This window comes from Melanaphis sacchari, unplaced genomic scaffold (assembly GCF_002803265.2).
Source record: "Melanaphis sacchari strain LSU unplaced genomic scaffold, SCAv2.0 Contig23_pilon_pilon, whole genome shotgun sequence".
In the NCBI taxonomy this organism is placed as follows: domain Eukaryota; kingdom Metazoa; phylum Arthropoda; class Insecta; order Hemiptera; family Aphididae; genus Melanaphis; species Melanaphis sacchari.
In genome coordinates, this window is record NW_020271114.1 from 4,544,612 (window position 1) to 4,688,790 (window position 144,179).

Here is a 144,179-nt window from a genome sequence, read left to right on the forward strand (position 1 = left end):
ACAAACTATAATAATAAATTATATCGTTAAAGGCGTCACAGGGACTTTCGCGCAAATAGTTGGATGGATGCTTAGGAGAACTTGAGTCCCTCTGAAATAATTAAGTATTTTTTACCTACAGATACACTATATTTTATAGTAAATAAATATTACTCTATAATAGCCATGTCTTGCCAATTATTATAGGTTAGTATTTAGTATTAAAAATTTGCTAAAAATTCTTTTTTCTTTAAATTTTTAATTACGTATATATCAAAAATATAAAGAGATTATGAAAATACACGCCATGGAGAATTTCAAATCCACGAATGCACATCAAACTCGGTTAGCTGGTAACACAATTCTAACATTTCCGTCCAAAACCGTCTTCAATATTAGCGTTTGTTTTCTCCCCATAAACACCATATGTATGTATAACCACCACTCCAATTTGAACATATGTAAAAGCTAACAACATATACCTAAGCTAATATGAATAATAAATAAGTATAAATAAATTTATTTTTTGCATCGATTATACGCAAGGTCAATCTTTGCGTACTAAATTCACTGTATAAATTAATAACAAATCACCATCATTTATTTGTCATAGTATAAATCATTCGCGATTTTATTACAGTACAAAGTACCTAGGTAAAGTATTATTTGTAATGATATAATATAATAATTACAATAATCTTTATTCTACGGAATATAGTTCCAATTTCAATTTTAAACAGACAGTGTAGTACAGCGTAATACTAACAGTTTTTGATATTTAATGCATAGATTTATAAAAAATGATTTTAAATTAAAACATAATATAAGTAAAGATATACGCAACATATGATAATACGTGAATAATGACAAACAATAAGTTAAGTATAAAAATTTCAATATTAAACTATGGGAATAAATAAAATTATAATGAATTTTTGTTTAAAGGTAAATCGAAGAAATCAAAATCTTTTTTACTGTTATCTACGAATAGTAAGACATTACACGGAGAATTGAATAGGTAAATTTTTGTAATGTTTTTCAAATAAAACAAAGATTTATCACGGAGATCCTATTATATTTATTTTAAAATTAATATATCCTAATAATTCAGAGCAATAATATGTATTTAATAATTTAAATAGGAATTTTGATTCGTTTTTATTAAATACAACTTTAAATTTTGGTAAATTAAAAAATCATAACATCATAATATCTGTATACTCTAAGTGTAAAATTCTTTCGACATGACATTTAAATTATAGAAACCTAAAGAAATTATTTTTGTATTCTAGTAATTATAAATATTATTATCATACTATAAAATACGTAATTTTCATAAAGATTTTTGAGACCCACGTGAAAGATTCATATTCTAACTGTGAGTGAACCATTAACAATATAATAATTTAAGAGAAGTCTCGTCCTAGAAGCCTCTACATATCCGTTTTAATAAATTCTAGTTTCTTGTGAAGTAAACATGATTAATAAACGATAATTTTGAATCAAAATTAATACCAAGATATTTTACTGCATTAACTATATTTATTTTATTTATACATCATTTTAATTATAATTAATAAGGACAGAAATTTTTTTTACAAAAATTTAAATATTTAAACATTTTTTAGGTTTAAGGATAAATTATTTTCGATACACCAATCCTGGTAAAGTTTTAGTCATAGTAGTCATATATTATAAATAGGTCCATAGCAACTCATGTTATCAATTCATAATCAGAATAAAATTATACTCGATGGAGTAAGTCAAAATTGAATTTTTTTTTTAAAGTAATATTATAAAAATATAACATTTTCATTTTCATTATAGTTTAGTCAATAGATGTAATTTCGGGTGTGCAAAAAGACCCAATTGCATTCCTCGATATTTTTAAGAGATATATAACTATTATTTGGACCTTTCTGCAGAAGTTAATTTATAAATTTTTAACCAAAATTCTACTTATTGTTTGAAATCTATATTTTTTAGTAAAAATAACTATTATTGTCATTAAAACGTTTATAATTTAGTGATTTACAGTATATTTGTTATATTAACTTTTTTTCTCCGATTTTAAGTCGTATGAAGAAGATCTAAATAAGCATTATTTTCCCTCCTCTCATTCAGGATCTTTTATTTATTTATAATAGTACTTATAATATATGATAAACATTTTAACTGACGTGATTACCATCAATCTTGTAAGGATGGACATTTAACTCATCGTAGTCAACACTGCATATATCCGATAGTTCTTGTCTTGTTAAATTATACTAAACAAAACGTATGTATGCTTGCAGCAGACATTTACTGTTATATCTATACTCTGCGTTAAAAACTACTTGTATTTATTTATATATATTTTTATTTATTTTGGTAAGGGGTCCGTGATTATACTTTATACTTTAAAGAAATTCATAGCCCAAAAAAAGGTTAAGAATCTATGTTATAGACAATATAGACGCTTGTGCCGACCGGAGATTTAAACATTCAAAAAAAAATTGATTATTTTACTATTAATGTATTTGCATATTTGATATTTTTTTTATTTTAACTAAATATTTTATACGTTTATGTATTTTACTCTATAGTTAATTAAATAAAGCACATAATTATATTATATGTTTACATACTCATTTTAAAGACGTGTTCGTATGAGTCAGAGTCTAGGTATGTCTGTAGTATATAGTATATATTATACTAGGTACTACCATAAATATATTGAAATAATTATTTTAGTATTTAATATTATATACATATTATTATTTATTATTGTATACATAATACTGCAGTATTACCATTGATTATGGATAATATTATAGTATTAATAAGTAATACAACAAAATAATGACCTTAAATTGCATACCCAAAGCGCCGTCGTAAATTTGTAATTTTTATCTAAGCTATGAATAATATATACATAGATATAATATATAATGCTTCAAAAATAAATCATTTTTGCATACTAATAATTATGTAAAATATAGTTCATCTAAAAAATTATTGTAAATATTTTTTGCTTACATAATTTAAACCATTTCAAGACTACTATTTTTTCTATTTTTTTTTTTTTTTTTAATATTAATTGCATGTTATACATTAATTTATTATGTATGCAATTTTATCTATATTTATCTTATCTTACCTCGTGTGTTGAGTCACACGTCAGCATTATATTAAACAAATAAAATCAGTTTTATTTTCTTTTTGTTTGTTCGTTTACTATGGCAAATATTTCACATTTTATACTATATACCCGCAATATAGCGGTAACGTTTGATTATTATTTAGATCAATTAAACGCTCAATAAACAGTCTTAAAAGTTATACAGAATGAGTAATGACGTATAAAATAAAACCTATTTTGTCGCGTATATCTGATCGGAAGGATTATATAATCCTTATTTACCGGATGATCCACGTTGCGCATAGAATTGAATAAAGAGCTAAATTGTATTTATTTAGTTGCGAGAAAACATTCTACATGGTTGCCGCCTTATAGTGAATTGTAAATTTCAAGTTCAATCTGCAATAAGTTCAAAATTGGTAAGTTGTGTCAACTTGGCAATTTATAAATCAATTAAAAAAATTAGTCATATTTTTTTGTAAATTTAGATCATCTTTTCCCGAGTTCACCTTTTGATTGTTTGACTAGATGAAATTAAACAACGATTCATGTGAACATATAAACAACTTACCTAAAACTACATTAAATTCATTAAATTTTGAACAAGCGTACATAAAACTTCACTGCATTAAGAGTTACTAGCTAGTGCTGCTAGTTACTAAATGAATAAATCATTAGAAAATATATTTAGTCAATCTCAAATAACATCACTTGTCAAAGTGAAAATAAATTATCTCCAGCATAATTTAGTCGATATCTATTGATAATGAAACAGATATAGATAGGCTTAAAGATAGATTAGGAAAAATAAAATTGTCAAAATCGAATCAAAATCAAGAAAAATACCAGCCGACATCTCCCGTAAAAGTCAAAGTTCACTTACCTGTAGAAAATTCGATCAGTTCTATCGTAATGGACGTGCGTGTTCTGCTACAAGAGAGTGGGAATTTTTCATGTCGAGATATATCTGTAACGTCCTCTCCTCACCGGGTGCTAGCGGACCTTGCATTCCCTACTGGTCAAGTTATGTATTTATTAACGAGGTTTCAGGGACTCGACTGAGGTGTGCAATATAAATATTAGAGATCAAGGTTATCTTATTTAAGTAAAACACATAATCATAAGAATAACGTATATTATTGTTTACAAATAATTTATAAATAGATTATATTTAAACAGTTTATTAGTATATGAAGACATAGGATCTATTTTTCGTTAATTAGGTTAATTAGTTAATAGTTAAGTAGGTACACAGAATAAATTAGGTAGGTAGCAATTTACGAATTATGATGATAACATTTTTTTTCATAGATCTACCACAAAATGATAATTTTTTTATTTTGATTATTCTGTGGATATTCAATGAATTGAGAACATTTTGTATTTACACAACAATAATAATATCAGCCAATAAAAAGCGGGAACTACGATAAAGGCAAAGTGAGGAAATATTTAAACAGGGGATGTGTATCAAAAAACTGTGATGATACTTACCTATCTAATTTGTCATGGATTTAGGTACCTACTTGTTTTATGATATTAGCTATCGATAAATATAATATTAGACCATAGCAATGTACATAGAATACCTGCGAATTTAATTCACGGATTCTACAACATAGGCAATAATGACGTAGATATATAATTATTAATAGTAATAAAAAAAAAAATTGTACTACAATAATTATAATTTTGTATAACTTGTGAAATAAACAAATGTTGACCTTTGAAAATGAAAATTATAAATATATATAAAAAAAAATTTCTGGTGGCGCAAATATAAGTACAAACTTGCTAACCACTGTTAGACAGTTAACTCGTTATAAAAATGTATAGTTCAAATATCATAATAAACAAATAGCTATGATGTGCTTCATTCATTTTTAAATTATTTGCATTTATATTCTGAATTCTGATCAACAATACATTGTTATGCTTTATTACGTATTAAGGAATTATTAAACAATATTATCATGGAGTTATCACATTGTATGAGTCTTTTAAACATTCATAAACATTTTACAAATTAACATAGCTTGTGCTTTTTATATTTTATACCAATTAAAATGTATTTCAAGTAAATGTAGCTAATGTTAATTATATTATTATTATAGCCACTGATGTAAAACGCCAATAACTGTATTTGATGGTATTTAAAGTAGAAATTATGGTAAATAAATCATTAGTTTATTATTATATTTATTTATTTAGTATATCATCAAATAATGAAATATTAGACATTAATAAACATCACTTTAAGTGAAATTATACTGTTTTAATCAATCAATTGGCAGAGTAGTGCTACTCCGCGGTATACCCAATGAGAGGCCTTTTTATTGGTGTCTAGAAGGATTGGAAGAACATAATTGGTGGAATTACCAGTTGTAGATAATATACCTTTTCTCTCTGAAATCTTATACACAGGACATACATATTTATTTTTTTCCTTTATTTTGTTTTTTCTCGTAGGTATGAACCATACTAATGGTAACACGTCTGTTAATACTTTTGGGAACGGTTCCTCCAGTACCATGCTATAATGAAAACAAATATATTTTAGTAAAACGCAATACATTATTAAATTTAATTGTGTTAATCATCATTTGTACATTAAATTGTATTATTATATTAAACTATAGATTATTGAGTATTAATTATCAATTACTATTTATTATACAGTTCTAGAATAAAATACACCACAACAATTGCATAAATTGCATAAAGGTAAACGTAAAATAATATTTATAAGGATATATATTAAAATTAAAGATTTAATATGAACATACCTATATCTATCCCAACCAGCACCATCAACAAATAAACCATAACAATAAACTCCATCTTCGGGAATTGCATTTATTCGATCAGAATGTTGTATTTCAAAATCAAAACACAATTGATCTATAGGTATAGTGTAGCGACGAGCGAAATTTTGCATAGCTCCAGTAAGAAATGTTTGAGTAAAAAAAAGTCCACAAAACCAAAAATTATTAGGCTTACCATTTTTGTACCAAGTCTAATAAAAAAAAAATATTAATATAAGTTATAATGACAGTAACTACGAAATTTTGAATAAGATGTAAATGCCAGAAGTGGGCACTTCAATCGCTTGTCTTAAAATCACTATAATATAAATATATTAATTGGTCATCAGGTATAACTGATCCATCGTACAAAGGATAATCGAGAGTGGAATAAAGGATCATGAAATTTACTCAACTAAGAGTCTAAGACGTACTATCACAGAACAGTCGATTAACCCAACGATAAGCTTGTATGTAATATGTATACATAGCCAATTGGCATACAAGTAATAATAATGTATTACATTGTAACAATTAATAATTATTTACGTTCAATATTATATAGGTATTTATATTATTAAGATAAATTGTACGATATTATCATAGACCTTATACTTCGTTGCGGTTTGTGATAATCACTATTCTCTTATCAGTCATAATTCATCACTATTACAATAATATGTTGAATATTCATATATTATGTTTTAAAATAATATATTTAAGATTTAAGATTTAACGTTTATTAAACATTTTATTATATTTTAATCAAGTCAAATAAAGAAGAATTTATAATAGATTATTACTGTAGACATTTTGATGGTTAAAAAATATTATATACAAATCTGAGCATCGTTCTTGGAAGTTGTATTCTAAAACTGTTATTACACCACCAAGGTCTTGATAAATGTTGTTAAATCTAAAAAAAATAATCCGAAATCTAAAAATTTTATCTATTACAGTGATCCTATGGTAATGAAAAATATACAGCCTATCTAAATATATCTACATCAATTATTGTCGCAGACACCCTGTGCTTTTTAAGATATCGGATCTTGATTAATGTCGGATGATGATGTATGTTTAGACGCTTTTCTAAGAGCTTTTTAATTTTTAAAAATAACGGATAATTTTCGGTTTTTCCTCCTAGACTGCAAAATTTAAAATATTACCTTTTAAAGTTGAATTAACAAAAAACAATGATAATAACTCACGCTCTAGTTAGTGGTTTTGTAAGCATATTTTTGGGTTCATTTTTTAAGTTCGGAATCGGTAATATAATATTATCAACGTAAAACTGCTTATCATTGATAATGTAGTGGGCTTTGATTTCCTCAATCAAAATTTCCAAAATGTTGTTTTTCTTCCAACGCACTGACCTTGATTTCTAACAAAGTAATCAATTATTGAATATTATATATAGAAATATATAAATATATTTATGTGGATTATTATACTGGTGGTATAATATAAAAATCCAATTCAATGTTCCTATCTCTAATATTTTTTAGGATAATTAACATAAGTGTACCACTTATCGTATGTTTTAAAGAAATGTACGTAAGTTTATTACGTTAGCAAAACTTTTTTAGAGGAATTTACAATATTTTATGAAATTTTATAATTGCCCGAAAAAATTAAGTTTATTATAGGTACTTTAACTATATTCTTTATCCACGACTTTTGCAACGGAACGGGTTCTACAGACTCGGCACATCTTAATAAGTGTAAGTGATAATAATTCTCGGGTAAATCTTCGTCTTGGTGATCGTTTAACTGGGTTTCTTTAACTATTGAAAAATAATAGTTCATCTCTCTTATAGCACGTTCACTCCTAAGCACAATGCACATTAAAGAAAACAGTAGATTAAGTAATTAACTCCGATGTTTTATCATTAACAAATTTAATTTACATACCTTTCATCTAGAATTATTTTATTAAACTCGCTCATGATGAATATATAATGTGTACACTCTAAGTATATTATATTATACCGACATACCATATAATATGCATAAAAAATATTATGTTATTTATGTAGGTACCAACGTTACTATAGTACCGTATAACCGTCCGCATGGGCGCCCATTGGGGGGACAGGGCACTTGCCCCATCCCTGGAAAAAATATTACCACAATATTACCTTATTACCGAGGCAAATTATTTGTTGAAATCACTTTTAAGATATGAAATAAATATAAAAATATACTCATTGTTATCGTATATTAACATCATAGATAGGTCGTATTCTGTAGTCTGTATAACCTATACGTAAAATAATTTATCGCAGATAATTTGTGGTAAATCTATAAAGATCACAATATAGGTACTACAAATATTTTAACCTAACGCAAACAAGGATACTTTCATTCAGGATGTCATTAATATGTTTGGAATAAAACGAAGAAATTTACAGTTCTTATTTACTGATACCGAATAATATACTTAATTATATTATTTAATTTATATTTTTTTAAATACTTATTAAAATTATTATTTATTTATTTATTTATTCATATGACAATTATTATATATTTATTTATTTATTCGTATGGCAATTATTATATTAATACACTATATATATACAAATAAAAATATAACATGCATGTATAGTGTATACATTTATATGTGAAAAATAACATTAAATTTTTATTATCTTACATTCGAAAATTTTTTTATTTTGACCCCCCCTAAAATATTACCTATGGGCGCCCATGACCGTCCATACGTACGTCTATTATTAGTAGCCAGCTATATTTATAATATCCATAGACCTTATACTCATAGACCGGCCCTGTGAAAGAAAATCTGAATCGTGATAGATGGTGCTGATGTTGTTATGTTGATCGGTGCACAATATAAAAATTATTATGCATACAATAAAAGATCTATGTATTATGTGGACATGCGGTTATTAGACATCAGCTGTTATTTTATTTTCCGACTGTTCCTAGTTTTGAAATTTTAATGATTTATATTTTATATAATAATCTGTATTCTGTATTTATTTTATATTCTTTAGACTATAGGTATATAATTATTATTTTAATAATTGTTCAATATGGTTTATAAATGCCTTCTTCCATTTTGTAAACGAGGATATAATGACAAATATAAAAATAAATAATATAAATATAACAATTTTAATAATTTTAATACATACTAATAATATTTTTTAACCATCAAAATGTCTACAGTAATAATCTATTATAAATTCTTCTTTATTTGATTTGATTAAAATATAATAAAATGTTTAATAAACGTTAAATCTTAAATCTTAAATATATTATTTTAAAACATAATATATGAATATTCAACATATTATTGTAATAGTGATGAATTATGACTGATAAGAGAATAGTGATTATCACAAACCGCAACGAAGTATAAGATCTATGATAATATCGTACAATTTATCTTAATAATATAAATACCTATATAATATTGAACGTAAATAATTATTAATTGTTATAATGTAATACATTATTATTACTTGTATGCCAATTGGCTATGTATACATATTAAATACAAGCTTATCGTTGGGTTAATCGACTGTTCTGCGATAGTACTTCTTTGACTCTTAGTTGAGTAAATTTCATAATGCTTTATTCCACTCTCGATTATCCTTTGTACGATGGATCAGTTATACCTACCAATAACGTTTCGGTCCGTTGTTTTATTTTTTGGCATTTATGTGACAAATTAATTTAAAAATAGTAATCTATACACAATTTTAAAAATATTTATATTTACTTCATCCTTTATTTTAATACTAAATTTTTTTTTTTAAATTGAAAATAATTGTTATTTACAAACTGCAAATTTCTAAGTACCTATAGATAATTAACGTTTTTTATATCTGTTAAATATTGCAATAAAGTGTTTTGGGAGTTAATATATCGACCTTCGTCGTGCATCAATAATAATAGATACCTAACAATACAGAAGTTGAGGTATAATTCCGTGCGTATTAGATACCTTAGTACCTACAAGAAGTATTTTAATTTTAAGAAGTAACCAAGTTATATTCTATTGTTTGAGTAAGCTCATCCTGTTTGAGAATTATACAAACGTTTTTTGAGTGGTTTACCGTCAAATTATTATACCTAACTATGATTTCTTAAAACTATATAGTTTCCAACTATCTGCATAGGTAGTTGTTATTTATCCTGGGACTAGGGTGAACTTATTTTTCAATTATTGGAATAAGAATAGTCCCATGTTGATTGGTAGATATATAATGAACATAAAAAAATAATTGCAGATCAACTACTACACCTAATTAATAGCAATAGAACACCACTATATGAATACCATTTTTTTCACATACCTATAGGTATGCCTACCTATTACGATTTTCTCCATAGAGTAGATTTCTACAAATACTTCCACGGTGCGGCGGTCAAACTTGGATGACGAATCGAAATCGGTAGCCCGATGGGTGATGGCGATTGTATAGGTACTAGCATGATCTAACAAAAATATAAGTAGGTAATAGTGCAATATACTTATGTACCTGACAGCTAGTCGGAACGCGTAATCCGAACCCAAGTACATTTCAGTGCAGTGGGTGGAAATTATGAACCATATGCTCTACACTGAACAATTAAAGGATTCAAAATGTATGTAATTTTGTGAAATATTTATAAAATATTATTTCTTTGTGAATAACAAAATAAAATGTAGATACGCATATACAATAATTTAAGTCTATTATAGATAAAGTAATCTATTAATTATATTTTATTTGTATTATAAAACGTGTCATATTTAAAATATAATAATATTATAGATAGGTAATAACAAATATAAAACATAGAAATTAGATAAAAATTGAATTATTGTACCTATTTAAAACTTAATTATTCAACTAAAAATCAAACTTTTATTCAAATAGATTTAAATCAATTTCCATTTCAATTGCCAATAGATGAAAATGTAATATATATAGAATAGTGTCTCAATGGTCAAAGTATTGAATTCATCAAATTTAAACTTTAAACTTTAAACATTGTTTTTCGGGTTTTTCGAAATGTTGATGAACAATACTGGTTACAAAGTTGTAAACGGTTATATTATATTAGTTTCGGAAACGATAATTTATCTTCAACCAACCGACTGATAATTCAATCACATTTTTATTGATAACGACGACGGAATTTAAAAAGAACAACATTGCTATTAAATAAATAGCATTTTATCGTAATCGTTTTCTCATTACTTCATAGTTCACGGTTGTCTGCTGCATTGTTGCAATGGTGTCCAACAGCTACACCATTCTTCAGGTACTTGTTGTGTTCATAGAATTGTTTTATTTTAATTATTATTTATTATTTTTAATATTATGTGACATGTGTTCAAACGTTAACGAATGTAATTCAGTGTGCATTTTCGTTTTCAGTACAATTAACGATGGTTTTCATCAGAGCCTATTCGAATCGTAGTTGTAATGCTCTCTCCGTGGCTAGTACGCGCTGTTATCTGTTGAAAGGGTATTTGGATAGTCGTAAAAATCAAAAATGTCAAAAGTATTCGACCAGCCCTGGTGTTTTGCCAAAGAACTGCAAAGTAGCGATCTGCGGAGGTGGAGTCATGGGAGCCTCTGTTGCCTATCATTTAGCTCAATTGGGATGGGGTCCACAAACCATAGTCATCGAACAAGACAAGTAAACAATATTATAATTGTGCTTTTAAATAAAATAATATTATATGACATAGTATCACTGATATTTGTTTCGTTTCCAGGTTAGGAGGTGGAGAGAATTCTTTTTCATCAGACCTAGTTGGTGTATTCAAACCAACACTGAGTCAAGTCAGAATCTGTCAATCCAGTGTCAAACTTTACCAAGAATTAGAATCTCAAGGTTTTCAAACAGGCTGGAAGCAATGCGGTAGCCTTTGTGTTGCCCGAACAAGAGATCGCATGATTGTTTTTAAAAGAATGAAATCCCAATCTGTGTAAGATGTTTAATATTTATTTGCAGTTAGTTTCATTGTTTAATATTTCATTATATTACTATTTTTATACCTATTAGTTCTTGGGGCATTAAATGTGAAATAGTTGATCCTCAAAAAGCAAAAGAACTCTGTCCACTTATTAGAATAGATGACATTAAAGGAGCCCTGTGGATACCTGAAGACGGTGTTGCAGATTCTTACAAGATATGTCTCTCTCTATTAGAAGCTGCCAAACAAAAAGGTGCTTAGAAATTAAATTGTTTGCTTTTAGTTTGAATTATGGATTATAAAACGGTAATATTAGGTAAAATTCTTCGAAATATTTATTGGCATCATAATTTATAAAATCTTTAAAAAGTGAATTGTGGTCTATCGATATTCAATGTATTAAAATGATGATTTATATTGTAGTATTGTATTTATTAAACTATTCATTAAACATCTAAAAAGTAAATTGTGTATATTTTACTAAAAAAAAAAAAAAATTTTTATTTAATATGTATACAAAAAAAAATAACTATGTTTAATAATTATAATTCATAGGTGTTGTAGTATTTGAAAACTGTAAGTTATTGGAAGTAGTCTGTGATAATGGTAAAGTTGTTGCCATTGATACATCGATGGGATCAGTTGATTGTGATTATTACGTGAACTGTGGAGGTTTTTGGGCACGTAAAATTGGACAACGTAGTAATCCTTCAGTTAAAATACCTCTGCATCCAGTTGAACATTATTATCTCCGTACAAATCCTATACCAAATCTTGACTCTCAAACACCAGGTATTATATAAATAATGTAACATTTATGAAATAAAAATCACAGATCTTATAACAATTTATTTAATTATTAATTTATCTAGTTGTACGAGATCAAGATGGCTCTATATATTTTAGAGAATTAAATGGATGTATTCTGGCTGGTGGATTTGAACTCGAAGCTAAACCAGCATTTGAAAACGCAAAATGTCCAGGTAATTTGAAATATTTAAAAAAATGCATTATAATTGATGATTTTATTCATTAAAGTAACTATAACCTACATTGTATTAGTACAAATTTTTATTTTTAAAATTTTAAAAACCACTATTACAAGCATTTATGAATAGGGTAAATAATTATTTCAAAAATATTAATTATTTATTATAAAGATAATATCAAGTGGTACATTTATTTATATGTTTTCATAATTTGAATACCATGATTTGGAAATCATCTACCTTACTCATTAACTGTTTTTGTTTTTTAACTAAGTTATTAAACTTAGGATAACACATGTAATAATTTTCAACAAGTAATAAAAATTATTAAGTATTTAGTTATAAATATACTTTTATATGATTACTGATTACAGATACTTCAGCTGGAAGACAGTTACCCGCTGACTGGGATCACTTCCATGTGTTACTTGAACAATTATTACATAGAGTGCCATCATTAGCAAATGCTTCACTTGACAGCTTAGTGAATATTGCTGAAACATTTACTCCTGACTGTAAATGGATTGTTGGACAAGCACCCGAAGTATAAATTTAAAGTTTTAAACATTCTATTTGTATCAGATTAAATTAGTTTTAAACAAACAAACAACTAATAACTAGAGCAAGGACTTTCATGCACCCGCATATTTTTTTCTGGTTTACTTTTTCATATGCAGAGTAAGTACACAATACATTTCACAATGTTTGTGACCAAAATCTCTAAGTTTTTAGTGCATATTTTGACATTTTTGAGTTTAAAGAACATATTATTTGATTATAAGAGCATATTTTTAGTTTATAGTGAATATTTTAAAGATTTTCAAAAATCATGTACTTAGTGAATATTTTTCATGATCAAGGACACAAATTATTATATTTAACTATTTCTATATTCTCATAAAGATGAAAGAGACTCATTTTATCATAATTGTGAATCTGTAGATTAGATTACAATAAAGTGATATCAAATCTAGTTAAAACTTAAAACGATAATATAAAATTATTAAAATTAAATATTTAAAGAAAAAATATAACTTTTAGAGGTATAAACTTAAGTGTATTAATTTTTTTGAGTGCATATTTAATTGCATATCTTAAATTTTTTGATGCAAAAGTGCATATTTGATGATTTTGTAGTGCATGAAAGTCCTTGCTCTACTAATAACGAATAATAGACATTAGATAGTAAATACACAAATCTCAAACAATATTACATTTATTTTTGGTTTCAAAAAAGTCCTAAGTAATTTTTCATACCCTTTGTTTTCAACAGATTTTCTATAACAATTTTTAATATTTTAATGTATTTCCTGACATTGATATCTCATAACTTAGATATTAGTACAAAATTATTTATAATATACCTATTTTTAATAAGTACAAATAAATATTATTTCGGATCTTCTAAAATACAATAATCTTAAATTATTGATAACCGTTTCCAAACATAAAATTTTGTCCTATCACTTCTCATTTAATATTGTATATTATTACTCTTATGTTAAGTTTATAATAAAATTAATGCAATAATGTAAACAAATGAAGACAATCTTTAAATTTATGAATAATGTTTGTATAATTTAAATTATAGATTGCAAATTACTATGTTGCTGCCGGTATGAAGACTGTTGGTATATCAGCTGCAGGTGGCGTAGGCCAAGGAGTTGCTCAAACCATTGTTAATGGATATTCACAATACGATTTATATGAATTAGAAATGAGCCGTTTTTTAGGATTGCATAATAACAGAAGGTTCCTTAGAGACAGAGTAAGAGAAGTACCTGGTATGTTTTTGTCTTAGAAGAAAGCATTTTAATCATTTCTAAAACTATTAAAATTTTATATATAGACAATTTAATTTCTAGGCAGACATTATAGCATCCAGTATCCAAACAATGAGTTTAAAACTGGACGTAATCTAAGAATGTCTCCAATATATCCAAAGTTGAAAGAAGCCGGTGCTGTGTTTGAACAAGTCATGGGATATGAAAGACCCAGTTGGTTTGAACCAGAACTATCAAAAAGTAAGTACACACGGTAGAGTTAAACACAAAATACTTTTGTTGTTTCTATTAGATGCTAGTATATTTTGATAATATACTGATCAAGCTCACAAAACCCAAAAAATTAGAATCTTTTAATGATATAAAGGTAATGGACATTCATTATTTTGTTTAATCTACAGTAGGACCTCGATTATCCAAACTACAATTAACGTATCTGAATGTTAAAACTCGTTAAAGCATTAGATAGTCGTGTTGATAATTTTTTCAAAAAAATATAATAAACATAACATATGTTTCTAATAACTTAATGTAGGTATGTAATTTACATAAAATATAACAATAAATATATAATATAAAATATTTTACTGTTTTAAAAATTTATTTATTGTGGTTTTTTTTTTTAATTTCCAATATCTGAACTTTTGTGTATCCGAACTAGGTGCGGTCCCAATTAGTTCGGATAATCGAGATTTTTCTGTATGTTTAAAATATAAAATGTATTGATAATAATTTGTTATTTATTATAAATAAATTAAATTTTTATTTTTTTATTATTTGTTTTTTTTTTTTAGTAAATTTACACAGCTACACCGACACAAAAAAATTCATTATGGCTAAAACTAATACATTTGGAAAACCAAATTGGTTTGACATTGTCGAGGCTGAGTATGAAGCTTGTAGAGAAAACGTTAGTCTTTTAGATTATTCTTCTTTCACCAAATTGGATATACAAGTGAGTAAATTAAATATTTTTATTTCTACTGTTAATTAAATATATTAATTGAAACACTAAATAATATTAAATATAGTAATGTTTTTGAAAACTTTGCTTCAATTTTACAATAGAAATTCAGAATTTGAGACATACTAAATTTTCCTAATTTCTGTATTATCTCATTATATTGTAATTAATTAAATGAAGTGCAGTATTTTTTATACCCTAGCACCTCACATGTTATAACATAGTCTTTAAAGACATTATTGCATTTTAAAATATTTACATAAATTTAAAATTAAACTTTTCACATTTCCCAATAATTTCTCGCATAATGAAAAATTAATGCCTTCTTAACCTCACTTAAAAGTGTCATCACTGGGTGACTGCTTTTATCAAGATTTTCATGTACAGATTGTGTATATAAACAATAAAGAAAAAAAAAATTACAATTAAGAAGTATTATAATACTGTAATAATACCCATTAATAGAACCAACTTATTATAAATTCTCAAATTGTGTAATGAATATTTTATCATGTATTAGATGAACTAAACTTTTGGTTATTTCAACTTTTTAATAATATTTCTCTTACATAAGAATAAATAAAATATTCAACAGTTTTAAAAGCTTTTAAGCTGATTTAAGAAGTGTGTTGGAAGTGAAATTGTTTAAAAAATATATTAAGTAATATCTAAAATGTTTTCATTAATTATTTTGATTCATATCATTTAAGACTAATTTTTTTCTCACAAATCATAATTTTATTTAAAATATAGGTATTTAAAACTCAGTTAACAATTTTTTTTTTTTTTTATCAAATTTATGTAATATATTTGTAGCATTTTTCAGTCTAAGTATTTATTTTATGGCTGTATTGATATTTTTAAAGAGCTAATAGTTTTTTTTTATATCTATCACTAAAAAAATTATGTCAATTGGTTATAAATACTAGTTGCAATAATAGTGTAGTTAATCTATAATACATTTAGCTAGAGTTTTTGAAACTTTTAAAATATTTTAAAGCTTAATTATCTGGCTTAAGTGGTATACATCATTAAGATATTGTTATATTATCTAAACAATACAACAAAGTAGATATATTGATTATCCAAACATCAATCAACATTTATATTTTTTTTATGCAATGACATTGTCAAATGTCAAAACTGATAAATAATACTGAACATCATATATTATTTTTTTCTAATAATATCGAAATCTGAGTACGTATAATCACTGATGGTGTTTTCGTTCTTCAATTCCAATTTATCAATATGGCTGGCCGGACTTCCAACTTCTCGCAACCATGTAATCATCTCGACGACTTTGTCCGATGGTCCTTGTATAGTGCCAATCACCGTGCCTTCTGGCGTGTTTTTACACCAACCTCGTAAGCCCAATTTTTTACCTTGTTCCTGGGTGCATTTGCGAAAGAAAACTTTCTGCACTCGACCAAACACCTCGAAGTCGACAGTTTTAAATCCAGACGACATGCCGTTCTATGAGCTGAAAATCTAATCCTAAAATATTATACTAGGAATCTAACCTACAGTAATCATGATACTAAAACGTACTGAAATCTTAATAGTTAATATACTTTATAGAGTTTGGAGCCCGCGTTTCTTGTCTTAGGGTTGGTGATAAACTGATAAATAATAAATAATTTTCACAGATATATACTAATACGTAATAGTGTATATCTGTGATAATTTTAGTCAAATCACTACAAATCTACGTGATAGTATTTCGAATTAAACCTTAACCACGGTAACGTACGTTACCCCTATGGGTGGTTGTATAACAATTAACAACTAATTTCAAATTTAAATATTTTCGTGGGAAAATTTATAAAAACTATTTTTATATTAAAGGTTATTTTTTAATTTCTTTATAATATATTTTTATAACATTGTTATGATTAATACGTATTTGAATATTAAATTAATTTTTAGTCTAAAGGCCGAGAAGTGGTTGATTTGTTACAATTCCTTTGTTCAAATGATGTGGACGTACCAGTTGGCAGTATTATTCACACAGGCATGCAAAACGTTCGCGGAGGTTACGAAAATGATTGTAGTCTCATTAGACTGTCGGAAAATCAGTAAGTCTTGTAACATTTTGTTTTGTGTGTATTTATTTCAATAATTGCTTTGTGTTGTACTAGTTATATGATGATTGCTCCGACGATCCAACAGACACGTTGCAAGATTTGGATTCAACGACATTTGCCAAGTGATAACTCAGTATCCTTGACCGACGTCACTTCCATGTTCACTGCCATTTGTCTAATGGGTCCTTTTACACGACACCTATTATCTGAATTGACAGAAACCGATCTTAGTCCTAAATCATTTCCATTTTTCACTTATAAAGAATTAGATGTAGGCCTAGCTAATGGCATTAGGGCTTTAAATCTCACTCACACTGGAGAGTTAGGCTATGTTTTGTACATACCAAACGAGGTAAGATGTTTTTATGGTTATTCTGACTTATTATTTATATTGTATTTAGTATAATGTCAGTATAATGTATTGTGTTGTCTTTATCTTCCACATATTTTTATTTTAGTAAAACTATTTCTTTTGAATTATTTTAGCGTTTAGTCAAACTGTTCAAATTATGTAAGCATAGCTTAGCTATTAAAAAAATTATTTAGAAGATAAAATTAAATGTATTAATAATTATTAAATAATAATAAAAGTTTCTTTACAATCTAACTATTAAAGAAAAAACTTATGTAGGGAACTACATTAACACTTATTAAGTAAATATTGTAAATTGTAATACATTTTGCTCAGGTATTTTGTGAATTTTGGCCATAAAATTAGATATACAAATATTAGTATTATTATATTATAGAAAACAAACAAATTGTATCCTGACATATTTTTAAAGAAATATTACATTATCACTTAATAATTATGATAATCTCAATAATTGAATGACTATTAAACAGTTATAGATATAAATATCAAAATTGTTATTCAAAATAATTTCAAAACATTTATTTTCATCTAATGTCATTAAATATTGCAAAATAATATTACGTTATTCTATTTGATAAATAATTATTATTTTCAAAACTTTTTACTGCTATATTTTATGATAAAAACTTTTCAAATTACTTAAAGTATTTTGATTCCATTTTAAAAGTTAGAGTTAAATTATTAAAAAATAATTCTTGTTTTATACCACTGGTTTAAAAAAATAAAAAATATTATTTCCTTTATATTTTTCTATTGAGTATAATGTTATGTATTTAGCAGTGGTGGCTTGTGAACCGTATGAGAGGTAAAGCAGATATTTTCAAAATGTATGAGAAAAAAAATGCTGTTAAAATATAAAAATAAGTTTCAAGTTAATTTTCAAAATAATTCAATTAATATTTAATTCTAACCTTTAACAACATATAAATAATTAAACATGAATAAAGCATATATTATTTATATTAAATGTTAAAATAAAGTCAGCTATAAAAAAAATAAATACTTATTACATAAGTCTCATTTACTAAAATAAAAAAAAAAAACAAATATCTTTTTTTATACTATGTTTTATAAATTAGATCTATCCTCCTATTTTTGAGTATTGCAAACTATATGACATTATGACAACCTTCCTGTTCCTATTTCTGTTAGTGAAAGTTATGTCGCTTCGACAAATGACTAATGGAGAATGTTAACAAACTCTGAGGCCTGTATCGTTCAGCCTCATTTTATAATGAAATTCTGACTTCCCTCTCTGCCATGATTTATTTTATAACTGTAGAGCCATCCAGTTTGTCTGAAGCTAAATATTACTAGCCTCTCGGCATTCTTCGGCTTTCATCAAGATAACTTTATCGTTCTACGAAAATCTTCGTTGTTATTTTTGATAATAGTAACAAAGTATGTATAATCATTATCTACCTACATCTTACTATGATAATTAATATTATTATATACTACAAAATTAATTTGTTTTGTCATCAAAGTAATATATAATAACAAAAAACTTTTGTATTTTAAAATGTTTATTATACTATTGAATATAATATTCTTAAAGTCAACTATGATTATAGTATCTACCTCTTTTTCCTTTACAATAGTTAAGTAAGGCTGAGCCTCACTTGTCTCTCATGACGAGCTACCACTGGTATTTAGCGCTTTATATTATAAAAGACAAATTTAATAGTAATGGCTTACAAATTTTATTCAATTAGATAATTTTTTGAATTTCACAAAGATTATTTACTATGAAATCATTTTTTTTTTTTTTTTTTTTTTTTTAGTTTGCTTTACATGTTTACAATTCATTAATTCAAGCTGGGAAAAAGTATAATTTGAAACATGCTGGCTGTTATGCAATGAAGGCTTTGAGAGTAGAAAAATTCTATGCATTTTGGGGTCAAGATTTGGATACATCGACCACACCATTAGAATGTGGACGATCTTGGAGAGTGAAGTTTGATGTAAGGCTGATAAAATTTTAATGATAATTACTAATTTATTTTTACTTTTTTGTGTATTCTTTGCTAAGTTTTTGTTGTTTCCAGAAAGGAATGAATTTTATTGGACGAGATGCTCTGTTGCGTCAACAAGAGGAGGGCATAAAGCGAATATACGTTCAATTATTGTTGAATGATCATGATCCAGATACTGAAATGTGGTCTTGGGGCGGTGAGCCAATATTTAGGGACAAGAAATATGTTGGTGCCACAACAACTACCAGTTATGGGTTCACATTTAAAAAACAAGTAAATTTCGTGAATAGTATAATGTTATTTATTGGTTTGCCAATTATGTTTAATATGAAAGTAACTAATCAAAAATATTTATTGTTAGGTATGTTTAGGATTTGTTCAAAACTTAGATAACCATGGAAATGCTCTTCCATTAACAAACGAATATGTGTTGGCCGGAGAGTATGAAGTAGAAATAGCAGGTACGCGGTACCCAGCAAAAGTAAATATCAACAGTCCAAATTTACCAACAAAATATCCAGATAAGGAACGCGAATCATATCTTGCCACTAGGGACAAAATGGTATCTGAACCTTTGTTGAGAAACAATTGACATTTCGTGCAGCAAATTGAATTCATCCATCCTACGAGTTTCCCTAAATATTAAAACAAATTGAGTTTCCTATTTTTATTTATCTCACCAATTACCTAGATCTTATATTGCTTTGATTTTATTGTCAAAAAAAAAAACAAAAAAAACAAAAGTATTACAGACGTTAACTTGTAGCGTCAATCTATGTAAGTCGTATAAGTTATTGAAATAACATAATGAATAATGTTTTTTGATTCTCAACTGTAGTTATAGAACTCGCGTCAATAGTGTTACTTGTAGAAGTCATAGTTAATACATAAGAAAAAATTCAATTGATTGTACATTTATACCTACTGTAAATTTCAAAAAATTTCACATATTGTATGTTGTATTCAATGAGATTCTAACAGGTTTCTTTTTTTTATTTGTCAATTATTAAGATTCTGTGCAACATTTATTGTTATACCTAGCTGTAAATGCAAACTCTAGTCGTTATGTAATTTGTTGCTGACTTGTTTAGATTACTTATGGATATTCACAAATTATTTTCGAACTATGACAGTGAATATAAATCGATTATAATATTTGTAAATCCTGTAAACTTTTCAATACGTGAATTTAGACTTTAATTGTGTATTACAATAAACACTTTGTACAATACAAAACATTCTATATTTATTTATTATAAAATATGCTTAACAATATATATATATATATGTACATGTTATTATGATATACAATTTTATAAATGTCATTTTAATGTTTTTTAAAGATTTAAATGTTTGTGATTGTTGTTATCTTACTACTTAGTAATGGATATCAAAGTGCATGTCCACCATAAGTACCTATACCAATTTAATACAAAAAATTGATATAACATTAATTTCTGTTTAATTGGCATGTATTATATAATTTACAGAATGTTTCACAACTTGATTTATGACACTTTCATATCCAACTTTTGCCAAAACTTACATAATCATTCTAATACTTAAATTGTAATTATTATTTAGTGTTTAGTTCTAAAATATTAATACCAACTAATAGTATCAATAATTGTTGAAAAACAGTTTACACTTTTTTTTATTTAAAAAATTTTATTTCTGATTTAGCAATAATCTCAACGCGATTAATAAAAATTTACAATAGGCAGGTAAATTTTTTGTTTTATATTATAAAAAATTGAATTTTCCATAACAATTTGCAGCCAGCTTAATATTACACCTTTTTTAGTATTTTAGAATGTGTATGTGTGTATACATTATACACTATAAGTAGTTGAAAAAATGCTTCGATTTTCAATTTTGATAGTGGTTCGGATAAGCAGATATTTGGTACATTGAAAATAAATTAAAAAATGATAGTAGATTTTTCGAAATTTTATACCAATCGTGATTCGTGTTTCCCGATTACCATTAGCATTGATTAAATATATGTAAAGTTATGGTGCTACCTGCTTATTTATATATATTTTTTTATTTATTTTTTATTAAAAATAAACAATATATACAAGTAATGTACAATAAGCTTATGTGTTAAGAGAAGACAGGACATGAAAAATTGATTAAGAAGCCGCCCACTGACAACACTTAGCATATGTATATTTAATCAATGGTAATAGTTAAGTGACACTTGAGAGTAAAGTATCCGTAAACTATGAACAATTTGAAAACCACAAAAATAAAACTTCGACTTATCAATTGTTTATTTCTTAAAATATTTTGGAATACCTACATTGAGCTACATTTAACTTTTAAATATAAATCAATCAAAACATAAGTTTTAAAAATTTAAAGTATTTTTATTCAATGATACATTAATATATCTATATAGCTTTACTAAACTATTTAAATTTGTAATAATAATCATGAAAAAAATGTATATAAACAATATAATTACTAATGATATATCGCGTCAAATCAAATTAGGCGATTATACCTAACCATGCAAGATATTTAAAAAATAAATAACACACAACACTTTTGACAGGGGGAACTGAAAGATTTCTTCCTTAACTACTACCTACCTAACGACTAACGGTGTCCGAATTTCCAAAACCGATCACTAATTGAAAAGTGAAAGGTTACTAATCTGTGACGCCTCTACTCGGGCCCTTTCGGCGAACGGGTTCGTTTGTGCCCGGCGCATCTTGATCTCTCGTAGTTACGCTGCTAACGTTATAGTTATTTCACCGTCCCGGCAAACTAAGAATAGCTAGCCTGTCCATGTAACCATAAAAATTATCGCCGTGTAGGTAGCATATGATGCGTATGTGAACCATCCTCCAGAGATTTGGACTACGAAAAATTGGGCGCCCGCTCACATAAACAGTTTTGTAACTATTGTTATTTTTTTCAAATCGTTTATTATTTAATCACAATCTATACATTGATCCATTTGTGTACAATAAGTAAATCGTTTGATCATAATGTACAAGCCCGGATTAAGGATCGATTGATCCCCAGGACACCATAAACTTAGTAGGCTCTCTTTCAACTTTAACTTCAAAAATATTGTATCACTACATTTTAAAAACTGTAAATTATTGTATAATTTTTTCAGCACAAAAAATATATTAATATATAAATGTAAGACTATATAAATTAACAATTTAATATTTATTATCATTTAGTTATTTTTCGTAATATTAAATTAAGAACATTTTTATTTTATAATTACTAGGTAATTATCTACTATACCCATAAAAAAAAAAAAATTTTTTCAATTTTTTTAAACTCATTAAAAATTTATATTTATATCGGAGATAAAGATGAGCCCCTAAAATCACTGGGCCCCGGGACCGTGACCCCGTCCTTAAACGGAATTCATTGTGCTCGAGGGCGCGGAAAAACTGTAAGTAAAAATTAAAATTTAAAACATGGCAGTCGCGGACCTACTCGAATCGTCGTTGTTATAAATGACATATTGTGTAGAGCCACGTGAAAAGCGCGGCAAAACGCGTTTCAAAACCGCCGGTAATATTTCGCGGCGCGCACGTTGCTGCAACTGCGGACAGCGACCGTCGTCGTAACCGTAAGGCGGCAAATCTAACGTACCTATCATGTATTTTACCATTTTTAAGTTCCACGTTTTGTCCACGAGACGACTGCACCTAACCTAAAAAACGACCGATGTATCGGAATTCCTGCGGTGCTATTGGCCGTGTCCCCAAAGGTCGCGGGGCACCACGGACGACAGCCGAAAAAAAATGCACCCCCCTACCCCGTCCGGGATGTTGTGACAAAGGAACGGCCCCGGCCGACCACTCTGGTGGCCGTCCGTCCACGTACGCGGCCGTGTTGGACGCCTGCGGTGTGCGTGCGCATCGACCACGCGTGTCGACGTGCGGTTACCGCGGTCAAATATGCTGGCTGTGCGGTCGTCACGGTGCCGCGCTCCAAAGTTTACGGGAAAATGTATAGCCGTCGGCCGCGGAACCCATCATCACTGGCCGTGTCACGCCGCGCCGCGCCGCCAACGCGTGCGCCGGAGGAGTGCGTCGCCCGCCCGCCCGCTCCCGCCTTTCACTTCGCCGAACGTGTGCGCTCCGTCGCTGCTGATCTGGCCCGTTCGCGTGTTTTCTTTTCTTTTTACCGTTTTCGTTCTTTTACTCTCACCCCGCTAGCAGTCCGGACGTATTGTCTTCAGCACACGTCGAATTCAGCGGTATCGCATCAGATCGCCGACGTACGGTCTATTAATATCGCATTTATATAATTAATATAAATCGATTTTGGTGATCGTCGCCCGTAAGGACACGCGTCTTTTCTTCAGTTGCTCTACTCTGACCGTCATAATATCGTAATCGCCATGTCTGTCGCTGTCGCCAACAACGTGCTCACGACCTGTAGGTACTACTAAGACGACCCGCTCACACGACACCCGATCGCTCGCTTTACGGTAACACCGTATCGCCGCCGCCGCCGCCGCCGTCGTTGTCGAATCACGTGACAACGCACACAGCCGTGACGCACCGCAATCCTGGCCGCTGCCGTTTTGCGAACCATCTTCTTTTAACAATATTATCGTTCAAGTATCATCGCCATCAGCCACGCCACGATGACGAATCAGCCACCCGGTGCCGTGTCTCCCGCAAAGGAACCCGTCAGGGTCTTCGAGGGAGTCGTAAAACAGGTACGTCGTCGGGTGACCAATACGCGACCACGCGCACCACGTTTTCTTTCCTGCCACAGTGGCCACAGTTTTAGAATATAACCCTTGCAAGTTACAGTCGTTTGTCCTATAGGTAAGGTTAGTATAGGTACGGGGACTAGGCTGTCGGCGATGTATTGCGTGTGTAGTTCCCGACCTCTCGGAGGTAGATAGGATCTCGACTAGGTAGATGTCTTCTGTCTTACCCGTGTCGTGAACTGATTCGGTTATCTAATACCCAACCAACACATTTAATTTACGACTCGAGTTTTGAATTCGTAGACGAATTGATGGATTAATTAGGAGTACTATTACATTCTACATTAATTATATCCGAGTATGGGAATTGTTCGTGTACAGGATTAATTTATTACAATAAAGTACTAAATACTTATATTAGAGGTGCTTAGGTACTACAGAATTTTCAAATTTTATTTAAATTGATGAAAGATGAGAGTTTTAATTGATTGGTAGTTAGGAGACATTAATTATAAGTACATTACATAATTTCTGTGATAATTTTTGTTTTATCTAGTTTTTCATTTTTTCATAAGTTGTGTAACTCCCTATGTATAGAGTAAAATACACTATAGACCAATAATCATTATTTAAATCTATTAAGACTCATATAAGTATACTAAGTGTAAATTTTATTCTATTTATTTATTAATGAGAATTATGTTTGCTTTCAATATTGTGAAAGGCCTAACCAATATGTATAAACATTGCCCTACTTTCTTAACTGTAATCTTGTTTCAAAGATAGATGCTCTTAATTATTCAGCATTATAAAAGATTGTATTTCACATAGGTACCTACTTTAAATTAAAATGTATTAATATTTCAAATTAGGTATTTTTTATTTGTATTTTAAAAAAATATAGGCATTTCCTCTAATCTTGAATTAATCTAAGTGTTATAAAGTAACTTCCCCATTTCCCAATATTATTCCTAATATTTTTATGAGTATCTAAATTTGTTCTATTTTTACTGTTTATAAAGTTTATTTATCTACCTAGGGTTACAACATAACTTAAATATACCAAAATGTATTTCACAATCTGCATATATGACCAAAAAGTAAAGTTTGAAAAAAATATTTTTCATCATGACTTGCGATACTTAGATCTATCTTTGATAGATATAAGATTTTATATCTAGTTAATATGTTAATTTAATATGCATATGAATGACTTTAAGTTTTGTTAAAAATTAAAATATTAAAACTGTTATGAATAGTGTCCTTTAAAGTATCAATGGCTTTAATTGATTTCTATTTTTTTTGCCATTATAGATTAAGTACATTATAAAAGTATATTTTAATTTTCACTTCTAATTATTGTTAATGTAATTTATTTTTTTATACTGTGCAGGTGAATTCTGGTGATTCTATCACTATCCGCGAAGAAGTATACAATGGTTATCCAAAAGAAAAACAAATTACATTGAATAACATCATTGCTCCCAAATTGGGCCGTCGCGCGTGAGTATTTGATTTTAGTTAATATTGTGATCAATTTGGTCTCTACTATTAATCATTTGGTCTAAACTTATTTGGGATTTTTTGAGGAACAGTTCCTATCTAACTAAAATTAACATCATACCATAACCTAAATTCTTCTGTATATTTCTAATTTGGCCTAAATAACTTATATTTTAGCCTGTAAACTTTACATGCAATTTTTAGTCAATGTTTTGTTAGTCAATTCTACAAATTTTTCAATATCTCATGAATTAACTAACGTATAATGAATTATACTTGAGTATAAAGTAATTGTTATTGAAAAACTTCGAAATTTATTGAGGTTATTTTTGAAGCACTCCTAAAAACCTATTGTTTTTTATATACATATATACAGTAGATTCCGTCTATATGGGCATCCACTTAATATAGGAAAAATGGTTTATATAAATCGCATAATATGGGCACTTGGTTTGGTTTATGTGGGCAATTTTTATTTTATCTTAACGTTAGAATATATACAAGAGGGTAACGAGGGTAGTCCATCTGATAAGCTTAAAGTGTGTGCCACTTTTGTAAACCAGATCCACACTAAACAGCTTAGACAACAGTCAATTACAATTTTTGTATACCTTCCATATACAAAAAGTAATTTTATTATTGAGTATGTTATTTTTAGTTTTATTTATATTGTAATTTAACATTGTTTTCAATTGTATAATTCACGGTGTGTACTTAATATAAAATTTTTTTTAACTAATTTCGGTTTTTATGGACAACCACTTAATGTGGGTAAACAGGGATGGTCCCAATGCGTCCACATTAAGCGGAATCCACTGTATAATGTTTATATATTATATTTGCTGTCCATATCTGTATTTTTTTTGTGATTTTTAAAACATTTTTTATATTTTATAATTAAATGTTCAAAACTATTATGACTGATAATATAAAAATAAAGAAATGTAGTTACAAATTTTTAAAAAATATATTGAAATATTATTTCATTAACAAGTTACAACTTGAGATAAATCTTTCATTTATTTTTTATAATTTTTAGAGCAAATAATGATCCAACATCTAAAGCTACTGATGATGAACCTTTTTCGTGGGAAGCTCGTGAGTTCCTTCGTAAAAAGCTAGTTGGAAAGAAAGTATTTTTCAAAACTGCAGGTCAAGTGTCTGGTGGTGGAAAGACAACTCGTTATTATGGTGACATCTTTTACCCAACATTGGGTGAGAAAATTTACTTTTCAGTGTTGAATTATATTTTATATATACATTCAATTAATAATAAATATTTTATGCTTTTAGAAAATAACATTGTTAATGAACTTGTTGAAAATGGATTAGTAACAGTTAAAACCGTAAAGTCTAATAATCCAACTCCTGATGTTCAAGCTCTAGTTGATCTTCAGAACAAAGCTAAAGCTGCCAAGGTTGGAAAATGGGATCCTAATGCTAAGGTATTTTAAGTCAATATTTATTTTTTAATTAATGTACTATGTAATATTATAAAAATTGCTACATAATATTATTTTTATTATAATTTAACCTTTTCACTGCTAAGTTTTTTTTTTCTTTAAATGACTAATTTAGTTAAATTGAACCATATTTTGAAGTAAAAAAAAAATATTTATATGTAGGTAGGTATGTTGTTTTAATTTCTAAGTTTAAAGTTTATAGGACCCGGGGTTATAATTTTATTGTTTTATTATTTTGTTATTGATCACTGAAATAAATAATAAATTAAATTATACTTCATTGCTACCATAATAAACATAGAAAAATTATTTTTATACCGTTGAATTCGTTTTATTTTTGTACATTTTTCGGTGTAATCGCCAAAGTAATAACCGTATATTGTATGTTTACATAAAAGAATGTAATAGTACATCCATAGCATGGGACGGTATATTTGGGGGGCGACATAATAGTATGTCTGTAGTAGTCAAAAGATTAATACATCTATGCAACAAAAATTTTTATAATTGAATAATTATTATTGTATTATTGTTTACTTATAGCAAAAGTTTTAAAATTATTAAAACAATATTTTTTCCCTAATCTAGAATACTACAAAGAAAAACAGTTCTATTGATGATGTTGAAGCATTTTTAAAGAAAAATTCAAAAAAACGTATAAAGGCTGTTGTCGAATCTGTTATTGATGGATCCACTATTAAGCTACTATTGTTGCCTGAAGGAAATATGATCACTCTTTACCTTTCAGGAATCAAGGTAAGGTATTTTCTTTTTCTTTTTTTTACATTGCATACTTTTCAATATCTTAACTATTATTTTATCATTTTCTTAAGTTCCACAACATTTTATTTGTATATGTGTGATAAATAGTTGAATTAATTATTTACTTATATATAATAATAAAAATTGTTTGTAGTGTCCACCAGAAAATGTAGAATTCGGAGATGAAGCAAAATTCTTTGTTGAAGTTCGTTTGCTACAAAAAGATGTCGAGGTTACTTTGGAAGGAGTGCTTTCTAATAATAAAACTCCATCTTTCTTTGGAACTATCCATCATCCGGTACATTTTTAAATCATTTTTATTGTCCAATGTATAATATTAGTGTAACAATTGTATAATAAAATCATATTTTTCATTTTTCAAGGCTGGTGAAATTGCTGTTGAATTGGTTAAACAAGGTTTCGCTACTTGTCAAAATCGTAGTATGAAATATTTAGAAGGAAGTGCTGATAAACTTAGGGCAGCAGAAAGACAAGCTAAAGAGAAGAAATTGAGGAAATGGCAGTCGTACACACATACAGGACCAGAGGTATTAATAATTAACTTAAGAATTTAGTTTTCAAAATTATTGTAATTAAAGGTTGAATTTTTTGGCTTAGATTGCTGAAAAAGAAATAGTTGGAACTGTCATTGAAATTGTTAGAGAAGAAGCTTTATTACTTAAGACTTCCCACAATGAAAAGCCCAAGAAAATATTCTTATCTAATATCAAACCTGCCAGATTAGGAGTTGAAGCACCAAGAGGGTATTTATCACCATTTTTTATAACTTAACGTTTTTTAACCTCTTCATGCATGATTTCTTTTATTAACAAAAAAAAAAATGTACCTATATGTAAATTTTGACGTAGAATTCGAAAAAAATACTTAAAAAAATATCAAAACATTATTTAAAAAGATATTTAAAAAACAAAATCCGGCAACATTTGGTGCCATCCCGTTTTGAAGTACTCAACTACATTACCACAAACAAATAAATAAATAGTGTATAAAATATGTTTAAATTTTATTATTATAAAACAAAAGAAGTATTAATTGATTAATTATTTTATGATAACATACATATACATCAAATATAAAAAAAAATTAAATTCCAAATTTTAAAATTGTTAGTTAATTATTTTATAGCTTGAAATAAAAAATTAATTTACATACAAAAAAAAAGTTTTACTTGTATCGTTTTAAAAATTTTACAATTTAAAATTTACCTACTTGTTAGGTTAGGTAATGAAATATGAGGGACACTTATAATAATAGGATTTTGATCTACGTGAATGTTATTGGTAGATGTGGGAAGTACGTCTGTATTTTCCACACATTCTACAGGCCAATCCATAATATCATCGAAACAATTATTATCAGTATTATAATTTGGTACATCAAACTCACTGAAAAAATGTTCTTCGTCCTCTTCTTGGTCAGAAAATTCAGACCCAGAAGGTATAGACATTTCGTCTTCATCCATTTCAAAATCCAACAAATCCGCAATAGTATGTTCATTTAATTTAGACATTTTCACAAATTATTGAAAAAAAATATATATTTATGAGACCAAATAAACAATACTTTACTCGTACAACAACACAACGTACTGATAATAATGGAAACAATTTAAAATCCATAGATGAAATAAAAACAAAAATAAGACGCATGTAAAGACATGCAATAGTTTGTACGTAAATAGACAAAACGTCATAAAATTGATTGAAAAAATACATCCACCAAATCGGGCTGGCACCAAATGTTTCCATCAACAAATCTCGCTATAAAAATTCTTCCATTTACCAAAACCGGTTTTAATTAATATTATCTTAAACAAAAGTTATAAATCTATTCAGAAATATTTTTTTCGAAAAGTTTATTTGATTTTTATGTATGAAAAAAATTGTCTAAAGTGGATGACTTGTAGTAATTTTGGAAAGCTGTAGTCTTTCTGTTTTTAGTCATTTTCTACCAATTTTAAATATGACTAGCGCTACCTATACTAGTAAAATATAAACATTACTATGTTATCATAATGTAGAATGATATATGAAGACTGTTATAATTTAAGCTGATTTTTAATAAAAATAAATATATATGGCACCATTTGATGCCTCTATGCGGGAAGAGGTTAACATAAATTGAAATATTATTTTATTTTTTGTCTCTAGTGAACCTTTGGGTGATGACCAACCACCACCTCCTCGTGCACCACGACCCTCGGCTAAACATTTTTATGAAATACCATGGGCTTATGAAGCACGTGAGTTCTTAAGGACACGTTGTATTGGAAAGAAAGTAAATGCATCTGTAGATTACATACAACCCAAATCAGATAAATTTGAAGAAAAAATTTGTGCCACTGTTACAATTAATGGAATGTAAGGTTCTATTATTTTTTTATCAATACATTAAATATTTTCTCTAAGAAAAAATACTTCATAAATATTTTAATTATGTGTTATATTTAATGGTATTTTTATTATTATTATTATTATTATCCCATAGAAATTTAGCTGAAGAATTAGTAAAAGAAGGTTTGGCAACTGTTATGAACAACCCACGAGATGACCAAATGTCTCAGTGTTTCGATGACTTGAAGAAAGCAGAAGAAATTGCCAAACAATCTCACAAAGGGCTTTACTCAAAATCGCCTCCTCCTAAACAACGTATTACCGATTGTTCTAGTGCTGCAGTAAGTTAAATTATTTTTGTTCTAATAAATTAATATTGCTTAAATTATTTTTATGTTTAGGAATCTGCTCGTGCCAAGGCCCTGTTGCCTAGTTTGCAGCGTTTTCCAAGGTTTGAAGCTTTGGTTGAGTATGTTGCTAGTGGTTCTAGAATGCGTCTTTACGTTCGAAGAGAGTACTCGCTTATTACCTTCCTTTTGGCTGGTTAGTAAATAGGCAATATTTAATTGAATTAATATTATTTGTAATGCATGTTAATTGTTATCTACATAATTTAGTTACTGCTAATATCGAATAGTTCCATTTGTGCTATTTAATTGGAACTTGAACAATTTTAGGTATTACATGCCCAAGTGGTGAACGACTAAATCAAGGTGATGCACCCTCTGCGGCTGAAGCATACCATCAAGAAGCATTAGCGTTTACAAAAGAAAAGATAATGCACCGTGAAGTAGAAATTACTGTAGAATCCTGTAATAAGGGTGGAAGCATGATTGGTTGGCTGTTCATTGGTAATATCAATCTTTCTTTGGCACTTGTCAAAGAAGGACTGGCCAAAGTACACAGATCAGCTGAACGTTCAGAATATTTCAAACTTTTGCAACAGGCTGAGAAAGAAGCTAAGGACAAGAAAATTAACGTAAACATAATTTACAATACTCAATGAGTAAAATATTATTTTTTCAAACACTAATTAATTTTATGCCTTATTATTCTATATTTAGCTATGGAAGAATTATGTGGAGGAACCAGAAGAGGCAAACAATAACACCAGCAAACCTGTTCATGAAGAAGTAGTAAAGGAAAGAAAAACCAATTACGTTGAAGTGCTTGTATCAGAAGTCAGTCCTGAATTGCATGTCTATGTACAACCTATATCTGAAGGCCCCAAATTAGAAACTCTTACTGATAACTTGAGGAAACATTTTGATTCTAATCCTCCTATCGCCGGTTCTTTCAGTCCAAAACGAGGTAATTTATTATTCATATTTTTAAAATTTAATTTTCTAATTATATTATAATTGTTAATTATTATTCATATTTGTTTACTAAAATTTTAGGAGAAATATGTGCAGCTAAGTTCAAAGAAGATCAACAATGGTACCGTGCTAAAGTAGAAAAAGTTGCTGGCCCAAGTATACATGTTTTGTATATTGATTACGGTAACAGGGATGTGGTAACTGCTGATGAATGTGCTAATTTGCCACCAACCTTTAAAAATGATCGACCTTATGCCAAAGAGTATGGATTTGCACTTGTAAAGCTTCCAAAGCTGCCCGAATATCAAGAAGACTCCATTACTGTTGTGCGTGAAGAGTTCATTAACAAGACTATTAACATCAATGAAGAGTACACTTACGACAATCTTACACATATTACTGTGAAAGACGCTGACAAAAAAGAGGATCTTGTCAAGAAATTGGTTGAAGAAGGATTCTTGTTGGTTGAAAGACGTCGTGAAAGATATTTGCAAAAATTGGTAATACTTGTAATATTTATTGATCTATTATATATATATATATAAAATAATATAATCATTCTATTTGATTTTCTATATTGTTGACAGAGTACATTGAAGCTCAAGAAAAAGCTAAGAAGGATCGATTACATATGTGGGAATATGGTGACATCACAGAAGATGACGCTAAAGAATTTGGTTATGCAAAATGAAAGGTCTTTCTCTATCTTCAGAAGACTCATATCCACTGGTCAGGCCTTTTACAACTGTACAAAAACGTGTTTTACAAATTTATTAGTCAGCCATATTAATATCTAATCTTACATTCATTAATCTAAAAAATTGATAGATAATAATAAAGTTATTTATAAATTGATTATATTTTATTATGAATAATACTTTATTTTATTCATCTCGTTTTTTTGGTTGTTAACAAATTAAATATTTTAAAAATACGTACCATTTATTACTTGTAAAATTGTACTGAACTATTGTTCTATCTATATATATATATATAAAAAAAATTGTATCAATTATAATAGTTAAAATATTTTCAGTTTCACAAATTGTAACCATTTTTATGACATGATTTTGGGAATAGTATCACATAATAAGTGTATAATTTGAAATAAAAAATCATTTCAAACATGTGGGAAAAGATTGCCGAAAATTCAAAAAAAAATCCTTAAGTATAGTTTTGTTTGTAACTAATCCGATTTATTTAATTATAGGATTTTGGGAATAATTAAAAATTCATTGTACATATAAAATTTTAAATTGGCATGATTATATTGGCGTTATGAACTCGGAAGAGTTATCTTGTATTTTTAAAAATAATGTAAAAATGTTTTATTATTACTTAATGCTTTGCTGATACTTAATCTAAACCTTAAAATATTTTGTAAAACACAATTATGTCTGATGTGTAGTGTAAAGACTGTTCAGATGGATTATATTATCGATTTACATTATTTGCGTTTTCATTAATCATCCCGTCTGCATGTGTTCATCGCGGTATCGTATTCCTTAAAAATAAAATCTGTGTGTCTTATATATATATTATAATAAAAAATATGAATTGTGTGATGTACTTGTAGCAGGTTAGGATGTGTGTGTGATAATGATAAATTTGATTGTTGAATATTCGATTATCTACTATATGGTTGTTTCTGGTGTACGAGTACGACTTAATGCGTGCCACATTCGACCTATGCGTATGACCTGTCTTAACTATTTTTTACAAACATACTCTGTATATCAATGAAAATTATTGTCTTATCTAATCGCCGGCTGTAATTTTAGGCGTTCTGTATTATAATTTACGATGTTCGGGTTAATAGTGTGCACAGTAAGTGATTACATTAGCTGGTAAGCCACACGTTTTAAAATGGCCGTGATTGACTATGTGTAATGCCCGGACCGTGTGTAATTGTTATCGCATGCGTTTTGAGGTAAATGATAAGTATTCCTAAACGATTGTCTGAAATTACATACCTGTAAAAATATATTTTAACTTTATATAGAAAATCTTCGTACGAACCGTTCAGTTCAAGTACTATAGGCTATAGAATAACTTGAAAATTAATGATGTAATTAAACCTATAATATAGTACGACCGCACATCACTTTGCTGATTACTTTAAATGTCAAAAGAATAATTACGGTTTTTTTTTAATTAGGTATTTACAAGATATAAAAACCTACAACAGTTTTAGTGATAATTAATGATGTTAAAACTAAGTAGGTAGTACGATATTATAATTACTTAGACTCGTTTGTTACGAATCTCGCCGAGTATAATTAATAAAAACTTGTGTCTCGTATGTAGTTTAAAAAAAACTCAATAAACACAAGGAATCCAAAAGACTAAAAATATTGACAATCTAAACCTACCCACATCAAATAATACCACTAACTTCTTTCAGATAATAATCAATGAAATTTTCAAATAGACTTGCAGGATTTTTTTTTGTTTTTGTTCTATTTAAAATCAGTTTGCTATTTAATTAATAAATTATACAAATTCGATGCAATTTCATCAAAGCACACGTTTTGTATAATTTATCGATCTAAACGGAATTCGATAACCCTTGATGAACCGGAACCATTCTATTGCATTAAAAAGAACTTTTTTTTCAAGATTTAATCGAAACCGTAAACGCTGCGTACCGCGTTGGTTTATACTCCAATAGGCAATATTTAATAATGCTCATGAACGCACAGTGAAACGTTTTCGTCCTATTTTTTTTTTTTTATTATTATTACATGACTACCTACATTTTATAACCTAATATAGTTAAACACAGGTAAATAAATAATGTGCAAAATAAATATGAACGAAATCTACACTAGTAGGTATATCTACTACATGGATATATAAACGGTTGTATAATAAAACCAAAAAAAATAGTGTACAATTTTTTTTTTTTTAATCATTAAAATCATCTACGATCTGTAAAAAAACGTAATCGGATGATAAGCTGGCGAGTATAAAACTTAAAATTGATTTGAACGGAAAGGCGATCAGCATATTATTACCATATTGAATTTGGGTTTTTATTTTTTGCTCAACACTTTAAAGGGGTCTCCGAGCCGTTATCTTAAGAACGTTCTAGAGAAGTTATTAAAAAAAAAATTGAAAAAATTTCATAATTTATGTATGGTTTCAATCAAAGAACCGGCAGAGATGTTTAGATTTGAATAAAATTTGGACGGTTTGACCACTGTGGGTAGCTTAAAAGGTCTCGGAGGAGGTTTTTATTCGTTAAACTACACATCAAGAAGGCAGAAGAAATCATTCGTCGTCGATACACGGATTGAAAGGCGTGTAGTTTCGATGGACTTCGTATGGGACGTGTTAGAACAGTCTTAATGACACGAAAACGAGGCAACGCACTGCAATCGTGGTAGGTACAGAGATTGTAAGATGCTTTAAATATATATCGAATCTGAGGAGCTGGTATCGTTCGATCGATCGATCGTCACAAAGAGATCCAAATCCGATATCAAAAGGACAACGAATGTGACACGTGATTTTCGGTGGGCATTACACATGTCGTTTACGTGACGGGCACGGGGCAGCGCGACGTTGCGATTTATTTATTCGAATACACCCGGCAAAACAACGTTGTGGTCCGCCCCTCCAACATAACCTCAAAAAGTCAAAACGACAAAATCGATAAATTGCCGTCGGATATCGGACAAAATATTCATCCGAACGATTTTCGTTGGCACAAAAAGGCCGAAAAGTGACGAGGAAAATGACAAAACGACAATATTATAATTATTAACAATTAGTACCAAAAAAAATGGCATTAAGTCGGCGGCGGTGGTAGCGAAAACAGCTGTTTATTGGTCGTGACGTCACGACATTCGATGAACGGCGAGCAGAGCGCCGCCCGTAGTCGCGGCGGCCTACTTGTCTTTCTTTCGCATCGCATCGTCCGACACGCGCAGACCAGCCTTGTCTTGTTCAGCCAGCATACAGCTAGCTGTTCTTTTCCGTTCATTTTTACATAGTACTTTTACGACCTTTACACCACCTCACAATGGCCGAAACCAAAGCGCCTAAAGACCCGTACGCTTTTGTGAAAGATTTTTTGGCCGGCGGTATCTCCGCTGCCGTGTCGAAGACCGCCGTTGCTCCGATCGAGCGCGTCAAGCTTATCCTGCAAGTGCAGGCCGCTTCCACGCAGATCGCCGCTGACAAACAATACAAAGGTAAGGATATTTCATGATATTTTTACAAACAATCATGCGATCCGTTTGCAAACAGCCTTTAATAATAATGAATCCTAGTGGCTTATTGCCGAAATCGTATTCGGGTTTTTTACATGTCGAAATATTAGATCCGGGGACGCGGCGGCGGCGGCGCAATCGATTCTGGTGAATTAGGTTAGCGCGCGGCGGGCGGGGCTTCCGTCGTCGCCGTATACTTATTATCTGTGCCCGTCGTTTTTTTTTTTTTTTTGACCATCTTCCCAAATCCAATTTTATCGGTCACGTTAGATTTCTCATGTGTTAATATCAATTTATGATTCCTTGATGACTGCCTACAATTTTTTTTTACTCCGTTCTTATCGGTGCCCGCTGGGCTTCGTTGAGGTAGATCGCCATTTTGCTCCGTCCGTTTTGTCATGTTATTATTTCGTATTTAGGCGTTATACCTTTCCATTCCGGTTTTCGTGTGTTATATACGTCCTCACGGTTATTACGTACTTTTTAAGGTTAGGTATATTTCGATCATAGATTTCCATGTTTTTATGATTCACATTGAGATTATTAGGATCGTCGATCAGTAATAATATATTTTTCTGCATTAAAATTTAAAAGCATTATTGCGGTGGGGACGGAACTAACATACAACTCGCATGGAATTTTAGCAGTTCTCCGATCCTCACCAATAATGCAAACGTCACCTATCAGGCACGCCCCGCAGTTTGGCCGTACCACACATTATTACCGTTGGCTTGATCAATATTTATCGAATTCAGAATAATACTACGCTGTTTGATCGGAATTTGTTCTTTGAAACTTCTAATGGATCATAATAGGACGTTATTTTATATCGTACGTCGTTCTATTAAAATATCTAATGCATTTAATTAATCATTGCCATCCACGTTTCACGGCCAGAATCATTGATATAGTTTTTGATTTTTTACGATGAATTTTAATAGTTAAATAAAATATTGCCTTTTTACTGATATTATATTAATAAAAAGAAGGTATTGAGAATTTAAATACAAATTATTGAGTTAATGCTTATAGAAATTAGTTTGTAAGGGAAAGAATATTAATATTTTGTTACAGAACTTGCTTTCTTATATCATACATTTTTAGCTTTTAAATTCATTAAGATGTATTATGTCTTAAGTTACCTCTTATTTCAATATTATGTGTTCTATGTTTTAACATTTAAATTGACCTGTCCAAAAAAATATTCTTTTAAAGATTTATCCTATCTTTTAGAATCTATTATAATAGGAAAAAAAATTAATTTTCTAAATATGACAAATAGTACCTGATTAGTTATTATATATTCAAGTTGTTTTGATGCATATTGAATATAGATAATCAATTTTCTCTCCTTTATTAAATTAAAATATGGTACAGTAATTTACAACATAAAAATAATTTTAAATTTTATAATTTTTAAAAAGTGGTCAATTAAATGAAACAAATATATTGGAAATAATGAGAATTGAACTAAAATTTAGGAAAAGTAGAATGTTTGGAGAGGGATAACCTTAAAAAGACGACTAAAAAAAGTGTTATTGAAACAGAAATGTCTAACCCGTAAAATATTCAAGGTTTAAGAACCATACAATAAAACAAAATTGAATATTATCTGTTTAAAAAAAACTGAATTAACATTATTTTTTTATAAGTGATAATTAATACCTATGTATATATTTAGTTTTTTTTTTTTTAGTACTATTCATTGCCTTTTTTTTTAAACCTGTATTTCTTAACTGTTCAATATTTTGACATGAATTTGAGAAAAAAGAAAAGAGGTTATTCTTCAAGAGGGATAATGATTTCTATGTTTTTAAAATATCAATGTTCTACTTAAATATGAAAATAATTAATTTTTTTGACGATTATGTAAATGCTTAATAATTTTCTTTTTTTGCTTCATTAATATTATTTTTGTCTGTTTTTAGGAATTGTTGACTGTTTGGTAAGAATTCCAAAAGAACAAGGTTTTGCCAGTTTCTGGAGAGGTAATTTCGCCAATGTCATCAGATACTTCCCAACACAAGCATTAAACTTCGCTTTCAAGGATGTCTACAAACAATTGTTTATGGATGGTGTAGATAAAAAGACTCAGTTCTGGCGATATTTTGCTGGTAACTTGGCTTCTGGTGGTGCTGCTGGAGCAACATCTTTATGCTTTGTATATCCACTTGATTACGCTCGTACAAGGTGAGTAAACATTTTTCAACTACTTAGCTATCTAATAATAATTTTAATTTAAATTTCTAATATTATAGATTAGGAGCTGATGTTGGCAAAGGACCAGCTGAAAGGCAGTTCAAAGGTCTTGGTGATTGCATAGCTAAAACCGTCAAGTCTGATGGCCCTATCGGTCTGTACCGTGGTTTCTTTGTGTCCGTTCAGGGTATCATTATCTACCGTGCTGCATACTTTGGATTCTTCGACACAGCTAAGGGAATGTTGCCAGATCCCAAGAACACTCCATTCTTAGTTTCATGGGGTATTGCCCAATTTGTAACAACATTTGCTGGTATTATGTCCTATCCATTCGACACAGTCAGACGTCGTATGATGATGCAGTCTGGACGCGCTGCTGACCAACGCATGTACAAGAGCACAGTAGACTGCTGGTCTAAATTGTATAAGAACGAAGGAGTTTCTGCCTTCTTCAAGGGTGCATTCTCCAACGTACTTAGAGGTACTGGTGGTGCCTTGGTGTTGGTCTTCTACGACGAACTCAAAAACCTTATGTAAATTTCATTTTTAATGAAATTGAACAATATTGTGCAGTTTAAATGTAATTCGATGGACACTGTTGTAGCATAAACATTCCTAACAAGTGCAACATTTATTATTCATAACTGGGCTTCTCATTCCAATTTTTTTATGTATTATTCTGTACCGTATTTGTTTTAATTTTATCAGTTATGATCCAAATTTTTTAGAAAACCTACTAATGTAAACACAAACTATTAGGTCCGTACAATGGTTTATTTTTGATATTGTATTATTTACTTTATAATTAATAATAAACCATAGTTTAAAAAAAAATTATTATGTGTTTTATTTTTATAATCCACAAAAAACTAAAATAAAATACTTTAAAATCATGAATTTTATTGAATCTATTATTATAGTTACTTAATATATTAATGATTATAATTTGTTTGCTAGTATAATTTAAAATCTTTGTACTTTGTTTATTGTTGTATTGTTATATTTTATAATATATATAGTACATGTTGGAGACTTTTATCTAAATATCAAATCCAATTTATAAGCAATAGTACATAATTTGTCATGTATATTTAGACTAAATTATTATATCTATGCCTGTTAATTGTGTAGAAAGAATAAGACAAATTAAAGGTGAAATATATTATTTATATTTTTATTCTGATCATTACTAAATGGAACAACTAAGTATGTTTTAATAGTGCTTTCTTACAAGTGCATATTATTTCATATTTGATATGGTAATATTATAAACAATATACTTAATACTAATAGAAAATGTAAAGAACGCTTTTGAAATTGATCTTCATAATATGTGTTCGGGATAAAAAAATTAATATATTCATAGATAAATTAATTTTATACTTTTAGTTTAAATTTAGTTTTCTCGTAAATTTTATTTTTAGCAATAACTTATGTATAATAACACTTGCGTCACATTTTTTTTATAGACAGACTAAATGTCTGAAAAAAATAATGATCTTCTCCCCATAACAATTTAAGCTAATTTGTTGTATTTCAAAATAGATTCAGAACTATTCGCCATTTCATATTTCATGACTTCATTCTTTATTTTCTATACTATTCTTTAACAGTGGTTGATGGGAAATTAGAATTTTTCCTCCGTCTAAAATTAAGTGGTAGTACCCAATACCTTGATTATGTTCTGTCACAATATTTAAAAACCTTTAATTATGATCAAAATAATATTGATGCAAAAGAAATTTCGTTCCAGGGCTTTATGCATCTTTCACACGTATAACATTAAGCATGTAATATAATATATGTGTTGCTCTGGAGCAATTCTGATCCTTAATCCGACTCTCCCTTGATAATAATTCTTGGTGATAAAATATTCCTATTATCCCTATCCACCACTGTTCTTTAGCTATTTACCATAAATAAATTTACTCACTTTGTTTAATACATAATCAATAATACGTTCAGAATTGCTATGCCTTGGCAAGATGAATTCATACCCAAGAAGGTTCCAGTCGATCATTTTTTAAGGAGTAGGAACTAGGCAAATTGTGTGGCAGGTACATCTGGGTCATAATATATTATAGTGTATGCGCTATACACCAACATATCTCAACGGGCTGCGGGGACCGTAATCGTATTCTAAATTAATTTTGAGTGTTATTTTTAATTTTATTAATAATATTTTGACAAAATCGAACAATAAGCTACATTAATATTTTATAGTGTACACTACTATTATATCAATAAAGTTTGATACAGTCTTTGATCAACATTGATGTATGTATGCAAACGTAATGATATTATATCATCGAGTTAAAATTCAATACAACCATTACAGTGACCCATGGGCCATGAAGCACTCGACAACTAATGTATTACAGAGTGTGGAATATCACCTTGTCCACCTTTTTTTTTTTAATGTTTTAATATTTAAATAACTTCTGATCTACTTTAGGGAAAATGTTGAACTAATGAAAAAAAAATTCGTTTTAATAATATCGTCGAATGAAGAATATCTATTATTGTTTACTCACGCACTACGATACTTAAGAATGATGCACTATAACTATTAAGGCCTGAGTAAATTCGATTCTGTCATAGTAGACATAACTGTTAATTATGTCGACAGTCCAAGTCGTCGGATAAAATTTCCGAAAACATGTTATAGTTCTATAGGTACATTAATAGTATTGCTAGTAAATGACTCGGAAACGATGAAGTTGATTAGACGATTTAAAAAAGTCGTTTACGAGTAAACTACACGACAAATTTAATTGAATAAATACGTTAGGCTCTTGGTGGTGGTTAACACGATTGACAAAAGATAACATTTTTGACCGAAAAAAAAAACACCAAAATAATTAAATAATATGGTCGTGGAATACGTTATTAACATATTATTGTGTGAGATTATTACACACTATATAATCACAGAATAAACGATATTTCATTTTATTCTGGGCTGTAATAATAATCACTTGCTATGCATCTATGTACACATTAACATCACCCGCAAACACATTGAAAATTGCCTACACTAAACCCTTTTAAAACGATCGATATCGAATTCCTCGTGGAAAACTTACAACCACAAAATGTCAACGGTTTGCGTAAGTAGATTTATATATGTTACCTATATCTACCCTGTTTATAATTGGACTTATGACCCAGTTACTTTAGTACGATGACCTAATATTAAATTATTTTTATAGAATACCCATCAGAACACGTTGGAATTTTGCTACAGACGGAAAGCAAAGATACATACCTCCGCTTTACCTAATTTAATATCGCCATGGAAATAAAAAGCATTTGTCCGTTATAGTCTATGAAAAAGGCGAAACGATTCAGTTTAAAAGATCTATCGGGTAATTATAATTATTAGGAACCGAGTATTTTTTGATAGTTGGCTATAAATGCAGATTATAACATGGTCATTTTTCAATTTTTTGAAATTTGTGGAATCGTGTCAAATAAGTAATAACATTTGGAATGCGGTTCAATTGCACGGAAACGGACAATTTTAGTGTAAAAAGATCAAATTAAAAATAAAAATCAATGAATTATGTATGCGTGCCAAATAGGCATATAGGTATATCGATGAAAATTCAATATTTTGATAAACGCGCTGCCGATTAATCATGAGTAAACGTTATTCATACAATCATACTGCCTACACATAGGTGTATCTGAAGATCGCCATCGAGAACAATCGTTTTCTTTCGTACGTACTATACGTCATGCGTACGTCGTATGTACTATATACGTACCTATAGGTATTCATTCAAGTTCAGTCGTTCAGTGTGGGATTTATCAGCCGTTAAACGACATCGGAACAATAATGTGAAAACACAATGACAAACAAGCGCTTACAAAAATATTTACCTATATATTATACGACGATTACAATTTACAATGTATAATAATATGTGTAAGTACCTGCATAGAAAAAGAGCAATAACCAGTGCCGAGTACTTTATATATATATATTGTAAATTGTTGTTAATATTATAATAACATTAAACGCGTCGTCGCACCGTAATAATAATAATAATTATGTTATTTTATAGTGACGCGACGCTGCAGCAATAACCGTACATGTATATCGAGACTGACTCATTTTTCAAACATCCCTCGCGCGACGGGAAAACTATGATAGGCGCACTGCGCCCCACACAGTAGAGCGTCTTTTCTCGAGAACAAGTCTGCAGTCGTTTTACACGCACACAAGTCGTGCAATACAACCGAGTCGCGTTGAACCCAACATACGATCGTCATAGGATACGTCAACGGTCGTACCGTTGATATCGCACGACAGAGCTGGATAGCTCAAGAGCACAAGTATATTGGCGGAGCGTCGTAGCTGGCAGGCGAGTTCCGGTAAACGACGACATTTTTTACTTCCACCGGTTTGTTTTTCGTCGTTTGCGCTCGAGTCCCTAGCGATTCTGTTGCACGCGTTTTCGGATCGAAACGCTTTATCCGAACACTTCCTTCCGTTCCGTCGTCCGCGGGCGGGTGCACCGCGACCATGCAGGAAGATTCGTCCGATTCGAACGGCGAGGGCGGCTGTTCACCGACTCCCAACGAATACGCGTCCAACACGACCAAGCGACAAGTGTACTTGGAATTTTCCGAGTTCAGTCCGGCGCAGATACGAAAGATCGAAGACATTTTCAACCAGTACGTAAAAGTTAGATACGCGTATTACGTATACATGCTGCAAATGCGATTTAAACGCGCGCGCGCACGCGGGTCGACGTATTGTCATGGGGGCTGCTGTATGCCCCGCGTACCTATCTAGTATTATAATTTGTGTGCTCGACGGTAAACCATATCGTTTTAACTCATTGAATGTCTTGTAATATTACTCTACTTCGTGCGGTCCAGATAGGCTCTCTGTAGAGTGTAGATAGTAGGTACTACAGACCAATTTTTATATTAACGGATTAAAATTATATACGCAAGCAGGTACCCATTGGCCATTGGCTAATAGCCAATATAGGTCTGTGGTCCGCACTCTGTCTACCGTTAAAATTTAAAATTAAATATAATTTTCCGAATAAGATTTCAAAATAATGGAAAATTTTCGTTTAATTTGACGCATAATATATCAAATATTTTTTCCCATACTTTTCTTGTTTTATATTTTTACTTTTACCATTCAAATATACTAAATATAGTGAATGACCCAAAATCGTACACGACAAATTAATTCTAAATAATAAAGTGTAGGTACCTATATAATATTGAGTAGGCTTGATGACTATAGCTAAGCTGGATAAGTTAGCAATAAGTATTAATAGTTAATGAACAGTATATTTTTAAAAGGTTAAAGTTAATCTGAAAAAAAATATTAAATTGACTTGGTTAAAAAAAATGACGTTAATTCTTTTTTTAATTACCGCACAGATTAGTCAAATAGTGATCATGCAGTATCAATTTTTATTTAAATATATATATATATATCTTAAATGTATTCCATACTATGTCTTCATATTAGTATATTACACCTTAGCAACTGTTCCTACCTTGAGTACCTTTCTAATTAGATACATGTTTATGATTTACATAAACTATAATATGATTAAATTTAAAAATATATAATTTTGTTTTGTATTTAAAATTATTTTATACCAATTGGTATTTAAATAAAACTATTATCCAATTTGACTACATTTATATATGTAGGTATATGTATAAGTACCTAGCATAATTTTAACTTAAAACATTATTTTTCAATTAAATGAAAATAGTTTAATTGTTATATCCTATATTTTCTTTAGCTAGTTGGGTCAACTTTATTTTTGAACTAATATATACCTATATTATTCTAATAATAATATTTTGCTTAGAAATATTTAAATATACAATCAATCTTTACTTAAATGTGGTATAATAAGTTCAATATTGTGATTATTAGTTTATTTACAAAACATGCATACATAAATGAAAAGAAATCATAAATAGAACTCTTAAAGTTATTTTGTATAAAATTATTTAAAAATAAATAAATAATATTTATGTATAGGTATGATGCAAACAAAGATGGATACCTATGTCGAAATGAATTGAAACGAATGATGATCAAACGTCGAGTTCCATGGACTGAAAACTCATTAAATCAACTGATTGATGATGTAGATAAAGACAAAGACGGAAAATTGACTTTTAGAGAAGTATGTTTAAATTCATCTATTATAACTTAATAGAATATGATAATTATTTTAATTTAAGTAATTAATGTAAATAAAAATGACTTATTTAACCAAATAAAAAATGTATGTACTTAATATTGTTAAGTTTGTTATGACTAATCGTAAAACTTTGGAATACTGTCAGCGTGCATTGGCCAGACAAGAAAAAGTTGACTTTAACAAAGTTGGTATAAAAGGCGTTAGAGACTTCTTTGAGGCAAAGGTATACTAGTATATTACTAATCAATTTAAATCAAATGTTTGGGATTGTTAAATATTTTTTTATATCTTTCAGGCTAAATATTCCAAATAAGCAGTGCTGCAGTTTTAGAAAGATGTATTGAAGGAAAAGTCCAATCTACCAGTGTCCAGTAATAATATATAATAATTATTTTCTACCTACAATTTTTGATATTATATTGTACATATTTATTAAATAATGTTGCAATATATCAAGCAACATTAAAAATTAAGTACAATATCATTAAACAAGTTTATTAGTAATTTGTTTATAAAAATCATATTTACTACAACTACAATAATTTAAAATGTATAATCTATTTTAATACTCATTTATAAATAATAAATGTTAATTTAATATAGTAATAAAGCACATTTTAGTGTATGAGATACTATACTAAAAAAAAAAAAAATAATAATATACATTATTCTTTAAGATTCCTACAAATTATTATGTACATCCAAAAAATTTAGTTGTATATACTAACAGAACATAAACAGACGATGAAAAGTATAATCTGTATAAATTACCTTTCACTTTATCATTGAGCTTCCATTATTATTTTATGTCAAGGTATGTTTTTTTATATGATATGTAATATTTTGGATTTTACAAAATCATCTTTTTAAAAAATTGGTTAAACACATTAATAAACATGATTTACAAAATGTATATAACCTCCTAACAATGATTTATTGCTAATTATACGTTGAAATGTTATCTTTAGGTTGTGTAATAATATATGAATATAATAAGAAGCGTATAAAGAATTAATACAATTTAAGATATATCAACTAAAAATATATTTTGTATAATATTGTTACTAGGCAAGTAATTTAATTGACAAAAAAATATTTAATTTTACTATACTTTTATAAAAAAAAAAACTTCAAATGTTTAAAAAATTATAAAATTACATTGGTATTTATAATTCTGGATGTAGTAAACAACAACAATTAAATTTTATTACAGTATATAAAATCTAAAATGGTAGAATTAATCTTCAAAGAATTATTTTAAATAGTAATTAAATCCTAATCTTATTATTACTAAATTATATCAAATAATAGTCTTATTACATTTAAAAATATCACAAAGTTAAAATAGATAACAAAAAGGTAGTTTAATTCTTTTTACTATCAATTGTTGTTTATCTAAAGATCAAATCATCAATTTCATTTAGTAATTTCGACACTGCCAAACCATCATACTGTAATGTTAATTCTGGACTAGTATTAATGCCGTTCATTTCTATTCGCTGGACATTATCAAAATTCGGTCTGTAATAATCATATAACTTGGGTTCTGGATTTTTTGTTGAATGCAGTTCCCTAGGCTTGGGTTTTGTTGCAGTATTTAAATTGCTATTTAATCCGATATTCATCATGTTATTATAGTCGTACACATGTTTGGTAAATGGAAAATTCACCTCCCTGACTCCTCTCTGAATATTGACAAAAATAATACAGTTAGAAATAATTTGACGTACACTTACGAGCATTATTGTACATACTTTGACCGTATTTGGTTTGGGCTCCAAACGAGAATGTGTAATGTTCCTCAACTTTGCCTCTGTTTGAATAATAGATGAATACAAAGTAGGTTTAGGCACAACATACCTACAGTTTTTACGACGACAGGCGTTTTCGTTATTATCATCTTGTTTTTTTGATAGTTTGTTATTTGTCTTAGGCTTATTCATTTTTATAAATTATTTAGAAACAAAGTATTAAGTTACAACGTTTCGTAACTAGGTACAATTTGAGTTTTGAATTTGTAAATGTTCAGCATTGAATATTATTATGATAAATTTAAAATTACGAGTTCAGAGTTACAAATTGACAACAATACAACTAAATGATTCAATTTGAAATTTCGATACACATTACACAATATCTGTAACGCATTTTTACTGTATTTGTATTATGTTTTGATAACAAATGATAACAATGTTTCGTTGCAAGCAGTGCAGCCAAAACTCAAAATCAATATTTAATAATTATAATAATAGGTATGGTTTTCAAATTTAAAATTCTATAATATTATTGTCATAATGTCAATTTAGCTGCCTATTCTATGCACGAGAAGGATAAAATCAAAACATGAGGAAAAAATGTTTTTTTCAAACATAAATTATTCATCAATAACTATGGGCATAATATTTGTCTAACCAGTCGGCAGTATTTCGCTACTGTGAGAGGTATCGTATTTTTATTAACTTTATACATTCTTATCTCGAGAAATACAGAGTAAATGCATATAGTACATACGGCGTGTCTAAGATATCTATTTACAATACATATTTCAGAATTTAAGCTTATGATTCGTCAAACGCTTGTGATATACCTCCACTAAGATTGGGTAACATTTATTTGATGCGGAAATATGATGACAAAAATTATAAATATTTACTAAAACTCTGACAAATACCTTTTCACCAAATTATGTAAATATGTAATTAATATCGAAACAGAAAATATTGATATAATTTGAATATTTTTTCCTGAAAGCCACTTCCACACACTACTCCTAATGAAAAATGAAATAATTAAAAAAAATTGTCAAACGAATAATCACTTGGACACGATGTCATCATAAACGTGATAATAAAAGATATTTCTAAAAATTCAATCACATACATATCTATTTTACTTTATTGAAATACTGAAATTTAGCTAACTAAAATAATTCATCGATTACTTTCCAACCGCACAGAAAAAAGCTTTGACAATAATGATAAAAAAAACCCCCGAACAGTTAACGATTCTTCAGTGTCAAAAATATTTGAAAAATAATGTTGTGTTTTAGATCTAGATTAATAAACAACTTAAATTCAATCAAAGTAATAACACATTTCCTGTTTAGTTTTGAATCAAAACATTCAATATCTAATAAATTTCTCAGTCTAACCGAATAAATAGATGATAGTTTCGAAAATGAAACTCCGTACCGGTGCAGTATTTTTAGATGTAGCGCAAGCCCTTGATCGCATCTGAGTTATCTGACACAATTGCCTTCTATACAAACTAAAAACGCTAAAAAAATCTCGTCTGTAATTTTTAATCTAATTAAATTGTTTTTCTCTTCTCGTTGTTTTCCCGTTCGCATAAACGGCTCCAACCACAAGAAACATAAAAGTGAGAAAATTTTTATACACTGACTATACTATTGCTTATTCAAGATCCAGTGACACTTGTATATAATTACTGACAATTTTTCAATATACATGCAAAATTCAGTTTTGCAGGATGAAAATTATTCTAAACTCTTCAAATAACACAGCTGTGTTATTCACATTTCATTGATCTAAGACTTATACATCTTTAAAATTTAATAGTTACAAACTAAAACATGTAAACCGCGTGCAATATTATCATTTAAGCAACAATATGCTCTTTGTCAGCTCAAACAAAGATGACCCTATCATTTTCTTACACAATAATGGTTATAATAATAAAAATAATTAAAAATATATAACTATATCAAAAAAATAACACTATTGTATTTATTTTTTATTATTAGTGCCACTACTTATACGACTTTTATTATTGTTACATAATTCTTATAATCTTATTGTTATAATTGTTATAGCTATTATATCTTTACAACAATTTATTACAACTGACATCTGCGTATTATAAGTCTCCCTCTCCCCCAATTATTGTACATTTTTGTACATAATTATTGCTATCTATTGTTTTATAACGTCAAAAATTATATTCTTATCACATTAAGTTTAGATGACCTTGTCAGGAAAACTTTATTTTAATAATAAAAAAAAAACCATATACCTATGTATAATCGTACCTAATAAAGGTAAAAGGTTTAAGTGCAATTAAGTTTAGATAGGCCTTGGGTTATTACCTACTTATAACATAAAATATAAGCTACTTATATAATTCAAAAATAAAAATAAGTAAATAATTTAATCATTTTAACTTTAAACATTTAAGATTTATTGTTAAAATAAATATTTTTGCAATTATTATAGGTAACTATTAAACATTGATTACGATCAAATATTAATAATTAATATTGTAAATAATTATATCTGTTATAAATCGTATGTCTATTATCAATCCATAACTACTTTATATAATCACTTGCCATAATATTAACACGAATAATTTGCAGTATTATTATTATTATTATTATGATTATAAAACACTATAATATATGAACTCATTATTTTTCAATTTTACACATGTAGGTGGTATGGAAAATTTGTTTCATGGCGTTAGATAAAATTATATATTTTATAGTAATCACTTCAAAATATCTAAGTAAGTAGTAACTAGATAACTATAGATATAATATTATACTAAGTACCTATTATTTATGTTATACTTAAATGCATTATGTTGTATAGTATTTATTTTGTACAGGTGTTGTGTAATTATCTGTAAGGTCACGAAAAAGGTAGGTACTATTGACTAGTAGACTTGTGCTGAAACTGTTGTTTGCCAGTCAGGGTTTTTTATCATCATAATTTTATTTTCTGCGATACTGCTTACAGTACATACATGCATACAGTTTGTTTTCCGTACATATATACGATCATAAAATAGAAAATTAATTTTGTTAAGTTACCTAATCTATTTATCAAAAATCAGATTAATCTAGTTTTTTTTATCTTATACCAAATTACCAACTATACATGCACTTTTTTAATATACAACTCGGTATTATTTGATACAAATCAATTCTGAATATGACTGTAAATACATTAATTTAATGGCGCATGATAAATGATAATAGGCGAGGCACTGAAGCTCATAACCTTGCCAGTATGAAATAATTTTGTTATTACAAATTAATTATTATTGATATCCTTTCACGTAAAACTAAGTTTTGCTCTGCTTGAGTTCTTATAAATTTAAACTTATTGCAATAGAAGTTTTATGTTTTTTGGTGATTTCAGATTTATAACTCCTTAGCTTAAAATCTATGCTAAATTCTACATTATTATCCGTCGAGGTGTTACATTTTCAGATTAAAATAATTATGCTATGTATTTGTGTAGTATTACTCTAATGATCTGTAAATTGTTATTGATCTATTCTAACAAATTAAGTAATGTAATGTATTGGCTATTCCTTAGGAATGGTTATAGTTTATTAATTCCTAAGGAATAATAATAATAGTTTATTTATGTTATTCAGTGGTTTACCTAATATCTTAATTTGAATAAACGAAGACAGGCTTATTGCAAAAACTACACTAGTCTACTTTTTTAAAATTTTCAGGGTGATCTAAAATCACTTTTATGGTTTAAATATTATACGTACTTAGTAGTACTTACCTACTTGTTATTTTGAATTATATGAAAAGTACCTATTGAACGTGTATGGATATTGTTGATTCATCTATGTTTTACATATATGTATTTTATAAAAATGTAACGAACTTGACCCGCATATAGGTACTTTCTGGTTTTTTCCCCATAATATAATATTTATTTATTTTTTCATGAAAAAATTAGTCATTTATTTTTAAATGAAACAAAACTATAATTGTCATTAAGCAAGTTGTAGAATGTATGCATAATACTCATAATATTTACTATTATCATGTTAAAATATGACCAATGTTTGTTGCAGACAAAATAAGATAAGTCTGGTCTTGCACGATTCTAGGTTACACTAAAAAAAAAATAGAAACCAAATAAGTCCATTTACTGTATAAACTATACTTGTGTAATATACAGCAGACTAATCTAAATCAACTAATCTGGTCGTTTCACCAATTTGCAAGGATTTTTTTCCCTCTATTTAATTCTGTTAAAAAGTGCATTTGTTTGGTCTTTACAGCGAGCTCTTTAATTCTGCTTTACAAAATGAATAAGACGAATATCAATTGTTCATATTTCTATATTACAAATGGGTTTTCGATAAACACCGTGTCAAAAACTGTTACGACACGCTATTATAATTATAATAATATGAGCATTGGTATATAATTAATAAATTCAGATGCGTCCTTACTAATTCGTTGTAATCAGGATTGGGTGTCGGTGTTTTGGTTGGTAAAACGGTGTGATATAGAACAATATTGTAATGTATTAAGGCAGGTCACGTTACGCCAGAGAGAGAGAGAAAGAGAGAGAGGAATACAGCAATTAGTAGTGCAGACTGCAGATATATATTATGGTACTATTTAGAAACGCTCAGACACATAGTATTATTAAAATCTCGTGCATTAGCGACGTTATTGTTATAAATTATAATCGTTTCGACGATAGTCCGTCGATATATTATCGTACACGTATATCATGTATGCACATCTTAGTGGTATTGACTCGTGTTCGTATATATATATCGTGAGTGAATTATGATAAACACAAGACAATATATTATTATTATTGTTGGACAATAATCGTTGCATTTTGTACGCCGCTTATACTATATCCGCGCATAATATGTCGATTTAAAAGAATTGAAAATAAAAAATAATAACAGCCGATATCATATTATACATATATACGTAAACACGTGCATTATTACGAACAAGCGGAATATAACGCCGCGGGTACGCGTACGCTGCAAGTAGGTACCCACAACATTTTCGTACATTTCACAGGTCGGCTGATGGGCGCGCGACCTTGTTTCGGCTCTAAACAAACCACCGTCACAATATAATAATTATATTATAATACGTACATTGTACACTTTCACTGTCGCCACCGCCGAAGACTCGAACCGGGCGGCGGCGGCGGCGGCGGCACGCACCGAGTCGACTTTCTCCCAGCTCGCGCGCTCACAGACTGCAACAACGCAGACCCGACTACGCGCTACCTCCGGGTCCACCACGTAAACAGCGAACACACAGTTCGTCAACACGGTTCGTTCGCGACGCACGCCCGTCGAAGTACGACGGTGGTTTTAACCAGTAACGTGTTTGTAAACGTGCACAACGAATAAAGTATATTATTTTTATTTTTATCTTTTTTATCGACGTCCGATTCGAACGGTTTTTCGTTTTCCGTTTTTTTATCACACGTTTATTGTAGGGACCCGCGCGGCAACGAGATCGTTTTGTGGGTATTGTAGGACTTGACGTAATGCCGTCGGCAGCGATCGCAAGACTACCCGTGGGAACACCGCGGGTCATGTAGTGCGCCCCGTAATATAGGTTTACAAGGTATATACCATTGAGTGTACCTATAGTAGTTCTGTAAGCATCGAAAATAATAACGGCGACGGAGACAACGATGGACAACGTCGTCAAACACTTAAAGGCTCCGGTGCCGGTGCTGTTTCTGCTGACGCTGTGCTCGTTCACGGCGTTACTGTCGACTACAAATTCAGCTGCGCGTAAGTCGTTTTTTTTTTATTTATTAATATACCTACCATAAATACGAAATCCGTACTAATCAAGTCTTAAGATATTGAAAATATGTATATATTTATTATTATTTAGACTCGAGATTTTCAAAATACATTTTTGAATTTAGTATGTACCTATACCGGCTACCTATTGTACCTGTATATTTAACGTAGCTATTACGTAAAAAAAATAATTTTCTTTTATAAGATAAGAAATCACTACAGTCAGTTTCTAGATTTTCACGAACGAAATCTCTCTGGCTATATGTTTGCCAACACTATCCTTACCAATATATTTTAGGTTATTTGCAATACATATTCTCCTCGGTTGTTGGACGCTTACCGTGTTTTAAACATACATTCCAACATGAACTTTTTCGTCGCGATTTCTACGGGTAACGTTATTTAATGAGTTCATGGTTTTTTTTTTGTATAGGCATAATTAATTTGTAAATTTCGAGAAGAGTATATCTGTTACATGTTACAATGGCTTTCTAGTGCACAATTCTGAAATTATATTTCGCTCGGTATACTATACAAATGTATAGTATCAGTAAACTATCGACATTTAAAAAAAAAAAAAAATGTATAATTATCATCATTACCCATTTTCGTTTTATGGGTTTTACTACTATCATTACATAACTGCTCATCTAAAAATCCACGAGCGAAAGCCACGCGTCTGTAGTTTTACTCGATAACGTTTCAAACGGAACTACGTAATTTACTTGGATATTCATCTATAAACTGTATCTACTTTATACTTATTTGCATATAAATAAATATATAAATTATCTGGTAATTCGTAATCAGGTTTATGATAATGTACAAAATAATAAGCGCCTAGTATATTGATTGTTTGTATTCATTAGATTGCAAGTGTTATATTTAATGCATTATTATAGAATAATATTTAAGTTAAATTTATAAATGTATTAAAAAAAAAATTATTCATAATGAATTGAAATGGATTGAAATTGTTTCACATATTAATACATTAATATTACATAAAAAAATACGTATATTCAATAGATTAAAGTATAATCTTATGTTCAATTTTTATCGGTGTTTAATTATGTAAAAACCGTATTTAAATAAATTGTTAGTATATCGACATATCGCCAGTGACGTTGATATCGTTTACTGCAGTATGTTACACTATAATGTAATCCACCCGGATGCTGAGTATAATATCGCTAGTAAAAAATTATGAACGCATAATATTAAATAATTACATGGTACTATTTAAAATATTTAATATTCAAATTAATATTAATTTAATTATGTATTCAGTGATTAAATTGGCGTAAAACGAAAAGAATATAAGAAGTTGTATATTTTTTTAATCGGAATAAATCAATGTGTGCTAAGGGGATTTAATTTCTAATTAAGTATTTCCGGAAAATAAAACACACCACTAAAAAAAAATATTTCATATAAATATATCACGCATAGGGAAGGACGTACATCGTATAGTACACCTGGTAGATTAGTCAGCAGTAAAATAGTTGGGTGGTCAGAGTATTGGTATGTGTGGTATAAAGCACTGTTGCTCTGTACCATACTATTCTAGATATAACTTCGGTTTATATGCACTTAAAAATTAACAAAATATTAATATTATATTATTGACAACCTTATCCGTTATCCTTGAACTTTGATCGAAGGTTTACTCAAAATGTAGGTTGACTATGATTGAAATTCTGAAACGTTTTTTTATTTTTATTTTTACTAAACGTTATATTTTTAATTCTCATTAATAGGAGGTATAGGTACTCAATAATAGTGATTCATATTTTTTGTCCTACTTTAAGTGCCACAAATTCGACTAATTTCAAGGCGAATAATAATTACTAATAATTCATCAATGTTATACGCTGACTAAATGAAGCCAGTTGTATATATAGTTATATAGTTCGTATAATATAACATAATATATTATTTATTAATAAAATATTATTCATGTCGAAATCAATTTACTACTGTACATTGGTATTAACTTGTGAGTTAATAACAATAATATATGCTACATTGATACTTATAATATAGTAATAATTATTAGGTACATTGATGTGCAATGTTTTTGGAAAAAAATAGTTCAACCCACTATATTTAAAATAAAAAAATAAATTATAATATAGTGATACAAATAAATTTTATAAAATATCTTTAGAAATAGAGGTTGATATATCTTCCTTGATCAGAATCGTTTTTGTATGCAGTGATTTATTATTGAATTCCATATTTTCAAACACATCCAATACAATGACCTACTCAATGATGATGTAAGATATTCGAAACCTACTATACGGTAGAGTGCTTTCCCCTGTTTTTTTTTTTTTAAATGTATTTATCATTTTTTGTTACATTTTTTGTAATAATTTTTTTTTTTAAATTTTGTTTTCATCCAAATAACACTTGAATTTTAATTTACGACCAACTAAAAAAATATATATATCTTCATTTTTAATTGAATTTAGTTTTACAATTGTATTGGTTTATTTCGTATCTAGACTAAATGGACTTCTTAAGACTTCAAAAGTTAAAAAAAAAAAAATACGCCATAACAATTGCTAACATACTTACCGAGCATTAAAGTCACGTGCGCTTTATTATAGATTATTAGGTATAGTTAGGTATAGTCAGTAAAAACAGGTATCTGGTATATTAATGTGTTAGTATTTCTTTATTATTAAACAATAATTGTATTTACAATTAAATTAATTATATAATTCATAAAGTTTATGTGGTTTTTATTTTATTTTATATATTACAAAAATAAAACACGTTTTAAGTTGATAACTAGGTATATAGTTTGTATTTTTAAGATGAATTCGTCAAATTAAGCAATTAACTCTGTGTTATGTTCTTACAATTAATTTTATTCTTGCGTTGGATAATTGATTTGTTCATACAATGTATAAGTCGATTAATAACATGCCATGCTCACAAGGGTCAAAAATGTTATCTAATCAAATAGGTAGATTATGAAGCTATTAAAATATTATAAAATGTCAGTGGTAATTAATATTATGAATTTATAATTTGTAATGTTAATATTATAATATTTATTACACCTAATCCAGGAGTACGTTAGGTACCTTACAAATTATTTGCAATAAGTATTATTTTTATAGCTAAGTAAATTTTCAATGTTTAGATTGGATATTACCTATAAATAATTATTCTGAAAACATTTAGCCACTTAGGTTTATCAATATTAATGATAATAAAAAAACAAGTTATTGTGAAATTAATGAATGATACTCGAGCAAGGCCCTTCATTTAATAAAATATTATTTCTTACGCAGTTATGCAGGTCTTAAATCACTGAGTATCTAATTTTTGATATGCTGTCTTAATCGTGTTATGATGCAACAGGTTCAGTTGTTTAATAGATAGGTATTTCAAGCGTTTAAACACTTCAAAACCGCAACTTTAATAATTTAATTAAACGCGCATAATAATAATAACAGTAATAATATAATTTTAATATTGACCCAGTATTTTTGAAATCGTTTGTTGGGTCAATTATTATCGCAGTTGATCTAAATAATAATTATAATTTAAATTGAATAGTTAACGCATACGTTTAAAATTTTTATAAAAATAATAATAAATAAAAGCGTACCTAATGTTAATTATAAGTTACATATGAAATAGTTTTGCGGCTGTTTTGATAAATTTATCACATAAATACAATATAGTGTAAACAGCATAATATATTAATCCTTCATAAAATTATAAAATATAATATTACAAAGTTTGGAAATACCGTGAAAATAAAAATAATGTGAAAACGTTATATTTTTTTTATTTACATCAATAACTAATAAATTAAAAATTATAATTTACATAATATTATAATTAAATATACAATTGTGTATGATACATATAGATGTAGTATTATGAAGATTCAATAAAAATGTTAGCAATAATGTATTTTTTTAATATTCAAGTGTATATTGATTTAAGTTATTTATACTAAAAGCAATGTGTATTAAACATTAATGGTGGAGAAAATGGATTAATTTATTCTTAATATTTGATCAGTCCGTAGAAATCAATTTTTTAACACTAAAGTTTATCATTGAAAAAAATTACTTTAGCGTAAATCATATAGCATTATAATAGAAAGCTACTTACAGTTTTAAGAACAAACCGTATTTATAATTTAATTTAAATGGCATCGTTTATTAATTTATACTATACGTATTGTATTATCCAGCGTTCTTAACAGTTTTATTATGTAAATGGCATATTCAATTCCTGTAAATTATTTATTAGAATATATATCCACAGATTTAATACTTGTTTTATGATGGACAATTTCATGAAAAGACTAAAATATAGCATATTTAGTATTGGCATAGGTTAGGTTAAAGTTATGTCACATATTAAATATCATCTAGCAGCTGATTTAGAAATAATTTAATAAATAAGGTTACGAATTATCATAACAGTTCTATCGATGTGTTCAAAAATTACACAAAAAACAGGAGAAGTCGTTCAATTGTACAGGTTTTGACTTTTGAGTGAGTAAACCTCATCATTGAGAAGGTCACTGTAATAGATTTGTTAAATTTATATTAAATGATAAAACATTAGATCGATTCTAAACGGAAATTTGTCTGACGTTTGCCTTAATTTTTAAGAATAATTTATATTTTTTTATAGTACTATGAGTAATTTTTATTTTATTATTAATATGGTATATCAAAGTATTTTTTTCGCATCTTATATTCCAAATTATTTTTATTAACTTCAATGTGAATCTTATGAAACGTATTAGTATACGTTAATATTATGTGGACAGGGTCGTGGTGTTAATAGATTAAAATTAGTCTAAATATTTTTTAAATTGTATTGAGAATATTAAGGTTGGATAATATTATTAATAGTACTTAATGGTAAAATGGTTTTAATTGAAACAAAATTATTAAAATCGTAATTTATTTATTTAAATATCTAATTTTATGGAAATTTGAACTCCAAATGTCTATAAAAAAAATATTGTGTATTATAAATTATTTATGGTATAATAAAAATTTAAAAGAATAACTTTGCATCAAATTGTTGTGCCTTAGTTGTTAGTTTAATGAATTTTTTATTATAATATAATAGTTTGCAAATTGTCGAGATTTTACCGAATTTATCATTTTAATTTTGAACACTTATGAAAATAAACACAATGATTGTCACTATGTACGAGTATTTTTGATACTTTTAATAGCAAAAGAATATATATTATGAAGAACTATGTATTATATTTTCAAGATTTTCGTCTTAGAAAAAAGATTTATCAACATAATTAAAAAAAAATTAAAATAGTCCAAAATTTCTAATTTCTATGCTTTCGATTCTAGCTTAAAATGATCCAAAATATTTTTAAAAATTTATCATGTCTACAAAAAAGTAAATTAAAAATCGCATTCGGTATTGATTTAAAAGTTAATAATAGTTACTAGTATTATTATATGAAATTTTATTGTAATAAATAATAGTTATTATACAAGTGGCACTTATTATATTATATTATATTATAGACACCTATGTGATTTGTTATTGACAAAGATTTGTTCAGTCTCTCACACATTACTATTATATATCAATAAAGTATAAATTACTAATTGTTAAAAACTAATAGTGCTATAAACTTTCTCGGTTTTATTTTTTATACTGTTCTATTAAGAGTTGATTAATCAATCCACGTAAAAGCTTTATTGAAGCTACACACGTGGTCATCATAAAAACGCAACGTTAATATAATATCCTTATATCTGCCCATTTTATGATCATATATAAATATAAATACTTATTAGAGTACAATGTAAGAACTACCGCGGTTAAGTTACCCACTGTCAGGCTATACGACTATCCATTAAGATTTACGCGTTTTAAGTCATTTACATATTAGAGAGAGAGAGTAATGCACACCGCGAGGATAATCAGTAATTAGAATAATTACATACATTTACGGGTAATAAATTGTTATTAACCGGTGCACACGAAGTACAAATGTTTTAGGACTATGTAATGTATTATAGTAACACCGGAGTAGGACATGTAAATATACACATAACGTATGATTTGTTTGCGCGTGTTTTAAATGTGTAGCGTAATAAGTGTTTAGAAAGTAATAATTCTTATATCTCGGTTTGCTCAAGAAAATAACAAAAAAAAAAAATTCAAAACCTAAGTGCAGTGGCGTTGTCGGTCGCATGCAAACACGACTAATATACAATAATGTACTCTTATGCATATAGTATCAAATAATATTATATCCATACACTATTGCTATACTGTTATATGTATAATAGTGCATAGTGTCAGAGGTATCAAAATGAAATCATTTGCCAGTTTTGCGTAATACATTTGTTTTTGTAATCCATTATATGTATATATGTAGGTCTCTGTATAATACATAACTCAATAAAAATATATGGGCGACACCTTTTGACCTGCAATCCGTCAAGCTGCCGGGAGGTCGTCTATGGTTCGTGCAGACCGCACGACGTTAGCGCGTAATATTATTACATTACATATTATTATCATACGGCCTGGCCGGGTCTTCCTAGAGCCCATTTAATGTATTACAGAAATGAATATATTAACGAAAATTTTATACTATTATCATTATTTTCGAAACAACTGTGGCATTCCTCCGTCGATGTCCATTACGAATTATGTGGGACATAGACCGCCGCCAATGCTGTGTATAGCCTTGCTATTTGTAATTAGTATTCAACTTGTAAGTAAATATGTACACTGTATACCTAACCTAACTTAACTTTCTGATAGACATATATCCACCGTAGGACGGTGTGAAATATTAGTAGGTTTGCAGTGTAAATAAATTAAAATTAATTTAATTATTTTGAAAATTCAATTGTTTATGGATAGAGTATACTAAATAAAAAAAAAAAAAAAAACAAAAAACTCTTAAGTCCCTACGAATAATATTTTTTCAATTAAAAAAAAAAAAAAAAACTAAAATCGTCATTTTTGCTTAAATATTTAATTTTATAAAAAAATTAATTTGAAATAATTATAAAAAATTGTTTTGCTTTATGTTTGTTTCAAACTCGTAAGATATGTTTCTGTAAAAACAAATAATGAGGAATATTTTATTACATTTTTAAGTCTTAGCTATTAAATTTGAAAATTTAAACATTTTTAACTAATAAATGATTTGTAAAATCTTTTCATGATTTAAGAGTTTTGTACAAATATATTAACTTTAAAAGCTTATAAAAAATTGTGCTTATGTATTTTTGATTTTTTTTTTTAAATCGCTATAAGTAAAAACTATCAGGAATTTTGTGTTAGATTTTTGATCGAGCTTAAATATTTTTATTAATAGTTATCAAAAAAAAAAAAAAATTTTAAAAATTCTAAAAGTGTCTGTAAATAAAACTAATAATTAAAGTATATCATGAAATTAATGGAGGAAGGTATACAAAGTTTTGTTTTTCGAGTGAGTTCTCCCCTTATTTTTTATTGTAAATTATTCAGTAGATAATTTTTTTTTTAATAATAATGTACCTAATTAAAAATTTAAACTAACAGTATTTCAGTCATTAAAATGTATATAATATTATAATAAAGATAAAAGTTTTAACAATGTTTTTATAAAAACTTAATAAAATGATGGTAATATTATTGAATCTAGTATTTATTATAATTTATCAATTTTGAATATTGATAGATTAAAATGAATTATTAACATTTTATGTAATATTATTTTATAATATTATCTTCAAAACTCACATGATCACGAACTTTTATCCTTATCACACACAATTAACTCAAAAACTACTAGTTTGAAAATTATATTTTTATTCTTATGTCACAACTTTTAGAGAAATGTTCTGCTAAATAATTCATAGCAAGAAAGAAGAGTTTTTATCATCACAGCACACTCTATAACTTTTAAGTAGTATAAATTATCACAAGAAATTGTAAATATCACCTTTAAGTATAATTAAACATTTTAAACATTAGATTTTGCAATTAACTGTAATAATGAAGAAAAATCGAATGAGCATGCTTGGTAAATCATTCTGTATACCACTATATTATACTCGTAGGTATAACTGTATGTTGATATTTCGATCGTTGAACTGCGATGTTCGTCCGAGGCCGTTCATGGTAAATCACACCATGTGGTGCAAGTGTACAATAGTCACTTATATTAGTAGTTATATTGTCAATAAGTAATACATATTATATTAAATGTAAATATAGAGGTGCAAATCCGTGGTAATGTATATACTTATCCGAATATCAGCAACATGCTGTATCGGCCTATGCCTATGCCCATAACTTACTATTAGTACGATGTATCATCGCTCAAGACGCAACACTTGCACATGTATTAAGTTGTTGTAAAATTGTATATTATTTTGATTTATTAGAAATTTTATCGACTGCAGATGGTTGCATGCAAAGAGATTAATTTTTTTCTCCTGTTTAACGCATTGCAAAAATTGGAATAGATGGGTGTTTTTGATCGCGCTGACGGGATAATCGAATGATTTCCTTCTGAATACAAAATCAAAATGTGTGTAATAGGTTATCACAATTCTCTATATAAATAAATTGACCATAACGTATTCATTTCTATTTTTTCATTGGTCACACACGCGTTATAGCTGTACCTACTGCCTATTGGTCATTAGTAAATATTTTTCGCGTATACACACGCGCCCGGCGGTCCATTAAAGCCTTAACCTTTTAGACTGAACCACATGCCTCGCAGGCTAACTGTTGAAACAATTATATTACTATACATAATACACACACACATATAGAATATATTATTATTATATATTTATACGTATACATGTGCATTATATTAACACTGCCGCTGCGGCGGTCTCACAGTACCTATATATATTTCAACGGGGCATTACGGGTTTTTTCAGCCAGCTCTCGTATAATGGGCCAGAGATTTGTTTTTTTTAACGATTTCCACAATCAATTCAGATCACTGTAATTATTGAGCTCTGATATACTCGATACCCCCCATTGTTCGCAACAACCGGTATTGTAGGTATATTTTAAAACGCCATGTGGATAGGAATATTTAATATCCGTTATGCTTATAGAGATAACAATCCATTTTTTTACCCCATTTTAAAGTACTTAGATATGTCGGTCAGCTGTTATTTTTTTACAGTGCACGCATTATTATTATTAATTATCCATAGTAATTATTCCGCAGTAAAAATCTGTAGTAATTGCATCTAAACTAAACCATAAAAATCCAAATAAAATAAATTACAACGCCAAGTTCGGTTTATGGTTTTACTTACTGTCTATTTATTATAGATTAATGATATATAGGTAGAAATATGTTTTAATGTTGGTGTGTTAATTTGTTACGACTTATAAGTTATGAAATTCGTTTTAAAGCACAAAAAACTCCATTATTCTTTTGATCAATACATTAAAAACAATTAAAATAAAACACTTGAAATATATCATATAGGTACAATAAAACTTATAATAATCAAACACCATTCTAACATATTCAAGGCAGCTACATAATGTTATATTTAACTATTTAGCTACTTGCAACTATATACAATATACATCAATATGACAATACATAATACATATTCCTGTATACAGCAGGTAAAAAAATAATCAAAAGTTACAATATTTTCAAAGAAATAATGGTATAATAATATGTAAATAGTTTAATCAAATGAAAAAATTATTTTAATATTAGTCTTATGTTCTTATAGGCAGCTAAATAATAATATTAATAAGTAATGGGTATTAATAATTAATGTACCAATCCAATAAAAACTATTTCGAGATAAATTCTTGTATAGAATTGCATTCATAGGTATAACCATTATTATCTGTTGAGCTAATAATATGTGAATATAATGCAATTAAATTTTTTTTTTTTTTTTACTAGAAGGCAGTAATGAATAAGGTATTTTATTTTTTTTTTATTAGTATAAAGAATATATAAAATGTGTAATTGATCGTCTCACGTTTTACAGTCAGCCTGAAACTATCTACGAATTACATTTAACTTTTTGATATCAACGAATTCAATTAAAATTCTAAATTCTATATTTATATTAATTAGAAAAAACAAATCGTGTCGATGTGCAAAATATCATATATTTCATATATTACAATGTGGTTGTATTGTGGTTATGGTTTTTTATGGTTGTATACATATAGGATAAATTAATTACTATTGTAGTTATTCGAATAGTTTCTATGCGCATAAGCGCATAGTTATGCATTATGCGGAAAATATATAGAATTACATTATAGTAATTATACTTTTGTCTTAAGAAAGATTTTTATTTTTCAATATACATAATTATTCTAAAAATAATTAAAAAGGTTTTATCTCATTATACCCATACTCTGGCGAGCCAGAATGCATGTTCAATGAACTTTTGAGTAGTAAAATATCATCAGCATGAGGTAGTAATATAATAATATATTATAATTCATAGCGTATATTATTTGACAGCCAAAATGAAATTAATCCATATTGAAACCCAATATTAATGTACGGCCCTTCAGGCGCTGTATATGTGTATCGGAATTTATACACATTTGTTTCCGCACTGCACAGCATCACGAATAGGTACAAATAGCAATAAAATAATAATTTTAATGTGTGGGTATGTAAACTTCCCGCTTTTTGTCTGTCCTTGCTCACACAACGATTGTAATTTCTCGATTGCAATATACATAATTGCTGTTTGCATATTATAATAGTTTTAAAATTTGTGTATTACTAATACTTCAATACCTTAAGTTTGATATTTTCTGAATCTGCGTATTATTTTTAATTCAATGAAGCTTGCTAGACAACCTGCAACATTTAATATTATGCGATGCACTAACTTGTAATATAAAATACAGTGCAACGATCACGCGTCGATTTTAAGACATTTAAATTCTCTGTCCAGAGAGAGTGTAGGATATAGTTTAGACCATGCGGTTGACTGAAGGCTTTCGCAGATATGACTTTGCGATGCCAAGTAATTTCTCTCGTACATTCAATTTTCATTACAGTACGAGCACGAAAACATCGCCCAACCCGTCGCATACGACTAGCAGCAGAAATTTGTTTTATCTATTCATCTACATTGAAAATTTAAATTAGTAGTGACGTATAGTGACGACGAACCTTTCGACACATGTGTGTCAAATAAAATTGTTGGTTGAATTTGATTTGTTCTAACGGCTTGTTTCTTAAATATAATTAATTTAAAGAGAAATAAAAATGTCTATCATTCTAGTCATTACTCATTACATTATAAAAATTTAAGTTAATTGAATATTAGAAAACTATCATTATTAGGGCTGTTGACTTGTGAAAAAATACATTATATTTGACTTAGTATAAAACATAGCTTTCCTAATACAATAATTGAATTGTGTTAAAATATTTTTTGCATTATTAGACATTTTTAATGTATCGCGTCTTTTTGTGGCTTTAAATTATTTTTAATTTTTCAATACCTTTTTAATATTTTTATAACTTTTGCCAAATTTTTACATATGTTATATTTTATGAAAAATTTTTTTATTTTAGCTTTATAAATATTTTATATTATGATTTGTACACATGCCATATTTCGTTAATAATATCGTTAAAATATTTTACAATTGGGAGATTTTTATATTTTTAAATAAAATTATGAGTCATATATATATATATATGCTTAGGTATACAGTGCATTTTATACTGATTTTTTGAGATTTTAAATTCATTTTTAAGTTTTTTTTTAATCATTAACTTGATAGCCTTAAATTCATAATAGTTATTAAAAGATCTTAATCTGTGAATTTTGTTTTGTTTTTTGGTAAATATTTTTTAATATATTATATTTTTGTTTGGCCAACCACTCAATTCCTTTGTTTATAATTGGTCAGAATAGTTTGAGTTCAGTTAAATATATGCTAGACATAATCATAAAAAAAGTGTTATACATATTTTATATATAATCTTTAAACTTGATTCGTCTTTGTTTAAATAATTTATCGAACATTCTGATGTTCGTTCACATAAAAATGAAATGAAAAAATATTAGAAAAATATAACTTATAATGATGAAACGATTTTGAAATAAGCACCGATAACACAAATAATCTTTTAAAAATGGTTACATTAAAATATTATAAATAATCTATATCCAATGTGTGAGACCATTTTTAATTGGTGTTCTTTGATTTTCGGTTGACCAGTGCCGTTTTATTAATCGTCGCGTAGCCATGACTGCATTAAGCTACAGTATAATTAATGATAAATCAATAATCAAATTGAAAAAAAGTAATATTTTGTACTCGCATAAGTTCCCTAATGAGTTTGATTTCTGAGGGGTGGAAGGGGAAGTTATGACCCCATAACCCCTCTAGATCCGCCACTGGTACTGTCAATAAGACAATTTGCCACAGATATTATCAGCTGACAAATTGCGACTTTGAGTGGCATTTTAGACGATGACGGTTTGAAAAAATTAAATATTCCGTTCACCGATCGAGCGAGACAAACGATTATAGTAGGCGTTTTTATGGCGAATTTCTCGTTTGACTGCTTTATTTATTAGCAATAACACAGGTATTCGGTTCAAGGTATACGGAGTTATTTTATTTATTTTGCGGAAGCTATAAATTTAATTTGGATCACGCGCGTCTAAGTACCTATATAATATGCATTAAGAATAATATAAACTGTTGACGTTAAATAGTAATAATTACTAAAACGATGTCTAGTAATATATTAAAATTAAAGTATTAAAAATATTTCTTGCTTAAAGGGGCTTAAACAAATAATTTTATAAAATGAGACGGAAAAAAATATAGGTGCGTATAAACGACATTGGTGTGCAATATCTACCGTAGCTCGAAGTATTCGTCTGTCGTGATTTATGGATCAGAACTCAGAAGAATATTGTTTTATTGTGTTGTTCTCATGGATAAAGTTAATGATCGATCAATAAAATAAACTATAGATATTTTATTTAGTACCCGTATATATTATATGCAATATTATATACACATTTTTTGCACGAATCGTAAATAACTGGTTATCCGATATGATTAATATTGAATTATGTTCGATAACTTCAATAAAATAATGAATTTTTTTTTAAACATTATTTTTATCATTATTTCATTACTGATATTTACGACAAATCAACTATCAAGGTGGATACAATGATTGCTTTTCTGAAATGAGATCAACTAGGTCTGAGGTCAATAGGTTTATAAAGTCGGGTTGTTAAACACGTTTAAATGGACAAATGGCAATTTTTCATTTTAGTTATAATTGATTTGCTTCGGTTTCATAGTGTTAAACTTTTACGCAGGGATACAGACACATATAATAATGTAATAGTACTATTAATTATAACTTATAACCATTAATAGCTATAGGCATTCGTGTTAGGTACAGTATTACTGCGGTATTGTACTTTCATAATAATAAAAATAATATTTTCATATTATTAATATTACTAAAGCATTTTAGTATTTCACTAAATGCGTTTCGCACTCTCGACGTTCCTCACGCCCACTATAATAATATTAATAATACAACAATATAATTATTTTGATTATTATAATAATATAGTTTTTCGTAACACGTTTAATGAACTACTCGTTACAATCGTACGACTTTAGTCACTTGCAAATAATAATAATATCAGTATGTGTAGCAACTTCTTTCAGCGACCACCGTGCAACGCCGTCCGCTGTCGCCTGTACCTACACAATCCATACTGACGTAATCGGCCAACACCCAAATTATAGGTACCAACTGTAACAAGAATAGATAGTTCGGGGGCGTCATTTCAGCTTTTCAGTAGTTGGTGTTCAAATGTTTGCGGGCCATTTTTAAATCATTACCAACCATTAATATGAATAAGTTATAGCTGTAGGTATATAGTACACGTCACACACTCGGTATACTATAAGTATATGTGTAGTTTAGGCAGTCGATAAGATATAAAATATAAACAATAATTAGACATTATTTTTTATGTTTTGTAGGGATATTATTATCGACTTTTGTGATATCTTATAAGAATACAATTTAATGATTTTATTAATGTTCCAGTAGTTGCTATTTATACAAACAACAAAATCGTGCGCGTCGTGTAAAATTAAAATTTTTATTATTCTTTACAATATACCTAATAGATTACTGTTTTAAATTTTCTCCTGGTCAATTTATTAGACCATAACAAAAATTTAGTTGAAGAAAAAATAATATACGAAATTTAAAATACTAACAATACATATATGTGCTTATGTTTGACTTTAACAGGCCAAAGGAGTTTTACAAAATTAAAGATGCAAATACTCACTTTGCTAAATGACGTATCTGTTATAATTCCTCGTGTATAAATATACGTACCGCATATAGGTAATATATTGTATAATTAGAGGTCAAAAAAACGCTAAAATTGATATATATTATAATTTATGTATAGTGTTAAAAATATTCCGAAATTGCATTAAAAAAATAACAATTGCATTCAGTATCAAAACATTTTATGTCATCATTTTAAGTTATCATTTTTAATTTTTACGCCGTTCAATTATAAAATAGATTTGAAATAGCCAAAAATAAATTTTTTGGACTATTTTGGTTGTAAGTAAAACAAATTTACGTGACTTCTTTATTATTCATGTAATAAATAACACTGCAATTGCACGCGAATCACGGACACCTATTCTATTGTGATTTTGGCAAAAGGCGCGTACTGTAAAAAATTAAATCCAATGACTGGAAATAATAAGTGATTATATTATATTATATACATGTATGTGCTATATATCGATCGGATCTGATTGGTTAGACAACAATAAGCTCTCGTCTACACTCTACAGACTTGCCGAGCAAGAGTTTTGATTTAGATAACAACGTTACATTCACTTCTCATATCAAAATAAATTATTACTGTCCTTTTTGTATAGTATTTTTAAATAATAATATTATAATTTGTCATTAATTTTATTCATCGATAAAACTGTGTGTATAAATTGTGTGTTACATACAAAGTATTAGGTTAGATTATGTGTTTTTTGTTAAACTTAAATAATGTAGGTAGATAGTCAAAAATTGTTTTTTCATAATACACAATGAACTGCCATTGAATTTAGGTTTAAGGTTTAACACACACATTATAACGATCTAATCAATGAAAAATTACTCTTCACGCTTAATATCACATTTTGAAGTGGCACGGGGACTGTGCAATTTGGTCTACAGAAATTATTCAAGTACTATACCTACTTTTTCTTCTCCCGTATACATGAAAAACGGGCGTGAGGTAAATTCCAAGTTTTATTGCCCGCAGAATTTTGTATTCATTTAAAGAAGACATGATATTTTATAAAAATAGATGTTTTATTTTAGTAAGTACTTAAGTATAAAAAAAATTATTCCTTTATTTTTGTATTTTATATCTGGACACTTTACCCGTTATGGTCTTAGATTGTTAGTAAAAAGCATTTTTAATAAAATTTTATTTAAGTGTATATTTCGCAATTTCTTAGTCCATAAATCCATGCATATTTAATACCTTTTTAGTGCATGAAATTTACAGCCCTGATGATAACCAACATTATTACAGGTTTTTCTTTATCTTACATCTTGATGTAATTGTGTAATTCATATATAAAAAAAACCTCAATGGCTAAAAAAAATTCATAAAACAAATAATATTAATAATACATAAAATGTTAGTTTTTTTTTAAATTTATTTTTATATCCATTGATAAATTAATATACTCATTTTTAACGTTATTAATAATTTATTTTATTATTATAATTAAACTATTAAATGTACTCATATATTTTAATCATTATAGTCATTATTTATTAATATAGTTTATATAATGTACTTATTTTGTTTACTAATTTCTAAGTCTGAAGGAATGAGCAAAAAAATTTTCTTCAATCATATCGAACGATAAGATTCAGTCGTGAAGATTGGTTGTACTAAATAAAAAATTCACGCGACAGTTGATTTAAATTTGAGTTTTGTCAAGCAATATAGATGCACATAGAATTATAGCATGATACCGATGTCTTAACTCTAAACATATTTTCGATAATCGAGACGTTTTTCGGGGGCGTCATCTGTTTAAATGATAATCACATATGTTTATTACTTTAATATTACACTTTTACACGACCTCTGACCGCATAATACGTAAAATCTAAATTTTTATTATACCATGATAGATACGAAGGTTTGACGACTCGTGTCGACCGTTTTTATAGCAATATATATATTTTTATGATAATGTTATTGTATTTCTTTTTTTTTTTTTTAAAGAAAATTATCGCGGTCACATTTAATCATATACCTAAATGAGCGTAATGTACCAATACAATAAGTAATTGCGGACAACTAATATATTATTATTTGCCATAAAATACACATATATCGCTGCCAGGTGGAGATATGAACGTAAAATATACTTTAGTAAAATATTATATAGTAAGACCGAGTACTGAGTAAGTATTTTTGCAAATAATATAATATTGTCCTTAATCCTTATACAGTCACAGATTTTCCTATGAAAAAAATATATCTTTGTTCCTCTATATATATTATGATGTAAAATATACTTGCAATTATATATTATTGTTGAACGACCTTAATAGATAAAATAATATAGGTAAATATATAAAGTACCTCTTATTTTAAAAAGAAAAAAAAACAGTTCCGTAAGTCAACTTATACCACTGGAGGCTAATTATATAATTAATAAAACCAGATATTTTATTTCATTAGTATTATTTAATAGGTTTTTTATTTGCTTTTAGTGTCTCTTTACTGTGGTCTAAAACTATCATGCGCCATGTATTATGTGTATAGATGCTTAAATAGATATAGGTTAGGTATATGGGTACTTATACGCGTAAATGTTTTTTTTTTTCAAGAAAATTAATGTAGGTATACTGAATTAATAATTTTAATAACGTTATAATAATAATAGATATGCTGCTCAATAAACAGTTACATCAACAGAAAACATTTACGGTGGAAAGAGGGTGGTTTAAACTCGTAATAAATATGTATAAAAAACTTAAAGTTCTAATTTATAAATAAAAAATACTTTCTCATGATTTTATGAGCGCAAAGAGGAAAGGTACGTATATTAGGTAATACGTTAATTATAGTTGACAATTCACATTTTAGTTTTAAAAACTCTAACATAATCGAGCATAATATATTTAAAAAATTATAATTTATTAGCTTTGCTATAATCAGAGTAGGTATCTGTAAATTTATTATACACCTTTATAGCGTTGCTGCAGTTGTCGCTATTGTAGTTGTTGCCGTTGTCGATTCGTGATTTTATCGTCGTTTGTTTTGAAACACAATACAATCGTGTTCGCACTGTTAAAGACACGTATATATTCAAGTTCGCATAGTATTATAATATTTCTCGTCATAATCATAAATAAACTTTAACTGCGTTTTGTGACTAAAGGACGATTTCTGACTCTCGAATAGATATAGGTATCTCTTATTCAACACAGATATGCGCGCGGAATCTTTTCAATGACTCGTCCGATTGAAATTACTATAATTAGAAATGTTGTCATATTTAATTAATAAAATTTACATAATTTACGAGTACTATAATATTATGTTTAATATATTTTTCTTTCATTAAATTGTATTACTATTTATTAGTTGATTATTATAATATAGATATTTTTATTAAATTCAAAGCCAGAGAATTTAGAATATAATCCATTATAAATGTAATATGTTACATTATAAATGCATATTTAATTGCATAGATATTTATTCTAAAACACCATGCAATATTATGAAATATTTTTAAATAAAATATACATTTGAGGCAATAGGTACTATTTGCAGGGGAAAAATAAACAAACATAAATTACAACACTTTATTAGTGTATAACGGTTTTAGTGTACGGTTTTATAGTGTATCTCAGTTAACTGGAAAATTCGCATCGGTGTACTTCGCTCTATGAACTAATTTGACCGAGATGAACATCCGTCTATGACGGATTAGATAAAGTACTTTGAATATTTTTAAATGATATTCAATTTACTTTTTAAATTTTCCTGATATCTTTAAGAACAAAATTTAAAACTATTTCAAAATATTGGTTACATATTTTTTGAGTCTATTAGAATTACAATATTAGAATTGCTAATTTGAATAACAAACAAAAATTTAACATTATTTTCTTGTGTCAAAAATTTTTAGTAATGCAAAGTGTATCAGCTATTTATATTTTAAGTTAATTTATGAAATTTTATTATCGTAATTAATAGCGACCCCATGTATAATGTATATTGTATAAATATATTGAATTCTGAATATTGTTTTGTTTTTATATTTAAACAATATTCAATTTTCGTGAGCCAAAATTAAGTTTGTGTGCAAGCCACTCTATATAGTAACCTATAGCGATTGGGAAAAGAAGTTAAACACCAGTTAAATGGGTGTTAAAGTAATTTAAAAAATATATTTCGACTGAAAGATTTGGATTTTATTTATGTTTGAGCTCTGGAGTTGGATTTCATCAGATCATATTGACTCGAGGAGAAACTTTTAAAGAAATGGTCTAGTTTTAATATTAATACGTTAGAATTCGTAATCATAAAGAGCGGTTCTTTAAAGTATGACGTTCAGACGGTTCAGTATAAAAATGTTGATTACCCGTATCTACGTTATTTATATGTACGCTTAAGTAATGTCTACGTTTTGTTTAAAGTAAGATATAGGTAATTTATTAAGTGAAGGTTTATTGGTTCGAGCGTAAATAGATTTTTGTAATGACTTTTTTAATTATTATGTTGATAAAAATATTTTCAAATACGTTAATACTTTTTAAGATAATTAGTATTTACTGTTTTAAAGAATGTTTATGTACAGTATAAATACTCGTGAAAAAACAATTATTCTAAACGCGCAAGTATGTGCTAGCATATGCTACTATATAGGTATATGATTTATTTTAATATGCTTCTTGGATGAAATTTGTTTGCCCGCACGTACATGATGCTGTTGTCGCGAATAACGAAATAAAAGTCTGCTGTCGTGTCTTGTCTCACGTAAACAAGCGTAGATACTTATTTTTGCACGCGGGAGAGATTGGAGTGACGAGATTTTATCACATCTTGTATTGCGCTGAGCTTGTATGTTTATAGGTAAACGTATCCATTACAGCAAATTTATTATAATTTTAGTCTAATAAAAATGTTTATTTTATAAGTTATATTAATACTTATTACACATAATTTAATGGAACTGTACGTTATGCAACTTTTTACACCTCTGATCGAGTAATAGATGTATGTTGTATATTAATACTAAAATAGATTGTATATATTATGATATTGGAAACTTGACATACCTACATCAAAATAATCGAAGAGTCTGGATATATTGTTTAAAATTGCACTGTAGTGTATGTATATTATTCACTAAAGGCGCCAAATTATGAAAATGTCACGGAGCTCACTATTTTATAAGTACATGACGTACAGTTTTACTTAAAATACTTTTAATAGTATTAGTATTATAAAAAAATCACAAGATAAAATTAAAAAATGTCAATTTATGTCTGAAAGTTACATGTTTTATACACAAAATGTATTTTTCCACACTTTGGAATTGTTAATGAATTGGTTTGCAACAGTTTCTAAATTTATTTCTTCATCACGGTGAACACGAAGAATGGAAATATCATTCAACCGTGTTTGACTCATTGTACTTCTTATGTACGTTTCAAGTCTGCGAAGGGCAGAAAAAGATCTTTCTAATATACATGTTGACACTGATATAAGTACCTATATAACTAATATTATGCATAATATTTTGTCTAATTCCGGTAACATTTGATGAAGTCTGTCATCATTCTTTATTAGCTTCAAGACAATATCATCAGCATTTTTAATTGACATCGACGTTCAGACGTTTATCAATATCAAAAAAACGTTTATCTTTCTCAATTAATTTGTTACAAATAAAATTAGTATTGTGATTTTTGAGGATGTTTTATATTATGAGAACCGTGGAGGGCTGAGCTCCGCCTTATCAAGCCCATAGGAGACTCGAACGCCCCTGTAAACGCGTCGCTGTTATTCATTAATAAATGTTGACATTTGCAGAGTGATTATATTAGTGAGTGTATTGGTATAGTTCAGAGTCATGAGAAATTTATATATTTACTGATGATTGTTGTAAAATAGGTGTAGTTATAATCATAATTTAAAAATTTAAAATATTTAGGTATGATTATAATTGGGTATGATCTACGATAATAACTAGGTACATACGAAAGTAATCTAATAGTTTAGTGGTTATCATTATAATGTTTGATAAAATATGTAAACATATTAAACATATATTAACCGTAAATCTGGCCTGGTATCGTTTAATATTGTTGTAAACTTTTTTTATTTTATTTTAACGGCTCAAGAGAAAATGTGCACTGCTGTTTGTCCCTATAAAACTAAGTAGCTTAAAATCATCAACGGATCAATGGAAAGTGTGTGTGAGAGAGAGAGAACTTTTGATTTTTATCCATTCTGTTATACTTGTGCAGATTGTGAAACGGACCGCGCATATATATACATATATATATTATAATATTATGTCCCACAGAATATAATGAATCACCCTGTGCCGAGGTGGCGCAATCGTACATGCCTATTATACACTACAGGACACGAGTATTGCGCATATTATATTTATAGATAATATACAATTTATATATATATATATGTAGGATACATCGTACATGTATATATAGGATATAGCAGTTGCATACTTACGGTAGTGAGCCCTTGAGGCTTACTGCTTACATATACACATACTGTTTTACGCAGTATTATTATATAATGTCTAACAATTCTGTAGCGTCAACGTATGATTTACGAGGCCGTAATACATCATGGCGAAAAATGTAATGTTTAATAAATTTGTATTAACATGTAAAAAGCATTTTAATACGTTAGTCGATTCATGACTGAACCAAAAAAGACGTCTGATGGTGTGTGCAATTATAATTATTTTAAAATTTAAACCGCAACCATTGACCATCATCATAAGACTATTGTATTATTTCCAAATACCTATGGACATATAAAAATATTTTTAAATCAATGAAATGTATTCAAGGATAAAATAAGATTTTTATATGTTATATTATTAAAGATAAAATTAAATAAATTACGTTAGACTAAGAAATTGGTTAGATAAAGTTAGTGTTTGATAACTTAATTTAATGAATCGTGTGCTATGGATAATCTTTATTTTGAAAAATAAGGGATTTATAAACTAATAATATATTATAATATGTTTTTGTTTGACTAGTAAGTCAAAGAAATAGTATTTTTAACGAAGTAAGCTCTTCGTTAGAACTTCCTAAATACGCATAGTTACATGTACCTACCATCTCAATAAACAATAAGTATTTATGTCAAAAATAATTTTTCGAATTATTTGTATTTTTATAATCGACTAAAATCAATTTGATTGATTTAAAATTTAAACAATACTATACAGATGTGTTTTTTATTGATATTATATAATAAACATGTATCTATATTGTAGGATATTTATACAAAAAAAAAAAAATAAAATATCTCGTCGGTAGCAGTTCGATTAATCACTGGTAGTATTATTGTCACTCGAACTGTATATGTTTCAAAATATATGTAAGACTATCTGTGAGGTACAAAGATAAAAAAATTTAGTGACTCGATCTAATTTCAAGACTGAAACGCGAGATCAAAAATCGAAATGTCATGAAGAAATACTGTGTTGGCGAGGGGTTTCTTTTTTAATGTGTTGGTACATAAATATAAAATAAAATATATAATATATAAAAAATCGCGAACGTCAACAATCATTCCTATATAGTATATACACATTGCTACACAGCACGTTAAATACGATCGTGATTCATCCTACGCGCACGTGCTAAATAGGAATACGAGTATATTTCATATTATACTTTACATATGTATATTTATATCACAGTTTATGTATATTACATATATTAATTATTATGTACGAAAACAGCATAAACCATGTGCAAGTAAATTCCGCAGTCGTGTCAAACGAGCTTTACGCAATCGTTGTAATATGAACTCAGTCGATGACAATGTTGACGTTGAACGACGATATGTGCTGTTATGAAGAAGACAATAAAATTGTGGTCCGTGAAAAGTATAAAATATAACAGTATAATGTACATATATGTATATTATATAATATATTATACAGACCGATTCATGAGACATAATATTACGTTCATCATCATTTTTTCCATTAATAATGATTTTAATCAAATTCTGATTTTGATACTTTAAATTATATTCAAGGATCATATTTTCTATTATTTAGATTTTTATATCATTTAAAGAATGTTTCGTGGCAATATACCTAAACTTTTAATTTTAATTTTAATAGAATATCATAAGCAAATTTAATATACATTCGATATTACACCAGATTTTATTTTTGTTATACCATTGTAAAGGAAAATTATCTATATTATTTCTTAATATAAGGTATCTACTTAATATCAACAATTCAAAAACTACTGATTTGAATTTCGATTTAGACACATCAACATTTTCAGAATTTGTTCTCGTTTGATAAAAATACGTTTTTATTACCCTAGGATACTCCTTAAATGGTATACAAATATAAATAACTGAACAGGTACGTATGGTCTTTATGTATATTTAAAAATTCAAACAATTGGAATCATTTGAATAATTTCATTAATCTAGAAAAAAATGGTGGCGTGCACGCTTGGAGAATCCAGCTGTGCCGTGGCGGGGGACGATAGGAATTTCGCTACAAGACACGAGAGACGGACACCATGAAACGTGTTGTGTTTCTAATGATTCCACGGTGATTTTTTTTTTATCATGTATTCCGTACGATCGTGACGAGAATATTATACTGTAGATAGTTTATGCGCCGCGTAGACGAAAACGGGTCTACTGCAGTTTAATATAAATATATATATATATATAATACAGACGCAGCAATAATATATTAAATCTCTATGTGATACAACGATTCGCGCGACCAGCATCGTCGTCGAAGAGGCTGCCTTGACTTATATTTAATATACATATACGAGACTCACGTGACCCGTATATGTGTGTGCGCGCGTACATCCGAATCGTATCAAACCGCTTCTCCTTATACAAAAATAAAAATGATACTCGTCATTTCAACTACATCTATCATATATATTCTGATATATATACCAGCTATAACTGTGTGTGATTTTAATTACCCAAGCGTTCCAAGTACGCTACAGCTTACAGCGGTCAGAATATTTTAAGTCGAGCTGTGTCAGTGTCACGATTCCCCATGTACCGACTTACGTCGCATTCTACGAGTATATGGTAATATATAATATATTATATGATAAATGACTGTGTGTGCGTGTGTGCAATGCGTATACCGTCTATATTGTATATCGACCAAATACATTCGTTGTCTACATCTGTTTAATAAGACATAAAATATACATAATATAAATTATAACTTCATAGTATAATTACGTCTTTGTCGCAGTCGATTCAACCAGGCGAGGTCGACAACACGCATCGCGTCAGGTGACATAACGAGTTCACATGGTGACTGGCTGCGTTAAAGTCTCTTATGTATTTTATCAAATGTAAAAACTCGTCTTATTATCATCATTCATTATTACTATTATTATTTTTTTCGTGTAATCGTCTTGTATGTTATTTTATAGGTACGTATTTCTGTGGACGCAACCACCTTTCTAAACCGTTGTGGATTTTGACATGATTTTTATACTAATAATATATAATTCCTTTGTTTGTTTAACTCTTGTAGGTCCCCCATAAAAACACAATTTATAAGAGTTTATTAGCTTTTCAATAAGCTATTTATTATTTTTATGCTTATTTTATATGCGTCAGTGTTTCATACCCTCATATCTAATAAATTCGCTTCGGCCTTCAACGCGTTTACTAACTTTGTGAGTGATTCGTCCAAATTTTATAAGACAATATTGTTTTACTTGTGATTATGGAATTCGTGAGCTTCGCGTCCTTGCTCTGCGATATTTGTATAACTATGGTTTTTATGTTGATTTATCCAATTTTCTATTAAAACAAGTACACTTTAGTCATCAAACCATCATCATTTCTTGCTTAAAGTGAATTATTTTGTCTATACTATAGGTCTGAGGTTGTTTTGAAACATAATGCACAAAACTATGGAGTCACAAGGCGTAACGTGTACAACAGCTGTAAATGAATATCAGATCTAAGTAGATAAATAAAATTAAATCACGTTTTGTTTTTTAAATAAACTGAGGAAGTTGCTTATATGTTTTATAAAGAAATGGGTATTTGTACATACAACACAATTTACTCATATGGAATCATTCTACGAAGGCTGCAGGCAAAATAGCAATAAATATAATTTAATTGTACATACAAAAAAAAAAAGTTTTAAAATTATTGAATTCTAACTAATATAGTTGATGTATTTAATTTGACAATAATGTATAATAAATAAATTAAAACAGGCTCTCGGTTAAGCGACAAATAAGGATTGAGCGTGTGCATTGCCATATTAGTGTGCACCAACACATTTGCTACTGTAAAACTGCACTATAATGAATAGATAAAACTGTACCTATTACACATGTTATATCACTCTGTATTGAGCATAATAATATCGTTGATTGATTACTCTATTGTGTATCGTCGATTTTATTGTTGTTATTATTTTAACAAGCCGACAGAAACAATACAGTGATGCGTACAATATTATTGTTATTATTAGAAATCTACGTTTAAATAATAGCAGAAATTTCACATTACCGAACGACAATTGAATATTTTTATGCATTTCGAAGATGCAACGTACGCGGATAGAAGAATACGACACGTAAATCGTAATTGCATAGATAACGTATTGGGTAAAGATGAATTGTATACTTATTTTAATTATTGATATTTTATACGAGTAGGGAATCACGTATTATGATTTATGAGTATTAGTATATATAATATCATTGAATATATACGTATTGATAATAAATTATTATTATTTATTTATTTCACGATAGAAATAAACATACGTTTTGTTTTGAAAAATGTATTTTCTTTTTAAAGTAGGTGAAGGAGTAAATTATTTATTTAATGGCTAGAGGTGGTTTGAAAGTATATAGTGGTGAAATGCACATATAGACACCTATCCCTTCAGTGACTAAAAAAACTTGTCAACTAATAATAACGGAATGAATTTTAACCACGATTATCATACGATACTCTATTGAAATATAAAATTATACATTCAGAAAATATTCAACAAATCGTTACCTCTCTCATAATGTGACTGAGTTAATAATATAATGTATATACTTAAATCGACTAAATGTCTTAGAGTTGAGCTTTTATCTTCTAAATACGAAAAATGTAATACAATTATTTATGGAATGGGTATTGATTATTAAGTTATATTATTGGATGATAAATACGTGCTTTAATTTTATATGAATTCGAAAAGCAATTGGCCAGAAATAAAAATAAAATATAAAATGTGTAATAGGTGTACTTGATACACTACAAAATACTTACATAATTAGTTAATTTATGAATAGAAAAATTTATAAATCATAATTCATAATTTATTTTTAATTGATTCATGTTAAAATTGTATACATCATCGCTCGTCATTAATACATCGATTTTAACGTGGTTTTAGTCTAATTATCGTTATTATTATTTTTGATATTATCTTTTTCCAATTTTTTATTTATTTTTTTGCAAATAACTTTTGCTCACTAGGATCTCATTGATTAAATGTTTTGTATAAGCCTCATATAATCAAGATGAACTAATCAAATCTAAGTAAATCAAAATACATACAAAAATTATAAGTAACAGTTTTGTAACGCGTTATGACCTATACCGCTATACCGCATATTACTACGTTACCACTTACAGTGCTCATACGAGTAATATGCTCGACGCAGATCACTGGAAGTTTTCACGATCTCATCGAAACGATAGTCGTGACGATTTCCTTTGTACGTATATGTGTGTGTGTGTGTGTGTGTGTGTGTGTGTGTGTGTGTGTGCATGAAGACTGTGAGAACTGCCGAAGAAATTACTTCATCTCGCGCCTAAAGACCCGTTACTTAACAACTACTGACCACTACGGCCGTTGTCATAATTCCTAGTATTTATTATTATTATTATATTTTATTTTTTCATAATGACTTGGCCGTTGTATTCGCGCAAGCTCATTAAGGCCATTGCCGAAAAAAAATAATATAATAACCATGTCGCAACACCTCGACTTAGTGTACGAGTGGGCTTATCCGATCATATAGTTTTCAAATTTTATATCGTAATAAATTAATATGTACTGCTTCGACTGTTAACGATATGCTAACGTCTTGTTTTTGTTTTTCAGAAAAACAATTCAGCTTCACGGAAAAACAGAGGTTTGACGGATGGTTCAACAATCTGGCGCATCCGCAATGGGGTTCGATCGGTATGTCAAAACTTATTATTAATCTCATTAAATACCCAATGGCAGATCGTAGCGATTTGACGAATGTCAGGAGATTATCGTCGTGTCGACGTCGTTCACCATTGTTTAGTAGTAGACACGCATAATATAAAATATGATCACGTCATAGTCGTCTGGTTGTTTTTCGCTGATTGACTTCGGTCACAATATAATCATATTTTATTATAATATTTTAATAATATTTATTATGTATATATTCAGCATAAAATGTTATTGTTGTTTTCTACGTCTCCGCGATCTAGATAATATAGTGTAATAGTCATTAATAATAATGTATCGCCATTCGCCGCCAACGACGACCAATACATAATATTGTACCGTATTTTTAATCGAATGAAGGTTACAATGCGAATTGTATAAGTACGGCATAACATATATTATTATGGTTGCATTTGGTCATAGGATTATTTGTTTTTTATTCTTGTTATATATTCCCACATTTTGTGTACACCAAAGTTTAATACATATTATATTATTCGATGCAGCATTGAAAACACGTAGGAAATCAATAAAATTCGCTAATCCTATGCAGCAATATATGTATATATGTATTTCTGCTATTAAGAACGTTTGCATGTTTCTACCAATATTTTTTAAATAGGACATCATTTTAAGTTTTCATTTTCATTGACTCACCGATCTCTATCATCGTTTTATGGCGAGGTCTTCTACTTTTGTTATTAGTTTTTTTTTGGGAGTAAAGGTTTCTAGTCTGGGCATTTTGTATAGGATATGCATTTGTCGGTTAAACGTGCTTAGCTTGATGTAATCAATTTACACTAAAATCGATCTAAAATACATACACTATTTTTGAAATGAGTTTAATTATAATATGATACATGAAAACATAATAATGTGTACCTAATATCATAATAAATGCATTATTTTTGTTAAAAATGTATAAATTAAATACTTTGTAATAATGCAATTGCGACGGATTGAACGTCAGTCGCTGTATTAAATATCAGATAAGGCGGTAGGTATAGTTAAAAATCTTGAAAACCTATTATTTTCATCCAAGTCCGTTGAGTCTAAACGTTAATGAGGGTATCGACAAAATAATCAAATACATAGATAGGTATTCATTTTGGTACAAAATATGAAAACTATATTTGGCTACTGCCTACTAGCAATGATACAATTTGTATATTTTTATAATAACGCCAGTTCAGTCAAAATGTTGTGCCTTTAGTAACATTATATTATTTGACTTGTTGTATGACCTCTATAGATTACTATCATTCATATTTACCATTTTTATTTTGCTCAACCATATTCAGAACGTTTTTAAAAAAAAATTAATGAATATTTTACCTTCGAAAATAAGTAGTTATGCCACTCGGTCTTTTATCCATTACTCGTGTCGTCGTCGTGTTCCTTCTGAATTACGAGCAATATTTGCGGTTTCCCCGTCGTATTAACGTAACTAACAGTAATAATGCTGATTGATTACGTTTCTGTGGTCGATGGTTGTTGCAGCTGTTGTTCGGCACATGTCAATGTCACGGACTTGAGATGGACGAAATAATAATGACAATTATAATTTCGCAGCCGGTGTTAGGTGCAGTGAGAAATTCTCTCTTTCTCTCTTTCACACTATTATTTTTCTCAGTACAATAGTATCGCATATAAACACAATATATTATAATGATTAGCTATAACCTACTTTGTTGCACATTATTATGTGTATTAATTCTCTGTACACACTTCCTACTATTTACGATAGAATAAATTATACATCACTATTGCGATTACGACAATTTCACATACACACATACACAATAATATATTCGCATAGTGAGATGAAGAATGAGATTTATATATTATATATATACTCACACGCGCTTATAATTCATATCCGCATAATATGGTGTACATACCTATATTGCAAATTTGTAATGATTAACTGCGATCGAGTAGAGATCTCATATTAAATTGAAAAAATTCTCATGCCCATATTATATTTAAATTAATCAATTAAGATTATAATTCATAAACTGAACATATACAAGACGTGTACAACAATGATCTACTTATAAAACAACAGCACCATGAACATCGAGATAATAACAATAATTACTGTACCATGAATGTTATTCAAGTATAATATATTTATAACATACGTGTACATACTTACTAGCTAGATATTTAAAAATTATAATCGCGAGAGAATAATTCTCAACTGATTGAAATACACTCGAAAAAAAATACGATGTAAAATAATTGAATCATATAAATCAACACGATAAATGGTTTAAGAATTTTTTTCAGAAAGGCATTAGTAGAAGATCAATGATCTTATTTTTCAGACGTATATATTATATTTTGTTCTTTTAATTTGATCATTACTTTTTACTGTTTCTAGTGCAATTAGGCGAAAATAAGTACAATTCGATCTTACTATTATAGTTACGTATTACTCGATTAAAATAATGTTATTATTTCCGGGCTGTTGCCTTGTCACCACAGTCACTATAATATTATTATTAATGTTTTATATTATACTTTCAATAGCCAATCGGATGACGCATCGAAAATACGTACATGATAATCATTAGTGGTCAATGTCGGTTTATTTTATTTATTCTTTTTTATTTTTTATTTGAACAAAAATGTAAAATTGGTATCCAATTTGTAGAATTTTTTCAAACTTTTTTTAGTTTTCAGACGTGTTTGAAACGTAATGATTAGATACTTTAAATTATTATTTTTCATTATTTCGTAATATAATTACCAAATAGATTTGGTAACACAATCTTATAAATATGATTTTAAAATTGTGTAACAATTTAAAGTCATAATATTGTAAAACTCATTTAACAATATGAAAACACATTAAAACTAACTCTGTTGTATACTAATGTCTCTTTAGATAAATATTTATATACTATGTTGTCGAATAGATTATGAAATCAAGGAAAATATTATACTTGTATATTTAAAATAATTGTATAATATAATGTATACAGTATCGGGTGATCAAATAAAAAAAGTTTGGAAAAATACATTATATCCCCTCTAGCCCAAAATCACGTTTATGTTAAAATAATTAATGAATAACTATTATTATAGTTACAAACATGATTTTTATGATTTTAACTTGACGTATTATTTTTTAAATTATCTAGAAAAACTAATTTATTACAATGGATTCTTCAATTAATTAGTAAAGTTAAAAAGTTAGAAAATTTATGTTTTAGCATATCTTAAACTTTTTAACTAATTAATAGTGCCCACCTAGTTGTAGTTAGATAATTTCCCACCACCCGCTGGTGATCAAGTCGATTATTTTTAACGAACGATAGTTACAGCAGATTGCACCTATTGTGCTATTTGTACAGTTCTTAGAATTTGCGTGTACAGGTCCAAAAACAGATTTCGTCGCCCACCAGGAACGGGGAGTATTATTTTTTCTCATTCATTATCAACCGCCAAGTTTAATTATGCCAAACCGATAGGTCTGTAAAACAAAAATAAATAAAATAAAATTATATTTCGCAAGAATTCTTTGTACGTAAGGCTATGGAGCTCTACAATCTTATGAAATCTCGTGACTGGGAAGGGCGAACGACGATAACGTAGGAAGCGACAGATGTTAAAATGTTTTAATGATTCAATAAAAATTAATATTGTATACCTATAGTTAATACGTAAAATAACAAAAGGGACGATTGCCTCATTACGAGGTTGAGATTCTGCGATAGAACATAATATTATTATATATAATATGTATTACAGAAAACTATTTGATATACACTATCATATATTATAAAGCAGTCGTTTTTTATATACACGTAAATGATATTATTACGATCTAAGGTTAAAATATGATACATTATAATATATAGGGGCGGCCACGTCATAGTTTCGACGGTAATATATTTTTTTTTATTTACTGACAAGATCAAACCGGACGAATTATTTTTAGACAAAATTTAATTACATTTACATAATACTCGTATACTATTGAACAGGTATAAGTAGGCGGATTTTCACGTTGTCGGGATCCGTGGTGAAGAAACCGCAGCGACCAACAACTATTGGCTAGAGTTTTTTTTTCCAAGGACAAGTTATTCCTTATCTGAAGCAAGGTCATCGTTTCGATAAATACACAATAAAATTGAACATATTATATATATTAATATCCTCTATGTGTACATAATATATGAGTTAACATGTTATAAGCACCGTATGGATATTAATCATTATATTGGCTATATGAATTCGTAATTGTAAATAATATGTTATTGATAATATTCAATAAATGATTATCGTCCAAAAAATATTATTTTGACGACAAGATGGTTAAATTTCTTGCAGTGAACGAAAACCAATGCCACTGAGGCTGTGTATTCGGTCGTATAGGTGAACGTGAAAAATTAATAAATCCTCCCGGGCACAGCAGCAGTTGTTTCAACACGAAATAATATCCCATACATAATATAATTATAATTGTGATTATAAAAATAATAATAATGAAAAAAGTCTAAATTATTTAACAAAATACAAAAATAAAAACGAGAATTCATTAAATTTCTAGCTACCGAGAATACTACACGTTCTTCTGTACTGGCTACTCGAGGGATCGAAAAATTAATGAAAATCTATGAAAACGCGAACACTTATACGGTTACAAATAACATGCAGACGTATCTTAATACACCGAGTACGATGAAATTATTTTTGGTTAATTTGTGATTTTTTTTTTGTCCAATATTGTATTTTACATTTATTTCGTTCTCGTCTATGTATACAAAACATAAATATTCGAATATTTTGAACGGTGCAGCGGATAAAATGTGTTTTTTTATCGATCATTAATTTTTTGCTAGAGAAACGCTTGCGAAAACGAATCACAGTTTTTTTATTTTATACGTAGATACAAAAAAGTTTTTGTTATACCTCTGAATAAAACTATGTCATTATAATATATACACAAGTACAGTAATTTACATATAATGTTATATTGGAGTAGTGCTGGTGTGGCGAAGTGCAGGGTAATAGAGACGAAAGAATTGACGTTTTTAAAGAGTAATGACTTAGACAATAATTTAGTATTATCTAGTATTTTAGTATTAATTACACGTGATAGTAAGTGCTTTATCGGATTTTTTGGGTGGATGGAATATTATAGACATCTATTTCAGACCCTAAGCAATTTCAAGTTCACCATCGAAGTCGCTATACATAGATCTCGCGAATATCATCAAACGTCCTCATACGATATTGTGTTTATAATCGACAAGAATACAACACGCGATGAAAACAAGTGGCAAACGTGTGTAATCACTCGCTAATAACACTATAATATATATTATATCGTTACCGTCTATATCACGTCTTTGCGATTATGTTGGACGTATGATGTGCAATATTTGTATGTCTTATAATAATACGTAAACGACCATCGGGGAGATTATAAACACGTGTTTGATAGCGCCCGACACGGCAGTGTAACGTTTATATCGAGTACTGTATCATACACGCTATACACATGCTTGAATTCGGAAATTTCACAGACAAAAGAAAAATAATAATATACATTATTATTCTAAACGAATTAATTTTTTTTTTTGATTTAACTCGCCGAGTCAAACCTTATTTGTGCTAAGGTAATATTATAAGAGTTTAGTAGATTCACATCGATTGGCGAGTTATATAATACAATATCAAGTATGAACACGACGAGTGTACTTATAATAATATATTTAATATTTATAAACACAACAATACAGCGGGCGTAACAGCCGAGCACGTATATATAATAAGTAGGTATGCAGAGACGAGGGAGTGACGGCATATCTTATTAATTCGTAATACTTTTAAGTATAGCACATTATGTGCACGCAATGGAGTACGTATATGTATAACGATTAAGGTATTTAACGGAAAAGGAAAAAAATAAATCATTACATATATGCGTAGGTTAAGTGTAGTCGCCGCGGAGACTGTGATTGCTATTCATCTATATACATCATGTGTGCGTATTTATTGACGTATATATTGTATAGAGACTTTAACGCATATCCTGCATAATTCCAAATTCGTCAAACACGGTCAATTGTCACTCGTTCGTAATTATACACCGGCAATGATTGTAATTGGACACTGTCGACAATGACCACGGACAATAATGAAATTGTATGGATTGATATTATTTTGGATGAATTGATATATTATATCTAAGTAATTTTTGACAATGCCTAATGAATGTAAGAAATAATACTATACGATTTCAAAAAAAATGAATATTGGTTATAATATATGATCAATGATTTAAGCGCTCTTTTTACAACGTGATAACAAGAGTACATTTTTTTATATAAACTAAATGTATACTACTAAATTAAATCACATTTAAATTGATTTTTTACATGACAAACTATACTATAATATATATGTTATCCTTTTACTTCTCATCTGTTAATTTCAGCGGTTTTTAATTTTTTTTTTTTTTTTTATATCACAGAGTCTTCCTATCTTCAGCCAAAAAAAAAAAAAAAAAAGAAAGGTTAATCAACATCATACAATTCAATTAATAATATTTAATTTGATTTAATTTGGATAAATCCACGGAGTTATTAGATTATTGTTTTGTGGAGGCTTTTAAGGTTCGATAGAAACAATTTGAGAATCGCTATGACTTAATATTTATCGAATCTCACCTGTTACAACAGCTACGTAGATATATTTAATTATAAATTTTATGTAGAACGGTTCAGGCCATTATAATATAGGTAAGTTGTATAGTTAATTAATAATCATGTGCGTTAATATGACGATATTATATGTATAAATACATGTGTAAATATTATAAATCATTTTGTGGTACGGACGTTATACATAATATTTATATATTACAAAAGTAATAACATTTTAATATCAGGAAATATAAATCATCGTGCGTAGTTGCCGTCGTTGAAATGAAACGGAACTGCAATTGAAATACGCGAATATATACTTATATAATAAACTTACGATAGCAATATATAATAAATTAACATGTCTATAATAAATTATGATAAGTGGTCACGTGGAAGTTTTATCAAAGTAGAAAATCTATTTTGACGTTCGGGTGGTATAGAAAGAGCAGTTAACGAGTAACATCGATATTTATCTACTGTATAATATTATACCATACTAGTAATAATATATGACATTGTGAATAAATATCTACCTTAGAGACATTTCGATGTGCAGTGTAATTACGACATTAGCACTTTTATTTTTATTTTTTTTTATGTTTTATTTTCCTTCCAATTTTTTGTAAAAACGCGCCGACGCCTTGCAAGTAAATAGTTATAAGTTGAAATGTACTATGTTATCGAAATTACCTACCTACGCATGTCAAAAAATGTTTTATACTTTCCAAATCATGATTATTATTATTATTATTATTTTTTTTTTTTGGTATGATAAAATTATATACGTTTAGGTATTATTATTTTATATTGCTATATAATGTGGTTATTAACAGCATAATAATATTATTACCTACTACCAAGAGAATATATTCGGTAATTAGAAAACACATTCATCGAAAAATTTGATTATGAAATGTAAATTTATCAATATTAATTAGGTTTGATGAAATAAGGCAGACGTTTTTAAGTGCTGATATTTTTAATTTTCTAACTTGTTAGATACTAGATTGATATTTTAATGAGTGATTGTATATTTTTGTTTAGGTTAAAATGTACGTACCTAATTCATATTTATGTGTATAGAAAAATCTAAAATCCAGAAAAAAAGTCAACAATTTATACGATTCATTAAAATATTAAATGATAAAACAAACAACTTTTCATCCCATACGCGCACGGTTGGACGAAATATTATTTGTACCCACAATATTATATTATTGTGTATACTCACGTATGCACAATTATTTTAATCCATACGTGTAAACAGCAGATCGGGTGGATGCAACCTATTTAAATCCAATACAGGTCAATTAACCGCGAGTCCAATAAGCGCGGTGATACTGTAAATCATAATATGTTAACCCGGAGCTTTGGGAAAGGGATCGCAAATTTTCAACCGTCATCGCGCATAAATACATATTATAATATCTCGTCAGCCTTAGATATTAGACGGACAACAGAACGGTGACTTTGTTGTCCGTGAAATTTTTTTTCAATCTCCTCTGGACGGTCGCCCGCGGCCAAGTCGATACGACTGAAATCGGCCTCTTGCCTCGGACTTTGCGTAAGTCCCGATGGCCTCGGTCGACCGAATATTTCGTCTCATTATTATTGCTGTATGAGAAGCACAACAACCTGCACCGATAAACGTGTTTTTCGCACATCGGTCATTGTTTTCTTGTACTTATATTATGCGCCCGTGGCGCGTGCGCGTGTCGTAAAAAATATTGTCCTTTCGAAAAACTCAACACACCAACGTTAATGATTTAGACTTTTTCTGTATTTATTGTTATTATTCCCGAACACGACAGTTAATAGATTATGTTGTTTTATATTTTTTCGCAAATCGACCTTGTTTCGGATCTATCGAGTTTCGTCAGTGTCGCGCGCTCGATCGCGTGATGTTAATATACACACAGACCAAATATAATTTTTTCTATTTTTACAAATCGTTAAATTTTCATTGGTACGTCGTTTTAATGTAATGGGGGGGGGGGGAATAAAACAAATTGGTGTTTGAGTAATGACGTCTATGTATTTATTTTTTCTTAAGTTTTTTTTTTTTTTATAATATATCGCATGCAGAATGCGCACACCGCACACGTATACTATATAAGCTGTCCGAGGCTCAAGGACGGTCTATGCTTCTGGCATTACGCGCCCAAAAATATTTCCTCAAGGCAACCATACTTTTACCCTAAATATTTGTTTTTTCTATATACAGCACGTGATTCACACTTGGTGTGTTGTATATAAATAAACTTTATGTTGTATATAAAATATGAGTAAATAAATTCCATTGAATTACATTTCCTTGAAATGATGTAACGTTATAACGTGGAAAATGGACAATAAATAATCGTGCTCAACTCGCAAACGCAAACGCACCTAAACAACAAAACAAAACAAATGGATGGTATTATTTTCTCGTTTTTTTTTTCTTATTATTTCGCTTATAAATTAGTTGTGAGATCGTGAGATGGTTTGGCCTCCGTGGCTGTAAAACGAGTTGACATGAATTCATTCAAAGTATTTTCCTACGTATTATACATTTAACTACAGAGATGCGTACCTACTATACCTTATATACATGTTATATAGTTGTGTGCAAAACACTTTCGAAAACATAAAAACATATTGTACTAAAACATAAAAATTAAGTTTAAAATAACATACACTCAAACCATCTGTAGTAATAAGCATTATAAAAAACAACTTGACTATAGTCAAGCTGTAGCTCATAATGAGCTGGCTAAAAATAACGAGCCTATCATACAATTGAATTGTATATAATATGTGTGTATATATATATATGTATGTATGTCAATGAGTTGCATGCATTAAGAAACTTAGGTTTAATTGATAAATTGCTTTCCATAATATTTATGTGATATTCTCCGAATGCTATAATTGCACAATTATTCTATTGCTTTTAAAACCACGATCATAACCCAATGATCGAATAAGGCATAAGGTTAAAACGGGCACTTGAACTGGATCTCTCTTGTCATTTGCGCGCATTCTTTTGTCGCAACAGTTACATTATTCAGCTCAAGCAAACAATGGTCGGTTGATTTGCCGCGCCTTCGTTGTATGGTCGAATTTATGAATAGAACGGCCTCGGTAAAGTTGAGAACTAGAGTGTTTACCTTTTACAAACATTAATTATAATTCATTACATACCTGATGATGACTTTTTTTTACACAAAAATGTGTTAAAAAACTAAAGGCAGTATTTAACTATTTAAAAAAAATTCATTTTTAAAAAAATATTTTGAATAATTATAACTAATAAATAATTTTCTAATTACATAATTCTTCATAAGTTGAAGAGCCCATAGTGACAATTTGACTTTTTCAAGTTAAATTAAAATATAATATGTTTAATGTTTATCTTGTTAATAGAATATGAATAAGTTATAAGGTATAATTGTAGTTATAGTTAATTGATTAATTATTTTTTTGTTTAATCCATTGAAACTTTCTACCAACAGTAAATAATATTTTTAAATAAGCAAATAAAAATTCTTTTTTTTAATAATTTAGTTGATATAAATACATAATAGTATAAATCACTACGGCTAGTGTTCAATAAGAATTAATAACATAGGATTCATTTTAAACAAAATATTTAGTAATTATTTAAAAAAAAAAAAAAATAAAAAATTTAACAAGCATTATGTATTTATGTGCAACTGGAGTGGAAGTTGAAAAAAAAATTTAATTAAAATTATTATTATGATTCTCCATATTAACTTTTAAATTTCAAAAATTAAATAATTTGTTTGTTTATTATTAAATCACAGCTTAACGTTTTTAACGTTGACTCAACATAATTAACTCATATAAATGTTTTAAATTAATGTGCCAACATTGTTGCGTAAAATAATTCTCATCGCATTTTTTTATGTCAATAGATAGTCACATGACCAGGAAAACACCCGCCAGTTACTCCGATGGGGTATACATGATGGCTGGTGAAAACCGACCAAGCCCCAGAAAATTAAGCTCGTTGTTTATGAAAGGATCGGACGGTCTGTCGTCACTGAAGAACAGAACTGCAATTTTGGCGTTTTTTGGTAGGTACACAAAATAATAAGACCATATAATCAATGCCGGCGTAATAACGATTTTATAAAAATTAATTGTTTATCATGTTGATAATCGGCACAGGTCAAGTCGTGAGTTCCGAAATCGTAATGGGCAGCGAAAGTGGTTGTCCTATAGAAGTGCATCCAATTGAAATCGAAAAGTGTGACGAGATGTACGACCACGAGTGCGAAGGCGGTAAATCGATACCGTTCCACAGAGCTGGTTATGACCGGAACACCGGTCAAAGTCCAAACACGCCAAGACAACAGGTAACTTCAGAGTAATTAATACACATGTAATGTGTATACGTATTACGCTACATATGAAAATGAATTTTATTTCAATTGCAATCGCAGACCGTCCCTGTTTATATTAGATGCTAACATTATGAGTCATGATCTTAGATGGGGGTGCAATTAAATGATCGAATGCCCAATGCACGCACACAGTTATATATATACATTTTTTTTTTTATCATAAAGTTTTAGTAATTTATACTACTACCAGCGCTTTCTATCAATTATCATGGATCCGATTTTAATTCACAGGGTTGGTCTATGAGCTTAAGGTTTATTTTATGATTACAACGAAACCATCTATTTTAGATAAACCGTGTGACCAGCTGGATCGATGGAAGTTTTATCTACAGTACAAGTGAAGCATGGATAAACGCCATGAGGTCTTTTAAAAACGGTACGCTACTCAGCGAGCCCAGTAATGGATTTCCGGTGAGGAACACGATGCGTGTTCCTTTATTCAACAATCCTGTTCCCAATATTCTGCGGACGCTGAGCCCCGAGAGACTTTTCCGTAAGTGACTCATAATGGTTTTTCGACAATATTAACATATGGCATTGTATAATTAATTATACTGCATCATTTCATAAATCTTAATACACGTACTTTCTTACAAACGGCGTTTATAACCTATACCGATCGCGTGTATATATGTGTGCATATAGTATTGGGAGATCCTAGAAGCAATCAAAATCCAGCTCTGTTGTCGTTTGGGATACTGTTGTTCAAATGGCACAACGTGCTCGCCGACAGAGTCCAGCAAGACCACCCGGACTGGTCCGACGAAGAAGTGTTTCAGAAGGCTAGGCGGTTCGTGATAGCCACTTTGCAGGTATGCATTCTTGTGTACCTTCGCCGTACGCCGATCGTTATTTTTAACTTATAAGCCTACCACCGGATCGCTGAATACTTACAGTCTTATAGTTTAATTTATTATTCGCCTTCCTTTTTTTAGAACATCATTGCTTACGAATACATTCCCGCATTCTTGGGAACGGAGTTGCCAGAGTACACGGGCTACAAGTTAGACGTACATCCAGGTATCAGCCATGTGTTCCAATCGTCAGCTTTCCGGTTCGGACATACGATGATTCCGCCTGGCATATATCGGAGGGACGGAAAATGCAACTATCGGAAAACAGCTATGGGGAATCCGGCTCTGAGGCTATGCGCTTATTGGTGGGATTCCAGTGTGAGCATTTATATTGTAGTATACCTACCAAGAGTGTTGTAAATAACGTTTCGACGACTAGACACGTGAAAACAACTATACTCACATAACTATAAGTCGGATCGGAATGCGTATAATAACGTTTGCGTTGTGCAGGACGTGATGTCTGACAGTAGCGTTGAAGAATTCATGTTGGGCATGGCTTCGCAGCTAGCTGAGCGAGAAGACGCGGTTCTCTGTTCGGACGTCCGCGATAAACTGTTCGGGCCCAACGAATTTTCCCGGAGGGATCTCGGCGCACTCAACATAATGCGCGGCAGAGACAATGGGCTGGCAGATTACAATACGGTAGTGTTGGCGAAAGAGTGAAAGTGAAAGAGAGAACCACTCTTTTTAGCAGTTGCGTTATAAAAGTTGGTAATATTTATTATGGTGGCGTTTCCTAGATCAGAACGTATTTCGAACTGCCCCGAGTCGAAAAGTTCGAAGACATCAACGAGGAGCTGTTCCGGCGCCATCCCGATTTGGCGGAAAAATTGGAAAAAGCTTACGGCAGCGTAGACAATGTGGATTTATACATTGGGGGCATGTTGGAGTCGAAAGACGGTCCCGGTGAATTGTTTACCGCAATAATCGTGGACCAATTCGTTCGAATCAGAGAAGCCGATAGGTTCTGGTTCGAGAACGATAAAAACGAGTGAGTTCTACGGCCGTTTTTAGTGAATGAAAACGTGTCGTAAAATATACTGAACTATAGCACACTTGTATTTGCAGTATGTTCACGGACGAGGAGCTTGAATGGGTACGTTCGGTGACTCTGTGGGACGTAATAGTCAACAGCACAGATATAGAACCGGACATGATACAACGGGAAGTCTTCTTCTGGAACGAAGGAGATCCGTGTCCACAACCAGGTCAAATAGAACCGTCCACATTAGAACCGTGTTCGTATCTAAAAGGATTTGACTATTTTGAGGTAACGCCAAATATTAAATATTTTCAATTTTTTGATCACTATAAGTGTATTGTTTTATTATTATTATTATTATTATTACGTAACGTCTCACTGATTATTCTGATTTAATATGCGTTATAAACAACTATGCAAACTTAATTAACTTTTACAAGTAAGACATATTCAACTGATACGTAAAATAAATTAAATAAGGATTGATAATTTTATATATACATATTTAATTATAAAACCAGTTTTGATGCAAATTAAGAATATGTTTTATCGTATAATATTATTTAACTCAAGTAACATTACTAAAGTATAGGTGTTAATAATATCATCGTATTTCCATTAATCAAAGGAATATATATATTTTCGAGGATTGTTAATTACATACGAAATTATTATAATTCTTACAGTAAAATAATGAACTGTCACTTAAATTGTTTGCAGGGAAACGAATTAGCGTACATTTACGTTTGTATATTTTTGGGAGTCGTTCCACTCATTTGCGCTGGGGCCGGTTACGGTGTTGTAAAACTTCAGAACAAACGCAAGAGACACTTGAGAATGAAGCAAGAAGAAATGAAATCAGGAAATAAATCTAATGGCATAACAGTTGAGAAGATGTCGGTGAGAGAATGGTTGCATGCAAACCATAGACGTTTAGTAAAGGTGCGATTCGGTCCGCAAGAGGAAATGCACACAGTGGACCGAAAGGGAGAAAAGCTGAGATCGGTGAATTTCGCCAAATGTGACACGATAACCGTCGAAGAATCACAGGTAATAACGAGTACAAAATAATCTGTGTCAATCCTTTTGTATGTATAAAACGAGAACTCAAAACCGAAGGTGTTATCTTGAAATATCAAATTAATGATATTAAACTTTTATATCGTTTTTCACAGTGAATTAGTGAATTTTTTTTATAAATTAAGTTATTTTAAGTTAAGTTTTGAAATTTAGGTTTATTTAGGTTTGTCCAAAATTTGACGTAAAAAAATGAAACAATCATATTAAACCTATTTTTGTAAATTTTAATATTGATTAATAAATATAATTAATAAAAAATTACAGTAAAGGACTAGAACCCTTAAGATATTTATTTTTTTAATTTGACAGGACATTTTTTACTCCGAATTAAATGCATATTTCTAGAAACCTAATGTCGGTTATACAAAATATAATGGAATATGATGTAAACACAAAATAATTTAGTGTTATTATTATTTGTAACATTTTTGATTTAGTTATTAAATGTATAATGATTAAGAATATTGTATTGTCACGTTGTTATATTATGGTTGACAAAATTAATAAATGATAGTCATTTTTGGTTATTGCTTATGAGTTTTATTATACGTATAAAATTTATTAGTTTGAATACAATCTAATTCAAGAAATAAGAATCAATTAAACTTTCAAATTAAATTTTATACCAATTAAAAAATAAATTTATGAATTATGTTGATTTAAAACCTTATAAATGTTGATAACTTATTTAAAAATGACTCTTAATGATTGTTGATGGTTTTAAATTATAGCTAGAGCATTGATAAATAATTCTAAATGAATATAAAAAAATAAAAAGAGATTTTCAAAAAAAAAAAATTAGCAGCTTTTGATTCTGAGCCTACATAATACAAATAATATATTAATTTTTTATATACAGGTTGACGGCAGCAAAAAAAAACGTCCATTGGTTTTGATTAGGGTGCCGAAGGACCACGATCTGGTGCTCGAGTTCGATTCTGTCGGTGAGAGGCGAAAGTTCATCAACAAGTTCGAAGCATTTTTGAATTCGCATAAAAAACACTTAGTCACACTACAAGCACCTAGAGACTTCCTGCTGGCCCAAGCCGAAACGCGGGAGAGGAGACAAAAAAGACTAGAACACTTTTTCAGAGAAGCATACGCACTCACTTTCGGACTTCGACCCGGTGACCGAAGAAGAGGCGACGAAGACGGAGATGTAAATATAAAATATTTTAAATTATATTACTTAAAAGTATCCGAATCCAGAGTTCTATACTTTTTATAGTGTACAAGACTTCTGTATCTGTATAAAGTAAACCTTTACAAATTTTGCTTTAAACTGCTGTAAAATGATGATATGTATTCACTGATAATACATTATTTCACTAAACAAAAATTACAATACATTTATATATTTAAGTTTCATAATATTATTATAAAATATTTGGAAGATTATTATGTATTCGAATTTGGGAATCTAATCTATCGATAACTTGTTTAATGTGCTTTAAATTACACATAAAAAAATTAATTGATTCAAATCTAAATTATTAATTATCATAGACGATCGTCTATGTCAGTATAATAAATGATTTAATTTGGCAGTTATTAAATAATAATACTACCTAGTTATTATAGGAATATTCAACATAATATGTCCATTTAACATTGACTATGGAATTTTTATACAACGTATTGTATATGTCTATACGATAATGTAAGGTATACACTACCGTTACCAATAATGATTAATACCTGAATTCTGGAGAAAGATTCACCATTGTGTGAATCGACTCAGTTTATTGATAATAACTGAATTTTACTATTATGATTGTTCAGGTGGTCATGAGAACTTCATTATCGAAAGCCGAGTTCGCATCTGCGTTGGGTATGAAAGCAGACGCGGTGTTTGTCAGAATGATGTTCAACATCGTAGATAAAGACAGCGACGGGAGAATATCGTTCCAGGTTTGAACATTTTTATTCATATTATTTGTACTAAGTCTATAGTATAAAATGCTTCCACATAATATTTTACAAATCCATATACCTATAACGACCGTAATACAATATGACGGATCATATTATTTAGCTAATTTCAATAAATTTTTTTCATTTAGTTATGTCGGTATAGTCAATATTATTTTTTCATCAAAAATATTTAAATGTGATAGTTTTTAGTGATAAGTTATTTACTATAATAACTCTTGGATGCATAAAACTATAGCCACTAATTTATTAATTCATGAAATGCACAGTTAATTAATTAATTTAACGACCTATTTGTCCGTTTTTAAATAACCATTCAGTTTTTTCACGGTTTGATTAAAAACCAAATTATACACTTTATTATAATATTTATGAATAAATTATGATCATTGTTTCAAATGTTTAATATTTTACATTATTAATAAATTCATTAATATCATTGCTATTATTAAATTTATAATATTGCAAGTGAACTTTACACACCAATTTCGTCATTACTAACAGTTGAATACATTTTGTACATAGGAATTTTTGGATACTGTTGTTCTTTTTTCACGAGGTAAAACTGAAGACAAACTCCGAATAATATTCGATATGTGCGACAACGATCGAAATGGTGTCATTGACAAAGGAGAATTCTCCGAAATGTTAAGATCCTTAGTCGAGATCGCTAGGACTACTAGTTTGTCGGATGCTCACGTCACTGAACTGATTGATGGAATGTTCCAAGTACTGATAATAACTATAAAAATAAAAATTGTTATTATTTTTTTTATAAATAATCAATTAAATTCAATTTTCACAGAATGTAGGATTGTCGAATAAAGATTTCATGACGTATGCAGATTTTAAACTCATGATGAAAGAATACAAAGGCGATTTTGTTGCAATTGGATTGGATTGCAAAGGTGCAAAACAAAACTTTTTAGACACATCAACCAATGTTGCTCGGTAAAAATAATAATGAAAAAATGTTCTTTTTTACTAGTAAAAAAAAAAAATCAGCATATTGTATTCGTTTAATTTTTTCCATTGCAGAATGACCAGTTTTCACGTCGATCCATCACTCCACGAGGACAAGGGAAAAATCAAAAGTCGTATTGATTGCATTGTCACATATTTGGAAGAAAACAGACAAAACATATTTTATTTGTTTGTCTTCTACGTAATAACTATTGCATTGTTTGTTCACCAATTCATATGTAAGCGTTCCGATCATTTTAAAATTAGTTTTATTATTATTATTTTTTTTTTTTAATATAACTTTGCGTCCAAGTTAATATTCTGTTAACGAACCTATTTTTCAGATTATTCATTTTTGGCCGAACACACCGATCTTCGACATATAATGGGAGTTGGCATAGCGTTAACAAGAGGATCTGCGGCCTCGTTGTCATTCGGATATTGTTTATTATTGCTCACTATGTCGAGAAATCTGCTGACCAAGCTAAAAGACTTTTCCATACAACAGTATATACCACTGGACTCTCATATACCATTTCACAAAGTGATCGCTTGCACTGCATTCTTTTTTTCCATCATACACACCGTTGGTCATATAATAAATTTCTATCACGTATCCACTCAGCCATTAGAAAACCTCCACTGTTTGACGTCCGAAATACATTTTCCGTCGGATTATAAGCCGGGAATATCTTTCTGGCTCTTTAAGACGATTACGGGTACGTGAGCACAATAAAAATAAGTTGGTTAGCTACAGGATCGAAATCAAAATAGGAAACTTTAAAGTTTATTACCTATTTATTTTCAGGAGTCACTGGAGTGTGTTTGTTCGTGATAATGATTATCATATTTACGTTTGCGCATCCCATTATTCGGAAAAAAGCATACGTGTACTTCTGGTCCACTCACTGCCTATATGTGGCAATGTATGTACTCATGTTATTACATGGGCTAGCCAGGATAACCGGGCCGCCAAAATTCTGGAAATACTTCATCGGTCCGGGGATCATATTCATTTTAGACAAGGTGGTGAGTCTGAGGACTAAATATATGGCCTTGGACATATTAGAAACTGAATTGCTACCATCTGATGTACTCAAAATTAAGTTCTACCGTCCACCAAACTTTAAATACTTGTCAGGCCAATGGATACGTTTGAATTGTACTGCTCTGAAGTCTACAGAATATCATTCGTTCACGCTGACTTCGGCCCCGCACGAAAACTTCTTGTCCTGCCATATCAAGGCGCAAGGACATTGGACATGGAAACTGAGAAATTTCTTCGATCCCAGCAATATCAATCCTGAATTCCATCAGCCAAAGGTAACGCGATGGCTTTGCACATTACAATATTTTTGCATATAATAATATTAGGATGAACGGACATTGTTAAATATAAAAATTAATTTTTCTTTTTTGTCTCCTGCGCAGATACGTCTCGAAGGACCGTTTGGAGGTGGAAATCAAGACTGGTATAAGTTTGAAGTGGCGGTCATGGTCGGGGGAGGTATAGGTATCACTCCATACGCTTCTATCCTAAACGATTTGGTGTTCGGTACGTCGACAAACCGTTACTCAGGAGTTTCCTGTAAAAAAGTACGCACAATATTTTTGTTATAAGTAGAAGCATTTAAATTGTCTGATGATGTGAAAAATACTATATTTAATTTGTTAACATTTTTACTTTTAGGTCTACTTTTTGTGGATATGCCCTTCACACAAACACTTCGAATGGTTTATTGACGTGCTGCGAGACGTCGAGAAAAAAGACGTGACTAATGTTTTAGAAATACATATATTTATCACCCAATTCTTCCATAAGTTTGATTTACGAACTACTATGTTGGTGCGTATACACAATTTTTGAGCAGTAATCACACAACACGTAACATTTGCTAATATAGAATTTTTATGGTTTTTGTGTTATTCTTAAAATAGTACATTTGTGAAAACCACTTTCAACGACTGAGCAAAATGAGCATGTTTACCGGGCTGAAAGCAGTAAATCATTTTGGTAGACCGGACATGTCATCATTTTTGAAATTTGTTCAGAAGAAACATAGCTACGTAAGTTTATCGATTTTATCCATTACTATGATATATCACGCTTGATTATCTAATGACGGCAGTGATAATAATATTTATAATACAAAGATCATAATAATAATCGTATGACAGGTAAGCAAGATTGGAGTGTTCAGTTGCGGACCAAGGCCGCTGACCAAGAGTGTTATGACGGCGTGCGAAGAAGTAAATAAGGGCAGAAAGTTGCCATACTTTATTCATCACTTTGAGAACTTTGGATAAGCAGTAGTCATCTATTTTTACCCTTACGTTGTGATCTTTGGCCATTAAATTTTATTTTTAGGTGCCTTATTTCCTAATTATTAAAAAAACATTAAAATTTGTGTAAAATACTTTTTTTTTTATTATCATTACATTGTAGAGTTAATTTATTTACTATACATTTACCGTGAGTTGCGTCAAATTTTGTAAAATACAAATATAACCTATCGGTCATGTTTATTTCTGTGTATTTTTAAACGCAAATAATAATGAAGAGGATGTTTTCGACTTCATATACACGTTATGAAAAATTACATATTTATTTGTGTACGATTTATTTTACCACAGTTCTAATAAAAATTATAAATTATAAGACATTATTCCAAATCAGTAACTATCCCGAAGTATTTTTGATATCAAATTAATATTATTTAGCCAACCTGTTTCAATATGATGTAATTGTGTAGTTAAAACGCATACTTTTACGTCGTCCAAATATTTTTAAAATTATATATAATTTTACTTTTATACGTAGGGTACACGACGTTTTGACAATTACGCTTGTAGCTATTTAGTATTTATAGTATAATATTAATCATACACGTTCAACAGAAAAAGCAAACACCAAATGTGAACCCAAAGGTTTAAACATTTTATACAGTTTGGAAACAGGTATACTGACATAATTTTGGAATGATACCTATATTGGAAAGATTTAACTGTGTTAGTAAAAAAATTGCAGAGAGTTTAAATTGATTTAACAACAGTTTTGTCATTGTACAAATCATCAACACATATTATTGAAAATTTATGGAATACCTACTTTTTTCTTGGTCATTATGTGCCTATAAAAGTATAAAAAATTAATATTTGATGTCTATGGATTATGGCGTGAATTTAGTAATTTTATTTAAAATAAATCGTGTGGTCTTGGAAAAATAATAACATTTTTATGTTTTTGACGTTTTGTCAATTATTATCATTATAAAAATCGTATTACATATATACGTATCCCTAGCCACTTCACATGGCAAATTTCAAATTTTTTTTTAGAAAATATTTAGCATGTAATTAGCTTGTATTTGCAAGCTAACTTTTGTATGCTTTTTAATTAAGCGTGGTATAAAAAATAGGGTGGGGTTATAGACACGTGTCTCCGACCCCCCCCCACATACATACATCAAGAGAGCACTTATTTTCAAAATTTTTTCCAGGACAATAACTAGCATGTAAATAATATGTATTTGTGCAATTGATTCCGCTACTCTAACTTCTTCCGTTGGTTCACGAAATCCATTTTCCCAAACTCGCACGTGTCCTTAGCCTTCTCCCCACTACTCGAAATACTTGCAATTCCAATCGAGTTCATCATTAAAAAATACTGGAAATAAGAATCTCATTATATCTTGGTTCAAATATTATCTATTCAACAAGTAATTGTGTGCAAGTTTCCTCACCAACACTAACACAGTTTATACGTTAAAAAATTTAGTTATAAGTTAAAATGATTAACATTATTGTAATTTGTAACAGGTTAATGCCCAACCCCAATTTTTTGAAAACAAGAAACGATAATTTCTTAATAAGTTTTATATGTTTTTATAAATATTATTTTATTAATATTTTACAACTTTGCATTGAATTAAATTAGAATATAAATTATAAAATGATTTATGTAGGTAAATAAAAAAGTTAAGCCATAATGTATATTATTATACATTAGTATCGTTTTTTAAAATTAAAAACCACTGATTCTCTACCCATAAACCACGTGTATAAAAATAAAAATAATACTGAAATTAAGATTTTTTCATTAAGTACACAGTATTATAAATATGAAATTATTTATAAGTTGTTATATCGCCGTTTTTAATCTAAACAAAGTTTCTTGAAATTTCCTTCAATCCTTTCATTGCAAAACATCAACTTCTACGTTTTATTAGTTCTTCGTGCATTCTTTCTGTAATATATAAACGTTTCTATGAATACAAAATGTTTAAAAAATTTAAATATTTTCAAAATGTTCCATGTACATTGTATAATAAAAGTACGGAAAGTACAAAGCACGTATAGGAACATATTTTATACACAAATAAATTTAATTTAAATGTACAAATGACAAAGATATATTATTTTGTTAATAATTTGAAAAGCACTAAAGACCAAATTCAGCCATATTCTCAGTTTTACCACCCCGTTCGTTTGGAAGGATATCAATTGGGTATAAGATAAGTAGTTGTGTGCAAGTTTCCTCACCACCTTAGCACATTCAACGGAATCATTAGATGCCGTTTAAAAACATGAGGTATTGCACATGGCGCGTTTTTTTTATTGTGGTATCCCCGTTAAGGCCTAGTCCACACACCTACAAATAAAACGTAATTAGGGTGATAGTAACAGAGTCAGTGACGGCATAGGTGAGGTGGAGGGTAATGGTGATAGCAATAGTTGTAGTGGCAATGATAATATTTATGATGACTGATAAAGTGATAACAATGTGATGAGGATAATGAAAAGGTACCAAAATCTAAGTAATTTACTTACATATTACTTATGATACTTACGATTTGCAATTTTGATTTTGTATGACTTACTAACATTTTTATATTGATATCTGTATTTCAAATGACAGTAATTTTAATATATGTTAGTTCTCAAAAAAAAATTGCTATAAATCGTCTATTTGACCCAAAACCATCACTCCTTTGCTTATTACTTCCAGATTGGTTTTTTTTTAGGTTTTCTAAAAATTTAATAAACAGTTATTATTTATGATAAATTAACAAATATTAAATGCACTGTAATATGCAATTAATATAAACTCAATACTACATTATACCTATATTTTTCTTCATTATACATTATTCAAATTGCAATTTTCAAATGCTATAATAATGGATCAATATAATAAGTGATCATATCATTTTAAAAACTTTCAATTTTTTCATTCACAATATAATTTTTACCTAAGAAAAAACGAGAATTTTTATGCAAATCAAATTTTTAATAAATTTTATTTTATTTTTGATTTAACTCGAAAAATAATTTACTAATTTGTTCTTCCCATATTTTCTTCTCTTTTAGATTTCCATTCTTCGTAAATAGTAGAATATTTAATGAAAACGTGTGATGACTTTTGTATCCACGTAACAGAAGATAAGTATGCTTCCCACACTTCTTTAGGTAGTATAGTATACATGGATAAGTCGCATGCGACCGCAGACAAATATTTCACAGTTACAGTCATCTCTTGCATAAATGTAGTAGTAGCATACAACATATAATTATCGAGATCCAAAAATTCTTCAGAAGTTTTTGGCTCGGTAAAAGCACGTCTGACCATTTCGTTGAATTTATTATTCACACTAAGAAATTAGGACAATTTTACAGTTCATAATATATTACAATAGATAGTAATTTAATAGTAAATATCCCAATGAACGAAAAATAATTATTAATCCTATGTATCTATTGACCTATATATGTTCTAGCTAATAAAATATTTATTAAATAGATATTTATAATTAAAATAATACATCATCATATACCTTTCATGATCAATATTGTATTTAATAACGGCGTGCTCGACAATCCGATTCATATAATTTGTGGCTAAATCGTATATGTGATTTTTAATTTCACTCTGATCAATACTGTACAAAATATACTTTATAGTATATTATTAATTTTAAAATAATAATTTAAACACTCAATACTTACTTAACCAGTTCAAACTCAATATATTCTGGTAGTTTTTTAGACATGTTTTTAAAACAGTGAAAAAAACCTAGCATTTCTATTAGTTCCTCATATGTGTGATTCTCTTGTAGATATATTGAAAATTTTTTAGGCTGTTCTTCATTTACAATTTTATTAAAATCAACTTCTGCAAAAAGTCCATATTATGATAAATTAAATTATAATATCGTCTACTTAGACTAGGAAATCATACCCAGCTTTTCTAAATAAGTCACCAAAAATGTATACATCAAATTTAACTTCTCTTCTAAAGTGGCTTTTGCTTCCAATAAATATTGACTATAACGATTAATTGAAATAAATTGAGTAGGTCTTGTAACACGATCGTAAAAGGTTTCTAAAGACGGTAATTCACTGAATGCAGTATTTATCTAAATTAAATAAGACTATATAAATAATGCAATATTATATAATATTATATTAGTGACTTAGATCCTAGATTTTTTTGATTTTTAAAAAAGTTTGATTTCTTTAATAATATTACGTATTAATAATATATTATATTCTATAATTATGTAAGCAGAATTGGCTTTTTTTTATTGATTTATTGTAGTCCAATGTTAGGTTAATCTTATTAAAAATAACTATTTCTAAATTCAAAAATCAATTTTAAACACAGCTATTTGAATAATATTTTGAAGTAAAATACTAAATCTTTTTGAATAGTGCATATTTTTGTTCAAAGGTAAATTAAGATGTATATAAAATGAATAAACGTAAAAATAAGAGAATAAAAAATTTTAAGTTAAATATAGCTTAAGATTTAATTAAAAAAATTGAATAATTGGAGTACAGGTCTAAAGGATTATTTCTTATACTTACAAGTGCTGAAAATACAATCATCTACCAGCGACAAAAATATGTTTTAAAAATAAAAATAATTTAAGTTCATAAAATCGATAGAAATAAATTTTAAAATACATACTAAATTCAAAACTAAGCAAAATTGTTCAATAATTTCTCCCACGCTAGGTGTACTAATACATTTCGAACCCGCAAAATGTAACTTAATATTTAGTTTTGGTGTTGTTTCTAAATTTCCAAATGATTGTACTACACAATCCAATGATTGTAAAATTATTCGCTCAATCTGTAAAATAATAATCATAAAAAAAAAAAATTAACATAGATCATCATTTATCTTTTCAACGCACTATCATTTTTAAAAACTATATTTTAATGTTTCTATAAATATAAGAAATTTAAAAGTACCTATACAGTAGAGTCTTGATAGTCCAGACCCCCCTCCGGGACGGTATAAGTCCATTTGTTAAAAAAATTACTGACTTCTATACTACTATATTAAGTTCTATTATTATACACATTTTTTTTTTCTAATTCATTATGTTAAAGTTATTTATTATTTTTGTAATAAAAGCAATTAATATAAAGGCGGGGGAATAAAAAATAAAAATCTTTAACATTTGAGTAGGTAATTTTGAAAACCTTACGGTAACCCGAACGATGCTCAGTCTGAATTCGTTCGGGCTATTAAGGCTTTAATGTAGTTAAATTTAAAAATGTTATACTTTTCAATTTATAATTTATGATTGATAATTATTAAGTAATAACTATATCATATTATTATACTAAAAATAAATAAATATAAAGATTATTGAAAATAAAAAATTGCAAGGTAAAACTTTAAATTATTTACTTTAATTTTAATTATTTAAGAAAATAATAAATTAAATACTTTTTATTCTACGACAATAAACATAAAAATCAGTTTCTAATACCTACACAAAAAGTATGATTTTACTGTTATTGCCTATTGGTTATTTTAGCGCGCGTATTTTTTCGGACAGTCTACTGTAGATGTTTGGTAATAATACAAAAATATTTGTTTCATGTATAAATAATACCTAGTTATGAACTAAATTTATAACAATTGAAATAGATGTTTTATTATAATTTATATAAATTTATAACGTACTATTAAACTAATTGTATTCGTAATGCATTTAAGAAACTCCGGTATTTCCTTCAACGCGATGCCTTTTGTTGCTGTTTTCTTCTTAAACAAAATATTTTTAATTTCTTCATACCAATTATTATACAAATCTGAGCATCGTTCTTGGAAGTTGTATTTTAAAACTGTTATTACATCACCAAGGTCTTGATAAATGTTGTTAAATCTAAAAAAAATAATCCGAAATCTAAAAATTTTATCTATTACAGTGATCCTAAAAATTGTTAACTATTCATTACTGTATACCTATGGTAATGAAAAATATACAGCCTACCTAAATATATCTACATCAATTATTGTCGCAGACACCCTGTGCTTTTTAAGATATCGAATCTTGATTAATGTTGGATGATGATGTATGTTTAAACGCTTTTCTAAGAGCTTTTTAATTTTTAAAAATAACGGATAATTTTCGGTTTTTCCTCCTAGACTGCAAAATTTAAAATATTACCTTTTAAAGTTGAATTAACAAAAAACAATGATAATTAATAACTCACGCTCTAGTTAGTGATTTTGTAAGCATATTTTTGGGTTCATTTTTTAAGTTCGGAATCGGTAATATAATATTATCAACGTAAAACTGCTTAGCATTGATAATGTAGTGGGCTTTGATTTCCTCAATCAAAATTTCCAAAATGTTGTTTTTCTTCCAACGCACTGACCCTGATTTCTAACAAAGTAATCAATTATTGAATATTATATATAGAAGTATATAAATATGTTTATGTGGATTATTATACTGGTGGTATAATATAAAAATCTAATTCAATGTTCCTATCTCTAATATTTTTTAGGATAATTAACATAAGTGTACCACTTATCGTATGTTTTAAAGAAATGTACGTAAGTTTATTACGTTAGCAAAATTGTTTTAGAGGAATTTACAATATTTTATGAAATTTTATATTTGCCCGAAAAAATTAAGTTTATTATAGGTACTTTAACTATATTCTTTATCCACGACTTTTGCAACGGAACGGGTTCTACAGACTCGGCACATCTTAATAAGTGTAAGTGATAATAATTCTCGGGTAAATCTTCGTCTTGGTGATCGTTTAACTGGGTTTCTTTAACTATTGAAAAATAATAGTTCATCTCTCTTATAGCACGTTCACTCCTAAGCACAATGCACATTAAAGAAAACAGTAGATTAAGTAATTAACTCCGATGTTTTATCATTAACAAATTTAATTTACATACCTTTCATCTAGAATTATTTTATTAAGCTCGCTCATGATGAATATATAATGTGTACACTCTAAGTATATTATATTATACCGTATAATATGCATAAAAAATATTATGTTATTTATGTAGGTACCAATGTTACTATAGTACCGTATAACCGTCCGTACGTACGTCCATTATTAGTAGCCAGCTATATTTATAATATCGTACAATTTATCTTAATAATATAAATACCTATATAATATTGAACGTAAATAATTATTCATTGTTATAATGTAATACATTATTATTACTTGTATGCCAATTGGCTATGTATACATACAAGCTTATCGTTGGGTTAGTCGACTGTTCTGCGATAGTACGTCTTAGACTCTTAGTTGAGTAAATTTCATGATCCTTTATTTCACTCTCGATTATCCTTTGTACGATGGATCAGTTATACCTGATGACCAATTAATACATATATATTAAAGTGATTTTAAGACAAGCGATTAAAGTGCCCACTTCTGGCATTTACATCTTATTCAAAATTTCGTAGTTACTGTCATTATAACTTATAATAATATTTTTTTTTATTAAACTTGGTACGAAAATGGTAAGCCTAATAATTTTTGGTTTTGTGGACTTTTTTTTACTAAAACATTTCTTACTGGAGCTATGCAAAATTTCGCTCGTCGCTACACTATACCTATTGATCAATTGTGTTTTGATTTTGAAATACAACATTCTGATCGAATAAATGCAATTCCCGAAGATGGAGTTTATTGTTATGGTTTATTTGTTGATGGTGCTCGTTGGGATAGATATAGGTATATTCATATTAAATCTTTAATTTTAATATATACCCTTGTAAATATTATTTTACGTTTACCTTTATGCAATTTATGCAATTGTTGGGGTTTATTTTATTCTAGAACTGTATAATAAATAGTAATTGATAATTAATACTCAATAATCTATAGTTTAATATAATAATACAATTTAATGTACAAATGATGATCAACACAATTAAATTTAATAAAGTATTGCGTTTTACTAAAATATATTTGTTTTCATTATAGCATGGTACTAGAAGAACCGTTTCCAAAAGTATTAACAGACGTGTTACCATTAGTATGGTTCATACCTACGAGAAAAAACAAAAGAAAGGAACAAAATAGATATGTATGTCCTGTGTATAAGATTTCAGAGAGAAAAGGTATATTATCTACAACTGGTCATTCTACCAATTACGTTCTTCCAATCCTTCTAGACACCAATAAAAAGGCCTCTCATTGGGTATACCGCGGAGTAGTACTACTCTGCCAATTGAATGATTAAAACAGTATATTTTCACTTAAAGTGATGTTTATTAATGTCTAATATTTCATTATTTGATGATATACTAAATAAATAAATATAATAATAAACTAATGATTTATTTACCATAATTTCTACTTTAAATACCATCAAATACAGTTATTGGCGTTTTACATCAGTGGCTATAATAATAATATAATAAACATTAGCTACATTTACTTTAAATACATTTTAATTGGTATAAAATATAAAAAGCACAAGCTATGTTAATTTGTAAAATGTTTATGAATGTTTAAAAGACTCATACAATGTGATAACTCCATGATAATATTGTTTAATAATTCCTTAATACGTAATAAAGCATAACAATGTATTGTTGATCAGAATTCAGAATATAAATGCAAATAATTTAAAAGTGAATGAAGCACATCATAACCATTTCTTTATTATGCTATTTAAACTATACATTTTTATAACGAGTTAACTGTCTAACAATGGTATTCATTGGGTAATGCAAGTTTGTACCTATATTTGCGCCACCAGAAATTTTTTTTTATATATATTTATAATTTCCATTTTCAAAGGTCTTCATTTGTTTATTTCAGAAGTTATACAAAATTATAATTATTGTAGTACAATTTTTTTTTTTATTATTATTAATAATTATATATCTACGTCATTATTGCCTATGTTGTAGAATCCGTGAATTAAATTCGCAGGTATTCTATGCACATTGCTAAGGTCTAATATTATATTTATCGATAGCTAATATCATAAAACAAGTAGGTACTTAAATCCATGACAAATTAGATAGGTAGGTATCATCACAGTTTTTTAATACACATCCCCTGTTTAAATATTTCCTCACTTTGCCTTTATTGTAGTTCCCGCTTCTTATTGGCTGATATTATTATTGTTGTGTAAATACAAAATGTTCTCAATTCATTGAATATCCACAGAATAATCAAAATAAAAAAATTATCATTTTTTATCTAAAAAATGTTATCATCATAATTCGTAAATTGCTACCTACCTAATTTATTCTGTGTACCTACTTAACTATTAACTAATTAACCTAATCAACGAAAAATAGATCCTATGTCTTCATATACTAATAAACTGTTTAAATATAATCAATTTAAAAATTATTTGTTAACAATAATATACGTTATTCTTATGATTATGTGTTTTACTTAAATAAGATAACCTTGATCTCTAATATTTATATTGCACACCTCAGTCGAGTCCCCGAAACCTCGTTAATAAATACATAACTTGACCAGTAGGGAATGCAAGGTCCGCTAGCACCCGGTGAGGAGAGGACGTTACAGATATATTTCGACATGAAAAACTCCCACTCTCTTGTAGCAGGACACGTACGTCCATTACGATAGAACTGATCGAATTTTCTACAAGTAAGTGAACTTTGACTTTTACGGGAGATGTCGGCTGGTATTTTTCTTGATTTTAGTTTCTAGTAGACTCATTTTTTTTTTAGTTTAAATATCTCATTTATACCAAATTTCAATTGAAATTTCTTTTTTTTTTTTATACAGCATGCGTATGCAAGTTTTTATAAGATTTTAATGTTTCAGTAATATAAAATTAATGATCACATTTTACTACACTGTTGTTTACATTCAATTTGAATATTATAAAGATATAGACCATTACTATATTATAAACTATCAGTTGCCATATTTACACATAATTTACCATAGGATAAGATGAAATATTAATTCATTTTATCATTACTATGAATACGAATTGAACATTTAAAAATCGATGATTTATTACTTCTCAAAAACTAAACAAAGTTAGATTTGGGGAATTTAAAATTATAAATATAACCATAAATATATTATGTAAATATAAATGTATATATCAATAGTATCTAAATTAAAAAAAAAAAACTTATAGGTACGTAAAAACTATCAAAATTATTAAATTAATATTGAAAAAAATATTTTATACATTGTTTAATATTATACACACTTACGTATGTATTATAATGTTTATGTCACTTAAAACAATTATTAATTGCAGATTAATGTTAAATCATGTATCTAGAATATTGGATTACATTTGGTTACAAAGTGGTTATAAAATTTTGTGAAAATTTCGAATCAATCGAATCATTTTGAAGAGTACCGGGGTGCTTTATTGACGTTATAAAAACACCCAGAATTAAAGTTTGGAATTCTGAACTTCCTTGTAAGTTACAAAAAAGTTATTGTGGTTACATTTCGTTACATAGTGATTAAATAATTTTGTGAAATTTTAGTGTAAAATTTCATAATTTGGGGTCCTGGAGTGATGGATCTCTTATCGGGCGGTGGTAAACTCTCCCGATTTTATGGTAAACTCTCTCGATTTTTAAAAATAGTAAACTCTCCCGGGTCAACTTTATAGTTACCTGTAGGAAGTATGTAAGCTCTCCCAAGTTTTTTTAAATGTTATTGCTACACTACGAGTTGGCTACATTGCAAAGATTGGACTTCAATATCATCATCAACTTCAAAAACAACAAACGCTTGTGAGTCGTTCCATTCGCATTTAAATTCATATTTCTCAACTACTCATCTATCTTTTTTATATTCATTAATGCTCTAACGGATTTTCAAACTGAAATATACGTTAAAATTCAAAGTTGCAATAAATTAAATCGAGTAAAAATATTTATACAAACAATAAAGAAAAAAATATATCCCAAAAAATATTAGATTATAAAAAAAAATAAAATAGATTCCCTAATTTTTTTAAAATCTGTATGTTCTTATTATCAAAAACAATGATTTTAACATTTTTACGTATATTTTGTATTTGTAACTTATATTATTATTATTATTATTGAATATTTTTAAAAGAAACTTAAATGTATATTGGATTTTTTTAAATTTTATTTTTTATTGTATTTTGACTATAATATCATGTTCATAGCAGCTAAAGACATTAATTTATATTGTTATTATTATTATATATGATTGACTATTTTTAAACGCAACTTAAATGTATATTAAATTAATTTTATGATTTTTACTAGACCCGGGAGAGTTTACATGTTTCCGTCAGGTAGTACTGGAGTAGACCCGGGAGAGTGTACCATCGAGAGAATTTACAATCGCCCCTCTCATCACATACAACTTTGTATACTCCCGTAATTCGATCTCAAAATCGTGACTTGAAAATTTTGCCAAATCGTCTTTTAACCATTCTAATTCACATCATTAAATCTGCGGCTTATTATACCAAATCAACTTGTTCTATTAATTAAATGATAATTTTTCCAAAAGGATTTTTTTACTATCTTACATTCTAAACATAAATCTAATACTGTACAATTATTTTCTGTTTCTATAATCATATTATAAGCAGGCTCCAAATGACCGCTTGACGATAAGTAGGTCTAATACTTAACTAAATAAATAAAAACTTCTTACAATATAATATGGAATAAAATATACTCACATGATTGGAATTTCATATTAAATATAAGTATTTGTTCTCGTTTCAAATTATCGGATGAGATATTCATGCAGGAACAGTTAAACGCAAAGTGAATTAAATTCAAAATGGGCTTGGGTTAAACCCTATGATTTCTAAAGACATCACATCTACGTATAATGACCATTGTACGTCTATGTTTAATAACCATTCAAAGAGTCCTTTGAAAAATAGATACCGTCATACCATAAGGCATAAATCTTACGTTATTACTAACATCAGGTACTTGAGAATTGTTCAATTTTATTAATAAAAAAAAATATAAATTTGAACGATAATAATATTATTTTATTAAATATTTTTCAAGATATTAAGCTAAATTTCTTATCCTGTTAAATATAAATCGCGCTGAATCAAAATCAAAATATGTTAATGTAGTTATTGCAATCATTATCCAATTCATTTGTTTGTTTTCTCTTATTTGTTCAGACTCTATCACTTCAATTCTCCGAAGACCATATAATAATATTGCATCATCACATAATATTGGATATATGTCAACAGATTCTATTTTCAAAGCCCAATAATTCATAAAAGGACATCTGTATCTATAACAAAATTACTGATATTAGTAAATCTCCTCATATTATTCGAAATTTTTTTTTTTTTAATTTTTTTTTAAAGCTTATTATGATCTCATCTTCCGGAATCGATCGACCATAATGATAAACATGCATAACCATTATTCTTAATTCGATATTTATTGGTCGCAAAAGTGTTCTCACACGGCTTCTTTTAGGAAAATATTTGTAAAACGGATAGAAGCTGTATTATTTTCAGGTGACTCATCATCTCTATAAATTAAAATGAATACATAAACCGATTAATTTAACATTAAAATGTTATCACTTACTCAGGTGAAACGAATCTTGGAGGTGTTGGTAAGTGATTATCGTCACGAATACGATCCATATCTCAATTTTATAATTAAATAATCCAACACTAAACACGGATTTTAGCAATATAATTTTTTTAAATTCGGCTAGGAATGCTATTTATACTTCTTATATCCTATTATTATTTAAAGTATTGTATTTGTTTAAGTATACATTATAAGTGAATTCAATAAATGATTATAGTAATTTTCTACCTGTATTGCTTCAATGATATGTTAATGCATTGAATTTATTATGGGAGTATAGATTGGGTAGTGTTTTAAATAAATGTGAAATTTAATAATCAGTAATATAAAATAGAACAGATTACTTATACGATGTGGGAACCTATCCTTGTTCCAAGGTGAAAAGAAATATAATCCTGGAACATAATGTGTTGGAAATTGCAAACCTGAGAAAAAGTCTAATGAAGATGAAGACGATGTAATAAATATTACATCAATTGAAATTACGGACAACGAATTCAAGGGCCATAGTTTTTGGTTTGTGTTGTAAGCATGATGGCGTTTTTAAGAGACTTTTTTTTAAGTTGAAAAGCATGATTGAAATACCTACCTTACTAAATAAATTTGAAAATGATACTATAACTATATATTATTCCGATAAATGACGTGCGTATTTTACTATTTAAATATTTTAAATTAACATGATGCGAGTTTATCCATAAAATCGTTAATCATTCAGAAAATTTTACTGGCTCAATTAACTGGTTTTAAAACACGAGCTATAGAAACTCTTTGGAAACACGTCAAAAATAAATACAATATCAAAAAACACGCGGAGCGACTTACTTAGGTATTACTAGGGCCCGGATTTATATGCATTTACATGTTTTTTTCTGAATAGTCCAAAAAATAGCTAGGTAAGCTACAAGTTTGATTTGAAATCAATAGATCCTAAATATAATATGATTTTATAATTATTTTGTATATTTTTGCATATTTCTGTTTTTTACGATTTTTCATTGCATATAGTATACGATTTTTAAATGCATAATATTTAATATTTTGCTTATTTTAATTAAAATAACGTTATATTTATAAAGCATGTAATTTGACAAAGTCGTTTTGTTATCTTATCTGAGACTTATTGGGACAAGTAGTTATCTTTTATTGAGTAAATTTTAGTGAATCATACATTCGTTGTGTTTGTCGTGACCCATGTGTTTCATTCGATTTTATTTATTTATACTTAATAAAAATAAAAGAAATTTTTTCAACCGATTTTTTATATATTTTTGCATATTTAATGTGCATATTTGAATGATAATCAGTGAATAAACGTATGCATATTTTGTACGTTTTTAATGTATATAATTCCGGGCCCATATTACTAACCCAACTTCAAGAGGAGTGATGGCAATGGTTGAAAAAAAAAACCGAATACCTGTTCAATTCTTAGAAACGGTCAGAAGTTCGTGTAGACAACTACACAGTACATCATGAAAAAAAGTGATCAAGTAGAAAAACTGCATTATTAAGGTAAGAAAATTTTCATTTTTGGATAGTAAATACGTGTTCATATCATACTTATCCAACATCAAATGACGGTAGATAAAATATTTGACGAGTACCAAATTTTATTTGTAAAAAATACAGCATTTATTATTACTGACAAATGGTTTACCACTTGAAAATGATTCCGTTATCCTCTCATATAGATGGGACGTTGACGCTCCTCGGTTACTAGATTTCGACGTTTATAAGATTAAATATATTTTTTTATGTTTCTATCGACATTGAAACATTTAAAACACGTTCTACGTATTTCATTAACTTTTATTTTAAATACGTCATTTGAATTCTTGTAAATCATGAATTTTTGCTGGTCCCTTTAATTTTAATTTTTAAATTTGACTTTATTGCAAAAATCAATTATAAAAAAAAAAAAATATATAAGAATGCTAAATTTAAGTATTTTTGTGAAACTGTTAACACATAAATTAAATATTCTTCACTGTCTAATTCAAAACGTCATTGCATTTCGTTTCAGTTCCAGTTTCTAAAATAAGTAATAACTATGAGAAAGAAGTGACTAGTGTAGCACCGAATAGCAAACATATTGTTTTTTCTTTTAATACAAATATTATATTATAATATTTGTATAATATTTAATATAATATAATATTTATCTTTTATATCTACAAATATATATTATTTAGGAAAATCGAATTATTCGAATTCATCACACGCCTTAGGATTGCGAGCTAACAAAGTTTAAGTGGTAAGTATAGTTAAAAGTTATTATATTACATTTAATATCTTAATACGTATTAAATTTAATAAATTTATATTAATAATGATGATGATAATAATAATAATAATAATAATATGTTATTTAATAATTTAAAAAAATTAATTTTTATAAATTTTTGATGAAAATGTGCATACTAATTTGATAATATATGCAGGTTATGTTATTTGACTATATTTTCATATTTATCTATTATGTCTCTTATGAAATTTCTTTTGTCTATTGCCCCTTGTAATTTTTTTTTTTTTTTTTGTATTAATAATTAACTAAACTCGTACTATACCATTACATCAATATATTATAAAACATGTTAAATAAAAAATTGTGATATCAAAATTATTTTATTCTAAACGTTGCAGCACTTAATTCGGACGCACTAAATACGGTAAGGTATGGTAGGTAAAGTAACCTAACCTGTTTCTTGAGTAACATTAGATAAATTATTTAAATACATAATACAATATAAGAATATATAGTTAGCTATGCTTAGCCAATAATTTGATTACTTTAAAAATCATACATTTATACATTTTTATTACTGTATTAATTATTACCATATATTTTATGAATTAATGAATTATTTATCGAATATTTGTACTATTCCCATCACTAAAGTTTAAAATAATTATTTTACGTAGGTACCTTCCTTAATAAATTAGGTAGAGATATATAGGGCAGATATTTTCAATACAAACCTGTTTTTCTTGCATACAAGCCATTATTACTTATAAGTTAAAATTTGCACAATCATTTAAATCATTTAAGATTTATTAATAAACACTAATGTTTTAAACTAAACTAATGCATATGGTGTAATAAAAATATTTTTCTAAATTATATTTTATAATCTGAATGAAGCGATAATTGTATCGATTTTACAATGATGTGTGCTTTTTCGAGTATGTACACAATAAGTAGTCAACAAAATACTTTGACTTTTAACTTCGAGAGCTTAAAATTAGACTTAGTTTGTACTTTAAAAAGGTTAAAATTAATAATTCCCAATATTTTTTTTCTAATCAGGAAAAACAAACAAAAAATTAAGGAAATACTGAAATGTTTACGATGAATCAGTTTTTGATTAAATTTATATCTTTATTTTATTATATTTTATAATTTATCTATGTTTAGATAATTTTGAGTTTAGATATCTTATCTATAAATTTAAATTCTATGATGTAGTAAAATCTATCTCAGCACATTACTGAAAACGGTCCTTACATTTTTGATATGTTGCTTTATCGTTAATTTATTGAAACATATCATAGGTCATTAATAATCAGAAATGTGAGTTTATATTAAACAGTAGGTAGTATCAAACTGTATTATACAAGGTATTAAACACATGATATAAAATTATTTTATACTGACGGTATTAAAATAAAATTAAGACTTCATTTTTAGTTATCATAAATAATATTTTTTTTATTTAATATTATCATTTATAATTGTAACATACATATTTAGCATTCATGTGTTAGAAATGACTTAAATCAATTGTACTATTATAATATCATAAATATTGATATATATATATATATATATTTATTTATTTATTTATTGGCAAATAATAAATTAGCTCAAATTCTAATTTATTTTGAATGATATTTAGAAAATGTATTTAATAATTTAATAATATAATTTAGTATGAAATATGAATTGTAATAAAAACATTTTAAATTTAAATCATTTCTAGTGATTAAGTTTATGAAATTATGATACATTTTAAATCATAATAATTGGTAGCATGAGTGCATGACTAAATATTAATAATTGGTGAATTTGGTCTAAAATAATTATTGTATCGTGTATTTTTTTTTTTAATATTTTTGATCTTTTAGCCATTTTTCAATTAATTAATTTTAAAATGATTCATATGTTATATAACCTATGTTGAATTTCCGATAATTTAAGGCTCTACAAAGTTCTATATTATATAATACTGGTATAATATCGGTACATTACGGTAATATAAAAAAAAAAATTTAAAAAAAACCATTTTTTAACATCTCTACTAACAATAATAAAAATTATGTTTTATCATTTTTATTAGACATCAGAAAAATTTAGCTTACCTAATTAAAATAATTTATTAAGTAAAAATAAGGGATTCCCAATAAATTATTAAATATAAATTTACATCTTTAAGATAAATTATAAAGGAAGAATGACATAGTTTATAAATTTCTTAGACCATCTAAACTCAATGATTTTTTTTTTTAAACATTTTGAGTATAAATTCTTAAATGTTGGTTGCTTATCTGCCACACAAATGGTCAAAGACTTTAAATAGTGATTAAATAATAATAATCACGCTGTATATATATGTGTTATAACGAAAATGACTGCATCTATCAGTAGTATTAATTGGCAGTTAATATTTAACACTCGTTCAATACACAAGAACTATAATACCGGCACGCAAATAAATTGTATGTATTTTAAATATGTTTTAATATAATTAATGTATTGTTTTCCAAAATGTTTATAGCATAATATTTATCAAAATATTACAGCAACGTTAACAGAATAATTTTGGAGAATATCATTCATTTGTATTAAAATGACTGACAGTACTAAGTTATATAAAAAGTTCTATATACTATTTCAGGTAATATATTTGGATACATTTTTTTTTTATAAATGGTATTAGTTATTATATGCTTAAATTTAAGGTTATTGGATTAGCACTCATATATTTTGTATACTATTGGATTGTTGTATATCGGGGAGGATTTAGTTTTACGGTACCAAAAATAATATTCAATTGGCACCCATTATTGATGACAATTGCATTCATATATTTATTTGCAAATGGTAAGTTTCAACAAAATTTAAAAAACGTAATTATTTAAAATGGTTTGTATCAAAATTAAATTGATATCTTTAGTAAAATAATTATATTAGTTATTTAGTACATTCATAATTATATGGTATACAGTTCTAAAATACTGTATGAGTATACGCGAGATATGATACGGATTAGAAATGGAAGAAACAATTTTTTTTTAAGCACATAAATAGTGAAAATATTCCAAAATTCTGTACAATAAATAAATTTAATCAAAACCTCTCTAAATGTAAATATTAAAATTTTATTTTATTTAAAAAAATCAGGCAATTCTTGTCCTAAATATATCAACAAAAATGCTTTTTTTTAAATTTTACTCATTTTCTTAGAATATACGAGAACAAATTTCGACATTAGTATCGTAAATTCAATCATTATAAGTAAAGCGCGGATTTCTATACAATTGCATATTTTTTTCCCTGTTACTTTTTTGTATTTTTGTTAGTTATCTTCACGAATTATAACAATTTGAATTAAATGGTGAATTTTTTTTTTCATATTTAATGATTATTGCATGTTTTTGCATATTTCTAGAAAATTTGAAATATATTGAATATTAAAGCAAAAATTTTTAAAAAAATTGTGTAAAATAACATTTTGTCAAGTAGAAACGTTAAAAATAATTTTGTTGGCATTAAATTATAACCATAGCATGGATTTATATGCAATTTATTTTATTTTATTTTTCATATTTTTAGATTTTTTTCATATTTTATCTTCCTTCATGAATCATAAAAATTTGAATCTTATGGTGAAATTTTATTTGTACATTTCTATATATTTTTACAAAATTCAAAATATATTGTATATTAAAACGAAAAATGTTTATATACTTAGTTTATTTAAGTAATTAATTATTATAAGTTGTTTAATTTGTAAATTTTATATAGATAAAAAAAACTTTCTTGCATATTTGTTGTATATTTTTATGATTTTTACTGCATATTTCGATACTTTTTAGTGCATAAAAATCCGTGCTTTAATTATAAGAGTATCATAGCACTCTAATTATTAGCAACAAAACCGTTTCAAAATTCACATTTCAGAGATATCTGATAAAACGTACAAAATGTTTCTATGTGTATGTTGCGAGGGGGGGAGGTAATTTATGTCTTTACAATAATTATGCTAACTTATTAACAATGTATAATTTAATTTATGAAACAATATTAACTAAAATAATAAAATTAAAGAAAGTTCACGAATTTTGAATAAACAAAATAAGTATAAATAGTGTAAAAAATATTCTATATTTTTAATTTAAAATGTTCAAACTATCTTTATCTTACGACTATATCTAAATTTTATTTTTATTATTTATTGAATTTTAGCTATTCTTCATTATCGTACATTTCCAAACAATAAAAAACAAAATTTAAAAAACCAACATGCATTTATTCATGGCTGTATCATAATACTTATCGTAATTGCTAGTTTTGCTGCTTTTGTTTCACACCAATATGCTGTACCTAAAATTCCGCATTTGTATTCTTTACATAGTTGGTTGGGAGTTATCACTATTGTGATGTTCTTATCACAGGTAAGTCTATCCAATATATATATATGTATGTATAATTTATAATATAAATGTCATTGAATTGTTTTAATTATATATTTTTGATGATACTCTGTAGTTTATAAGTGGACTTTGGTGTTTCTTATACCCTGGAGTCGCTGCCCAACATAGAGAAACTTTGGCTCCTTATCACGTGTTCTTTGGCATTTCCATTTTCACTTTAGCAGTTGCAACTTCTGTACTAGGATTCACTGAAAAAATTATTTTTGCTCTGTATGTATTATTTATTTTTAACACAATTAAACGTTTACTACAAATTCAGTGTTTTCACAGGGATGATAAATACAAACTTTTGCCGTTAGATGCTGTGCTTGGAAATATTTTAGGCATTGTTTGTGTATTGTACTGTATACTAGTAGTTTATATGATTACCAAACCAGAATTCAAGAGGTCCCCTAAACTAGAATACGAAACTTTAATTAAATAAACATTTAAAATATATAATGTAAGTTTTAAGGTTTTGTGTTTGTAACTCAAGAAAAGATGTTGACTGAACTAATAAATTAAAGAAAAAAAATATTTTTTGAAATTATTCGGTTTTTATTATTTTGATACTTAAGAACCAAGAAAAATGCATGTGCATATTGAAATTGTTTGATATTTTAAATTAAATTTGTTCATTAACAAATATTTATTTTGATATGTACCTATAATTAGTTGAAAAAATGTGTCATTAGTAATCACTAATTAGATACTAATTATTTTATAATTTATGCATCAGTAACGTTTATATTGTACAGTTATGAGAAAATAGGGATCTGCAAACCCTATTTTCCGCACTATTTAAATAGCATACTGTATAGAGGATTAGTAAATTACATTTTAAATTAAACATCTAGCATAAAAATATTTATGTTATATAACATAGACATTGTTAACAAAGTTATATAATATATTATTTTTATTAATTTATTATTTGGACTCCTGCACTTCGACATAAATTAATATAAATGATAACGTTTAATTTCACAGTTTTACGCAACGCGTATTTTAATATATTTGATTACAAATTACTATTATTATAACTATTCTACTTAGTTACAATAGTAACTTAATTTTAGTGTGTAATCTCATTTTTCATAAATCCTAGTTATTTGTTGCCTTTTTCTAAATCTAATTTTTATACTCGAATGATATACAAAGATACACAAATTTATAAAAGAATAATATTTTATTTGTTTTCTGAAAAAAATTCAAGAAAATGTGAAAAAGTGTCGCGATCGACCTGTTAGTCACCCCTGAATTATATTATACATAATTTAATTGTTATCGAAATATATATACATATACATATAAGTGGTTGTTAAATCTTTACTTATAATAAGTTTCTGATTAGTCAAGTCTATAATAATTCTAAAAATGGCCTTTATATATATATATATAGTATTATGTGTTACCTTTTTCTTCTCTCTGACAATGTTTTCATTATTGACGTCTTGAAGGTAACTGGTATGCGTTTAAGAAATCACAACACTTATTTAATTTGATTAAACTCATTAATTTTATTATAAAACTTTTAATACATGAAATATTTTTAATTTTTATTGTTAACAATCTTCAATGCTTATGTCATCTTGTATATACGATCTGCGTAATCTTTTACTCACGCTTGTGATCGTAAAAGACATAAGGACACTAAGCGTGTGACCGGCGATGATCGGCCTTTTTATAATTAATATACTATTTGTGTGTGTGTTTTATCTATTGTTCTTATAATCTGACTATAGGTCATTTTATTATATTGTAATTAAATATTTAATTTTTATCTTACATGATTATATTAATAGATGACTTATAGCTAAAGGTTATAATTGTTTATTTTATTATACAGTAATTAAATATTTTATTTTTGTCGTATGTGATTATGTTAATAAATAACTTATAGGCTATAGCTAAAAGTCATAATTATTTATTTTATTATATGAATATTTAATTATGATTGCTTGGAAGCATATCATTACAAGTCTCTGACCTCCTTCATTCATATTGTTATTTCTAGGTTTAATAATTAGTCTAAGTACTACAGAAAATATTAGAAAATATATTATAAGTACATATTATGTATAATACCTATGTTATTTATTTATTAAAATTTGATCTTTTTTTTTCTTAGTTAGAAACTTTTAATAAATTAAATTGAAGTGTGTGAGTATCCTTTCATTAAAATTTCAAGTCATAATAATTCCATAAATAATCAGATTAAATTAATTATAGACAAATTTTTTTTACAAAATAGTTTATAATATGTAATAACAAGAAATAGAGAGATGAAATTAATATATACAAACGTTATTATTTGATAATTGAAAAAAAATGTTACAATTTGTCAAATAAAATAATTAGGTAATTATAACGCCATCTTTTAGTTTTTTTCTTTATTTCAAATTTTAAATTGAAAAAGGTCTAATAGCTCTACTATTAAAGTTTTTGTTGATTGTGGACAATATTTTTATAATTTTTTTATTGAAAACTCCGTACACAATATACTGGTTATATATATTCTTAACATTTTTAAATAATACTTAAATTAAAAACTTCTACGATGCGTTAATGCATAGATCAGGCACGTATACTGGGGGGGGGGTTCCCCCCCCCCCCCCCCCCCGGATATAATTTCTTTGAAAATTAAGTCAAATTATACACCTATTATTATAAAATATTTTTATTACTAGCTATTGGTTAGTTTTCTTTTGTTTATGTTAGTCGGGTATGAAATACAAGTTTATAATCTAGTAGTCGAATGAAGTGATAACTGATTACTGAGAATTACGCATGTGTGAGAACTGAACATGCGATATAAGCCTTTATATACCTAGAAAACTCACATTTTGTCAATAATCTTTTCTTATATCTCAATCGATGACCAAAAATTCCTATTAAATTGAAAATGTATGCATTATTAAATCAATACTGTACATTTTGGCCACATTATCTGTTACAACTGTTACTGCGAACGGTCATTCTCAACTCTTCGAAGACTTAAAACGTACTTATGAAACAATATAAGAGAAATCATACTTTTGGCACTACTAAACATATAACGAAATTTTGATTTAAATGTGGTAGAAATTATCGATAGATTTGCTAAGTTACCACGAAAATGGGATTTTATACTTTAATTTGTAATTTTTTAATGTATTATATATATATATTATTTGATTTTTTTTCTTCTATCTAGGTACTTAATAGTATAATATACTTTGGTAATTTTATGTGCATAGGTACTAATAAAATAAATGTCTGTTCTGTTCATAACATTTAAAGTTTTATTTATTATTATTATAATTGTTCTTATAAACTTACTTCTGAACAAATGACATACATAAAATTTGGATACTTAGCATAATAATTGTCATATTAAAAAATAATGAGTAACGAGGAAGAAATTGTTTTATTATGTTGCGGTAAAATTTATATTACTAAATTTTGTAAGCCCCCCTTCCCCGAAATTGTATTTTGTATACGTAACCTAACGTGCCTGGCATAGATACATGTTTTTTTGTTCTGGGGCGGACCCCTCCCCCTCCGTAAGTACACCACTGTAGTCTGTAATCATATTAAGTCTTAAGACAAACACCAATGTTTTGTTCTATTGATGGCAGACTAAAAAAATCGTTGTACAAAAAATAGTGAGAACGCAAACCCTTCCATCTACAAACGAACACGTAGTTCTACAGTGCCTGTTTTCTTGCAACCACGTCATATTTTTACTTTTCGTTACCGTTTAACATGAGATGTTCAACGTCACAATTTTCTGTTATCACTGTTATAATAGTTAATACTTGATAATATCCGTCACCCGTTAAAACGAAAAAGTGCGTACGTATTTATTTTTCATTTCTTTTTACAATGTTCGTTTAAGACTGAGCATTTTAATACACCCGCTGACGAATTGTGTTATAGAGTATTGAAAAATCGTTTGTCTGTCAAAATCCGTTACTCATGCATTCTTTACTATCTCGGGGCAATTCGGTGCTGGCGTACACGCTGAGTGTACTAGTTACTCTCACGTTCGCATGTTTCCTTTCCACCATATTGGTTGACTACCGTACCGGCACTGAGATGCAGACGCTCAAAATCGAAGTGTAAGTATATTGATGAGTGACCGACGTAGTCTCGGTTTACTTCTGTATCTTTTTGTACGATATTGATGTTAACCGATGAGTTTGTTTTCAGGAAAAACTTACCAGAGTATGGTGTATCCAAAAAGATCAATGACTTGGGTCATATAACATTCAATCTCGATGCAGATATCCTTTTTTTAAACGTACATAATATTAACATATTGGATAAATCATGTTATCCAAATCTATTGTATAGCGCTTAATATTTTTTTAAATATTTATTTTATTCCCGTTTTTATTCGATATTTTCTTTACTTCAGTTGCATAGTATAGAAATGTTTTAGTACTCAATAAACCATAATATTGTTTAAAAACTAACATAATGAACATATTCTACCATAAGTGTATTTATTGTTTACATCTATCAATTAGTTCAGTTCAAAATATAGTATTAATTTACCCATTTAATATTGACTACATATTTTATTATTTTGCATTTTCTAATTTTTTGAATATATTTTTTCTGTCTCTTATTAAAAAATGACTTGAATCCTTTAGGACCTAGAACATAGTATCGAGGTGTTGGCTTTTTTTTATTAATTGAAAATTATTAATTATATAATAAATATATTAAGTAACTTAATATATACATATACATATATATTGTTGTATTGCTTAATTATATTTTAAGAATCAAGTTATTGTAAGGTATTATTGACTTAACCATAGCTGTGCACATCTCACTAGCTTATTCAATTGGAACGTTAAACAATTGTTTGTGTACATGACTGCAGAATATGAGACACCTACAAATGCTTTAAATCAAGTAAACCATTTATGTTCATAGTTATATTATTTATCGAATTACTTGCACATTTTGTTTCATATTCTAATATTTTATTTAGGTAGTTTTATGGGACAAAATTATTTTGAGAGGTGAAAATTCCAACTTGCGCCTTAAAAATATGCGAACAAAATATTATTTTTGGGACGATGGTAATGGTTTAAGGTAACTAAATATTATAATCATATCTTACAAAAAAAAAAAAAAAAAATACATAATATTTATATATATATTTGCTTTTAACATAAAAATACTTAGGTCTAATTTAACACTAACAGATAACAAATACTTTGTTAGGTATAATAATATTAGTATATAATTTAATACTCACTAATCGAAATAAATTTTAAATTGAATTACATAATACAGATTTTATTCTCAGTTGATACAAGTTTTTGTCATGGGACAGTATGCCATTATATGAATAAAATTGTTATACTTATGTTAAGAAAGTCATTGCTTAAATTAAATTCATATTTTTATTATTATTAATTTATTTTGCTATTATTATTACTTCTACTAAAAAATGTTTATTAAGATTTGTTCAATCTATTAATATTATAGAAGAAAAATATTAAAATTTTGATAAAAATAGATAATTCAGTTATTATTATGTTTTACAGAGGAAATAAAAATGTGACTCTTACCTTGTCCTACAACATCATACCAAATGTGGGTCGACTGCCAATTGTAGGTGCCATCGGATCTCATACATTTAGTTTTCCTTCACAATATACACGATGATGACACAATATTGTTCCTTGATTTGAATATATGAATATAATATTTATGTTATATGTTAATATATGTTTTTTTCTTCAAAATTATTTTATTATTATCTAAATTTAAGTCCAAATGATTATGTTCATTATTTGTTTGTATTTTCTAAAATTATTATAATGACACAATTATTAATGACATTTGAATTTATTGTTTTTTGAGTATTTTGATTTAGCAATGGTAATGTATTAAGTTTACAAGTTTATGTAGATGCCGAAATTGTGTCGGGTCCTTTTTCTACAGATAGGTCACTGGATATTTTCAAAAGTTTTCTAAGTGTCTGTAAAAAAAATAAATACATATATATATATATATATAAACATAATATATATCTAATAACCAAACCATAATAATATTTAATTTATATAAAATTGTATTTAATCTAAATTCCATTTATCATTTATCATACATAATGTTATAACAAACACAATGTACATACTTCTAGGTATTTAATTTTATGATACATACATATTATTTATGTAATTGATTCAGTTACTAGTGAAACTTTAAAATTCCCTGTTATTTTTATATTTTCATAAAACCAACAACCATAATGATATTATAACACTTGAAAAATAATGTTTGTTTACGTACAATATTGATAAACATGCTTCATAATACAATATACATTTTTAAAATTATTATATTTTATTTTATATTAGAAATAAAACGAAGGAATACTCATTAAATTGTCTTATGTTTAGACTTAGCCTGTCAGTGGTTACAATATAAGTGCAGTGTTCACAATTAATAATGTGTAGGCATCATTGTTTTCATGTAAATATCACCAATTTAAATAATTACTATATAAATAAAATTAAACGATACAATTTTTTTGCCTTTTTTGTTATTTAGATGTGAAGAACTAAATAAATTATCTTATTTGATCATAATTGTGTTATTATTGTTTCAAGTTAAAAATATAATAAATAAATGGATGTAGAATTAAAAATTGGATTCTTTTAAAAATATAAATGATTTGAATGATGGTTATGATTTTGCATTTAAAATTGAGTATAAACAGTATTATTATAATATAATGGAGAAAATATTTTTATTGTTTTCTTTAATGTCAATCTTTATTATCTAAAAAATATGATCTCTGATTTACATTAAAAAAAAAACATTTGAGAAATTGTCAAAAAACAACTAGTATGATGCTTTTAATGCTTACACACGACGAATGATGTTATAGAAAGATAACAGAAAAATTAAATTAAAGGAATAACTAAGATTCATAATTAAAATTACATATTTATTACTATTATTGAATTTTATTTAAGAAACTTACTACTTTAAAAAATGCCAGAAATAGTTTTGAAATTTAAAACGCTATGCTGTTACCAAGCTTTGAATAATAAAAGTTAATTTAGTGGTTATGTAAATCAATGAAAAAATTTAAATATTTCTAATTTCAATTGTTATTCATATTGTACAATATACTCTATAAAAATAATAAAACAAAATGATGTATTAAGATAATAAATTCACATTTTTAATCATATTTGAAAAATATGAAGAATAGAAAATTATATTTTTTGGTTAAAAAAGTAGTTAAGTATACAAGAATTAGCAAGTAATACAATATGTTGATGAATCATGACATAAAAAGAACTGTTAAGAATAAGTTATATTTAAAGTGATGTATTTTTTATATTGTGTAAAATAATGTTAAGCTACACTAATGAATTATAAGCCAAAGTTTATATTTACAAACTATTTTTATCTGAAAAAAATGAAAAGAGTAAAAAATAAAAAATTGAGTTACATTAAGTATATTAATAAACTAATTAGTAAAAAAAAATAATTAAGTGAAAAAGTATAATAGTAAAGGTGATAATTTAAAAATAGAAAAAACAGTATGACGTATTATATGATGATTAAAGTTTGAATAAAGCTTTATTAATAGAGTAGATTTAAATAAAAACAAATAAATAACACATACTTGGTTTTCAATTTGTAACCTGCCAATAGTTTCTTCCTTTTTACTTGCTTCTTCAGCTTCTAAACGAGAAGCAAGACTCATGACAGCCATCATTTCTTTGATACGTTCTTCCTGTTGAATTATCAACGCATTTTTCTCTTCTATTGTCTGAAAGACAAAAACCAAGGGAAATTTATTCTATGAACTTATTCTTTGAATCTAGAGTATGACTTATTTTACCTTGGCTGTGATATTGTTAACAAGCTGGTCGGCACTGCTTTGGGAAATAAGATGTGAAACCTGAGACCGATATTTGCTCATGATCATTTCTAGCGCAGTCTGGTGTTCAGCAACCATTGCTCTTAATATTCGGTTTTCACGTACAATCTCTTGTAACTGCCGACTTTCTGTTCGAATAGAGTTGACCAGTTCTTCATGTGGCAGACCTCCTTCTTCCATGTCGTTGAGTTCTGATAAATCGTCCGTATACTAAAAAGAATCAACAGTCAAAAGGTTATAATTATCACTAGACTTGGACGCAAAACAATGATTGGTTGACTCATAGGTGGACTTAAGATTTGATTGTTAGAATCTCATACAATTTTTAAACAATATAATAACTAGTGGGGGGCTCATTCTACATCTATTAAAGTAATATTAACTAATGAATTACATTTTATTTTGTGCCTACTCTCAATAACTCTAAGAATATGAAGAATACGGGAGAGAGGAAGTGTCCAAAGCTCGTTCACTAACCCAAAGCTTACACATGCCTGAACCGATTATTTGATACCTATTTAATAATAATAATATTGTCATTATCTAGTCACTTGTTTCATGGCATCGATCTTCTTGTAGACGAACTGGGCTTGGGACAACAACGAATCGGCTGCTGTGTCGTGTTCTTTGAGTTTGGATGCCAATCGCTTGGCGTCGGACAATATCTGCTGTACGGTGACGGACATTACACAGGAGCACGCACGGTAGACGACCACAGAGTTGAGGTGCAATATGAGAACGACGACGATATCGTATCAATGTCGTCTTCGCAATTCTCGACGGATGTCTACGAGACGACGAGACGCGTGTAAGATAGTCTCTCGAAATGCCATTGACGACGTACGCACTCCATGAATTACACGATGGCGTTTTCAATTACAAAACAACGATTACGAGTTACGGCTGCGGACGTCTTAAAAATGGAAACGCGATCGAGCGTAGGCAGATCGAGTAGGTGCAGACCCTTAAGGTCTATCTATACGGGCAGCACGAGTGGGAAGGCGAATGGCGGTACGGAAATTTCCAGTCTTGACATAATATTGTTTTTACAATTCGTATGCGAACAACAAAACGATGCTCGGTGCTCGGCAAATTGCAAATCTGTTACTGTATTATCTAGACATTGTTTTTTTCAATATTATTATTATTAAAATTTGCGTGCTACCATTGATATAACTATGGATCAGCTGCTGCTGTAAAGCTTAGATAATAAAATAATATACACAGATAGGGCTCGTAGATAGTTATTATCTATGTCTTATCATGTACGTTTTGTGAGAACACCCGAACACGCCATTCAGATTTATGTACACGGACGGAAGGGCATATACATAATAAGGTAATCAGATATTAAAATCCGAAATGAAATACATTTTAAAACTTAACTCCTCTACAACGAAACAACCTTTCCAAGAAATAATTGTTCAATTGGTATATGTATTGTTCTATATTTCTATATTCTACACGCTTGTCCATATTAGGTAGATAATTTCTGGTTAGTCGCCTATTTTATTTGTTCACCCTATAATTTAAATATCAGCTATTATCAACTATAAAAATAAATATTCAAAATTAAATAAGTACTCTTCATTACTCATCTCAATTGCTTCTACAGATAAGAATAAAGCAGATTCTCTTGCCGAAGAACTATCAAAAGTATTCAAACCCCATCTCATTTCCTCATCAGCATTACACATGTCGACAATCATGGAATCTTTCCAGTAAACTTTATTTATATGGCTCCTCCTCCATAGAGGGTATTCTTGAAAAATTGGCAAACAACAAATCCCCAGGCTGTGATTTTATTTTCAACAAAGTTGTTAAAAATCTCCCTGTGAAAATGATCGCTCATCTATCATATACTTACATACGTATTTATAACACAGCCCTTCGCTTATCTTACTTTCCAACAACTGGATATAATCAATCATTGTCACAGTATACCTACTTAAATCTGGCAAGCCTCTAAAAGTCTAGAAAACCCTTCCACGTACAGGTCCATTAGTTCTCTACTAGTATTGGGTAAAATTCTTGAAATAATTATAATGAGTGTTATGGAGTGGGAATGTAGTCGTGTGGGATTTTGTTTAATAAGAAAGTTAGGGCAATAAGACGGGGGTTAAGGACAGAATATAATTCGTCGAGGAATTTGATGATGATATAAAGTGGTCGATCAGGCGATGCTGTGCTCGTTGTGGTTTCGGCGTAGACGTCTTTCTTTTACATTTGGACTGGTGACTCCGTTTTTTACATCTTCGCGGTGCGGGGGCACGGCATATGTTGGAATGGGATGATTTTTAAAAATTGTTTTTTGGTTTTGATGCGAATTATCACTTATTATATATTCATATATTTTTAAATTTTACATACCCTATTGTTGGCTGTGTGATTTCCTTCGCAGTTTGTACATTTTGTGGGTTCCTACTGTATTTTAGAGCAGTTGTTAGTGGCGTCTTCTGATCCGCATTTCACGGAACGCGGATAGTGATAACAATTATTTTGTGTATTTTTTAACTTCTGATAGTGGTGGGTGGTGACATTGAGGACTGGGGAGGACTGATTTTTCTCTTTGGGTTTTCGAATTTTACGATTAAGTTAAATATTTTGGTGGTTTTGAATATATTTTCTCTAATATATAATTTATAAGTGTTTCGAGCTAAGCTAATGTTGAAAAGAGGTAGTGGCAATTTATTTGTACGATAAGATATATTTGAAATACACTGATCTTTATGTACAAGGTCCTTTGGACAATTTACGATGTCCACGATGTAGTAGTGGATGTGGCGTAGTATTCTGTATTATACGATAAGGTTGAAAGATATAGGGGAGAAATGAATGATATTCGTAATCTGTGTCTACTAGATAAGAGTTAATGGCCGTGAATAATTTGATTCATGTGTTTGACTGTACGATAAAATTAGATCTATTATTAGCTTTATATGTGAAATTCTCTGGGCCCATCACGGGAGTTGATCTTCATTAAGTGTAACATAATCGATTACGTTTTCTGAGACAATACTTGAAAGTCTTAAATTACTTGGTTTTGATGAAGTCTTGTTAAATTTTGATGGTAAGACGAGTTAATTTTTAGTTTGGACAGAGATGTGTTAATATGTGTTAGGTAAAAGTATCAAACTATAAAATATAATTAATAATCAAATTATAAATTAACCATTACCATATATTAGCTTGTAATATTTTTAAAAAACGAATACAATTTTATGTACTTAGCACTGTTGTCAAGAACACTAGGATAGTGCATCAAAAAAGAGTACTTCCTAGTTCCTATGACGCTATGGAAAAGGGTACGTCTTACGCAAAGATATGGAGGCTTTAGTAATTTTAGTAATAATTAATAAATATTATAATTTGTAGATAAAAATGTTCTATGTACAATAAATAGATACTAAATCTAATATTACAGCTATTTCATATTTTTTTAAAATTATTTTTGTTTTTCGAAGACTATTATTATTGGTATAAATTTGAATAAGTAACAACTGAAAATTAATATGTCCTAATAACTAGATGGTAGATAGGTACTACAATTTTGTATTAAATATATCAACATTTTTAAAATTATTTATATTAAAAAAGACAGACTGTTATTTAAAAAATAAAAATCACACATCATGTATATATACCATACACGTGATGACTGATGACCTATAACGTACTCTTTTTTTATAGCCTCATAGAATAATACTCTTTTGATTCACTGTCCTAGTGTCATTGACAATAGTATTAAGTAGGTACATGAAATTGTACTCATTTTTTAAAAATATTTCAGGCTAATAAATGGTAACAATTTATTTATAATTTTATTATTCATTTACATTTTATGACTTTTATTCGACATTTTGACTTAACGCGTATTAATAAAATATATTACCTATACATCTTTAATGAAATTAAATATGTTGAAAACATAATATTATAATTCAATTAATTCAAACCGACTATACTGCAGAAGAAATTTATCCAGTTTTTATAATTTTTTAATAATAAGAGTCGGTTACCGTTTACATAGATCTTTTTTTCAGTCAAAATATTTACTAATTTAACTAAAAAAATAATCTTTTTTTCCTGTTATAACCGACGACGCCGCGGGATCTGCTTTCGCATTGCTTCCGCAGCGCCGCCATTGTTTATTGAAAATCAAACATTAAAACGTACGTGGGGGGTAGGCAGGATAGCTCCCCGACTTACCCCCCGTTCCTGCATTTTCAAATTATACATTTTGCCTAACGACTAACGGGATTTCGGACCTCTTCCTGACCTTCTCGGGCCGACTGGTGTCCGCCGCTCTGGATGTCTCGTTCTCCATCGGGGCAGTCACAACCGTGCAGTGCGCACATTCCCTTGTGCCCTTTGCAAAGCCTCATCTTCATGTTCATCCTTTTCTTTGGTCGACAGAATCGTCTCAACCATGCGAATGAACTCCAGACGATTAGTTTCAGCCTGTTTGCTGATTCTCCTTCGGGCTTCGGCGTCTTCTGGCAATGCGTGTGGCAGGGGATCGCACAGGATCTCCTCCACATCGCCCACGTTCGGAGATCGCCTCATAATCTTTGTCATTCGAGCGCGGTCGTCAAGCCATCTCGGGCAGATAAAAACCGTATGTTCAACAGTGTCGTCGGGGTCGGGGCAGTATACGCAATAGCTGTCGTCCGCCCGGTTGAACCTCTCCAGATAGCTCCGGTAGCATCCGTGCTCCGAAAGCATCTGTGTCAGTCGGAAAGTCAGGGTTAGCGGTGGTTTTGTTAACCAGCGCCCAACGTCAGGGAGGAGCCGGTGCGTCCATCTGCCTCTATCAGACCGGTCCCACCGAGCTTGCCAAGCTGCAATGCTGATTATTCTCTTCTGTTTTCTAACGTTGCCCGGGGCATCTAGGCGAACCCGAACTCTAGCCCTTTTTATAGCAGATAGCATTGAGGCCAATACTGACGAGGCGTCTGCTGAGACTGTCATGTAAGCACGTATTGTGCGGAGTGCAACGGTCTTCTGTGCTCTTGCCAGTTCTGCGCGATTCTTAGCCGTTTTTGTGCTGCGAACGGCCAGGTCGGCGAGGCGTACAGCATCTTACTGTTTGCCACAGTGCCAAGAAGCGCTCTTTTGCTTTGCGACGGTCCACCGAAGTTGGGCATCAATCTGCCTATGGCTTTCGCTGAATCGGTAGCCTTGCGGGAGGCCTGTTGTATATGTTTGGTGAACGAGAGCCACGTGTTAATCTCAACGCCAAGGTATCGCATTGACTGTTTGATAAGAATTACGTGTCCTTCAACTAGAAGATCCGAAGATTCGGATTGTCGTATTTGTACTAAAAAAAAAAAAAACTAATCTATATTATATTACTTTTTGCTATGGATATTCGGTATTCTGAACAATCTTTTTTAAGGAAAATAATTACAATTATTTTTATTTGTTTTTAAGGAAGCTTGTAAAACTTTTTAGGTGGGGATGACTCCCCCTTGCTAATTTCTTACAATGTAGATCATAAAAAATTAGTCCAATGTACACTTATTTAATTTATCATAGATAAGTGATTAGGTACCAGTTTGAATTATTTAAATAAAATTCTAGTATGCTGTAATTACAGTATTACACGTAAAGAAAATATTAATAATAATCAACGAATGATTCATAAAAATTGATGATAACCGTAGTTCCATAAATAATAATAAAATATTATCTTGAAGACAAAACTTGTATACATAACTAAGTTTTCTTTTTTAAATCGAAATGGGGATTTTTTCTTCATCTCATCTGAGAAATGTTTTGAAAAAATTCGTGTTAACTCTATTGTGTTATTGGCTATTGGTATAATCCAATTGTGTTTAATTTACCTAATGAACTATTTTGTTTATATTTTAAAACAAATGCATGCAGTACCGGATCTAGGGGAGGGCAATCCGGGGCACATGTCCCAGGCGCTACTCATAAAGGGGCGTCAATTTCTAATTATACAATAAGTAAAAAAAATGTTATTGATATAAAAGGGCACCAATTTCATATTTTTCCCCTGGTTAAAAAAATGTTATATCCGACATTGAATGCATGAAGTAAAATGTTAATTAAATCTGATATTAATAGATCCACTTATTAAGGGATTTAATGTAGGCAAATTTAATGACACGTGGAGAAAAATTTAAAATCTTGAAGTTACAAGTTGTCCCGTGTTAGTACCACTGTTGTTTGTTGTGCAATTATGACGCGTTTTGTTAAAAATAACCTTGTTGTTAATCAATTAAGTTTTTACGTGTAACTATAAACAGATCGTTAGTGATAAGTAATAACAAATTATAATTATTTGCTTGCGTAAATGTGACTACAATGATTATATTATGCCAATGCAGCTATTGCAGTTACATCGTAAATAATATAAAACCTTATTAAGGTATACGATAGGTACACTTAAATGATGTTTGGACTAGGTATGTGACCTACATTATACATATAAACTAATTATCAAAAAATAAATACATACTTTTATTATTATATTATATCATACTTTTTATTATTTGATATATTTATATACTGATTATAATAAGATGTTGATTATTTTACTGCTAACACATTAGTTGTATTTGTGTGATTATATACACAATATACAATATATATTTTAACAAAGTTGTGTTTAGTACTATAATATAATATTTCGATGACGAATAAATTTGGCAGCAGCATAGGTGAATCGCGTTTTTGATTTACAGAGGCATTGTATTTAAATTAAAACAAAGCTTATTGCCTATAATTTAATATTTATAGACGAAGCTTAAGTCTATATTTTAACATGTCTTAGTCATATATTAAGATAGAAAGAAACAAGTTAAAGTGAAGTGTTATTAAATAATGGAATTATTTTTGGAATGGAACAAAATATTCATTTTATGTGTAAATTTTTTGCTTTTTTGTATTGTTCTAATCTCATTTCTGCATACCTGAAAAATAAAAATAAATACTTAAATAATGTTTAAAAATAAATACAAATTATTAAATGTATAGTTAATAGGTTTAAACTAGTAAGCAAAATTGAATATAAAATACATGATTCATTATAGATAAATATTTACACATGTAAACCGTATTTCACCCAGAAAGTGTATCACAGTCCCATTCACGAGTATATAAAAAAGGCTTAAGTCATATACTTAGTAAAATTAAAAGTTGAAAATAGTTTAAAAACTGTTAAGTTATTCTTAAAATATACAATTTAGTCAAATTTTAAACTTCGTCTATTTTTCATCAATAATTTTGTAACCATGTTATTACTTTAAATAATCGAAATTGATCACCGATAATTCGGCTTGTACAAGTGACCAGAATAGCCACAACAAATGCGACGCCATTGTAAACATGTCCACTTGGTGTTTAAGCACAGCAACCCTTTGATCATTTTGGTCCAAAGATTCACCGGTGTATTCTTCTAAGTACGATTTCAGCCAGTCCATTTGTAAATCAACATCTGGATACAATGAAAAGTCCGGTTCTTGAACACCTATGTAATAAAAATGTTAACGTAAATCGATGATAAAAAAAATAAATACATTGTGTAAAACAATGAAATTCCTTGCCGTTAGTAATAATTTTAATTTTTAAACCATAATACGATCATATTTGTTCACATGTTGAATATAAGTAACCTTAAAGTTAAAATTATGTTAGATTTCCATAAGCATTATTGGGGGAGGAGTCGGCTAGGGTTAGGCTAGAACAGGACATTAGAACTCTCAATATTTATACGTATTTATGTATTGAGATTTGATACTTAATGGTTTTATAAAAGTTTTAATAATATGGCAATTGTTATACCAGGAATAGGATATTCAATAATGTGTAATTATATTTTATTTTTAGCTAGAGAATAATATTGAAACATATTATAATAGTTAAAAGTTTCAATAAGACAGAAGAGATTGTTAACTTCGTTAACCAATTTGTCAATATTTTGTATAGAACAAAATTCAATCAACAGGTTGTAAATATAAGCACAGCAACAGAAAAATAAGAACCAGTAAAACATTAGAGTAGTTTATGGTTAGTTAAATCTTATTTTATTTTTCAGAGCGGAGTGATTATTATATTTGCTTTACAATTATGTATTATTATGAATTTTTTTTGTTTTTTTTTTTTTTTTTTGTTCTTTTAGAACAGAAGAAATACTCTTCAATCTTCAACTTTGTGATCAGTAAGTTATCTGACAAATCGAATGAGTTTATCTAGACCTTCTTATTCACATTTAATGTTGAGAAAAACCCACCACTTTTATCCCTATTCCCGTGGCTATTAATAATAATATTTATTTACAAGTAAAATAGTTTGATAGTTTAAAATAAGGGGTTTTCATAAGTTGTTCTTACACTAAAAAAAAATATCTAAAACACATACTTAAAATACTTTTATAAGAGTACAAACTATTAAGAAAATTTTTAAAATTACAAAAATATGTAAATTATTTTACAGTTAAAATTTTATAAAAATTTTAATTTTACCTAAATAAATTTAATTATAAAAATGAATGTATTTTAATAAGCAGAAAAAGAACTAATATATTCTGAAAATTTTACTAAATATCTAGAAATTGATTTGGTGAAAATATAGTCTTTATGGGTTGAATTAAAGTACAATAATGAAATCGACTTAGTAGAAAAAATTGCTTTGCATAATCTTGTTCCAAAATTTTTTAAATTATTATCTTGAAAAGTTCTAAGATTTGATTTTGTACTTTAAACTTTTTACAGTACCACAAATAGATCAAACGATATTGTTTCCTACTTACAGTTAATCTTAAAGCCAAAGATTGAAATATTTTTTCAGAAGACGTTTTTAAACATCCAAGAATAAACAAGTATCACTGTAAAATTATTAATCAATATTAAATATTTATTGCTCCGCTCAGAATAAAGCTAGAAATAAGCTAAAAATGTTAAAAATATAAAACAAAATTTAATGTACTTATCCTACACAAATGATTACAATATCCTAAATTAATTAATAATGTAATATAAATACCAGCAAATTCAATAAAATGATTAGCTATGTCAAACGCCTGATTGTTGACCATTCCGTACTCATAATCGATAAATGTTATGCTGACGGGATGACCATTCGCTGCGTTATCACGCTGCAAAAGTATGTTGCTCAACAGCAGATCGTTGTGACAGAACACGACTGGACTTCCGATATTGTCCAGCAATGTTTTCAGAATTCCAATATCAGCCCGCAGATTCTCGATGCCTTGGGGGAATGTCTTTCGGAATCTATATACATAAATATTATCGTTGATTATAATATTTATATAATCAACGGTTTTATGTGTTATAAATTAATTCAGACGCAGATGGTTTTAAACTTTTAAATATATAATATATTATAAATTTATAAATAATAGTATAGCCGCGGGTAAATAACACGTGTTTATATATAAAAAAAAAAATCATAGCTAAATATTAAGCTAAACCTATCTACATGCAATAGAAAACTAAAAATAATGGTTTGCATTCAAAAAATATTTTGTTTCCTAATGTTGTATAGCGTAAACATGCCAAATCAATATCCTTAATTTTTTCTTTCAAAATAATCATCTTGTAGTGCATATATGATCGATAATAATAAATAATACTTAATGCTTTGAATTGCTTTATGAACTAACAAGAGGTCTTTGGCAGGAGAACTAAAACGCTTCGGAATGAGATTGATAAACTGTTCCATTTTACTCCAAAGTTGGGATTTGATCGTTCCGTCTTCTGCACTTATGCAATTTGTACTTAAGCGGTGAAATCTCGCCATTGTTTTGGCTACTAGCCTGTAAACGCTCGGGTCCCGAACTGTAGAAGTGGTCAACGTTTCCCCTTTAATGTATTTGTACACCATGCCATTATCGAACGTTGCATATAAGTCAGGTGCAAGTCCAGCACGATACAAAAGCTGGAAAACATTTAAGAACATATATGATACTGTTATCATGATACTTCTATACAATTTAAAATATTATTACGCTCAGCAATTAATTTATAAATATTTTATTATTTAATTTTATCAAAAAAATAATGAGCCTCTCTAATTATATTCATTTATATATTTTTCTCATGTTAGGTCTGTTAGGACAGATTTTAGCTAGATACTATTCTTATCTTGACGACGTTATGATTAGGTAGGACTCCATAATATGTTGCTGAAACTTACAAGTATAGTCACCTATCTGGAAACTAGCAACGGAACTTAATTCATATTAATAATATTTATAACCAACTATAAGCTAATGTTCTTAAAATATGTAGTTATCGATTTTATACTGTACGAATAATCATGTAGAGGTACCTACTGTAAAAGTATACTAAAAATACTAAAATAGTTTTTCGAGTATCTAAAACAATAAATTGTATTTGACTAGATAATAATGATAATAATAAAAAATTATAAACAAAATTGTAATTAAATTTAAATATAATATAACCTAAAATGTTTTTAATGTTTTATGCATATTATATATTTTCACGTTTATATGAATTTATTATAATATGTTAGAAAAATATTGAAAATTAATCTCAATTAAAATTTTCTAAAAAAGTAGGTACTCGATAACTCTTTTGTTTATTAATGATGATTTTTTCAATAAATAAACATGCAGTAACTGAATACATTTTTAATGCATTCATTGAAAAATATTAAAAAAAAAAAAATTAATTAAAAAAAAAAATGAAGAGTTATAATAAATATCGAAGAATTAAAATCACATAAAAGAGATTAAAATTTACCAAGATAATTAAAATTAGAGTGTTTATTGTTAAAAGAAACAATAATCATTTAATGATATTTAACTACTAACTATTATTAATATAGGTTATAATATGATTGATATACGCAATTAGTCTTGATACGATTATACGATTAATGGCAATACAAATTACAGTAATATAAGTTTACTATTAGATATGTAATTATCATAGCAGTATTAATTGTCTCAAAACTTTCAACAATCTTTAACAATATTTAATGTAATGCAATAAATGTAAAAATTTGTGTGAATTTATTATACAGGGTGTAGTATAAATGGCGGATAGTTGAAATATAAAATTAAAGGTTGATACAAAAAAATTGATTTAATAATGAGGTAGGAAAATATGAGTAATCCTATAACTTAAATTTAACATAATATATTTTTAAATTTGAAAATATTAATTAATCATGTTATATACGAGTATGTTAATAAAAAATGAATACCTTTAGTATATATTATACTGAGACACAATAGTTCAGATCGCTACTCTACGACTTTATAGTGTCTATACTCTGTAGTAGAATAAAGCTTAATATTTTTATATAATATAAATGTAGCTAGTAAATTTAACAAATATAGAAAACAACAGTTTTATTATTATTTTTATTGTTAATGTAACTCCTGTTTTAAAATTATTGGATAATGAAATTGTAAAAAATAATTTGTTGATAATTTGCATTGCACTGACAATAATACAAATCTACATAATATAACAATATATATAATAGAAAGGTATGGATTAAAAATATTTATACAAATAGCTGCTAAAAGATAAAATTTACGATAATTTATGGTCCTTTATTTGTGAATATTATCATTGATATTATGCACTATAGTACATAAATAGATATGATAGAATAATAATTGCATATGTATATATTAAATTTCATAGATATAAAAATGAACAATATTAAGTATAATGCTCACTCCCCTCACATTTATCTTTTTATAATGTATTAATTCGAATTTTAGTTTTTGAAATTTGTAGTACTTTATATTTAAGGCCAAATTTTAAAATTTTTAAATTATTAATATTGTTTAAAATGTGTCATGAAGCTATATAAAACTTTATCAAATGAAAACCCCTAACTTTTTTACTCCAAATTGTTAATTCGATAGACTTTTTTTAAAATTTTGAACGCATTTAAATCAAAATTTGAATAAATTCATTATTTAAAGAAAAAACAGATATTGAGGTTGGATTACCTAGTAACCTAGTACACTACGGAAAAAACGAACCTTAAAGTTTTCAAATTCTGCTTTTCTGTCGATGATCTGTTCCGTATTTTTTCCGTAGACACGTACCAGCACTCCATTATCTTCTGGACGCGAATCGTCGAACAAACCAACCAACTTGTTAGTAATACCATCTGTGAACAACTAATGTTTTATGCACAATTTCGATGATTAGTTTAACTCCAGATTTTTGTAAGCCATTAAAATAAATACAACTTAAACATATCTTAAAACTTTATAAATATATTTAATATATTATGCGGTGTATACAAGCGATGTAGAACAATATATTATGTAAATAGATATGTTAATAACTATGATTGGTTTTTTCTAACCTTAAATCGAATTTTTTCCAAATTCCAGTCTGGTCTTATCAATTTTAATATTATTCGAGAACCGTTTTCGATACTGTTGTCTTCAACAAAAATGGGCAAGTGAGGAATAGTAGACATTTCCGGTGATTGAGAAGCGATCATCATGTTACAAAATGAATTGCATGTCTACTATGCGTTTAACGACACACTACGCACGACGTAGAAGGTGAAACGCATGTGATGCCGTGATTCAATTTCTAATCATAAACAAGAAATATATTAGCTTCTGATCTCGCCGACCACTTATTCCCCTCTTTCAAATCGATATAGGTAGTATTATATATTGTTAATTCGGCCAGTGATAAGATAAAACTACATATTGTTTTAAAAACATGCGATTTAATCTGTAAACAAAAAATAAGTAATAGTAATAATAGTATTAACTTTTAAATAATTCTATTAATAATCAATGGCAGGATTTAGTAGAGCTAGTAGAAATATTCAATAATATCTATAAGTGTATAACCTGTATTATTTAAAAACAATTGAATCGTTGATTGCAGAAACGACATGAGTTAATTTTTTAAAACTTTTGAATAATTGATAAAAAGCGTATAATTTAAATAATTCTAAAAAAATTCTTAGTTAAAAATGAATACTTGTAGAAATATATTATGCACTGATTATACATAATTTATGTATATAAATAATATGAAGTTTTTTTATTATTGACTTTCAAAGTTTTCTGACGCATGACGTTTCACAAAAAATGTGACTCGTGTCGTTTTTGCAATCATCGATTCGATTGCAGTTAAACATAAATATTTTGTATTCTGTAGTCACTGCGAGTTGTGACATGACAAATAACTATAACTGAGTTTGGCTGAAAAGGCGAAATGTGTGCTATACGCCTATACCATACTAATACACATTATGTATTATGTATAATTAATTTTATCAAGTTGCCGAAGTTTTTTTTATTAATAAGGACATTTTAATGTATACAGGTATTTAAAAGACTATAATTTTTGGGTAACTTTGAAAAACTTTCATACAAGTTACATTCCATTAACATTAACACAGAAATATGCCGCACTGTTTGTGACAATTAATAAAACATTAGGCAACTGTTAGCAGGTTTATATTACTTGAATAGAATTTTCTGCATATTACTCGATCTGAATAAATGTTCAATAAATGTTTTCAAAAACAATTATTTTAGTATTATTATTATAGCATTATATCATCGTAATAAATATTTTGTATTATTCCTGACATAATACACCTGTATGAATACGTTGCTGAGCATCAGTACACTTAACATGTTTACGCGAAATTATAACATCGAATTCTAAAAACCAATTGAAAATATAATATTTAATCAACAATATTAAAGATTATAAGCTGAATAGGTATAATGAATGTATTACAGGTTTTAAATAATAATAATAATTACACTGTTTTACTGGATATTAGTTATTTAAAATGTTATAACTTTATAAGTTAGTGACAATAAAATATGATCTAAATATATTATATTAAAATAAATATTACTTGATATTAACCTGTTTAATGTTTCTGATTAAAATTAATTCAACTTGGTGTAGGTTTATAAATAGAAAAATAAATTGGAAAGTCAAAAGTTTATATGGTGTTTTCAATGTTAATTGTACTTTTTTTTTAAAAAGAAGTTTTCATCACAATTCACTATTAAAAGAATCTTCCTATACAATAGTACGAAAATACTTATATGTAGCATAGTAGATACATAATATACCAGGTAGGTATAGTAGACGGTACTCACGAATAATATGATATATGGCTTCAGTAGTTAGCAATTGTATTAAAATTACGTAGATGTAACTATAATAGGTAATTCAATAGATGCCATTGCTCTAGTTTAGCCACAATAATTGTTACTGAGAAACCGAAAACATTGTTTAACATTTTTCGATATTTTAAGGTTTATAATTTGAATCACATAGTTTAATAAAAACATTTTTTTTTTTTTTTTTTTTATTAGCTAATTATTAATCAATTATTATATTATAGACGTAGTCTCTCAATCGAAATATAATAAGTTTTGATTTATAACTTGATAATTTGATATAAAGACATTTTGTAATAAAATATATATTTTGTTTCATAAACTAAATAAAAAAATATTTAATAATAAACGAATTATTTTAATCAATAATAAGATATCTCTTAATTTTTATTATTATACTGAATGAATTTTTTTATAGTTAACACTCACATTATGTCCAATTAATAACGCTTTATTGAATAAAATAAAATATTTTTTATTTATCATTCATTTATTTCGTTTAGATAATAAAAAGGCATTTTAATTTTATATTGTATAACATGATGGCTTATTGAAAATGTTTATATATGAAAATCAAATGAACAAGAGGTTAAACAGTTAGGTATATTAACTTTTTAAGTATTTTAAGTTTGTATGCGCTATATTGTAGCAAAACATTAGATATGTGGGTCGTGGGATACCTTTGAGGTGCAACTTATAAACTACGCAGATCTGAACTTTAAACACATAAAACAAAAAAGTATTAATTAACGATATATCTTAAAAGCTGTAGGTATCAGTCAGGTAGGTAATCATTCGAAGCTAGCAAAAATATTCTGCTTATAATTTATTTAAAAATAAATTAAAAACTTAAAATATGATAGGAAGAAAAACATTATTACCTACTATTTGAGACAGTAAATATTTACAGTTAAAAGAATCAATCTGCATATTTAATCTAATAAATTTGATTAGATTTGAGATTGATACTTTATTTTTTAATAACAAGAAAAGTATATTATTATTTACAAACAGACATTCATTTATAGACAGTATATTTATAATGTGAAATTTTATGAGTAATCGATTCAGGTTCAAAAGAAATTAATACTAACACATATATGTAGGTGCATCATATAGATTATCCATACATAAATAATAATGACATAAATTTAATAAAATTGTAACTTTTAAGTTAAGTATAGTTAAGTCTTAAGAATAAGAATTAATTTTATAATTTATAGGATAAATTTATATTTTTATTATTTGGTTTTATCTACAGACACAATTTTATTAGGTTGATTAGTTTTCTTTTTCAGTGATTGCGGTGAATTTTTATTTGAAACAATTTTTATTTTTTTTACAACATCTTGTGTAACATTCGAAGACTTTTTAACTTTCTTATTAATTTCTCGGGAGTTTATTTGATTAGTTTTCTCAATATTTAACAGTTTATTGAATTTTTGAATATTAGTGTTATCATTACAAACAGATTTTATATCATTTTCTGCCGACTTTATTTTCTGATTTTCAGTTGATATTTTACCTGAAGTTATAGTTTAATAGTGATTTTTAGAAGTGTTCTTTGATAAGTTAACGTAAAATGCCAATAATAAGTTTATAATATATTTTAAGTTATGATAATACTTGCCACTTTGTATACCTACTTACTTTTAACGTTGTTTTCTTTTTCTAAATTCGAGGCTAAAATGGAAAACGAGTCTTTATTATTAATATTCCTGTATACTTCATGCAAAGGTGTATTGTCCATAGGTCGTCTTAAAGGGGAGATGTTTCTTTTAGATTTATTATCCTTCCTTGATCTCACGATTTCTAAGTTTCTCTTCAGTATTTCTAACTTTTCATTGGGGTATAGTAATTCTTCATTGTGATAATCAGTAAACATTGTACATTGTAAAGTTGGTTTTAGATTTTTTAATTTCTCTTCAATATTTTCATCTATGTTTTCTGTGTTTGATTCGGCCATTATGTTAAATATTGTAATTAGAACTAATACTGTTAGTGTTTAAAATATTGTATAAATCAACAAATCAACGTTGCTATGCCCATAAATTGTTATACAATTGTGAGTTATAGAAATAGTTATAGTTAATGCCATGTAAATATACAAATTAAGACTTAGAGGAAAACATGGTTAGTGATTACTCTTTAATAGTGTTGTAACTGGAAATATATTTCCAGGTTTCTATATGTTATAATAGAATATATTATATAACATTATATTAAAATATTAATTATCTATCAAGTAATTTAAATAAGTACCAACTTTTTAAAAACAAACATTATTTGGATACTATTATTAAATAATTATAAAGCATAATCAAATAAATAATGTACAATATATATAAAGATATTTGTTTTATTAATATTTATATTATTAATCACAGAAACGACTTTAATGAGTAAACTCGAAATTAATTAATAACTATAACATAATTTTATTTTTATTTTTTTTTTTTTTTTTTTTTGAGCAATAAAACAAGAAAACTAGAGGATTCGTCTTGCAGCTGTTTAGTAGTTGTCAAACATACCTTATCATTGAACTAAAATGGATAACAAGTATTAAATTTAAATTTAACGATAAATCATAACATATTATGAAAAACGATTTTGAGTGTAGACAGTCTAATTCAAAGATAACAAATTTGTCTGTACCAGCATGTTAAATAAAAATGTTGGTTGAATTTTATTTTTCCTACGAGACAACTAATTAGATGACCCTTTTTTTTTTAAATTTAAAATATTTTTAAATTTATGGCTTGATAAAAAAAAGTCAAACATTACATTAGTAAAAAGTTTAAATATATATTAGAGTATTAGACACTAAAAGCATATTATATAGCACATAAGTAGGTCTCGGATTTAAATGCAAAGACGATTCCTTACAATTCAGTTAATTGAATTCATTGAAGAAAATAGCTGCTCGCATCATAAGTTTTATAGAACCAAACATTGCCAACAAAGAAATTGCTAGTTTTTTCATAGAAGTCAAATTTAATTATATGTGAATACCTATAATTTCATGACTAACCAATCGGAATATGATAAATAGCAAATGACAAGACAAAAGATGTAATTATGAATCTGTCTTCAGTTTCTTTCGTTTAACAACAAAAATAACGCAATACAAAAATAAAATGTTAAATTATGATTTATGATACATGTTTTTGATGGCTGTAACACAATTGCACGCACGTTCTACCTTTTTACACGAAAAAAACCTATGTTTTATGAAATTTAGGCATTGTCCTTTTAACAATTTTACAGATTTAAGTTTGACAAAAAATTAAGCTGTTGGCTTGTTTAAAAATTGTTTCATATTATGACATTTATACACACAATAATAGTATAGATAAAAAACTACAAATTATATTTTTGTCATATAATCATATTTAAAAAATAAAAATTTTACCTGATATAATATATGTACAATAACTTAATAAATAATCTTTTTATTACAATAAAGTTATCTTGAAAAAAAAAATTATAATTTTAATGTTGTTCTAATTTTATCCAAGTTTGAATTATAAATTTTGATTTGTCTTATTCTTTCTGATGCTTGTTTGTATTATTTTTTAAATCTTATTAATTTTAAAGTAAATAAGACATATATTTATATTTTGAAATTTTATTCTGGATATCTTACAATATAATTATAGTTTCATTAATAGAAGTGTATGGAATATAAAACCATTAGTTATAATGTCGATGGAATGATTCTGGTTCATTAATCGTCCTAATATATAGGGAAAATGCTAATGTCTTTATGTCAAGTAGGTATTAATATTTTTAAATAGTATATTAAAAAATCATTTAAAATATAATACTTATATTTTAAGGAATGTAATCGTGTTGTGTTTTTTCATGTAAAACGTTAGAAAGAATACAATCGAGGTGCAGCGGTTTTCGTTTAATTTATAAAACTATTATACCTATGTTTATAAACAATTAAATTTAATACTTTGAGTTATGGTACTTGATAAAATACATCTTGTACGGATGCACGCTAGAACCCAATTTTTCAAGACACGTAAAATAAGTTTAAAAAAACATATTGTCAATGATCTATAAAGAGATAAATTTTAAAATTTTAAAACAATATCAAATCTTATTTTGGAAAAAAATATTAGAATCAAAATTCAATATTTGTAGAAATATTTAAAGTTTTTAATGATTTGCCACATTATATATTTTTAACCACAAAGAAAGTATTTATTTCATAAACGATTTACAGTAGGTTTTTTTTACTATTTTTAAAATGAAATTGTAGCTTGTATTTTACTGAATCCGGAACACTAAAATCTTAAAATAGTAAATTTTAGAGGTTTGTATCAACGGCGATACATAGGACGGGAAGGAGGCACGTGTCAAAGGCGTTGCAGGTGACACAAACGTAGTATCGTAAATGGTAATAATATTAATAATGACGAGAGGACGCCACACCCGAAATGTGTTTTTTGACTTTTTTCCGAAGTAAAAAAAAAAAAAAATCTATAAATTAACGTGAAAAAAACCAGTGAAAGAGAGAGAGATAGAAAACGGAAAATGTTCTAACTTTTAAGTTTGATGCAATAGCTCAATAGTCAATATTATTCATTCTATTGATTTACTATTAAAATTTAAATGCTTACAACCGCAAAATCGGAACTGCCCTATACAAATTTACTATGCGGCACGTTGGTACGACGGAAATAACACGTACAGCTTGCTGGTGTGCCGTCCTATTTTTTATAATATAAAACTATAATATAGGAAGCTGG

The 144,179-nt window shown here is 28.0% G+C and overlaps 13 protein-coding genes across 21 annotated transcripts in view; 7 read left to right on the forward strand and 6 right to left on the reverse strand.

Moving 5' to 3' along the window:
* Positions 1 to 11,051: 11,051 nt before the first annotated feature.
* On the forward strand, positions 11,052 to 21,272 carry LOC112594562 (pyruvate dehydrogenase phosphatase regulatory subunit, mitochondrial). Its single transcript, XM_025339400.1, has 15 exons — positions 11,052 to 11,190; positions 11,307 to 11,571; positions 11,651 to 11,863; positions 11,941 to 12,104; positions 12,407 to 12,643; positions 12,724 to 12,834; positions 13,215 to 13,384; positions 14,432 to 14,624; positions 14,706 to 14,864; positions 15,419 to 15,579; positions 17,518 to 17,666; positions 17,730 to 18,027; positions 19,836 to 20,015; positions 20,100 to 20,300; positions 20,389 to 21,272. The coding sequence occupies exons 2-15, from the start codon at positions 11,318 to 11,320 to the stop codon at positions 20,617 to 20,619; spliced, it is 2,721 nt and encodes a 906-aa protein (XP_025195185.1). The 5' UTR covers positions 11,052 to 11,190; positions 11,307 to 11,317; the 3' UTR covers positions 20,620 to 21,272.
* On the reverse strand, positions 16,662 to 17,249 carry LOC112594563 (acylphosphatase-1-like). Of its 3 annotated transcripts, none has more exons than XM_025339401.1 (2): positions 17,140 to 17,249; positions 16,662 to 17,085 (listed from the first exon to the last, which is right to left on the reverse strand). In XM_025339401.1, exon 2 carries the CDS (start codon positions 17,056 to 17,058, stop codon positions 16,759 to 16,761), a length of 300 nt encoding a protein of 99 aa, XP_025195186.1. In that variant the 5' UTR covers positions 17,059 to 17,085; positions 17,140 to 17,249; the 3' UTR covers positions 16,662 to 16,758. The 3 variants fall into 3 exon arrangements, with proteins under 3 accessions (XP_025195186.1, XP_025195187.1, XP_025195188.1); XM_025339402.1 differs by having other exon boundaries at positions 16,662 to 17,079; positions 17,140 to 17,247; XM_025339403.1 differs by having other exon boundaries at positions 16,662 to 17,079; positions 17,163 to 17,200.
* Positions 21,273 to 24,126: 2,854 nt separating the features above from the next.
* On the forward strand, positions 24,127 to 32,964 carry LOC112594553 (staphylococcal nuclease domain-containing protein 1). The gene is made up of 15 exons (XM_025339375.1): positions 24,127 to 24,732; positions 26,123 to 26,232; positions 27,272 to 27,447; positions 27,526 to 27,677; positions 28,284 to 28,451; positions 28,612 to 28,755; positions 28,841 to 29,005; positions 29,076 to 29,221; positions 30,629 to 30,838; positions 30,966 to 31,152; positions 31,213 to 31,354; positions 31,489 to 31,790; positions 31,876 to 32,122; positions 32,212 to 32,630; positions 32,711 to 32,964. The coding sequence occupies exons 1-15, from the start codon at positions 24,658 to 24,660 to the stop codon at positions 32,819 to 32,821; spliced, it is 2,754 nt and encodes a 917-aa protein (XP_025195160.1). The 5' UTR covers positions 24,127 to 24,657; the 3' UTR covers positions 32,822 to 32,964.
* Positions 32,965 to 36,020: 3,056 nt separating this feature from the next.
* On the forward strand, positions 36,021 to 39,091 carry LOC112594684 (ADP,ATP carrier protein 1-like). Its single transcript, XM_025339625.1, has 3 exons — positions 36,021 to 36,329; positions 38,276 to 38,537; positions 38,606 to 39,091. The coding sequence occupies exons 1-3, from the start codon at positions 36,158 to 36,160 to the stop codon at positions 39,081 to 39,083; spliced, it is 912 nt and encodes a 303-aa protein (XP_025195410.1). The 5' UTR covers positions 36,021 to 36,157; the 3' UTR covers positions 39,084 to 39,091.
* Positions 39,092 to 42,718: 3,627 nt separating this feature from the next.
* On the forward strand, positions 42,719 to 45,132 carry LOC112594766 (EF-hand domain-containing protein D2-like). 2 transcript variants are annotated; one of them, XM_025339737.1, is made up of 4 exons: positions 42,719 to 43,229; positions 44,578 to 44,725; positions 44,850 to 44,966; positions 45,039 to 45,132. In XM_025339737.1, exons 1-4 carry the CDS (start codon positions 43,078 to 43,080, stop codon positions 45,054 to 45,056), a joined length of 435 nt encoding a protein of 144 aa, XP_025195522.1. In that variant the 5' UTR covers positions 42,719 to 43,077; the 3' UTR covers positions 45,057 to 45,132. The 2 variants fall into 2 exon arrangements, with proteins under 2 accessions (XP_025195522.1, XP_025195523.1); XM_025339738.1 differs by having other exon boundaries at positions 44,889 to 44,966.
* An 890-nt stretch (positions 45,133 to 46,022) lies between these two features.
* LOC112594734 lies at positions 46,023 to 46,865 on the reverse strand. Its single transcript, XM_025339689.1, has 2 exons — positions 46,498 to 46,865; positions 46,023 to 46,428 (listed from the first exon to the last, which is right to left on the reverse strand). The coding sequence occupies exons 1-2, from the start codon at positions 46,684 to 46,686 to the stop codon at positions 46,135 to 46,137; spliced, it is 483 nt and encodes a 160-aa protein (XP_025195474.1). The 5' UTR covers positions 46,687 to 46,865; the 3' UTR covers positions 46,023 to 46,134.
* A 4,904-nt stretch (positions 46,866 to 51,769) lies between these two features.
* Positions 51,770 to 98,203, forward strand: LOC112594564 (dual oxidase). The gene is made up of 22 exons (XM_025339405.1): positions 51,770 to 52,297; positions 78,800 to 78,880; positions 89,481 to 89,642; positions 89,737 to 89,924; positions 90,261 to 90,465; positions 90,618 to 90,784; positions 90,908 to 91,144; positions 91,280 to 91,471; positions 91,570 to 91,820; positions 91,898 to 92,099; positions 92,532 to 92,861; positions 93,751 to 94,050; positions 94,674 to 94,802; positions 95,349 to 95,552; positions 95,629 to 95,774; positions 95,862 to 96,025; positions 96,131 to 96,505; positions 96,595 to 97,109; positions 97,218 to 97,382; positions 97,477 to 97,632; positions 97,725 to 97,853; positions 97,965 to 98,203. The coding sequence occupies exons 1-22, from the start codon at positions 52,195 to 52,197 to the stop codon at positions 98,091 to 98,093; spliced, it is 4,530 nt and encodes a 1,509-aa protein (XP_025195190.1). The 5' UTR covers positions 51,770 to 52,194; the 3' UTR covers positions 98,094 to 98,203.
* Positions 98,204 to 112,070: 13,867 nt separating this feature from the next.
* Positions 112,071 to 117,902, forward strand: LOC112594779 (cytochrome b561-like). Of its 4 annotated transcripts, XM_025339761.1 has the most exons (7): positions 112,071 to 112,171; positions 112,852 to 112,913; positions 115,435 to 115,554; positions 115,619 to 115,760; positions 117,126 to 117,334; positions 117,429 to 117,583; positions 117,644 to 117,902. In XM_025339761.1, the coding sequence occupies exons 3-7, from the start codon at positions 115,507 to 115,509 to the stop codon at positions 117,795 to 117,797; spliced, it is 708 nt and encodes a 235-aa protein (XP_025195546.1). In that variant the 5' UTR covers positions 112,071 to 112,171; positions 112,852 to 112,913; positions 115,435 to 115,506; the 3' UTR covers positions 117,798 to 117,902. The 4 variants fall into 4 exon arrangements, with proteins under 4 accessions (XP_025195546.1, XP_025195549.1, XP_025195548.1 ...); XM_025339764.1 differs by lacking the exon at positions 112,852 to 112,913 and having other exon boundaries at positions 112,098 to 112,171; XM_025339763.1 differs by lacking the exons at positions 112,071 to 112,171; positions 112,852 to 112,913 and adding an exon at positions 115,220 to 115,375.
* A 3,179-nt stretch (positions 117,903 to 121,081) lies between these two features.
* LOC112594807 (signal peptidase complex subunit 3) lies at positions 121,082 to 123,102 on the forward strand. Of its 3 annotated transcripts, none has more exons than XM_025339813.1 (6): positions 121,082 to 121,185; positions 121,274 to 121,455; positions 121,547 to 121,620; positions 122,172 to 122,260; positions 122,340 to 122,443; positions 122,902 to 123,102. In XM_025339813.1, the coding sequence occupies exons 2-6, from the start codon at positions 121,313 to 121,315 to the stop codon at positions 123,020 to 123,022; spliced, it is 531 nt and encodes a 176-aa protein (XP_025195598.1). In that variant the 5' UTR covers positions 121,082 to 121,185; positions 121,274 to 121,312; the 3' UTR covers positions 123,023 to 123,102. The 3 variants fall into 3 exon arrangements, with proteins under 3 accessions (XP_025195598.1, XP_025195597.1, XP_025195596.1); XM_025339812.1 differs by having other exon boundaries at positions 121,083 to 121,189; XM_025339811.1 differs by having other exon boundaries at positions 121,134 to 121,455.
* An 87-nt stretch (positions 123,103 to 123,189) lies between these two features.
* On the reverse strand, positions 123,190 to 126,410 carry LOC112594806 (FGFR1 oncogene partner 2 homolog). Its single transcript, XM_025339810.1, has 4 exons — positions 125,813 to 126,410; positions 125,223 to 125,471; positions 125,004 to 125,150; positions 123,190 to 123,338 (listed from the first exon to the last, which is right to left on the reverse strand). Exons 1-4 carry the CDS (start codon positions 125,945 to 125,947, stop codon positions 123,261 to 123,263), a joined length of 609 nt encoding a protein of 202 aa, XP_025195595.1. The 5' UTR covers positions 125,948 to 126,410; the 3' UTR covers positions 123,190 to 123,260.
* Positions 126,411 to 129,596: 3,186 nt separating this feature from the next.
* LOC112594731 lies at positions 129,597 to 130,232 on the reverse strand. Its single transcript, XM_025339686.1, has one exon. The coding sequence runs from the start codon at positions 130,230 to 130,232 to the stop codon at positions 129,597 to 129,599; it is 636 nt and encodes a 211-aa protein (XP_025195471.1).
* Positions 130,233 to 131,781: 1,549 nt separating this feature from the next.
* Positions 131,782 to 144,179, reverse strand: part of LOC112594809 (ethanolamine kinase 1) — a 12,831-nt gene continuing 433 nt past the window's right edge. The window contains exons 2-7 of the mRNA XM_025339814.1: positions 137,613 to 137,995; positions 137,281 to 137,421; positions 134,914 to 135,188; positions 134,274 to 134,521; positions 132,534 to 132,759; positions 131,782 to 132,202 (exon numbers count right to left, since the gene is read on the reverse strand). Of these exons, the coding sequence (XP_025195599.1) occupies positions 132,145 to 132,202; positions 132,534 to 132,759; positions 134,274 to 134,521; positions 134,914 to 135,188; positions 137,281 to 137,421; positions 137,613 to 137,756 (1,092 nt within the window). The 5' untranslated portion in view covers positions 137,757 to 137,995 and the 3' untranslated portion in view covers positions 131,782 to 132,144. The remainder of the gene's footprint in view (positions 132,203 to 132,533; positions 132,760 to 134,273; positions 134,522 to 134,913; positions 135,189 to 137,280; positions 137,422 to 137,612; positions 137,996 to 144,179) is intronic.
* LOC112594810 (uncharacterized protein PF11_0213-like) lies at positions 140,661 to 141,385 on the reverse strand. The gene is made up of 2 exons (XM_025339815.1): positions 141,070 to 141,385; positions 140,661 to 140,944 (listed from the first exon to the last, which is right to left on the reverse strand). The coding sequence occupies exons 1-2, from the start codon at positions 141,383 to 141,385 to the stop codon at positions 140,661 to 140,663; spliced, it is 600 nt and encodes a 199-aa protein (XP_025195600.1).

Bases quoted from the DNA above. Each gene is read 5' to 3' on its own strand.
- LOC112594562 (XM_025339400.1), top strand. From the start codon at position 11,318: ATGGTTTTCATCAGAGCCTATTCGAATCGTAGTTGTAATGCTCTCTCC. The intron at 11,864-11,940 runs GTAAGATGTTTA...TATACCTATTAG, and splicing joins AGAATGAAATCCCAATCTGT to TTCTTGGGGCATTAAATGTG. The intron at 14,865-15,418 runs GTAAGTACACAC...TTTTTTTTTTAG, and splicing joins TGAACCAGAACTATCAAAAA to TAAATTTACACAGCTACACC.
- LOC112594563 (XM_025339401.1), bottom strand. From the start codon at position 17,058: ATGTCGTCTGGATTTAAAACTGTCGACTTCGAGGTGTTTGGTCGAGTG.
- LOC112594553 (XM_025339375.1), top strand. From the start codon at position 24,658: ATGACGAATCAGCCACCCGGTGCCGTGTCTCCCGCAAAGGAACCCGTC. The intron at 26,233-27,271 runs GTGAGTATTTGA...TATAATTTTTAG, and splicing joins CCCAAATTGGGCCGTCGCGC to AGCAAATAATGATCCAACAT. The intron at 30,839-30,965 runs GTAAGGTTCTAT...ATTATCCCATAG, and splicing joins ACTGTTACAATTAATGGAAT to AAATTTAGCTGAAGAATTAG.
- LOC112594684 (XM_025339625.1), top strand. From the start codon at position 36,158: ATGGCCGAAACCAAAGCGCCTAAAGACCCGTACGCTTTTGTGAAAGAT. The intron at 36,330-38,275 runs GTAAGGATATTT...GTCTGTTTTTAG, and splicing joins CGCTGACAAACAATACAAAG to GAATTGTTGACTGTTTGGTA. The intron at 38,538-38,605 runs GTGAGTAAACAT...CTAATATTATAG, and splicing joins CTTGATTACGCTCGTACAAG to ATTAGGAGCTGATGTTGGCA.
- LOC112594766 (XM_025339737.1), top strand. From the start codon at position 43,078: ATGCAGGAAGATTCGTCCGATTCGAACGGCGAGGGCGGCTGTTCACCG. The intron at 43,230-44,577 runs GTACGTAAAAGT...ATTTATGTATAG, and splicing joins ATCGAAGACATTTTCAACCA to GTATGATGCAAACAAAGATG. The intron at 44,726-44,849 runs GTATGTTTAAAT...AATATTGTTAAG, and splicing joins GAAAATTGACTTTTAGAGAA to TTTGTTATGACTAATCGTAA.
- LOC112594734 (XM_025339689.1), bottom strand. From the start codon at position 46,686: ATGAATAAGCCTAAGACAAATAACAAACTATCAAAAAAACAAGATGAT. The intron at 46,429-46,497 runs GTATGTACAATA...GTCAATATTCAG, and splicing joins CCAAACCAAATACGGTCAAA to AGAGGAGTCAGGGAGGTGAA.
- LOC112594564 (XM_025339405.1), top strand. From the start codon at position 52,195: ATGGACAACGTCGTCAAACACTTAAAGGCTCCGGTGCCGGTGCTGTTT. The intron at 91,821-91,897 runs GTGAGTTCTACG...TTGTATTTGCAG, and splicing joins TTCGAGAACGATAAAAACGA to TATGTTCACGGACGAGGAGC. The intron at 95,775-95,861 runs GTAAAAATAATA...TTTCCATTGCAG, and splicing joins ACATCAACCAATGTTGCTCG to AATGACCAGTTTTCACGTCG.
- LOC112594779 (XM_025339761.1), top strand. From the start codon at position 115,507: ATGACTGACAGTACTAAGTTATATAAAAAGTTCTATATACTATTTCAG. The intron at 115,555-115,618 runs GTAATATATTTG...CTTAAATTTAAG, and splicing joins AGTTCTATATACTATTTCAG to GTTATTGGATTAGCACTCAT. The intron at 117,584-117,643 runs GTATGTATTATT...GTGTTTTCACAG, and splicing joins GAAAAAATTATTTTTGCTCT to GGATGATAAATACAAACTTT.
- LOC112594807 (XM_025339813.1), top strand. From the start codon at position 121,313: ATGCATTCTTTACTATCTCGGGGCAATTCGGTGCTGGCGTACACGCTG. The intron at 121,456-121,546 runs GTAAGTATATTG...GTTTGTTTTCAG, and splicing joins CAGACGCTCAAAATCGAAGT to GAAAAACTTACCAGAGTATG. The intron at 122,444-122,901 runs GTAACTAAATAT...TATGTTTTACAG, and splicing joins GACGATGGTAATGGTTTAAG to AGGAAATAAAAATGTGACTC.
- LOC112594806 (XM_025339810.1), bottom strand. From the start codon at position 125,947: ATGTCCGTCACCGTACAGCAGATATTGTCCGACGCCAAGCGATTGGCA. The intron at 125,472-125,812 runs GTGACTAGATAA...GATTCTTTTTAG, and splicing joins AGATCGATGCCATGAAACAA to TATACGGACGATTTATCAGA. The intron at 123,339-125,003 runs GTATGTGTTATT...TTTTTTTTACAG, and splicing joins GGTTACAAATTGAAAACCAA to ACACTTAGAAAACTTTTGAA.
- LOC112594731 (XM_025339686.1), bottom strand. From the start codon at position 130,232: ATGACAGTCTCAGCAGACGCCTCGTCAGTATTGGCCTCAATGCTATCT.
- LOC112594810 (XM_025339815.1), bottom strand. From the start codon at position 141,385: ATGGCCGAATCAAACACAGAAAACATAGATGAAAATATTGAAGAGAAA. The intron at 140,945-141,069 runs GTAAGTAGGTAT...CTATAACTTCAG, and splicing joins AAAAGAAAACAACGTTAAAA to GTAAAATATCAACTGAAAAT.